At 44.5% G+C, this 123,225-nt stretch overlaps 2 protein-coding genes and 1 long non-coding RNA gene across 6 annotated transcripts; all 3 read right to left on the reverse strand.

The window, feature by feature from the left end:
• Positions 1-2,273: 2,273 nt before the first annotated feature.
• Positions 2,274-85,598, reverse strand: igsf3 (immunoglobulin superfamily, member 3). The gene is made up of 9 exons (XM_030427640.1): positions 84,501-85,598; positions 64,228-64,608; positions 34,608-35,027; positions 30,418-30,804; positions 26,471-26,878; positions 22,345-22,770; positions 11,148-11,558; positions 8,160-8,606; positions 2,274-7,108 (listed from the first exon to the last, which is right to left on the reverse strand). Exons 1-9 carry the CDS (start codon positions 84,541-84,543, stop codon positions 6,858-6,860), a joined length of 3,174 nt encoding a protein of 1,057 aa, XP_030283500.1. The 5' UTR covers positions 84,544-85,598; the 3' UTR covers positions 2,274-6,857.
• Positions 85,599-88,173: 2,575 nt separating this feature from the next.
• Positions 88,174-99,894, reverse strand: LOC115587701 (uncharacterized). Its single transcript, XR_003985140.1, has 3 exons — positions 99,871-99,894; positions 88,628-88,706; positions 88,174-88,534 (listed from the first exon to the last, which is right to left on the reverse strand). It is a non-coding gene; the product is annotated as an uncharacterized LOC115587701 (long non-coding RNA).
• Positions 99,895-112,433: 12,539 nt separating this feature from the next.
• LOC115587699 (immunoglobulin superfamily member 3-like) lies at positions 112,434-121,451 on the reverse strand. 4 transcript variants are annotated; one of them, XM_030427638.1, is made up of 11 exons: positions 121,177-121,451; positions 120,743-120,902; positions 119,045-119,419; positions 118,518-118,934; positions 117,946-118,350; positions 117,122-117,487; positions 115,707-116,081; positions 115,191-115,583; positions 113,790-114,200; positions 112,979-113,371; positions 112,434-112,890 (listed from the first exon to the last, which is right to left on the reverse strand). In XM_030427638.1, the coding sequence occupies exons 2-11, from the start codon at positions 120,813-120,815 to the stop codon at positions 112,691-112,693; spliced, it is 3,408 nt and encodes a 1,135-aa protein (XP_030283498.1). In that variant the 5' UTR covers positions 120,816-120,902; positions 121,177-121,451; the 3' UTR covers positions 112,434-112,690. The 4 variants fall into 4 exon arrangements, with proteins under 4 accessions (XP_030283498.1, XP_030283497.1, XP_030283496.1 ...); XM_030427637.1 differs by having other exon boundaries at positions 120,743-120,905; XM_030427636.1 differs by having other exon boundaries at positions 120,743-120,940.
• Between the last annotated feature and the right edge of the window lie 1,774 nt (positions 121,452-123,225).

The following is a 123,225-nucleotide window of genomic DNA, read 5'->3' on the forward strand; positions in this document are numbered from 1 at the left end:
CCGCTCTGGATCGTTAAGTACTGTCTGTCCATGTGTGCCCTCCGGTGTCTGCATCCTCGGCGAGGACTATGGATTTGTGAGCGTCGCCTTTTTACTTACTTTTATGCAAAACAGATCTTTCCTCATAGGGCGTATGTGCACTTGAGAAAAATGGAGACTGAGAACAAAAAAATTCAGGGGGAAAGTGGGACAGGAAGATAGTGCTCAAAGGCGGAGGATTCAGTGTTGTTGCATCCTGTGAAGCTGCAACCGAGTTGGCTGACAATAACATCAGCAATATCAGTGTGCCCGCTATCAGTGCCAGGAGCATCAATAGATCTCCGGATGTGGGGGCTCTTACAGTCAAGACTGATTGTTTTGTCAAGAGGCGACCAAAAGCTCTCGCAGGGTGAACCTGCACGCATCACAGCGCCCTGAAAACGATCCAGTGACTCCACAAGCAAACACACCAGACTATGATTTTCGTTGCAGTGAATGCTGTTTTCCCTTTATGTCACAGTGATTTATGGCACGGGTGGCAGCATTTGTTCCTGGCTTCATTGGGTATGTGTGCATTAATATGAATTCATGGGAGAAGGAGCTGGAGAGAAGTTTACGAATGGCATGGACCGGTGGAGGATGGCAGTTTACAGCTTTGGAGTTATGTTTGTGTGTGTGTGATAGAGAGAGAGAGAGTCCATCTGCATTGGATGACTTATGAATGGTGAGATGTGATTTGCTGAGGCTGTCAAAAAAGTGCCTGGTTAACTTGCAGGAGGCCCTCTGAGCATCATTTATCCTCTGACATGCTGACCTGCTCCTTCTCTTTTCCTAACTCTGACACACACACACACACACACACTGAACATGCAGAGTAAATAAACCTTTACGCTGTCGAGAGGCTCAGAGGTTGAAAGCCCACGCCGACTCTACAAGACCCCGCTGCCCACAGGGCATTAACCTTGAGTTTATGGTTAGAGCAGAACTCGATGGTTGGTAAAGGCGCTGGTATCGATATGTTGTTTTCATTTCCAATGCTGCCCTCTGGAATTATTGGCACTCTTAGTGAACATGAGCAAAACAGTCTGTGAAAACACCTCTTTGGGGTTCATCCTCTCAGTCTTTCACTCAAAATATTCACAAAAATGTTATTGGAGTGAAATTAACGCAAGAAAAAAAAAACAAATTAAGTCAAACATTTCTCTCTCGAAATGCTTGTGCCACAATTATTGAAAGAATCATGTCATTAAAATCTACTGAAGAATATTTACATCATCGTCTTCATATTTGACACCTTGTGGTTCGTTTGTCTGATTAGGAACTCCTCATCGCTCTACCATGACTTCCTGTTTGACTGGGGTATAAATATGGGATGACACAGGCCCAATTCCCTTAGACATCCTGCATTTCAATATTAACGCGCTATTCAGTACGTCAGAAAAGGTTTTGGCATGTCCCAATGTGAAGTACGTGAAATGCAGTATGTCAAAAATACCAGGGTGCCCTACTGCACCTGGTCGCACTTTGCAGTATGCAAGCCAGCCAGCTGCTTTTCTGGCTATTCTGACCCGCAATCCTCTGCGCAGCGGCAGATATGTAACATACTTCACGGAGTGCGCATTGACCTCGACCTCATGATGTTTTTCGAGGCCGAGGAAAAAACTGTTGGGTGAAAGACAGGAGGTGGTTGTCTTTTGACTATTGGGCTGCAGCCGCGGTATCATGGACTCCTCCAAATAGCAGCAGGTATTAAACACCGCCTAACGAGGAAGGTTAAAATGAGCCATGGTTGGATTTTCAGGCAGGACGAGGATCTGAAGTGGACCTCACAATCTACACAAAAGTACTTCCAGAGACAACAGAATAAAGGTAGTGCCATGGCCATCACAGTCCCCCGACATAAGCGCCATAGAAAACCCGCAGGATAAGCTAATGAGGAGTCCAAGGGTGCTTACCTCGGGATCTGAAGGTTCTTTGTAGAGGGAAGGTCTCAGATCCTGTGCCATGTACCTCATCACGCATTAAAGGAGAAGACTTGAAGGTGTTATTATGGCAAAGGAAGGCTGCAGAAAAATATTCAATTAGGGCTGCAAATAATCGTGGCCACACATATGATAAGGATGTTTCTGTCAGTCGCGGTCCTTCACTTAAAAAGGCTTGACTCTCGTGAATATTTTAAAGGCACGATCTTGAGGATAAACAATCAAGACACTTTATTTGCATCCGCTTATTTTCGCTCAAGGGTGCGAATAATTAAGTGCAAAACGCATGTGGCTGAAAGGAAAACAGGAGGATGCACTGAATGTATTTTATTGCAATAGACTGACAATAGCAAAGTGCCTTTTTTAAATGGTCACGATGGCAACTAGTTGATAAGAGTAACAAAATGAAAAAAAGAAACAAACAAATAAAAAAAAAAACATGGTCATATAAAAATACATCACTGAAAATAAAGCATCACTGGCTGAACTGAAAACATCACCACAAACTATTATACAGCTAAAGTCAGGAGCCAGCACACAGCCAACACATGCAGCCCTCAAAAAAGAAAATGCAGCTACAACACTGTGAGAACGTCTGGAGGGATCTCGGGAGGCAGCTGTGGATGGTATTCATTTATCACCACAGAGCACACCGTTCACAGTTCCACTGTACTGCTCCGATGGCGATGGCAGCGCAGTGACGTCACACGCCGCGACTTCGCCCTGCACACTTCCTGGCTCAAGTCTAGAAAAGATTAAATTCATTTTTTTCGTGAATTAGGTCTCGGGTAACGTGATTTACACACTGAAGCTGGAGCAGCTGTTCAGTGGCACCGTTTACACAACCTGCTTCTCTGGAAATGTTCAAGATTTATAAAAGGCAATCATTCAACCGACAAAACAAGCTCCGGTAGTTTTGCTCGTGAAAAAAAATGAAAATCAGCTCCCTATTAGCGTTTACTGCCAATGCAAATGCGAGTCAATAAGATATGCAGCCATTACTGTCAAAGCGCATAAGACATTTCCAGTGGCTCCATCAATTATTCCTGGTGATCGTACAGAAGGGCTTTCTTGCAGTCTTTGATATATATACACACCTCAGACTTGCAGTAGCAGGCCACAGCAAATATCAACAGCAGAGACAGAGACTGTTTATAATGATGAACGAGAGGTAGTCTGCACACTAAATATTAATGAGACAACATGTTGACCACAGGTGTGTTAGGCAAACGCCCATGTGTGAGGAAAAGCGGCCATATTTACAGAGATCATGACTACTCCCCCAACAGACTATTTACATACTTTTTTTGTTGTGCCCAATCACATTATTGTACATTTGTAAAAAAGAAATGTGTATTATACAGTACACGGTATGTATTCATCATAGGCTATTAGCCAGTGTTAGCATAGTTGCCATTTGCTCGGAAGCCCCATATAATTTCCTCCGTTTTCCCGGGATAAGTCTAATTTTATTTGTTTTCTTGAGATCAAAGTTACTTATTTTCACAAAATATTAAATGTTTCCCAGAAACAATAAGATCATTTTCTTCACATCTTGAGAAAACAAGCTTTGTTATCCCAAGGTAACAAGATTATTTTCTCAAGATCTCGAGAAAATTTGTTTTGTAATCCTGTGATAGCAAGATAAATGAATGCGTTATCACAGGAAAACAAAAGATTGTTCCCTCTTATTACTTATAGCCTAATGTTTATAGATCAGGACGCCATGCCGGCATTCATACATGGGATCAAGTGAAGCAACTGAGAGTGAAGCTGAAAATGTCGAGGAGTATCCATTATTAGCAGTAATATAAAGTTAATTTAGTTTGCTTAAAAACTCCCAAAACCCACCCCACAGAGCAGTGTGTGGTCCATTTTTATAAATCTAATAAAGTAATTTTGTTGTGGCAAATGATTTTGATTTCTCAGGAAAACACATCATACCGTGGTGTTGACACAAGTCACTTGTTATCAGGGGAAATTGGAGGAAATCACTTGTTTGACCCGTGATCGTTGAAGGCTTCTGAACATGTGAGCTAATGGATTCTATACAGTGGATTGTTTCTTCTTCCTCTTTAAGGAGTTTTACAAGTCATGTGTTCTTATTCTGGAGTTGTCATTTTCCGTTTTTCTCTCACATGGCCAAAGCGTTGCCTCATCAACCCCTCGAGAGCTTGCAATATTCAGTGTGTGGACCACTCATCTTTTTCCATTGTGAGCTGCTTTTGTTTGCCACCTTGAACCCAGCTGAGATTCGATGCGCACACTGTCCCAGTTCTCTGCTAAAGGTTACTTTATCCACATCGATATCACTTTCGTGGGAACACTTGTAAACACAGGGGTTATAACGAGCAGTCGGGCAGCTAATCAATGGGCCTTTTTTTTTTTTACTTGTAGCTGAATGTGTAACTCCGTCGACTAAAAATCACCACCTGGAATAGTGTGGTCCACTTGTAGTGGACTGTTTACCTTGAAGAACAGCAAAGGAGGCTGAAATCTCAGAAAGTTTGTGTCAGTATCAGGTTACGTAACGTTTGGCTTCTTTTTTTTGACATAAATCTGTTTAATGAAGTGCTGCATAAAAGCAAAGCATTAAAAAGACAAATATGAGCAATAATATCAAACACAATCTCCACAACACCCATTCTTGAAATAGATTACTTCACAGGTTCAAAGGGCATCTGGAATTGGCAGTCAGATATTGTAAATGACGAAAGGGGGATCGGGGGGGGGCTTTGTGTCGACTCTCAGTTCAGGATGTCGGGGTGTAGGTGGGAGGGGGTTTGGGCACTGCTCTGTCACACAAACACAATGCTCAAAGAGTTCAAAGTTTACAAAACATCAAAATTCCTCCTTCAGTATTGTCATGCAATATACATGTTGACACGATTGAGACAACGATGTCAAGTTTATTCAAGAGTTTCCATGTCCAGTCTGGCAGTGAAAGGGTTCGGACCAGGTCGGCTGGAGGATTTCACACCTCTCTCCCGGCAGTTGCATTCCAGGGAAGGTGACACAGATTTTTCAACCCTTCTGCCTTGAGTCAGGGGAGCCGAGGATGACGGCCTTCAGCTGGAATCCACAATTAGATAGAAGACAGTTCGGCGTCAGTTGTCTTTGATCAAACATCCTACCTAGGTGTTACATCACATTTCACTAAATAAACGCGACTCAAGCGAAAAGCATTAAGTGAATTGATTTGTGTGACTCGTCTGTTCAACTATTGTACATGTAAAGCCACAGGTAATTTTCATTATAGGTATAGATATACAGTGTTCTGACACTGACCAAACTTGACAATCTGGTATGAAATGCTACGGACTGCAATGCGCAGGACAAATCTAGCATTTCTACATCTACCACATTGCCAACACACAGGCTATCGACATAATCTGCTTGGTGCAGTTGCCTGGCAACACAAGCAGCACAGTTCTTAGAGAATTTCAAAGCAAAAAAGGAAAAAAAAAAGAAAATCTTACAAAGCTATGCAAAGTAGTATAAAACAATAAATAGAAAAATCTTTAAAATAAACACAGAAGTCAAACATGTGCCCATGCCCGTCAAATTGTTTTCTTATAATGTGCAGATTATATTTTTAGAGTGTTTCACGACACATCCACACATTGGTAATCTTAACAAATCATCGCTTTTAAACTAATCTGCTGATAATCTTTTTAAAGACAGGACAGGAGTGGTCATACTGGGCAACATAAAGCAATGTGCAGAAAAAGGTCAGTCAATAGCCTCCACTGTGTGATTTAAGCAGGACAATTCAACTGATTCAACGTGAGTGTAGAAATTGCCCATTTTGCCCACAAGGCCCATAAACCCACAGCAGGAAGTGGGCAGACATTATTTACAATCTGCCTCAGAACCAATCCCATCCACCCCCCCACCCCGGTTAAAACTTCACACATTAGCTGCAGAGGACAGAGTGGGAATGAGGAGGTCTTGGCACAGGAAAAAAAACAAAATAAATCCCATATGTCAGTGTATGTATATGTTCAGCAGGAGAGGACTGTTCATTCAATCTCCATCGTTTCCACGTTCCTCCCTCTCTTTTTCTCTCTCTCTCTGTCTCGCTGCCTCTTTTTCAGAGATGGAGGAGAAGAGAGGAGAAGAGCGGGGCAGTCTCTCACTAAGGCCAGAGTGTCTGGCAGTGTTTAAGTGGCGCACGAGGACCTGTTTCTGTCTGCCAAGGCAAATTCATTGTGGAGGCAGGTGGGCCAAACACACATACACACATCCTCAGTCGGGACACAGACTTGTGTGTCCTTGCCTTTGTCTCTATGCAGGCTGGCAACCAAGTCGTCAGCTACGGAGTCAGTGGGCGCAGAGAATCACTATGGCAACCAACATAGTGGGCCAGGCTGTGGCTGCTCTTGGATCAGTGCGGAGACTTTTTTTGGCATCCACTCAGCGCTGGAGTCGATTATAGAGTTCCCTCTCTTAAATGTCCTTCCCGGATTGGCCGGTGATCTCAATGTGCGCGTCTTTCTTTTTTTTTTTTTTTTTTTCTCTTTTGAAAAATAGACAAGTATTCAGAGCAATTAAAATCAAAATGCAGCTATGAGAGTAAGTTTCACGGAAAACAAACAAAAAAAAATGAGAGAGCGGCTCATGATACTCTCTTGACCGTCACACTCGATTATTCGTGCTAACATGGCACACCCATTCTAATCCACGCACACACACACGCCCACACCCACACACACACCAAAACACACACCGTTGTTAACATAAAACAGGCAGCCACCAGGGTAGGAAACTGATTGACTAATTCAACACAGCAGTGAACGACAGTAAGGTCTGAAGGTGGAGTCCAGATCTGCTCCCTGGCATTGTGTTGGCTGAAATCCGCAATGTGCACGAGGCATAGGTAGGAGGGGACCTCGCTTAGTCGACGGAGCCGGGGTGTAGGCTGAGCGCGGGTGGGTCCAGACAGGTGGGCGAGTAACTGAGGTGAGGTTCTTTAATCCACAGGAGGGGGGCGCCGTTCTTGCCCTCTTGGCTCTTGCTGTTGCTGCGGCCCTTGTAGCGCACCAGCAGCACGGCGATGAGGAGGATGCCGAAGATTGGGAAAGGGTAGAAGAAGACGAAGTAAAAGAGGGATTCATTGGAGCACACCACTGACTGGACAGTGGACGCTGTGGACAGAGAACAGACACATTTTCAAAGAGTGACAAAGCTTTTCACAGATGCAAAGCCTTCATGGAAAAAAAACGACTGTCTTACTTAACGTTTTTACACCAGTACTAGCCTGTTGGAGAGGCTAACACCATTGCTAGCCTGTTGGCAAAGCTAATAAAGTTGTTACCCTGTTGGAGAAGCTTACCACAGTGTAAGCCTGTTAAATTCCCAGGTGCATGGATTATTAGGTATATATCTGCTCCTGCACAGAAATGATTTTTATCCCCGACTAAAACTGAACATCTGTCTAGCCAGTGACACGTGAGGTGAGACAGCTGTTGTCATGGATACAGACAGTCTGTTGTACATTCTAAACATAGATACAGGCATGACGGGATGAGTGCCTGCTGAAGAACCGAGTTAAGAGTTCAAGTTAGGATTTCTGAAGATAAGACACAAGGTCTGAGATAAGGATTCTTTCCATCTTTGTCATGTAAGATAGGACAAGCAGTTAGGATTGTTTTTTTTCTTCTGAAATGAGGCCCCCTGTTTTTCCTGACTCTTTCATTATGTGGATTAATTAAATGTATCTAGTTGTTGAGAATGCTGAATGAATCTATTTGACATCCTGAGATCCAAGCACTGCCACTGACACAGTTATACACTCGACTTTAATGTTAAACAGTGGGAGGCAATCTGTGGCTCTGCTTTTAACTGGGCTTCCTCCTGTCTTCAAAACAAATGCTGCAAGTGGGGAAGCCAGATGATCCAAGGCACGGATGACACATATAGCTCCGTAATTGGCCTATAATATCCTCTCATTATATGTACTGTAACAAAAAGGACATATTAGGGTTGGGCAATATGACAATATATATGCTATGAGATGAAGCATCCACAGAAGCAGCAGTTAATTACAGCTTGTGCTATCTGTGAAAAGCATCACCTGTCTTCAGCTGGCAGTATAATATCAGAAGACAGCCTTTGATGCAAGTATAGGTTTGTCACAGTGTTCATTTTCACCTACATTCAGAGAAGCTCAAAGGATTCGGTTAATTAAAGACTTACCTTGTTGCAGCACATTGACGAAAGTGAACCCAGAGTTGTTGGTCGTCAGGCGGTACCACGCATTGCGGGGGTTGAGGAGCCACTCCTCCACGTGGCAGTAGTATCGGCCTGCGTCTGTCGGCCGCGCTCCCTGAATGGTCAGGCTGTACAGCTCCGAGGTCGTTCTCTCAAACTGCAAGCGGGAATTTGGCCCCACCTCGTCTCTGGGGCTGCAGTTTCCATTGCCGAAGACGGCGTCATGGCCGATGGAGAACACGCACTCCCGCTCTCTGTCCTCCTCAGCCGGCTGGTCACCATCGTCCTCGTCCTCAGGGCGCTCCACGTACCAGGAGACGGAGAAGCGGGAGTCTCGGGACGACTGGGATGGGATGCTACAGCCCAGTCGGATGGAGCCAGACTCTTCCACGGTCACGTTTGACTCCTGTTCCTCCACCTGCAATCGAACCTCTGCAGAGGTGGAAGAAGATAAGAAAGAGGAACAGACGAGGGCATCAAAAGTCGGTATGATTTGAATTGTGCAGTATTTGTTAGGGCCTAGCAGCAGAATACACAGGTTTCAACGATGCTAAAACGAAAGCTTTTCAAGGATCTATTCAAACCAGTGATGTGATGACGTTTAATGGATTCAAGAATCAATTAATTTCCTTTTTTCGAATGTTTTTCTCAAATGATTGAATGACACAAATCTAAATATCTGCTGCTGATCAGACAAAATGAGCAATTTAAAGACGACGGCCTGGCTGGAAACAGTTGTAATAATCAGTAGATCTAACGCTGTTTGCAGCCCTGATCTGGACTTCAAACTCAAATTGTTCTGGTAACAGGGACACCAAACTTTCAAAATGTGCACACAAAAGGCTAAAGTAAATAAATCCCACAGTGCTGCCCACAGCTATCAGCAGTCTTTCAGCTCTCCAGCCAGGTTAGATCCTACCCCAAGGCTAGCCTGTCTGTCTGTCTGTCTGTCTGTGTGGGTATGTTTCAACCCTTAAGGGGTGGTACAATGACCCAGTTCCACTGCAGTCTTTTTTTTTTTTTTTAAATGGCAGTAAAAACTCGGCTCTCTTGGGCTCCTCTCACACACACAGATTGGAACAGTCTTCTTGTTCAAGCAAAATGAGAAGCAGAAAGGACAGCAGGAGGGCAGGGAAAAAAACCAATGAGTGCTGGCACTCGTCTCCCCTCATCTTTCCTCCCCGACAAACAGATTTCTGGACGACGTCCTTGGTGAATGTATTTTTTAGCTCCTTAATGAATATCCATGATGTTTATACTGCCTATTTGACTCATCTTATGTATCATTAGAAGTAAAAACCAATATGGTTATGAATAATATACTTGGGTGAGCTCCCACACACAACTTTGTGTTAATCAGCTCAACTCACTCATGAAAGGAGTCAATGCTGTATACAAACAAAATATAAGGTTCCCATAATTGCAGAACATTTGATTTGTATGTTTGCTGCTGCTCAATTAATTGTTTAAGCAGTGTCAGCTTCACTGTCTACACAAAAATACAAGCATTTTCCATGCCCTATTGGCTTACGACCAGACATTTTGATCCTCACATTCCAGTTGGACTGATGCCATATGAGGGATTTCACTCTGCATTATAAACAGGACGCCTGGCAGAAGAAGCTCAGAAAGTCACCTTCAGCTGGTGTGTTGTATTGATTCATACAAATAAGGGTATGACAAGGATGGATGGGTAGCTGTTATTTATTTGCATTTGGGGGCACTGAGTTTGATTGTGGAGGCGAGTTTGTGTTGAGATGAAATGAGGTGAGGGGAAATTCAGTCAAGGAGAGAAACAGATATGAGGTAGAATGAACCAGAAATAAGTTGGCATTTCTGCACTTCTGGTTCCCCCCTCTTGAAGTCAATGGGCTTTTTGAAAGGGTTTTCGGTTAAATGCCTGATATAAGGTCTGTGAGTAACACAGGCTTAAGAAATGTTCACATTTAGTTGTACAACATAAAAAACATTCTTCACTTGTGAATTTTAAGTGTTTATGTGTCTTAAAAAAAAAAGTGGCTTAGTGAGACTATAGACATTAAACATCATCACACCAAGCACTGAAACTCATCTCTTCACTTGTTCATCTTTACAGGTGGAGTTCAGGTGAAGGTTTGACTCATATATATTCACAAAAAAAGCCTAGGTTGCATTTTGGTGAGAGTTTCGCTTTAAGTAATTCTTTCACTTTTATGAGTATAACTTGAAGTCTGTCATTTGTATCCAATAATTATATGTCAAAGTATTATCTTAATTCCAGAAGTTTTACTTGTAATCACGTATCATTTCCTTTATGTAACTATACTCGTACTTGAGTTCAGCCCTACAGTGACCTATAAGAACGTGAAAGATGTCTCTCGAGTCAATGTTTAGTTTGTCCATTCTGGGCCTCTGTAGAAACATAGTGGACTTTTTAGAAGAGCACCCACTCCCTCTGCGGATATAATAGTCTGATTCTAAAGTAAGGCAAGCTCAACAATTCTTAGTTGTAGGTGATTATACGCCTTAATTATGGACAGTATATTCAATTTCTGCCTCTAAATCCCTGTAAATCGGACAAGCTGGGTCTCTAAGATGACTGTAAGGAGAGGGGACCTCAGGATGTGGGCGGCAGCAGGTACCTCATGGCTTCGAGCACTTTGGATGTTTTTGCGTGCTGGACAAGAGGATTAGGTTTTCTGTCGAAGCCAGGCTCGGCCCTCAGGCAGAGCAGATGACGGCTGGCGTGACTTCAACCCATTTTTTGCCACCTGAGCTAAGCCAAGGGCCAGTGTAAGGTCATGAGAGCCAGATGTCCTCAATGCCCTTAGCATGTGGGAGGCAGGGTGAGGGGGATTTGGAGGAGGGTTAACAATATTCAACTGGTCTTAAGCAGAGCAGCATGTGGGGCCAAAATGGCAGCAGCTGCTTCCCTGCTGGGGGAGTAAATAAGCATTTTGTTCAAGAAAACAGCACACCTGATCGCTTGCTCACCTGGTTGTCTGACGGAAACCTGTGTGAACCCTGAGGAGTCCCTGGAGAGTCGATACCAGGCTCCATCTGGGTCGCTCATCCACTCCTCCACCAGGCAGTAGTATGTCCCCGAGTCGCTGGTCTCTGCCCTGTTCAGCGTTAGCACATAGAGTCGAGGTGACAGTCTCTCGGCCTGCACTCGGCGCCGCAGTCTCTCCTCGTCTGCGTAGGCGCCGTACTCGAAGGCCCCCGAGCGTTCGATCCTCAGCAGGAGCTCATCGGCCTCTGACCCGGTTGCACGCCTCACATACCACAGCACGGCATGCTGGGAGTCCTGGTTGGTCTGGGAGGAGATGGAGCAGTTGATCCTGACACGACTGTCCTCCAGGTACACCCGAGACTGGTTGGTCTTTTGCACTCGCAGCTTGCTCTCTGCAGAGAAGGAGAGGGTAGGGAAGAAGGGAAAGAGAAGACAGTCATTCCTTTGGGTGCAGGAATATGTGTGCGCTGGCGACAGGTACACAATGCAATTTCTGTTTCGTGACAGACAACCTGTAGATGGGTTTATTTCTGGTGGCATCGGGGCAGGGGAAGATAGTGGTGTGTGTGGGTGGGTGAGGCAGGTGACAAAAGCCAATGAAGGAGGAAGGTTGAAATGTCAGGCAAATCAAAGCTGAGAGGATGGGAGGTCTGTTGGTATCACAGTAGAAATGTAAGATAAGATGCAGAGCAGTAAAGAGACAAGGGTGACGGGGGGGGGGGGGGGGGGTCGGAACGCAGGGCTGTGGATATAATTAGGTAAGGTACAAGACAAAAGCAGGGCAGGGGGTCTGTCAGTCTGCCAGACAGAGAAGCAAAGCGAGGGAGGAAGGAATGCGGTTACAAAGCCGAGTGAGGACAGAGAGAGAGCAGACAGGAGAGGGTGGAGATGATGTAGAGGTGTGACTGAGATGTCAGGAAGGAGCTGAGGCTGCCCCGAGTGCTCCGACAGGATTGGTTACAGTGACGCCGGTTGTGGGATGGGATTAGCTGCAAGGTACATCAGGTGTGACCGCTACCAGGGACTCAGGGCTGTCAAATGCTTGAGGGGAGGATTATTCATTTTGCATGCCATGGGAGCAGCTGGACTTTACATTCAACATTACATGACTTGAGCTAGACCACTGTGCAACTTCGGGAGATCCTTAAACAACAAGTGTAACATTAGAAAGTGAAGATTTGCGTTAAGAAATCATGGCCATAAGTATTTATCTGCACTCGACAAATATCCCACAGCTTGAATGATTAACGATTGACTGACTATTCCCCATTTATGTGTATTCATTATGTGAAGTTTCAAGCATCTATAACCGGAACTGGCAGACTTAGCAAAGAGCATATCAGCAACTTTAACAATCTTTAAACTCTGCAATAACAATTTGATTGGTAGGACTTTCAAGTGTTGGTACACTGACAGTGAGCCAACACTCGTTTCTTGGCTGAGGCCAATTTGGGGAAACAAATTCCTCTAATTGATTTGAGCAGCAGGCGTGCAGCTGCAGACTGTCGCTTTGCCACCTCTTCCCAGCAAAATGAGAGTGGAATACCTATTTTGGGATCAGAGGATCGATGGCTGCCAGAATTGTCAAAATAACACACATATCAGGTGATTTGTGAATGCGCACGACAAGTACAAAGGACTCTTTGTGGGTATGTATTTGCACAAGAAGCGTGTTAATCGCAGTGTCTCATGCAATTACTGTGTTTATACAGCCTTTAAAGGAGACATATAATACTAATTTTCAGGTTCATTATTGTATTTTGGGTTACTACTAGAAAAGGTATACGTGCTTTAATACTTAAAAAACTCAGTGTTCTCATACTGTCCAGTGCTGTTTTGGCTCCCATCTCTTTAAGGCCCTTCTCCAGAGTACCCAGAATGCTCTGATTGGTCAGCTCACACACGCCTGAGCCAGGACCGCGAGTTTTCCGCTTCCAGTTAGATTCACCTTTACCGTAAATATAGGCATACGTTATGCACATGTGTGGCTTGGTGACGCAGTGTGATGTCACAAAGTCACATAATTAAAAGTGGGACTTCTGACGAGGCATTTCGGGAGCAGTATTTTCTATGGGTGAGAAGACAATTTGCCGGTGGACTTTGGTCTTTTTAGCTTTCAAGGTCTTTTACATAGACTAGATCAGATATTACACTAAAGGTACGGAAAAATATGAAAAAGCATAATAGGTCTCCTTTAACATTTGACAACGATGGCCTCTTTTATCAAATGAAAACACAAACAGACATTTGTCCTAGAGACCATCTTATGTCCCTGTTTATGGCTTGTAATTAAACAGGTTTTGTCAATAACTCGTCATCTCTATGATTCGCTTGCATTCTTAAACAAGCCCCTGCATCTCTGTTTCACCCTCCTAGCTCATGCTAAGCTCTTCTATGACTGACTGACTGATTGACTGCCTGGGGTCGCAGCCATCTGCCCAGACAACCTCACCCTTATCCACAGATTGCTGTGCGTGTGATGGCTGTTTGTGATCCTGTATATTTGCACTGCACATACGCACGCTTTCGTCTGTGAACGTCAAAAGATGCTTGGCTGCGAGGCATCATCAGACCACCCAGTTGTGCAACGGCATTTCGAACTAGTATCTCAAATTAGTCATCATCATTGCCTCTGTACCCACTAGAGACTTGGTAGGAAGCCTGACAATCTTCCCATCCGGAATTACTGCAGAGCCCTGCAGAATCCTGGCAATCATTTTTTTTTTTTTTTCTTTTTTTTTGCAGGAGAATTACCTCCGAACCTCCTGAAGTGGAACCATGCAGGATTGGATTGGCACAGGACAAAGCAATTCTCTGCCGATTCCCATTTGAAGTTTGAATCCGCAGCCAGGAGAAAAACTGTGGGCTGAGGGCCTGCTACCGCACATCAGTGTTTACAGGAATGCCTTTTCAAAGCGAAAACAGGCTAATTATTCAAGCCCTATTAGGTAGAATCATGAGCTATTACAAGTTATAATAACTAAGTACGCACTCAAGCAGAGACAGAGAGTCACACAATGGGCAGAAACGCGGAAGGGAAATAAATGGAAGAGAAATGCTGTCCTTTCATGTCCCAAAACAACCTTAAAGTCTGCCTTCCTTGCAGAATCCTTCTTGCTGTGCAATGTCTCAGTAAGAGAACAGCGACTTCACAGACCAGCCTGTCACATCCTCGGACACGTGTCAATTCCCACGGCGAGCGCGAGTTTCTTCCTTCGACTATAGCACAGCCGGCCCACCACGGTTACATCAATGCATCTGCTGACGCAAGCAGGGGCAAACTAGCTCCAAAAAAATTCTTTATGACTTCCATTAAGTATGCAGCGTTTGTATACGGGTGGTATTGATGAGGGATGGATTCACTGTGCTGCGGGGTATGTTGTTAACAAGGCCGCACGCCACGTATGTGCGTTCCCTCAACAGTGAGAGCAGTCAGCCTGTCAATACATATTTTAAGTGCGATCGCATGTTCTCCGCCGCTGTGTTTCTTTAATGAGCCTCACGGGTGCATCCACAAAGTGAGACAAATCCATTATTGGAAACACTTGTTCTCACTGCTCCGCATTAGTTCATGCGCCAGTCAAACCTGGCCTCAGTGAGAGGGAAAGTGCATGCAGGCTCATTTTACATCCTCTCTTCCCTTCTCCTCCTTTTTTTGTTTTGTTTTGTTCTGTTTTGCTGTCTTTTTAATTTATTTTCTGCACGAGGAAAAGGAGGAGGCAATAACTGCCTGTATAATCAGGCACAGATAAAAAAAAAAAAAAAAAGCTCTTAATTCTAAAGTAAACCTTAAGCATGAAAGTCGACAGCTTCTCCGACACTTCACCTGCCTCTGCGGTTACCAGGGCAACCCCATCTCCAATGAACACTGAGGTATGGCTGAGATACTTTCAAGGACCTCATTGAGATTATCTTCCAGTAACAAAAATCTCCTCTGAACAAGGCCGCAGCCAGTTGTTTACGGCTTGATTAAATCAAATTTAATTAAAAGTGGGATTCTTGCCCTGCAACGTGTCTGAAAAATATTTTATTGGGCGGCAGAGTAGAGATCTAATGATATGAGCAGTATGCAGACGGAGTGCCTCTTACAGATACTTGTGTGTTTCAGCAGTTTCGCTGGGGATGTAGCGTCATTACGGCGCACACAAATCTGTGAAGTCGCTAATTGGCTCATTGAACCCTCGTCTCACCCCTTACCCGTGTGTGCCCAATTTGTCTCGTTTAATAGCTACAGGAAGCGCAGCGCTGAGACAAAGCTGTCTTCGTTCCCTTTATTTATCAGCGGAGGTAAGTACACAAAGGCTACAAACAGCAGCCTGGTCTTGATAAGACAGAAAAGACAGCGGAGTGTTACACCCCCCCCACTCCCAAAAGACACGCTGCACAACTACGAAGCAGAGCAGATGAAAACAAGTCTGAGTCCAGGGGGAGGAGAAGTATACAGCTAAGGATGCCACTGTGGCAGGTCAGTGCACACTAACCACAGCTCTCACTCTCTCTCTCTCTCTCTCACTCTCTCTCTCTCTCTCTCTCTCTCTCTCTCTCTCTCTCTCTCTCTCTCACTCTCTCTCACTCTCTCTCACTCTCTCTCTCTCTCTCTCTCTCTCTCTCTCTCTCTCTCTCACACACACACACACACGCTTGTAACAACATTTTTTAGAATAACTTCAAAGGAGCTTGAAAACGGCTTGGCCGAATGTTCAGAGGAGGAGAGAGTACAGCCTGAAATTGTAAATCAAAGAGTGTTACCCTTTATTCTTCGGCTACAGAGGAAATTCAATTCATTTTACACATCTCTGTTTTACGCTCCAGGTGAAGTCTTTTAACACAAGGCCGGCTCCCAGCGTCAAAGTTGAAATCTCCGCTTCTAACATCTGCACTGCTGGACTCAATGGAGAGGGGTGAAAGTGCACGCTATGGTTGATCAAACACGATAAAGGCCGAACAGTGGAGAAAATGTGATATTATAGATCATTTTCTGCCCTTGCCCCTCAACTTACTTGATTCTGCCACTGCCCCTGTCACTGATAACATCGCCACCTCTGTTTTGGCCAGTCACCACCTCTTCCCCCTCTTTCTGTGTTAGCATGATCCACGTCTCTCCTGATCACCCTCCGCCTAATCACCTGACACTAACATGAATATTCAACGGCCTCACCTGTGGGTTCATGAATATTCATGGAACCTAAATGAAGTGCGAACAGCAGAGGTGCCGGTGGGGTCTCCGACTAACATTTTGGCTCTTTTTAAATATAGTCTAATATGTGCGTAATGACCACTGAGCTGACAACTCATCCACTGGGCCACAGATGCAATGCTTCCACTTAGCTGAACGAGGCCAGAGTGGGCCAGGGAAAGAAACATAAAGAGATGAGAGGGATGAATTAAAGTAGATAGATGGGATATTTTTTTTTGAAAGAAGATAGGATGAGAGAAAAAGAAGGGGAGTTTAGGGATATATATCACCAAACTGAGCAGATATATTCACAACGGAGAGCGGAGGAGTGAGAGTGAGAGCCTGGAAAAAATGAGAGAGATGTAAAAGACAGAAAGTGTGAACATGCTCCTGGGGGGATTTTCAGAAAAGCAGCAGGCAGTCTCTCAAGCTCCACGCCAGAGGACTTAAAGTCTTAATGGCTGCCTGCTCCTCCTTTAGCATTAGCATTAGCACAGCCACGGGCTAATCCACAGCCAGGACCCCGAGCGTGTCAGGAGGACTGAGGGCTTTAGACCCCCCGTGGAACAGCTCACTTTGGCTTGCTGCTCCCCGGCAAACATCTGTGACTACAAACAAGAAAACACACACAGAATGCTGCGCTCCCCTGGCCCGTCTGGACCTCTGTCACCGCGGGCGTAGATCAGAGCAGGCTGCTAGTCAGAGCCAATGAGGGATGGGGTTCCCCTGACTGAGAAGCGGCTCCTCTGCCGGACTGGGGGACTAATTTCTATGCTAATTATTGCGATGTATCTATGATCCCATTGTGTCACAGGGATATTACCACTCCTCGTTCCTCCCCTTTCCAACTCCCCTTATAATATCATTAAGACTGGGCTAATTATGGAGATCTGTGCTCGTAGCGGAAGCCTTGAACACACCCAGACACAGCCACACAGCCACACACACACACACACATATTCCTATTCTCCACCATCAGTACGAGCACGCTGACGCACTGACTGCACTTTCCCTCCTCCTGCCTGTCCAAGAAAGTGACTGCTGGATGCAGGCCGGCCCGACGGGAAAATGGATGCGCAAGAGGGAGGGGTGAGATGAGGGGGGGTCATGGCAGGGGGAACTCTGTGAGATTAATGGGCCAAAAAAGAAGCTGGCACAGAGCGGAGAGCATGAAGACGTGTCAGACTGAACCGTGCGTGTGTTTGTGTGTGTGTGTTTGAAACAGGACTGCCAATAAGCATAAAACACATAATGCTCATTAAACCTCAGAGAACAGTGGTCATTCCGGCTGGAGTGTGTGTGTGTGCGTGTCCGTGTGTGTGTGTGTGTGTGTGTGTGTATGTATTCAGAACCGCTCCTACTATTAGCTTCTGATTTACATGGGGAGCAGCAGCACTGTAGCTAGCTCTGAGTTACGACTTCAATTATAACAGCAGCAGGACACAGACACACACACACATACACACACAGGTGCTTAAGAGGGATGGAAGGAGGACACAACACAGAGAATCTCATTGTGTCTGCAGATTTGAGTGAACTAGGAAATGAGGCCTAGATTGGATTGGATTTGACAGAAAAATGTGCCTGCGTGAGAGCGAGGGCGTAAGGGTGTGCTCTTGTGAGGAGGAAGACACAGGGAAGGAAGGAGCCTGACCTTGAGTGCCTGAAACTGACGTGATTAATCAAAAATCTCTTATGAAATTATTTTCTGTTTCAGTGCACCCCTCAAAGGCTCTTCATTCATCACCCATTACGACGCAGCGGCTTCGTGTGTGTGTGTGTGCGTGTGCGTGCGCGTGCGCGCTCCAATTGTTCGTCTAAACTGTGGGAGAAGCAGATTGTGTGTTGCACACATACACATTGCCACCTCCTTATTATTTATGAAACTGACAATGGTGAAGTGGCTGTTTGAAGAAAAATGTAAACATAATGGAGAGAATTACGAAGAGGAGGAGGAGGAGCAGGGGGAGGAGGAGGAGGGGAGCAGGGAATTATAAAATATTGAAAAATCACAAGAGTGAGAAAGAAACTGGGGGCCTGCGTGGAGGGGAACATGCAGCTAAGTGCGAGTGAAGGGGAAAGAAGACATTAAAAGAGACTTATGGGGAGAGTGAGAACAAAATGTGGAGAGACAAGAGATGGAAGCGAGAGTGAGAAAGGAGGACATGAGTGCGACAGGCCGGGCCCTAATGAAGACAGACAGCTCCTATCCATGCCCTGATAAGCAGAAATCTCCAATCACCGCCGCAGCGACGCCGCTGCTATCAATAACGGCTGGGTGGCAAGTACTTCGCTGGCATGAAAAGAGAGCGGCACATGCGGCATCTGCTGGTGCCAGCCCATATTAAATGGGAATACACCCTCAAGAACTATCAGAGAGAGACGCAGAGCGAGAGAGAGAGAGAGAGAGAGAGAGAGAGAGAGAGAGAGAGAGAGAGAGAGAGAGAAGAGAGAGAGAGAGAGAGAGAGAGAGCGGGGCAAGATAAAGTAGGAGGCATATATCGTCTAACTCAAAGCCCAACCACGAGAGAGCAAAACAAAAAGACGGATAAGAATAAGCAAAAAAAAAAAAAAAAAATAGCGAAGGCTTCCATTTCTTCGTCTCCATGATGTTTGATCGTCTGAGTGAAAGGTAGCCAGGCGAGCGTAGGTGTGCAAGGAGAGATGAGGGAGAAACTCTAAGTGGGACACCGCCCCCCCTCGCTCCCTCCCCTCCCTTCATTCCCCTCCACCCCCCCTCCCATACCCATCATCATCACCATCATCATTTCCAGCTCAGCCAATAACCAGACGTCCTTAATATCCCCGCTCCTCGTGCGCGCAAAACGTGCTCGTGCGCACACTCTAATGATGAGAAAGAGAACGTATTGAACTCCCAAAACCATCATTAATCTAAACTTCCGTTCCATTAGGGAAGATTCGGCATAATTAGTTTTTGGGTGTTTTCTCCAGGCGCGCGCGCGCGCGTGTGTGTGTGTGTGTGTGTGTGTGGGGGAGGGATGAGGAGCGTGCATGTGCGTGTGTGTGCGCGCGTGCGTGCGTGCGAGTTATGAGTAGATGATATTAGATTGTGTCGTAGAGGCTGAGGCTTCCCTGGTGATCTGCCATGCTGAACATGTGTTTGCCATTATTGCGTTTCAGGAGGAGACAAAGAGAAAACTCAATCAGGTGAAATCTAATATCACTGTATGGCGAGCTGTATACCGTGTGTTTATGTTTTTGTGTGCGTGCGTGCGTGCGTGTGGAGATCCTCTGCTGTGGGGGCTAATATTGAATCGTGTTCTACTGTAAGATAATTACACTCTTGCTCTGGGAGGAAAATCCCCCACCGGTGTGTATGATGGTGTGTGTACTCCTGTGGTGGATGATTCGAGGCGAGCTGCCCTCACAAGGAACATAAAAATGTTGTATGTATATGTGTGTGTGTGTGTGTGTGTGTGTGTGTGTGTGTGTGTGTGTGTGTGTGTGTGTGTGTGTGTGAACTCCCCTGATGTCACCCATGAGGACTTGAACACAGGCAGTGTGCTGCTAATGCAGTCTGGAGCAGGAAGTGGGCCCTGGGCTGGGCCCGGGCTACAGGCAAACCCTCACCTCGCTCTAATGAGAGCGTCACACTGACCGGCTGACTGCCTCTGTGTTGGTTTTGGGTCCGGCTTTTATCAACATCCAATTCTCCCAACTGCTGATCTGAGATGCATGGATGTAGGATCACGGGCGCCATTTCTGGTGCTAGTTTTCACCCTTCGCTTTTGAAGTTCTACAATGATTTAATGAGGAGCGTGGCCCCGCATTCGCAAAAACCTCCTGTCTGGCACACACACACACATATGCGTCTTTGCACTGACAAGAAGATGGTGGTGTAACGGACCGTTGGAAAGCTTCCGAGAAACAGGTCTGCTGTTGTGTCGCCGGGGGTGGGGGTGAGGTAGGCTTCTGTATATTTGCAAAGTAAGCATATGAAAGCTCTCAGAGGCGCACGACATGCAAGGGGCTCATTCATGCACATGAGCATGTATGTGCGCACACATCGCTGGTGGAGGCGGCTCATGCATATTGAGCAGGTAACCTATGGAGGCGTGATTTAAAGTCTCTCAATTATGAATCTGCTCAGCTGCTGCGTTCGCTCACACCTCATTACACGCACTACCCCTTTATCCCGCTCCTTTTCAGAGGGAGGGGCCAGAAAATGCCAGCCGCTCATTTAGCCAGGAGTGGTTAACATTTAGGAAAATACAGAGAGTGGGGAGAAAAAAAGCAGATGTAGAGGAGAGGCGTGAGGCAGAGAGAGAGACGTCCTACATTCTGACTGATGAATCATCGGTCTAAATGAAGGTCTGACTCGTGCACAAACCCAAAAAGATACAAAAAAAAAAAAAGGGACAGGAGGTGGAGGAGACGAGTGCAGCGTGACCGGGGACTGAGCAACAGCCAGTGAGATAAAGAAATTACTCACTCGCCTTCCCTCCTGTGAGACAGTGCCCTCACACACAGAGTGATCACGCTGTTATGGTTACTGATTGGCTTTTTCGGTCTGCAACTGATCACATCGTCACAGATACTGATGGCATTACCAAGGTAACTGATCACTTTGTCATGGAGACGCTGCTAGAAAACAGGAGTGGGAGGAGGACCCAGTATTTATAACCCCACAGAATGTTTATGTTTGTGCGTGGTTGCGGTTTCCGGCTGAGGATAAACAGCGTGTGGGGGGAGGAGAGGGTGGGGGTGGCAAGGGAGGAGCTAAACGAGCCTTCAAGGATAATAAGTCGATTTCCAAATAAATGCTGAAGGGCCGGGGGACGCCGGGTGTTCTGCGCAAACGGTTAAGGTCAGAGCGCATTCAGTCGAGCGAGCGAGCGAGCGAGCGAGTGAGGTGCCGCTGCCGCCGAGCCGCTTCTGTACGCAAGAATGTGTGAGGGTGAGTTTGTTTGCGTCGGTTTGCATCTGTGTGTGTGTGTGTGGCTGAATCGATAGAAGCGGGGAATTAGAGACTCTCTGTACTGTACATGGGACTACATTCCACTGGCTCGCTTTGAAAGTGTTATTGATCAGCGCAGTCTGTCCTGTACTCAATACACCGTCTTAGTTAACCTCACCTGAACATCGAAGAGACCCGCAGGCAGGCAGCAACACGAGCTTGAGCACTTCTATTCAGACATTCACAATCACATATATAACATCGCAGACGGACATTTGGCCTTTCTCAAGTTTTGAAAACCTTCTTCTCGTCCAACATCGCTCATATTCATCATTTAAATCGACCAAATCTGGACACTGTTGGTACTTCAGACACCATGCTGGGCCGCTTTGAAAGCCAGACGGTGCTTTTTTTATTTTATTTATCAGCAGGATGAGTGTTTGCCTAAGGCACCTTCACCTGAATAAATGAAGCATCATACTGTAGCGGCACACCAGACTGGGCTAAATTGGGTGAGTGTGTGTTTTTGTGTGTCTGTGTGTGTTTGTTGTTTGTGCTCAGCCACTAATTGGGCTGTGTCTGACTGTGTGTGTGCGTGTGTGTGTGTGGAGCACAGAGGGCCAATGAGGGCGGCGGAGACAGTTTAATGCCTCCGCTGAGGAAAAAGGTTCAAGGACGGATCGCTCGCTCTCTTTATCACTCATTCTCGCTCCCTCTGTCTCCATCCCTTTGCTTTCCTCTCTTCTACCTCTTTCACTCGGCTCTTTCTTCCTGTGGGATATTTAGCAATCCATTCACTGCGCTCCATTAGGAGACCCCACCCTGCCTGGCGCACGCAGACACACAGACATGTCCACGCACACTCCAATTAGAGGCTAAACCAGAGACTAAGAGCAATTACAGCCGGCAGAAATCCTCTAAGCTCTGCTGAATTCACTTGATGTGTGTGTGTGTGTGTGTGTGTGTGTGTGTGTGTGTTTGTGTGACTGTGTGTCTGGATCTGTGTTTGTCCCTGTTTGTGTGCTGCTCTGTGTCCCTTCCAATTAGGTGTGTGTCTGCCTGGCAAGCGACCATGCAGCTTTACCTGGCTGTAGGACGCTGATGCCAAGCAGGTTGGAGGTGCGGTTGGCCACTCTGCTCCAGCTGTTGTTGTAGTTCCTCCTCCACAGGACGGCGGTGCACTGGTACTTGCCCGCCTCGCGACGCCCCGCACGGGTCACAGACAGCCGGAAGTTGGTGTTGGAGTGGGAGCGGTCCACTGTGGTACGGGTGCCCAGCCCCAGCAGCTGCTCCCCCCACTGCAGCGTGCCCTCACGCGTGAAAGTCACCAGGTCTTTGAACTCTCCCTGATCCTCGCTGTCAGCTTCCTTGCTGGCTGGCATGAAACGCCACGTGACGGATGTGGGGACGCGGGGGTTGTGACGAGGCTTTACCAGGCACAGGAGGTCGAAGGAGTCTCCGAAGGTGACGGACGGCGTCCGTGATGAGGCCGACACCATGAAGGAGGATTCTAGAAAGTGGAGGGAAAGGAGAGATAATGTCAGGATGTCAGTTTGTTAAAGGTGCAACACGTAGTTTTGAGGAAGAAATGTTAATCAGAAGAGAAAGGTCTTCATGACTGAGTTTTAATATTCCTAAACAAACTAAATAAACAAACTCTCTTCATTTTATTATTCTGAAGGCATAAACATTTCTGGGTTTGTATAATCTTTGAATTTTGAATTTCGTCATAGTGCCCCTTAAAATAATGGTTTTTATGATGAGAGCTTAAAAAGAGTAGTCGATTCTGATCGATTCTGTTCTGTCAAAGCTAAAAAAATGTAATTGTTTTTCCAGGAAGAAACTTTCCTTTTAAGCATGGCTACCAAGAGGAACAAAGCCCCCTGCTGGAACAAAATACAGAAAGTATTTACTTTAAGTGCACTGACTTGGGTAAAGCAGTTCTCAATCTCCAAAAGCTTTTTTTTCTCTGTTATTACGGCCAAAAGCCTAGCCATTACGGTTATGAATGTGGGCGTGTATGTATGTATGCACTGCTCGGAGTTTGTGTGCTCAGCGGCGAGAGCGCGCTTTAAAATGAATGGGTGATGCAACAAAGAAAACCCAGGGGAGAGATTTCCTCTAAGCGCCGATGTTCGATCCACGCCCCGCTCCTTGCCAAGTCTAAACTATCCTCATTAAGCTGAAACGTTCACCCAACTCCATATGTTATTGCCAGGATACATCTACACCGGAAAGCTAGGGAATCCAGAGAGAGAAATAGAGAGTAAGATACAGTTGATAAAGAAAAATCCCTTTTTTCCCCTCCATGGCCTTTTAATAACCTGGCTCCGCCGGCCTATTTTTGGGTCATTACGAGGAAGGAGCTAGAATGATTGAGCATGAATACAAGGGAGATAAAAAAAAGACAGAGGGACGTGTTGATCAGGTCTGGATCTTTGCCAGAGCAGACAATTCATTTCCCTGAGACTTTGCAGATTTCTCCATTATGCTCATGTCAACAGCCGCCGTCACTCTCTATCCGTCCCTCACCCTCTTCTCTTCCTCCGTCAGCCATCACCCCTGGTGTCCTTCAGGGTGTGTAATCGATGGCTTTCTGTCCAGACTTGGCTACTGCTGGGACAGCCGCCCGGGGCCATGATTCTTTAATAGACAATAACTCTCCCCTCTCACACTCTATCTCTCATCTCCCTGCATGCTCTCCCTCCTCCATCCATCCATCCATCCATCCACTCCTCTGTGTCCCTCACCGTCTGCTTGTCTCTGTGACAGAAAAGAGGATTTCACGCCGATCCATTTCTTCCCATACAACTCGCCTCTTTTTGTTTGTGTGAATAAACATGAATGAGTCCCCTTTTCGCTGTACAAAGTGTGTGCGGTTGAGTGGGAGACTGCTGTGTGTGTGTGTGTGTGTTGGCTTCTCACTTTTACACACTTGCCACCCCAGACACCCTGAGGGCCCCTTAAGCTGATCAGCTGGAAAGGAGACTCTCTCCACGAAGCACCTTTGTCTTCAGCGTGCCTAGCGAGGCTCCCAGAGGACATCCCTCTTCCATCCCCTCCAGGTCTTGTCAGCAAGTGCAGGGAGAGTCCATAAAGGAGGAGGCTATGAACTAAATTATTGTACAGTGACCACATATTATAATATCTCCTGAGCTTCAGTCTCTGGTTCAGTTCACTCAGAGGACATGCCAGTCTGAATCCTAATCTGGGCTCAGAGGGATGTACAACTTTTCTTTTTTTATTTATTAGGTGCAAGAACTAAAGGAGCGAGGCAAGAGTGGTAGAATAGAAGGAAGTTGAAACACAGGAAAAAGTGCTCTTTCCGCATGGCGGGTTGAAGTCCAATAACGCCATAGTTGGGAGCTAAAGTGAGAAAAACGAGCTCCAAAAAAAATCTGAGACGAGGTAAAACACACACACACACTGACCGTCACACAACAGCGCACATTTAGAAAAATCCTTTGATCAACAAGCGAGGAGGAAGAGGAGGAGACGTCGAGGACTGAAGAGAGAAGAGCGGCTTCGGACTTCTTTACCCTGATTTGCATAATGCGTCCCTTGTTCCTCAAACTAATGTTTCTGTTGTTGCCCGAACTTAACAAATGGCCACTTAAAAACTGACATCTCCTCTCTGCAGCACCGCTGTGTGCTGCTGCGGGGAGCTAATCCGTCGACTATGTGTGTGTATGTATGTGTGTACACTGAGCACAGTGTTCCTGGCCTGCCAACTCCTCACTGCTCCGCTCCAGTGGCTTCCTCGGCCTGTACCGAGGATGTTCAGCTTAACTCAGCGCTGACAGAGGAGACCCACAGACTGTGAAACACATTGCCGCTGCATTTCCATTCTAATAATTCCGGCTAATCCATATGGTCGTTTGTTCGAGTGTGTGTGTGTGTGTGTGTGTGTGTGTGTGTGTGTAAGCATCTATGATGGGTGTCACGGTAGCACTGCTCGTGACGTGTGGCAGGTGGTGTGAGAGTGTGTGTGTGTGTGTGTGTGTCATAATAGCTCCTTCCCCTGAGCGGTGCATGGATAAACCATGGTGTATTCTACAATGTGGACAGCATGTTCTGCCCGTGCCATTCATCAGTCGTTAGCGAATCACAAACCATATGCCTCTTATTTGAGTGGCGCATGTGTGAAGACACGCTGTCTTTACACGTCTTACTGTGCCACGCAGGGACAGATTTCTAATTGGGGGATAAGAAGTGCTCTGGATATGAGGTGCGCACATATGAATGTTTAGATTAGAAAAACTGTAAGACGCATTGTATTTTCTTTAGTTACATCCGAACCTGGATGTAATTCATTTGTAATGGCCGGTTATGTTTAAGCTGGCCCTCTAAACTTAGAGCTGACTCACGCAGATGTGTCACTTATAGGGTTACTCAACAAGAGTAGTGACAAGCCTTTAGGGATGTTAGTGAAGTTATGATTATAAAATTATGATTCCAAGTAAGATTCTAGTGTGACCAGTATTAAACATTTGTATGATCTCCCTATGGACAGACTGCAGTGTTAGAAGAGGCTATTCTTTGTCTTATATTTAGGTTATAGTCCTACTATAGTCCTTAACACATAAAGAGCTGAAAAGTTCATATCTGTGTTTGGGACCTCTGTGTTTTGTTTTCTGGTCGCCATTGGTCAAAACTATAAACTGATCTGTTTTGATCCATCATTGATTGCTTCTTTGTCTTTTAAAATTCTGTATAAGGGTTAGTTTGTCTAAATAATGGAGAGACAGAGGGTGATTTAGCACCTTTGCATAAGCCCTGTCTCCTTATTGATCAATATTACCTTAACTAATCTTCAAAATAAGTCAGTGTCGTGCTTTTATCTAACTTTTTTGACAGAAAATAACCCTAACCAAGGTTCATTGTTGGTAATGTAACCACCAGGTTTAAAAAGAAAGAAGAATGCTCAGGGGGGAAAAATGGCAATCTTCTGGTTCTGCTTTATTGATTGCTGGACTCATTACGGACAGTTGTAATCAGTTTTGTACTCCAGTGCGAGGCCAGAAGGCTGCTTTGCAAAACCTGGCGCCTACATTACTCATAATGCAACTTAGTCACTGACTGACATCACTGGAGGCAATCATTACAAATGATTTTTATGTTCTCTGTGTTTAACTCCCCCACTTTCCACCTGTTGTGCCTTACTGCCCTGGTTGTATCACCGGGGTTGGATCAGGGCGGCTGGAACTTACCAACAGTCTTCACAGTGACCGTCTTGGTGGCCCACTTCTCTCCGATCTTCTCCCAGGTCAGCTCCGGTTCAGTGCCGGCCTGAAGCCACTCGGTGGCTGTGCAGCGGTACTGGCCCTCATCTCCAGGTAAGGCGTTATAGAGAGACAGAGAGAATGTGTCGCTCTGCATCTTCTCCACGCGGATCTCCCCATAGCTGGAGCGCTCCTTGTAGACCGGACCGTGCCATACAGTGCCTTCCCGATCCACAGAGGCCACCTCCTGCACCGTTCCAGTCGCCTGCTTGTCCGTCCACTGCCACACAACAGACAGGGGGCCTGTGGTGGTGTAGACCGAGCAGGTCAACTGGATCACATCGCCCTCAAGGACCTCTGAGGAGTTGCTGGATAACGCCACTGTGATGTTGCTTTCTAAAAAGGGGAGGAGAAAACGGAGAGAGAGCAGGGAGGTGAGTATGAGACACGTACAAGGACTAGAGAAAAAAAAATCCGTAAAATCTCAGCTCCCTCTCAGGATGAATCACAGAGACAACAAGAATCACACTGCCTGGGTTAAAACATTCACAGAGTACAGGAGGCCAGGGGCAATAAAACAAATTGCTGAGCCTGTTCCCCTTGAGCATAACACCATCTGACCTTGGCGAGTGCTCTCTGTGTGTGTGAATTGCGAGAGGACGATGGTGCAGTTCGGTAACTGGCCTCAGGCACATCCAAGTGCCAGCTAGAAGAAGAGGCCCTGGTGAGTTGGTGAGCTGAGGTTGTCCCTCTGAACCCCGTGCGACTTGTTGACCAAGTCCAGGCGGGAACAGGAGCAAAGGCACAGATCACAGGGCTCAGCAGCACTTCAGAAGAAAAGAGGGGATAAAAGTCTTTACTGGCTCCTCGGCTCTGTTTTTCTGCTTTATCTCATCTCTCATCACTTCTACGTCCATCAAACACAGCCGAGCTCTGGTTGACCCAAAAGCTTTCTCGGGCTCAGCGGGGGCTGGTGCTGCTGTCTTGTGGGGGTGTGGCTTAAAGTTTCTCACTTTTATTTTATTTTCCCTTCTCCCCTCAGGCCAAGCTCTGCTGCTTCCCTCTCAGCTCACCGGCCCTCTTAATAAGCATGAGCTCTCTGTGAATATGGAATAAACTTGCTGCTCGCTTCTATCACACTCAAACGAACAAAGGGAAAACCCTTCATCCTTTTTCCTCTTCTTTTTCATTGTAACAGCTTCATATTTTTCTCTCCACGGCCCAAGAGCGTATTGTACTCCATCTCTTTTTTTTTTACAGTGAGACGGGAAGAGAAGACTGTTGGACAGTTATGCGAGTAGATACGCACTGCCTTCTTCGCATTAAATTGTCTGGCGTCTGGACAGTTTTGTCTTTCTCAAACCATTCTGTCCTTCGTTTCAGCAGTGCATCAAATCTGTGTGTTTTTTTTGGTCTAGATGTCCAGCAGATCCATTTCAGTAACATATTTAGTACAGAACACAGTATTCCACGATTGAATTGTGACACAGTGGTAAAAACTGCAATCTCAGATGAAAAGAACATTGTCATTTCACAGCAGACTTCGTTGGCTCTCTAAACTGGTGATCCTGAGACAAAAGCCTTTGGATTGACAGCTCATTTGAGCAGATATAAGCTTCTATGCCCACCCTAGAACTTATAACAGCCAATGAGTGATCGTGTAGACAAGTGACCCACTCTCTTTTTTCTACTCGCTCTTGATGTTTGATGTATCATGTTACGAATAGTTCATTACAGTTGTTATAGCCATATACCTAGAAATGCAAGTTTATGTCATTTCATTAATTTTTCTCTTTCAATAGGCTGTTCTTCCATCGGAGCACTTGTTTGTTTTTACCATTCTATATGCACAAACTTAGTGTAAATAAGAACTTTATTGAGTTTTTGCCCTTGTTACTCTTAGGCATAGGTATTTTGAGGTCATAAAATGGCTTTTTTTTGCCAGGCGCCTGGATATTCCCTCAGAGAAACAATCGTTAAGTGTCCATTTTCAGTGATATTGTTATTACATTTGTAAGACTATATAATGTGGACCCATTGGGTTTTCCAGCTAATAGGTTATCTTCAGTTTACGGTCATCTTCTTATATCTGCATTATAAAAATGTAGGCGAGAAAAATACATAAATAATTCAGTGTGTTCAAACTCCTCTAGATACATTTTTATGACAGCTTGGGGAAGAAAATTTAGCTTATAACCTTTCAGAAGGAGCCCAAAATCATGCCTGTCCTCCAAATGGTTGAACAAGATTTGAATTTAATTTGGACTAGACTGGGATATTCACTTTAGGAGCATTTTATATAACATAAACGCCCAGGAATAAGTACAGCCTAGGTTAAATGTTCACTATTAGGTTAAATGTATCTCTATTAGAAGAAGAAGTAAAGTCTTTAAATATATCACATACACTTCTGAATTCAACCCATCCTGAGGGATTCCAGATTCTACGCCAGTACCTGGAGGAGTAACGTGCAACTTAATCTCCACACAGAAAGGCAGAACCCTGGACCTTCTTGCTGCGAGGCAACAGTGCTAACCACTGTACCACCATACTGCCTACAGTCCATGCCCTCTCTTCTTCCCCCTCTCCTTGCACTTGTCCTTTCTACCGTTTGATAGAGATTCGGTGTGGCATGTAAGCTCTCGCTCCCTTTCTCATTGCAAAGGTAAACTCATCCATCAACACCGATTTGTCACAAGTGTTTACCTCTGCTTTTCCTCTGCTGTCACCTCAGCCTGCCTCCGACTCATCAACTTTAACCCCTGTCGCACCTCATTACCGACTCTCACCCAGTTCCCCCAATTAGAGTGATGGAGCGCATCTTGAAATTGCGTGCGAGTTTGTGTCCAGGTGTGCGAGGATAGTTTGTGCATGAAATACATGTCCACCCTGACCACCACTGCTGTGTTTTTCGCGGAAGTTCTCTCCCAATAACCGTGGCCATTATCCTGTGTAAACCCCATAAACATCCTTTATGGGCCATTAAGGTCTTTTGTTGGAAAAACAAAACCTCCCATACAGAGAGGTTCCCTGGAGACTGCCGCGAAGCTTAGGGCCATTGTTTTGGGCTGATTTAGCAGGGGGTACGGAGCGGTCAGGATAAGGTAGTGTTGGCTGCTTGGGAGGAGATATTACTCTGTGGTTATTATGTTTTATTATGCTGTGAGCAGCTGTCTCCACACACTGTTCCAGTCCTACGAGACGTGGAGGTAAGAGAGAGAAGAGAGGGGGAAACCGGCGAGAGGGGCGTTTTCCTGCTGCCACTGAGATGAAGAGGAGTCTCGGTGAGTGATGAGAGGATTGTGAGCAGGGTTTTAAAAAGGTTGGACTGTAAATTTGCATCCGCTCAGCTGCGAGCCTGACACAACCCCCATCGGCCAGCCCTGCTTAACCCAGCTGAAGAGGTCTAGCCCCAGCAGAACACATTAATTTAGCCGGGGGAACCACTTAGAGGGCCCTGGAGAGCTGGGCGCCTTTCTCTGCTGCTTTTCTTTCCCCACGCTTTAATTTCATGGCTGTTAGCACAGACTCCTTGAGTCTGGACTCCTCTGCTCTCCATTATCCTACTATAGTGTTACCCTCCCCTCCCAGCTAAGCCAAGGAAATGGAAAGGACCATAATGCTGCATTACGAATCCTTAGCAATCCACTCAAACAGAAAATACATCAGGAATAAGAGTAGCATTATCCTTTCCCCTCTTACTCACAGCTGACAATAGAGGCTGTGCGACTATCTCTTATAGGCCACCTTGGAGAGGGAGAGAGGGTGAGACAGAGGCAGACAGATAGAGGGAGAGGCTGGAGAGGAGCACAGCATGACATCCCATACTGCCAACATGAAGATAAAACTGTTATTATGGAAAGCTCATCATTCTTAGTGTAATTGACAACTAAGGACAACTAAGCCAGTGGCCTCATGAACAGATTATTACTCACTAAGCGGCTGGACTGTGATCTGGACGTTGCGCGACCTCTTGCTGCGGTCGATGAAGTCTCCAGTGGGCGTCTTCTCCCGCTCCGTCACGCGGCAGATATATTTCCCGGCGTCTTCGGGGCGCAGGTGCTGCAGCTTGAGGAGGTGCACGTTGGCGCTCTCTTTGCGCACGGTCATGTGACCGGCGGCCTCGCGGGCGACGTAATCGGGGCCCAGGACAGGCACGGCACTGGGGCCCACCACGGCCACCGGTGAGCTGCTGAAGACCCACGACACCGAGAAGAAACGCTCCGGCACATTCTGGGCCTCGATGGTGCAGCGAAGCTCCAGCGGCTCACCGGCCGTGAAGGACCGTCGCTCCGTGCTCACCTGGATGCTGAAGTCCCGATCTGAGTGAGAAAGATGGAAGGAAAAGAGAAGGAAAAGTAACGGTTTAACACTTCGGGTGTCAAAACAAGAGATGCACGTAGCACAGGATCATGGGAGTTTTAGCCTTCATTGTTAAACCACCACCATTGCTAATGGGAAATTATTCAGTAATAGAAATGTTCATGGATGAGGTAATGTCTTGAAATTGTATTAATATATTCACTCTCTGACGTATATCATCTGACGCTTCCCCAGGAGTTATAGTAGCAGCTGACCTAATGAAACCACTGTTACATTTAAGGATAAGACTGCTAGTGTTTCCCACACATTCACTTTACTTGTGATGCGACCTCTCCTATTTATTACAAGTCTACTTATGCGGTTGTTTTGTGTGTGCAACCGATTGTCGTTCGGTGGGTTTTGATCAGCTGCATAATTAACAAGCTGCTTGTTACATGTGGAATTGCGGGTTAAACAAACCTTAAAAGCGAGGTGTGGTTTTTAGGGCGACCTTTTAAAAAGCAGATGACAATGCTCAGAGAGAGAAAACTGAAGATAGAGAGACAATTAAGGAGGAGATTTAAAGCACAGCCATTCTGTGGGAACTGCTGTATTTACACAACTCAACTTAATATGTAACAAAGGTCTCATCATTTTAGTCATCATTTAAATGCAGAAATAATATATATCTCTTATTTTAAAAGAAATGTTTCGCAGAACACTCAGAAATGTGAGATGGCTGCAAAAAGTTGCATACTCCAAGGGAAACACTGTGCTATACAACTCTGTGATATGTGAAACAAAAAAGAAAATCCTCCTTTTGAATGTTGCACATCGTTGTGTCTTTGTCAGATAAGAATTTTATACAATCCAGGTAAAAAGAACAAAACCCTTGAATACAGCACTGGATCTTAAATAAAGCTGCAGATATGAAAGAGCGTAGGTGTGTGGGCAATCGCTTCAAGAGAGTGATACTTGTTACGTTTCCACAACAACTTGCTCCTTATGCCTAAAACAAGGCTGATGTCTAAATATGGGCCGCAGCTGAAACGCATGACACTGCTGCATTTTTTTCTTAATATGCAAGGAAGAGAGAGAGAGAGAGAGAGAGGGGAAGAGGATTGTGGGGATGGCTGTTAGAGGTGGTCAAGGATGGATCGGGCTATAAAATATCATCGGTTATTGGTTAGGAAAGAGAGAGAGAGAGAGAGAGAGAGAGAGAGAGAGAGAGAGAGAGAGAGAGAGAGAGAGAGAGAGAGAGAGAGAGAGAGAGAGAGAGAGAGAGAGAGAGCTTGAGGTCACGCAGTGCATCGTTCCTGCAAAACGCTGATCTTTCAGAGCGCTCTGCTCTTGCCCCCCTTGGTTTCACCTCTGCAATAAAAAACACATCTAATTAAAATTCTCTTCAGCAGTCTGAAACAGAGTCAGGCGCTCTCCTCTTCCTCCTCCTCCTTCTCTAAGACAGAGCAGAGAAAGTAAACACTGCCAGTGTTAAGCCATATTATGCTGGCTGTCTGCGCATGTGCGCCCATGTTTGCACGTGCGTGTACGGGCCGCGTGTGCGCAGTAGTATTTGCCGTATTAATTTCGAGATGATGAGCACAGTATGTATCAGAGACGGCTGCTTTGCCTCTCAGTGAGGTGGCTGCCCCGAGCTGTAATTACAAAGACTTTAAACAGACTTCCTGAGAAACACACTCATGTGGAAAAGTTCAAAGCCTGCTGTCGGTATGGAGCTCGTTATGCAGGGGAACATTATGGTGGGAGTGAGAGGGGTATTGTTTACACGTACAGGTTCTATAGTGCTGTCAATTAAACGCATATTGTTGCATTTGTCTCATTTGGATGGAATTTTTCCACTACATTTGATATTTTGCAGTCTAAATGATAATAATTGATGGCGAAAATAATGACCGCTTGCAGCAGGAGTGCACATGTACACGCAAACAACGCTGATGAAAAAGCCGCACAGATACTAAAAAGAGCAGCGAGAGCATTGTATTATGACATTTGAGTGTGATTAATTTTGAAGGAAGAGGGAGTGAATCTAAAAGGGCCATGACCTGCTTTGACAAGACCTTGTCACCACTCAGCATGGAGCTCTATTAGTGTCGTGTTTTACAGGGAGGGTTCAGCAGGATGCAGACTGAGACACAGGCTAGAAAAAAAACCTCCCAGGTCCAGAATGTGATAGCGTTTAGAGCTAATAAGGGAAAAAGAAGAGTATTAAGTGCAGGTGGCGGGAGGAGTCAGAAGGATTGGAAGGAGAAGGAGTGGGTGAAGAAGAAGAAGAAGAAGAAGAAGAAGACAAAAAGTGCAGTGATTAGACATGACTGCAGAAAATGAGAGGTGATGTGAGAGGGAGGGAGCTAGAAAAGAAAGAGTGAGATGGTAAAAAGTGTGAGCGAAAGGTACATTAGGATTCTGTCCGTCGCTCCTCTCTCTGATGCTGAAGCTGTGGGTGATTAGCTAGTGATGGGGCTGTCTTGAGATCCACTCCATCTTTTATAATAGGAGCCTAATGGAGGAGCAGCTCCCTCTCCTTTCTAAATCCCTCTCTCTGTAAAAATGTGCACACGGAAAGGTGCAACATCAAATACCTATGTCCAGCCTGAAGGTGTGCAAGTTGTGCCCTCCCTGAGCAATAAGTACACAAGGAGAAATCAAAATGAAACCACACATATACTCAAGTTCGAGCCCCACACACAACCCTGCTGTATTCTCTCTGTCACGCAACAACACCTCCATCCATTATAGATTACAGAGAAGACAGAGAGTGACGACGGGTGCTTGGGGTGGAGGGGGCTCTTTTGTGCCTTGTGTCTCCTCCCTGAAGGAGCAGGAACTCATCTGACAAACCTGTTTTACATCCCGGTTCCAGCTCTCTCCCCCTCACCCACCCAGCCAGCACTATCTTGGGCACCATCAAGTTGTATCGGTCCAGAGCGGATCTGACGCTTAATAGAGGAACGACTCCACTTTGAAATGATTTACTGGCATGAGACCACTTGCCACTGCGTGCCGCCTTGGTAATTCAGCTAATGCCGAGAGCGGTTTATCACCCATCTCCGTTGCCCTTTCTTGGAAGCATACGAAGAGATCCTTTATGGGTGAGGAATACAACGCGGCGGGTGCGATAGGGGTCGGCTCGGGTGGGAGGTTACAAGTTCATGCAAGGAGTCATAAAGATGCCTTTGTCTCTGAGAGCTTATTAGATCATTATAATTTGAGGCCTGCTCATCCATCAGTCGCCCCAACACACTCTTTGTTTCTCCCACTTACTGACATCATACATCATGCACCCCGCTCTAAACTTTGTCCTTTCCCTTCCTCCTCCCTTCATTTAAACAATCTCCTCCTTCAGAGTTGGCAACCATGCCAAACCAAAGAGGTTTCTCCAACTAATGCACTCAGCTACAGACCAGACTGGTGCCATTGTTGGCGAGGAATGAGTGATTGAAAAAAACATTTTTGGGCTCTGATCTCTGGGCTACCTGTTGCCTAGGAGATTGTATGTATATGTGTTGGAATCCATAGGCCTCCCGTGTCAAGCACCCACGATGTTCGAAGCTGGTTAGGTTATTCTTGGACGTGCATGTAATGTTGCCCGTCACACAGACATAAATACAAAAGTGGGCTGTCTGTGGAGGTTTGGTTAAGCCCTTTTAAGTGAGCTAATGAGCTTAGCGCGAGATACTGATCAGCAATCAGAGGAAGCCGGCCCACATGCTTGTGTGCGTGTGTCTGTCAAAGGGGACCCAAGAGTAGACCAGCATCTTTTATCCTCTCCCCCAACCTGCCTCCTTCTCTTCCCTTTACTCACCAGTGGGCTGAATGCGGAGCTGCGTCTTCTCGCTCTGCTTGCGGGTCATGGCGAACCAGCTGCCGTCTGCGTCCTGGATCCACTCGGCGGCTTGGCAGTAGAGCAGGCCCTGGTCCACGGGCTGCAGCTTGTGAATGGTCAGCCTGTAGGCCGTGGCGCTGGTCTTGTCCAGCCTGAGGTCCCCCGCCGCCATCCTCTGCCGGTACGGTCCACCAGAGCGCAGAACGAAGTCCCTCGACAAGGTGACGAGCTCCTGAGGTGGGGCCGCCGCGTCCTCCGGGGACCGCAGGTACCAACCCACCGATAAGTGAGTGTGCTGCAGCGTGGTCCGAGACACCTCGCAGGTGAGCTGAAGCGTGTCGCCTTCCACCTTGGAGAGGGTCTGGGCTGGAGCTGTCACTGTCAACGAGTCGGCGATGACTGAAATACAAAGGGAAATAAAAAAGAAGAGAGAGAAGTAAGTCAGAGTAAAGAAACATGGGGGCTGTTTGGGATGCAAGCACACAATATGCCTAGTGCCCTCTTGGATAAAACATGATATATTCCCCCATATGATGCCCCTTCAGTGGAGAAAATGTGGTGAAGTGCCATTTAAGGCGTGTGCTGGTGTGTGCTGGTCCCCCCATGTCTGAAAAAACGCTGCAAAAGTGTTCATTTGGATGCCCCTATGGCAGATAAAACCTGATAAATTGCCCTTTAGGGTGCCCCTTTCAGTGCCTCAGCATTTGTAGCCGGTGCCCCCATGTTCGAGAAAACACTCCGGTACAGCTGGTGCCCTATTCATTTTCCTCGCCCCTGCCCCTCAAACATCGGTACAGAAAAGTTTTCCCGTTAAAGGCTATACAAAGATATTGTTAAATGTGGAGGCCTTTTCACAATAAAGCAGACTATTACTATTAAGGAAGTGAAAATAAACAAGCATTCTGCTGGGAGCGGTTCAGCATCTGATTGAGTCCCGAGCGTGAGGAAAAGGTGTTAATACAACCGAGCTTTTGTTCTGAGGTGACTGCCCTCTATTTCCGCTTCCATACATGAGTTACACGTGTCACCGTGCGTTGATGGTGTTTTCTCAATCTCAATCAGCCAGATGCCTCAGGGGGCACTCCGGCACTTCTTTCAGACTGATTCTATCCTATATGCTCGGCTATAGCAAAACACAACAGCTCCGAGCTGGGCATCTTAACAGCCGCTCTTCCTCTAAGTAAACCTTTTGAGTATTTTTTGATCACACATACTGAAAATACAAACAGTGAGTTAAAAAAAAATGCAGTAATAAATTCATCCAAGCTCTTCTATCCACAACACAACCGAGAAGAGAAGACTGACTTCAAGCCAGATGGTTGAGAGCGACGGAGATGAGAGAGGGAGGACAGTCAAGTGCTAGTAAGCAACAGAGACATCAAGATGTGATAATTTAAGAAAACGGGCTGTGAACACGCCACACATCGACAGAAATAAACACGTATAGCTTTTAAAAAAGGAGCTAAAGGGAGTATTTCTGGATATGTGCCACTGTACATGAGTGGGTGCCGAAGAGAAAAAGATGGAGGGAGTGATAGAAAGCACTGGACCCGCGACTCCGAAACCATAACAGATTAATGACGACGGAAAAGGAGGAAAGGTCGTAAGGTCGTGATAACAAAAAGCTGTGTTTGGACGTTCTCCTGTTTGTCCTCCTATCATCATATAATGCACGGCCTCAAAGCTGTAGGCTGCAAGCACAGGGACGGTGTTACTGCACACACAAACACATGTACGTGCACACACACACGCGCACTGTACACAACGCCTGATAACAGTATATACAATGTCGTCGCTGTTCACAATGGACAGCAGTCAACCATTTAAGCCAGGCTGGAATGAAATGAATTGAGCGAATAAATGCCGAGGGAAGCTTTCTTGTATTACCATGTGGTGACTGTGAGCCCTTCTAAGAAGCCTGAAAATGGAAGTGCTTTGTGAGAGCTTATGCTAGTGGAGTGCTTTGTCAAGATGTTTGGCTATTCAGGCTCTTAAGGGATTGTCATTGTGAAGACTACAAATCAGCGTGTTTGAGGTCTGTTCCTTTCCTCAAGTCACCTGCTATGTGGAAACATCAGGGGCGTAGCAAAAACGGGGGGCCAGGAGGATGAGTCCGGGGGGGCCCAGGCTGTCAGGCAGAGCTGCAGTGATTAGTCGAATGATTGAGTTGAGTGAACGGAAATTAATTTCCAACTATTGTGATAACGGAACAATTGTTTCAGTCATTTCACAAACAAAAATGTCAAACGTTTGCTGATTTCATCTTCTCAAACGAAAGGATTTGCTACTTTTTCTTGTCATTTGTGATAGTGATAGTGATAGTTTGCTTTTGGGAGCATTTTTCACATTTTTTTGTACATTTCAAAGAATAACAGTTCATCGCTACAGGTGAGACACCTGGTGAAGTTAGCCCTGACCCATCTCAGTTGAGAGCTTTTGTGCTAGTGGTGTAAACACTAACACTCCCCTGGTGATTTGAGCTCCCAATCTGGACAGTCAGATGAATAACTAACCACAAATACTTGCTAAAGGCAGCTATAGTTTGCAGCAGTTAGCAGTTGCCCAGGTGAAACGCTAATCCCTGTTTGATATGAGTATTTATTTGACAGGTGGCCAGTTCTTAGTCTACACATTGCACCTTTATTCATGAAAGTCATTCATAGAAAAATCTGTAATTAAAATAACTGTTAGTTGCTGCCCTACAGACAGGGGCCCTTTAAAGATACTATTTGAAAATAGAACAAAAATTAAAGAAGAAGAAAATTTAAGGCATCCAAAATAAGATTGTTCCACATTTGGGTCAGGTGTGCAGGAGCAGGGAAACATCTTAAAACATGCAGGACATTTTATGGTGTATTTGTCCATTTCCTTTTGCTCAAACCATCCAAGTTCCCTGTCATATCAAACTCCTCAGTACAAACATTGAACAGCTGAGTGCTACCTAGCTGTGCTCACAAGTCGGAACAGTGGAAACTAGCTGACAGTCTGTCCTGGTCTGTGTGCTCAGCGCCCAGCCGGTGCTGACTGTACAGACAGTCAAACAATAATTCAAGATCAAATCAAGGCTGGCAAAAAAAGGACAGAAAAGGCAGAAAAGGGTTGAAAGATAAAAAGGGTGACAAATTGTTACCCATTTTGTTTCAAAGAAGTGCCCATGAAAACGTAGCGAGCCACATTAGCATTTTGTAATAATTTCCTGGCTTAAAGCAAGCATTTATGGTAAGTCATTCTCAAAGCATTTCACGTGCGAGTGAGACATGAAGTAGGTGGATGTGATTTGCGATGACAACAATGTGCTGCGCTCACAGTCAGCAGCTAGCTAACTCAGAATCACTAAGCTAACAGCCTCTGAGCCAAAGAACAGAGCTGAGCAGCAGTGATTCCTTCAGCAGCTAACATTAGCACAAAGCACACACCTACAGCAGTAAACAGTCGGCTAACTGTTAAAGAGTTGTTTATTTATGCATCTATAAGACTAAAAGAGCTACGCTTGTTGAATGCCTAGAAGCGGTGTGCGTTGGAGGAGGGTGAGGGGGGTGCTATTTTTTCAGTAGGATGCTTTAAAATTCAGCTTGCTTTTCATGGTTTTCTTTCTTTAAACTCATCCACTTAAACAAATAGGTCTCTATACATAACCTGCCGCTCTCAAGTTTGGAGATTTGAACATGTCTGACAGTTTGATCAGGCTACCTAAATAGGGTTGATTTTGCTCATCAAGATCGATGCATTATTCACTATCAACTAACCAAAATGTTAAAAAAACAAAAGCAAACACCCTATCTCACAGTGTTAAAGTGAGCTCCGCTTTATCCGGATCCGCACCAAAAGCTACAGGGGGCTATTTGACCCATCCTCCCTCCAAGTTTCATGGAAATCTGCTCAGTAGTTTTTGTGTAATCCTGCTCACAAACCAACAAACTAAACAAACTCCTCTACTTCTCCCAGAGCAGAGATTGTTTAAAACAAACAACTCATACTCTCATAAAAGAATAATATTGTTTTTACGTAACACTTACTTTACTTCCTACTTTCTCCCGAAGTGAGAATTTCCCAGATGCTAAAATCACCTTCCTGTTAACACATTGTAGGAGGCTACTTTCAACCAAACAGTTGCATCAGTAGTTTGTGCAGACCTGCATGGTAAAAATGGTGGTTGAAACGATGATGTAGAGGTAATTTAGATCGGACTACGGTAGAGATTCCAGCCTGAAAAGGTACATTTATTATTAATATTCGAGGTCATGAAATGGGTTTAGCAGCTGTGGCTTGTCACAGAAATGCTGCCCACATGGATGATCTGTAGGGGCCCGGTGTTATGTTCTTTCAAAGGTTCCTAAAATCTCTGGCGGCTCATAGATGCAAGAAAAAAAAAGCTTGATCCACCAATCATTGATGCGTGTACGTACAGACTACAGTCATACCGCACAGGCATGTTTTCTGAGCGTGTGTGTGCTCACGAGTCCGTGTGTGCAAACACGAGTAAAATTGAGAGATGGGGGGATTGCGAGAACAGAGAAATAGACACCGCTAATGAAACAAACGGGGGGAACAAAGGCAGAGAGATCAGAGAAAAAAGATAGAGGAGGCAGAGAGAAGAGGCTTGACATCTGGTTACTGGAGTTTAACAAGACACTCAAAGAAAGAAAGCGACGATGAAGCAGAAGTGGCAGGGAAAGAAAGGGAGTAATCAGGTGGGTCGGACGTGGCAGCATTTTAATGAGATGGAGATATAAGTCCAGACAAAACATAAACAGTTTCCTCGTGACAGTTCAAAGCAATCCCTAAAATACTGACGAAGCCTGACTGAAATATGCCCTCTAATCCTCTTCTCCATTACCTTGAGTGCTTGATAAACAGCCGAGCATCAAGGGAGGCAAATGGTAGTCAGGGGCTGCGATAAAACTATTGGGCTGACATATTTGTTTGTTTGTTGTATGATAAAATGACTAACATGGGAATCTTAGCGGGCCTGTATTGGTGTTTATGTTCAGGCGCTTCATTTATGGCAGGTTTAGGCTCAGCAATCTGCTCATGTTAATGGAAAATGGAAACTGCCCGGTGATTATTTTTCAAATCGTATCATGTAGATGCTTGCAGAGGAATCATTAGTGACGATGTGATCTCGTGACAGTGTCTACAGAAATAAATGAGTCATTCAAAATAAACAAGATGGGTAAGTTTTGCGGACATGTTCTGAGTGGGATCACGTTAGTGGATTGGTTGTTTGAATCCAGGTTCTGATATATATTTATCACAAAACTACGAGGTGCTCCGTCAAGATCAGATCGTTTTAATAACACGTGCTGTGCTCCCTGAAGGACCTGCTGTTGTCAAGTCCTCTCACTCCAGACTTCTTTAGTCAACACTGAGTGAGCGGCAGCTGAGCTCGCATAGACACACGGTTACCACAACAACACACCTACGCTACAACCTGCCATTGCCATAGCAACCCTCCCACATGATGCTGAAGGCCTCTGAGAACAGCCGGTAGTTACTATAACAACCGCATCCCTAACACCAGTTGTGACAGTTCAATTCGCGTCCCCTCTGCGGACCCGCCTGGAGGGGACAGTGCGTGACAACAGCGGCGAGACTCTTCACATCCCTCAGCCCGCTTCTTATAGTGGGTACTTAACACTCCGACTTCATCTCAAGTCCTCTGGGACAGTAACATCCCCACACACAGACATGTCTGGGTGGCAGAACCAATCAGATAGCAGCAGTCAATCTTAGCATTTCCGAGGGTTGGGCCGAAGTTGCAAACACGCCGAGATCCTCCAACAGCCCCACTGACCCCAATCTGAGAGGGATTAGGAGCAGCGTGAGATGGCATTCTCTGGCACGCACACACACACACACACACACACACACACACACACACACACACACACACACACACACTTTTACCACTTGTGAGATCCTAAAGCAGAGCTGCTGTGTGTCTATTTACAAACACTACAATAACCTTAGAGGACAAATCTCGGAATAATTATTATTATTTTGCAGTCAACAAATCCCACAAAAAGACCAAAACAAAATATTAATTTATCCTGGGATTAAGTAGAGCCAGAACCTGTGCTTTATAACCATATGCTTCACGACCTTGCAATTTTGTGCAAACACTGCATCAAGATTCACGGCTTTGCAAAATTCACAGGGACTGCCAATAGGAACTTCGTAGAAGGACTGATACAGAGTAGGGAAAGACCTTGGTTGATGTACAAAAACTATTACAAAACGCATCTATCAGACATATGCGCTGTCCTGCTGCAGCAGATATATATTCGCACACTTAACGTGCAGCAACACACTGAAAACAGTCCCTTAAAAAGCAATTCGTGGGATTGGGGGATTGGGGTGTATCATCAAAGTAAAATGTGTCAATATCTGTACTTATGATGAAGGAAAATCCTTAATTAAGTAGTTGACTGAAGTTAATCAATTCAAGGCTACAAAAACCTTGTTCTCTAAATAGTTATTCTTTTGATCAAAACATTGATCTAAAACTTAATTCCGAGGCTGTTCTGCAAATACTTCTCTCTCATGAATGATAAATATAGAAAATTCTGATCGACCCACATCAAGTTCAGGCATAAGTTAAAAACTTTAGTCAGTTGAATATGGACTGAGGTACTTTGGTTGGTTGAACAGATGTGCCTGGCATAATCCAAGTTTCCCCAATCCCCATGATCCAAAACTGATTGTAAAGATATTATTTCCACCCTCCATGCACGGTCGAACTTGTGCATCCACCTCAGGCAGGGTTCATGCGCCAACGCCATAAGCTTAGCAGCTACAGCACGAAAAGGGTATAAATAATGTCTTCTCAAATCAGGTTTGGATTTTAGGCTTGGATTAGGATGAGGCATTTTATCTTTTTTTTTTTTTTTGGTCGTTCGTTATTGCTTTAAAACAAGTCTCTGTCTATTTCAGTTGTTTAGGAGAATGCCAAAGAGTTTTGCTGTGAAGCTCAAGAAATGTGTGAACTAATACACCCAAATCAGCACGGGGATGAGTAGAGAACGGAAATTACAATTTTTCAAATTTGGGTGAATTTATCCTTTAACAGAATCAAGTCGAGTGTGTGCATGTGAAACGTTACAGAAAGTGAAGCCAACGTGGCGAAGCGAAAGCTGTGCAGGTGGAACATCCAGCTCCCGGCTCATCTGAGGGTTATTTTCATTTTACCTCAGAGTAAACACAGTCATGAAAATTTGTTCCTGTTAGCAAATACCGGATATTATTCATACCTTCGGAGGTTTCAATAAACTCATTTAATTTTCCTCCCTTACCCTGGTAAAACTGCCAGGGAAAGTGTGCTGAGGTTGATGTGAATGCCTTATTCCAGTGCAAATTATTCATAACATTTGGCACCGTCACCTTTGCAGAAAACTGTGCATGTACTGCTTAATGAGCCCGTCTTTATGAGCATGAAATGGATCAACAATTTCAGGACTTTATAAGGGATGAGATTTAAGCTAATTTTGCTCCTTCGGATCACATTCGCAGAGACGGGAATCTCAAAGTACGAAACCATTAAGACATCTGTCACTGATGAATCAGGTGATCGCATTTTGATGCAGAGCTCCTCGTGTGTGGATGTGAAGAGAAACATGCCTGTGTGTTCCTCTGCTTTTTTTCCCCTTCGACTGAGACAGATGCCGTCAATCCTTTATAAATCTTTAAAACTACTCTCTTCCTGCTCTACCTCATCTGCAATTTTTGCTTTCATCTCGCTCCATTCCAAATCCTTCCCTACTCTCTCAGCCGTGTGAAGTGAGCGACAGTTGTCATCCCTCAAGCTGGCCTTTTAAGTCCAGTCACACAGGGATAGAAATGTGGGGGACACGAGGACACAAAAACGGAGGGAAAAAGGATTTCACAAAGACGACACGAAGAGAAAAAGATGATAATTTATGAAGTCTGATCTGTACATTTTTGCATGCGCCTAAACTTTTAAAATCTCTCTGCTGCGTGTGCGACGGCTTTTGAAGTTGCAGCGGCACAAAAAGATTCCTCACAGAAAAAAGGAGAGAAGCAACAAGAAATCAGATCAGTAGTATTTGTTTGGGCTCCTCGCTGTGGTCTTGTCATGGGAGAAGACGCTGACAGGAGGAACTGGAGAGATCCACGCTGCCCTCTGGATGTTACCACGGCTACAAATGCTCTGGCACACACACGCACGTGTTTTGTCATTTAAAAAACACAAACAGAACACATGTATACACCCACACAGATGTCAAAGCATTATGTCTCTCTGCATTGGATTTCGAATATATATGTATATGTGTCTGTGTGACTATTTAAAGGTTAAGTGTGAGCGAAAAAAGGCTGCAAGTTCCTGGCTTCTGGGTTTTTTATTTCATTGAGAGTGTAGGAGCTTGGCCTCAGTTGGGAAATGTCAAACTATTGCCACTGGCTGCCGGCCAGTCAGGATGGAGTCGATGTCAGAGGTGTGTAACGGTGGCACTCTCCATGATGGAGCTGACATATATTTGAATTCATTTATGCCTGCTGGCAAATACTGCAACAAACCGTATGGGGAGCCAGTCAACGGGAACTCCTATGAGAGCTGGGCGGCTGACCCTACCGGCTATACATGGCCAAAAGTATGTGGACACCTGAACAAAGTAGGTAGAAATCCCTACTGAGTGAGATCGTTATATATCGAACTCCACAACTATGGCCGTTAATCTTCTGCCTTAATACTGGCACTGGCCAACGATAATCATTGTCATCACAATATGTGACTATACATGGTCTTGGATTTTGGATACGGTTATAGTGTGATATGGTATAATTGCTGCCTTTTCTTGGTTTTAAAGGCTGCATTACAATACATGTTATTTATCAATAATCTCAGTGTGTTAATATTTTGTGGAAGTACCAACAGTCACCCATACGTTATTGTTGAAATATTGAATATATGAATATACAGACTTTTTTTTCGGCCAGTGCTTTTAGAGGAGATGTGAAAATATATCAGGATTTATACCATTTATTAAACATCTCAATATAATTTTTAGGCCATGTAGCTCAGCCCGCATAACATCCTCTGCTCTGTTAGGAAGGTGTTCGCAGATTTTGGAATCAGGCCGCAGGGATTTGCTCCACTTAAGGTCAGGCACCAGTGTTGGGTGATAAGACCCGGCTTACAGCCAGCATTACAATTCATCCCAAAGGTCTTTGATTGGGTTGAGGTTTAGGGTTCTGTGCAGGTCAGTCAGATTGTTCCTCTCCAAACGTGAAAACGCTAAGGCTGCACTCAGACCATCTGGAGCCCCATGTAAAAATAAATGGAGCAAATGGTGGGCAAAACAATGCAACGCTGACGTGCAAAAAGGTTGAACCAGAGACAAAATTATTCAATCGTGTGGCTCCTCTACTCTCCAGTCCGAACGGCTCAAATTGTGACATTTTCTTATCATGGGGTTTGCGTTGCTCAAAAAATTTATCCACCCTTCTACAGCTGCCCCTTTCACAATGTAAGCTTATGGGAAAAAGTATTTTTGGCCCCAAGTGCATCACATGAGAATGTAATAACACAGTTTGGCCACTACGAAAGTTGGCTTCAAAGCCTGACGCTCTTCCTGGGGGTTTGCTGTGCAAGTTCATATTTCTGACGGATAGACCGTTATTTCTACTGTTTACCTTGTGCTGAACAAATAAAATAGTTGTTAATATTGCAACTGGCTGTGCAACACTTTGGTGGCTGATAAGCCTTTAAACATCTGAATCTATTATCCAACTGGATTTTCCCAAATCAGATTTCGTTATCTCACCAGTATTACCCTATTATGATGATGTAACACTTGACGGGGTCTGGACCAAACAAACGTTCTTTCACATTCGGAGAACAAGTTTGTTTACCAGGGTATCTCTATAGAACTACAGTACTTCATTATACTGCTGTTTGTCCGCATATTTTTCTTTATCAAATGCAATTATTATTAATTTTGCAGCTATACTTAAAAAAAACACATCCCCACCAACAGGGGTGCATGGACATTGCGTCCGCATACTTCTGTCATTGTAGGGTATGACATTCACATCATTACAGCAGAACGCTGCACATGTTCATCCAGCGCTGAAGTGCTTACTGCTTTTCAGCGTGTATTGGCCTTAAGTGCCTGTGTTTGTGTCTGTGTGTGTGTGTGTTGCAAAGCAAATGGCCATTTGGCAAAGCCAGTAGGGTAATTATTGTTAATTACTCTGTGAAACTGAGAGTGCTGCTGAGAGGGAAACAGAGCGAGTGGGCGATCTTCAATTCCACTTCATGTGAGTCCAGCCTCGACTCTAAACAGACGTCACTTACTGACCCAGGATGCTCGCAACGCACACAGGCCTGTTGGGTCAGGAAGTAGAGATAAATACAGAAACGGTGCCTACACCTGTCTTTCTCATACTTATTATCCATTATCCTGCCTGTTCACATCCTCCTCTCCTTTGTTCTTCTCTGTGAGAGCTGTTGATGAGTCAGAATGAGGGATGAAGAGGTTCAACTGGGAATCTGGGTGAGCGGAGAGAGGAGGGTAAAGTAGGAGGAAGCACAGAAAAAAGTGAGGATGAAGACAAAGAGGAAAAGGGAGAAAAGAGCAAAGATGAAGAACAAAGAGGCAGCGCTCTCATCCCACGACCCATGACACACTCACGCCAACTGTGAACAATGATTCCTGCGCAGGAAGAGTGCAAAAACCTACTGCAGATCGGTGACTATTATTCTGTTTGTAGCCTATATATAGATAGTGTACTTGTCACTCTTCCTTCAACACCCTAAAACTCACACGAGCGCAAACAAATATGTTGCTGAACAACACACAGAGCAAAAAAACACTTTCTCAGGAGACCGGAAAAAAAAAAATAAAAAAATCAAGCAGGTCTTCAAACAAAACACTGTGAGCAACCAGTAAAGCAAACTGTGACGAACTGAGGTCTACACACCATCCCCAGGAGCATGTACTGATAATAAGGACAGGATACGGGAGTAAAAGAAGAAAAAAAAGGGCAGAGTCAAGATCATGCCTCAGAGCCAGAAAGAAAGACGTGTGGGATCGCTCTTTAACAGAGAAGAAAGGGCTGAGACTGGAGTTGAAGGCTGTGTTGTGGGATCTGGGTCCACAGCAGGGGGGGCATCCATAATACAACAAACGCACACGATCAGATGAGCCCGACACCTTATCGAGCTGAAGATACAGGGTAACACTCCTCCATCCGTCTGATTCTGTCTCCTCATTATTTATGTGTTATGTAATACAGTACCAAAAGCTGTAATGCATTGTATGGACCAAAGGAAGCTATTATATATTCATTCAGTTCTTATGTCTGAATGTTGTCTTTATTAATATCGTGTTCTGCCGTGGAAGAAAGAACATCTTACAGTGAGAGAAAAGTTGGGGGGTTAGTTCAAGTTAGTGTGAAAGAACATGGGTTCAGAGTCAGCACAATGGAGCTCAACTAAACTATACTGCTACGACTGCAACTGCGAGATTTAGCCATTTGCTAAAGGCTCAGGTAACCTCCTGTCCGTTTTGCAGTTAGCAGTCCCTATGTCGCCACATGGACGCACAGTCGCAGTCGCCAGAAACAGCAGCAGATGGCTATTTCCATTATAGAGCTATTTAACACTTATTTCTAATCAGAATATATCACTTACAGCAGCTTTAGTTATTTTTTTAAATAACCGGTCCTTGATTTCAGAGACAGAAAGCATATTTCCTCCGTTCCAGCTTACAACGTTAAACTATCCCGAGCAGATTCTATCCACTGCAGCCATCTGACGGCTAATCTGACAAATGTGCTGTTATGTTTTCGGGTTCGCCTGATTGGCAGCAATCCAATTAAGCTAACAAGGCTGGAGTGTGAACTAACATTAGATAGCAACTGGAAATGGCAACAATTGCAGCGATGTTTGAGTGGATGAACGCAATATTGAATTCATTTCTCCTTTCAAATTCGCTCTCTTGTTTTTGGAAGAGATTTTGCAAAAAAAAAAAAAAAAACCCAACAAAAAAACCCCACCATACCTCCAAGACGCCATCCTTTTCAAACGGCATTATAAATGCTCAATTCGCAGCTTGACAGGACTGCTGTGTCTCATTATTTTCACTGAGCAGTGATTGGACGATTGCTTTTAAGAGGAGGGGTTTGGCAAACTTTCAATGATATTGTGTTTTCCTTCACGTCATAACAATCTTGATAAACACAAATTATTTCAGTATTGGTTTTTTTTTGTTTTAATTGTAGTCCAATATGCAAAGTTTTGATGGCCGGGCTGACGATGAGGCCTGTTGTGTTTTGCCTATTTAACGAGGGAAAACATCGAGGAACATGACAGCCCATTCATCAGGCTGCGTGCGGATGGCACTGTGGACTCACTTGCTGTGATTTGCAACTCGCTGACAGCTGTCAGTTTGCAAGGCTGTCAAATAATTTTGACGTTAACACACTTAAAGTCTTGGCCGGATGGGGGGGGGGGGGGGGGGGGAGATGAATGATTTTCATAACGCTAAACACATTCTGGCATAACGGATAAATGTTTCATTAACACATCACATTCGCGCAGGATCTAGGACTTTTTTCGCCGCTGCGTGATTAATGCAGGAAGCGGGAGCCTGATTACATAAATTCTCAGCAGTCAGAATAATCAATTAGTCGTCTTAAATGTTATTTTCTCTCGGTGGATGAACGCAGCCGCGCATAGGTCAAAGTCGTGATTGTATTAGAGGGCTGAGGCAGTTTTGATTTCGTCTCTCCCTTCACATTTGCGGTACGTGTTCTCTGTCAACTGTCATCCAAGAGGCAAAAACAAAAAAACACACACACTCACACACACACAAAAAAAAAGGTCAAAGCGCATCTGTGAATATTAGCCGGAGTTGTCAGTCTCTTAACAGTAATGACTACAGGCTCCAATGCTACAAAGAGACAACTGCAGAAACCATCATGCAAATAGGAAAGAGCAGAGATTTCTACAGTACATTTGCTGCGGTCTGTAAACAAATCGTGTTCCGTGCCAAAACAGGCCGGATGCAAAGTTTTTTCTCTCTCCGAGCTGAGTGTGTGCAGAATAAATAAACTCCTTATACATTATGAATGCATTACCAGTTGTTTATTATGAGGATCACAGACCATTAACGGAGAATAGCCCCCCTCCCGATAACCTCATAATTCAAACCGCTTTATCTTGAGATTTTTGGACGTCAAACTGGCAGAAATTAAAACAGATCTGCCCGTAATCTGCTTCTTAAATGAGCCTGTATCGGTTTGACGGCTATCGCGCTGTCCCCGTCTAATCAAGAAGGCCCCTCTGCAACGTCCTATCATAACACGGCACGTCCAATCTTCTGAGAAAATGGGGAGGGAGATAAAATAGAAATGAGGGTGGATGGAGGAAAGGGGCGAGAGGATATGAGAGATCTTACAGATGCTGTTATGAGATTTTCCGTTAGAGGAGCTGTGAGGTCTCCTGCTAATGGAACATCAGTCTGAGTGGGTGTGCGCGCGAGTGGAAGTGTGTGTCCTGTGCTGTAACACAGAGGTCACAATGACTGGGAGAAAGAAAAGAAAAAGAGACAAAAAAAAAACAGGCCTCTTCATTTAATAAAGGGGTCTCTGAAGCATTCTTCCCTGTCTCCTTACACTGTCATTCTTCTTCAGGCTCTGTCCCATTTTTCCTCCACACAATTTTCTCCTCGCACGTACTGCTGAGCCCCCCCCCCCCCCCCCCCCATATTATCTGGCGAGTTCCCTTTTCGTTTGACTAGTTGCTTGTCAGCACCCAATTATCACTTATTCTGTTTTTCTCGGCCTCCTCCCTCCCTCCTCCAGCTCGTTCTCTTCATGGCTGTCTTGAAAGCACGGGCTGGCATGTTTTATAGAGTGCTGATCCCTCCCTAACCGACTCGCACTCTACGTGTCAGTCAGACGATGATCCTATTGCACTTCTTTTTTTTATTATTCTGTCCCGGGGGGGTCGTGGAACTAGCAAAGGGGGTAACATCTGCTCTGTGTGAGACGGAGAGAGAAACAGAGCTGGGTTCCCCCGCGGCTATTACAGCTCATTATACCTAAAGGTAGTAGGAGAGGCACATCAAAATCAGGCGGGCTCTCTCCTTTCTCTCTCTTAAACACCCACCCAAACACCCAAACACACACACACACACACACACACACAAACAGATAGTAAAGCCTGGGGGGACAGCTGCTCTCTGACACACAAAGTGACTGAGGTACTCCCCTCTGCTTGCCCAAATGTTTCCTCCAGAGCCGTGACTCAGCTCGGTTCCTCGGTCAGCGAATCACACGCGGTGCAGGGGCGTGCTGTTTATTAACATTATTTTTCAGAGGAGCATACAGTAGGTTCAAACATCAGAACTCACTGGATATGTGCAGAGTTGCAAAACGCGTGAATTTAGGTTACTAATTCCATCATGGCGCTCCAATTACATTACGACAGCGGGTTTCAAGCCGATACCGTTAGTTTTATTTTTTTTTAAATATATTTTCATACCACTCCATTTCACGGGTCCTTTATTTTTCCTAATCATTTCCTGGCAATTTTCTGAATCACATAAGCCAAAGTTCCTTTGAGGACACAGAAAACGACACAAAGACTATGACAAACTGTAATTTCAGCGAAGGATGTGATGAATTATCTGTGACGACCGACTGGTTCTGCGTTTCTGCATTAAACCAGTAGACCTTTGTTATACATTTTGTCGAGTTGTGTATTCAACCCAAAGGAATCTGGGTTTTTATTCAAGGAAATGGTGCTTGTCATATGCCGGTGACATGCGGCCAATTCTCACATATTAGTATGTTACCAAATGACATAGCCTTTTTCAGGAGATTTAACAGCAACATAGCAGCTCTCTTACAGACAATTACCATGCAAATAAAGCCTTAGCAATATAATAAGCTATATAAAACGGTAAATGAGGATGAAGAACTGCACAGGAATACATCTGATGCACGTTTCACCACTTCGCCTTTTTGTTGATCTTGTATGCACGCGTTTTTTTTTCCTCACCGGACGGCAGAAACAGAGAGGGAGAGGAACAACAAAAGGATAAAGTGGGAGAAGCAAAAGAAAAAGGAAGATGGGCAGTGAGTAAAGGAGTGGGCCATGTTATTGTCGCAGGAGAATGGTGACGTGGTGTTTAAAGGGCTGAATGTTGCGATAAGAGTGGGATCCGCGGTGAGAGGAAGCTTTCAAATGAGAGACGCTGTTTACACAAAGGCGGACGAGGAGGATTTAACACGAACCGACGCGCGCGCGCACACACGCGTGGCCACGCACGCACGCACACACAGTCGCGCATTTAAAAAAAATATGACACAACCTCTCAGTGAGGCCCAGCCAGGAAAAATGAGCCTGAGTGAGTGTGTTGGGGAAGATGGAGAGTAAGCAGGAGATTAAAAGGCAAGGCGTGAGAGGAGGGGTAGTCTGAAGAGAGGTGGGAGTATGAAAGACAAATCTTCCTAAGAGCATTTGAGAAGGGCTGTGTGCAAAGCTATCGTTGACTGAAATCCTTTACAGCATCAAAGATTTGCTCATCATGCCCAAACACATGAAATATTCCATCCACCACCCCCCTCCCCTCCCCAATTCTCTTTCCCTTACGTTCCTCTTCTTCGCTACCTTCAAGCTCACTTTCTCCGCCGTCCCCCCTTCATCATCTGTCGCGTACTTTTCTTCGCCCCTTTTTTTCCTCCAAATAACAATTACAGCGAAACGCTCTGAGCTCGAGAAAAGATGAGAAACACACACAGACGCCGCCCCTCTGTGTGTCTGTTTGTCTTCACCGTCTCTGCTGTCCTGGAGGTTGTTAGCACATGTGCAGGGTTTTGCTCCGTCTGCCAGCATCAGCACAAACGCACACCCCAGAGTCATTACCACATCCCCCCCCCCCACACACACACACAAAAAAACACACACTCATGGAGACACTGCCACGCAATAACTGGACTACCTACAGGCACACATGGATGCACGCAGGCACACTATAAACAGCATTTATCAAGTACATTGTGATTCTAATATTACTGGAGGTGCAAGTATTAAAACTAATAAGCTCCGTCCCCTCTCCCTGCTGCACTTTACTGCCTACCTCCCTTTTCTCTTTCCCCCCCCTCCCTATACCCCTTACAGGAGCTCCCACCACCTCGCTTCATCCCTCCCTCCATCCGTTGCTCCAGCACCAGATGGTAAAGCACTGTGACCAATTAAAGACTTCCCTGAGGATAGAACCAGTTATAGCCCCAGCCATCTGACCATATCTGTGTGTGCGGGAGAGAGTGTGTGTGTGTGTGTGTGTGCGTGTGTGTGTGTGTGTGTGTGTGTGTGTGTGTGTGTGTGTGTGTGTGTGTGTGTGTAAACCTTAAAAAAACATATCAATGTGTTTTAATCAGTGTACAAAGCCTTGTCCTTGGGCCAGTTACTCTTAAAAAGGTACATTTGGCACAAGAGCGGAGGAATACAGTCGTATCTAAAGCCTTTTTTGTATTATGCATAGGCACACCGTGACAAGATCTGGAGTATCACTTCCTTAGAGCGCAGCGCAGAGCAGGGACTGGACTGGAGCGGAGCGGAGCGTGGAAGCTGGCCAGGGGTGCAGAGTGTGAGCAGGTGTGCTCTGTGTGTTCTGTGTGGGTGTATGAAAAACAGTGTCTTTGAGGGGGAGAGAGAGAGAAAGAGAGGGAGAAAAAAAACAAGTGTGGCTGAGGGAGGTGGGCAGCACTCAATCACCAGGCACCCATCCAGCAGGGCAGCAGATGAGGGAGCAACTGTCTGTCTGAGTTGCCAGCACTGAGGGGAATTAGGCATATGCCAACCCTACCCCACCCCCCTCATTCATACACACAGAGATACCCACACACACACACGCGCAACTCTCTACCCATATCCTGTGATGGCCGCCCTGGCACGGGGGCACAGGTGGCAGCATATGTTTACCGTCTACCCCCTGAGCCAACTGAGAGGGAGGGAGCGGTCATGCCTCTGTCTGTCTGTGTGTGCAGTATTGTCTTAACACACAGTCAAAAGTCCTTCCTGAAGCTTTCAGATATCTCCGAGTGTCGTTATTAGATTCTGCGCTGCAGATTTTAGATAGCAGTGTGTCCCTGAGATGGCGCTTGAGGGTCATCACTTTGCTTGCCTTGGTGCTTTAACCGAAATGAGTTTAGACTCCCAGGCTTCTCCACTTTTACTTTTCCCTTCAACACCAGCACTCGAAAGCCAGCCCGCGGCTGTCTCCACAGCCCACACTCAAATCCATTACATCAGACGTTTTAACTAAACCTCTGTTTCCCATTGCAAATAACGAGGCTGCGATTAGCATGCTAATGAGGTGGGTGCGATGCTAATCTTTAAACTGGTATCAGCAGTCCTTACTGACAGGCCCGCGCCAAGTAAGGGACGAGGAGATTAGGGCTGGGCAATGTGACGCTAAATAGCATGTGATGGTAGAAATGTGTCCACTGGTAGAGATTTGGCCTTCCTGTCCCCACAGCGAGAGCTATCCTTAAAGCCGAGCAAGAGAGTGGGCACGTTGGTGAGTTGACGTGAGTTGAGCTGCTTCATACTCTTTTATGCTTGCATGTATATTATATACATTTCCACCCTTTCGTTGACATTGCAGATACATCCAAATACATCTAGCATTGGTATCGTTACTCTGCGAAGGAACCACCTCTCACAAAACCAAATGCAGTATTTTCCTGTAGGTGGGAACACATATGACACGGACAATCTCCTGTCGTTTCTTATATGTGTGAAAGGACAACTCCGGAAAATGTCCATACCCAATTCTCCAGGTGCTGTCCACGGTTATTATGAGAGACAGGCTTTAGTGTCTCTGCTAAATAATCGGGGCAGGTTATAGAACATGTTCACGTGGTGGGCATTTTCCTCTGACAACATACTCAGGCTCAAATGCCTCACTGCTGTGTCCTAGTGTGCAAATCGCATGAAGTCACATGAAAACGTAGACAGCTGACAGACTGTTGTCATTTCACGGCTTCCTGATTGACTTGCAACTGTAAAGACAACGGACGGCTTAATCCGGAGGGACGCTGGACCACATTTCAAGATAAAACAGGTCCGCTTTCATCAGACAACAGTTTACGTTAGCATTCAACCACAGTCTCGCTAATGTTACTATTTGTTACAACGTGGTAAGGAAAGGCATACATTAATTCTGAAAATATGAAACACACATCTCGGACCCATTTTTTTAAACTGGGAGTGAAACACACTGGATGTAACCAAACAGTAATGTTGGCTAGGAAGTTGCTGAACGCGAACATCTGCTTGAGAGTTCTATCCATCACCTGTTCAGTTCCTGATCAGTTGGGAAGCTGTTAAAAGACAACAATTTGTCGGATTATCTACGTTAATGCCGTTTGCAACCTGGAACACAGCCGCATTGCATAATCCCAGCTTTCAAGTTTATCACCCTGGTTCTGATGTTGGAGGAAAATGGCAGCAATGTGAAGAGGGTCTACGGAGCAAACGGATGCAGTTGATGAATCCAGCTGCTTCACAAGGGAATGTGATTTTTGGCAGCAGGACTGCTAATCTTTTCGATGAGAGAACGTTTGTGATGGTAATGGACTTCTGTTACAACTCCGTCGTTCTCATTTGGAACCTTAGGCTTCCAGAATGTTAATTTTACCGCTTTATGTCTCGTGTTCACTCAAGTGTTGTTTTAGTTTGTACGGAGTTCAAAATACTAGAAAAGATAGTAATCAAATGTGTTGATGCATAGTATGAAACCACATCTTAATTGAATGTACAGAACAAATACTGTATTGTGAAGTGTGAGATGTAGGAGATTAAATACAGTGCGATAAAAGATTTTGTCCCCATCGCCCACCCCCACTAAATGAGGTGGTGAAAAGCAGCGCTACACTTCACAACTGACTCCTGTGGGATAAAAGATATATCTGTTGGAGCTCTGTCCACCATCCAACTGGACAGTGTGCACAGTGTTGTTTTGAGATGAGCAAATCGGTGGTTTCAACTCTGTTTGCAAAACAAGCAGGCAAGCAGGCAAAACAAAATGCAATGTGCACCAACAATGTCGTGTTTCGGCTAAATCCAAATGGAACAAATACATTGTCCCTGCCAACTCCAAGACGCAGATTGTCTGTATCAATTTCATGAAGCGCCGGTGTTTATCAGCTCATAACGTTTAACGTCATACTTGCTGCTTCACGCGTCGGCTTGCTCTTCTTTTAATCGGGTCTCCCCGCCTTTTCAGCTACCTAGCGGTCGGCACGCTGGCACGGCCAAACAGAGTGCAGCTTATGTGCTAGTGACCGAAGCCAGCTGCTTTGCACAATCAGCTCAATCACTGCCAACCACTAGTTGCCTGGATGCAGCTATGCTTCAACAATGCCAGCTCTCTACCTCTCCACGCGCACGACACATCACTAGAAAGCGTGTATGCAAGAGTGCCAATATCTCTGCATGTTCTTGGATATATGAATGTGTGTGAAATGGATTCTTTTGCCTGTGTGAGCATTTGTGTCCGTGTCAAAAGGGGTTATCAGATGTATGGCTTTAACCAAGAGGAACCTGCCCCTTCATGTGCGCTCAGATAAGGCTTCAAAGCAGCTGCAAACATCAAACAATGCAGCAGCAGCAGCAGCAGCAGCAGCCGCCTGAGTGTCCTGGACCACACTTGCGTGCGTCCTGGAGGCTATTAAAGTGCAAGTTCCACTCTTCGCTGACACACATTTTAATGACATGAACACAAACACTCGTTAGCATATCCATTCACATCCATATTAATGCCGAAATGCATATTCAAACTGTGGCTGTGTTCTGTTAATCTCACGCAGAAGAGGCAGCAGGCCCCCGGGGGTTAGCGCTTAGCTAAGCTAATCAAATCAAATCGACGACAGAAACAGTGGCGCATCTTTAGCCCATTATATTACATTAATAAACATATACACGCGACGCACACCAACACAGGCACCCGCACACGCGCGCGCACACACACACACACGTGCGTTTGTTAGCATATTAAATCCTTTCTCATTAGCCTAGCTCAATAGCGTGGGTGATGAGCTAAATGCAGAGCAGCGCTGACATCATTTATAGTTTCACAAGGGTAACAACCAAAATTTCCAAGGCAGTGTATGCTTGAAAGTGTGTCTGTAGGCTACAAGAGCATTTAAATTCATGTTTAATGGCAGCAGCTTCTTAATTGGCCCCACAGACCAATCTCAGCAAGTGGAATTTTGAGCAAGAGGCAAAGCTAAAGCACTGCCCTCATTCAGAGTTCTTCAAGGATCCGCTGGGTTACTAGTATTCAAGGCCTGATCTTGGACCTGAGTCAGGCCAGGTTTTAATTACATTCAGTATAATCAGGTAGGGCAGAGACCGTGCGTCTAACAGATGAGTGACTGTGCGTCTATTTGCTGAGTGAATGTGAGTGGATGCCTGCTGTCCTCACAGGACAAATGTGTGATTTGTTTTTGTGTGAACTGTTGCGTGCAGGAAAAATGACACGTAAAGCGTCTCATTTTGGCCGAGACCGTTTGTTAATTGGTGGTGACTCATGCTGCTGCCAGTATTGGTGTTCTTTCTCCATTTGCTTGTTTTATTGGTCTGTTTGGAAGAAAAAGTGTTTTTGGATCAGGTCTAATTATGCGCCTGACTGTTCTCTTGGCCCTTATTTTGGATGTCAGGTTTTGGATGGTTTCCCACAGGTCCATTTGGGATTGGATCTAAAAATTGGGAAACGCGGAGACCTGTAGCTTCATCATTGTGGCCCTCTGTCACTATGGCAATGTACATGGTTAACTTCTCCAGTGTACAAACATGGCTATGCGCCTGAATGAAACTGTTCGGTGGTTCCAAGCAGCTACAAGTGACAGGTGATGGGCAACAACCACCTCAAAGAATTAGATTATCTAGTGCCGGAGTGATTCAGACCGTTTTGTGATGACATTACTTACTTTGACTGCAGCCTTCACGAGGAGTAGTGTGAAAATTTCAAACATGTCTTTCATTTTCCCAACAATACTAAAAGGAGACATTTTATGCTTGTTTCCAGGTTTTTAATTTCATTTTGTGTTACTACTAGAAAAGGCTTATATGCTTTGAAGGCCAAAACACAAATCAGTTTTCTCATACTGTCCAGTGCTGCGGCTCTGTATCCCTCCTCTGTCTGAATTGCTCTGTTTTAGCGCTTTTAAGGCCCCTCCTCTCAAATTCCCAGTCTCCTCTGATTGGTCAGCTCACATGCACCTGACCTAGCACAACAACAACACAGCAGCTGTGCTTAATCATTTCTAACGTGCCAAACTAGCTATCAGCATAAATTACACAAAAGTGTGACAAGGTGACGTACTGTGATGTCACAATGTCACGTTAAGTCGTGGACTGCTGACGAGGCGTTTCAGGGGCAGTATTTTCTGTGGGAGAGAGGAACTCTCTTGACCTCTTTTACTTTCATGACCTTTTACATTCACTAGAATAAATATAAAACACTGAAGGAGAGTCAAAATACGAAAAAGCAGAACAGGTCTTCTTTAAACCAAAAACCTCTACAGTTGTCACCAAAATACACATGTACAAACATTGTAGTACAGCTCAGCCCTACTGGACTACAAAGTATCAAGCGGTCTGTTTTTTTCCCACTTGAAGTGCACTGTTTTATTCACAATACTACATGTTACATTCAGCAGTAGTGCTGTCTACCACAGTGATCTGCCGGGGTTGTTAAAGCCCTCTTCAGTGGTGTTCAGTAGAAAGGATATCTTCCGATGGGAGCACCACGGCACCGTCTCTCTCAGACTCAATTATGGGTGCGACATCTGTCCTGACTGACAGCCCGCTACACTGTGTGTCTGCGACTGTGTTTTGTGTTTGCCGTGTGGGTGTGTGTATACATGCTTGTGTCTGTGCTAGGCGGGTCCGAGTGGCAGTAATGTTATTGAGCAGGAAGCCTTGTCCGCTCAAGTAGATGAGATGTGCAAGGAAATGGCAAGCCAGACATGGTGATAAAATCGCTTTCCATTTGGAGTCCTGCCTGGTCCGCGGCCTAGAGCCAGTATGCGCTTACACACACACACACACACACACACACACACAATGTCAAATATACACACAAACAAAAGCCAGATAGGGGATGTAAATGAAACTGAGAGGTGATGGTAAGGCCAGAGAGAAGAGGAGCAGAGAGAGCTGGAAGTGTCACTGCAAGGAGAGATGAGGAAGATAAAAAGCTCTGGTTGCACTCGGGCCGCTGCTCGCAATCAATACCAACCGACGTAGGAGATACAACTTCTCTCGTCCATTCATCTACACTTTCTCTTCTTTATTCACCCTTTTCCTTTTGTACCTCTCGCTATATTCTTCTTTGTCAACACAAGGCTTCACCCGTATATTTGCCTTCTTTAAAAGCCCCCCTCCCTCCTCCTGTCCTGATTCAATCACCAGCTGCCCACGCAGTCTTACTCTGTGTGCTTCAATCACCCTCGTGCCTTTCTCCTGTGATGAAGCTCAACTAACAGCCGTATTGACAAAACCATATACCTGCATGACCAACACCAGCTGGGGGGCCGAGGCGGTGGACCAGACTGAATCGACTCTGGAGCTTCTGGATTGATGGGAGGGAGTGGGATGCGGTTGAGGAGAGAAAACAGTGTGGAGAGCAAGGGATACGGGAGGCGGGGTCTCAGTGTCACTCAGTGTAACAGACAGTATGTGAGATGACATCTCCACATCTCATTAAGTGAAGTGGAGGAGTGCAACTTGGCAGCGCCTGCTCCCTCGTGAAAAAGAGAGCGAGGGCGGGGGAGACGCAAATCAGACACAACGCTGAGCTCAGCAGGAGGAGTTTGTGATTCAGGCCGTGTTACTCTGTATGTGCTGTATGTTCAGCAGTGCACAGGCTCAGCTATGTTCACTAAAATCAACACTCCGGTTTTCTGCCCTCTTCAGGAACAGAAACGAGGGATGCATGATGTATATTGGGCAAATATAATGATCGTCCCGATAATGGGAAATTTATATAATCAGCTATAGGCCAATACAGAACTTATAGCCAATAACTAGAGCTGATAATGCGAAGCCCAATTGCTTTCACTGACTTATAAATCGCATCATCTAAACACTATGATACAGTAGGTTCACCTTTTGAAGAAAGAAGTTAGGAAGGAATGAAGGAAAGGGAAGAGGAGGAGAAGGAGATGAAGGAAAGGAGCACACTGTCAACATGCTAATGGACGGAGGGATTGATTTCACACGCAGTCGAGTTCTCAAGTGCAGGACTTGAACACAAACGTGTGTGCGAGCTGCAGTGTGAGCGCTGCAGCCTGCGGGCGCTATAGCATTAAGCAATGAAAGCAAGCTGACCCGCTCTGTTCCAAGTTCACTTCCTTCAAAACAACTGTGGCTAACCAGTTTCATGGAGCTCTAATAAAACATGCATCGGCATATTCATGACACTTTGTCACCTCTTCCTTGCCAAGATGTTTATTTATTTATTATTTACTTTACAGACTAAAGCTGACTACCTCCACCACACGTCGAGCATGTCCACTGAGGAGGTGCGTTTGTGCCGGCTGGACAAGGTGCCGTCCTTTGTGCTTGTGTACGTGTGTGGACCATTTTTTCTGCCCAGCAGGTGTGCATAAACTGCAGGTTATCAACTTATTTTCAAAATAAAATAAAAAAAAAATTGAAATGATCTTTTATCTTATCGGCATCAGCCATAACAAGCAGGTAACTATCCATAACCAAAAAGATCCATATCATGCATTCTTGACAGACTACTGTATGTGTCTCTAGCTCACAGGAAAGCCACTCAATCATGTGAAGGAATTCCACTGGAAGAGAATAAAAACAGAAGCCATAAATGTAATGAAAACGAGAAGTATGACTGGAGGGACGTAGTGTTTTGCCGTGGCTTGTTTGGAAAATCGACCCACACGACGTTTTCTACTTCTTTAACTTGAAATGCCTGGGTCTCATCTGTAGCCTTTTACTTCTTTCCCTTTCTTTCTCAGCCTCCTCAATTTGTGCTGGGTAATTGCATTCACAGCTCGTATGGTTAGTAACTGCATTAACCTTAGGAGTCACATCAGGCAGCGACTATTTAAAACACACCCCTATAGCGCCAGCTGTATTGTGGGTAATGCCTCGGGGAGGTGTAACCAATCACATAGGAGTCGGGAGGAAGAGCTCATCATTCATTGGTCACACACTCTATTCAGCATCGCCCCGCTACCCATCTCCAATACTGCCGCTTCTGTCCCCATTCCTCTCTTTTCCAATTTCCTTGTCTCCGACTCCTCTCGCCATCCATCTCACTTTCTTCTCTTCAGAAGCACTCACTGCCAAAGTTGATTTTTTCTAGTGTCACACATCTGATGATGAACCTTTTCTTCCCTTTCTCGTGTGCGGTGGCAGTGAATAACAGGAAGAAGTGCGAATGCCTCCGTTTGAAAACTCACCAAGGCCTCCCTTTCTCCAGCTCTATTACTATATTACTACAGCACTGGGACTGGATGACTGCTGCCAAGTGCGGAGGCTAGAATCTGTATATCTGCCAGCATGGCGACTCCTATGTGCTTTCTAGGACAGTGAGGGTATATGGGAGCCTCGTAAGTAAGAGCAGTGTGATACTTGTTTCAGCGAGGGCTTGCTGTTCTGCTAGTGGTTGGAATCGCTCACACGCAGGCTGGTGCGTAGGATAAGGACAACCGTGATGGCCATGTCAGGCTGTTGTCCTTTTCTTCTGCAATCTGATGTGTAGGAGGAAGTCAAGCGTGCACACACACACACACACACACGCATGCACAAGCACACAGTAACTCACACTCAAATGCAACACATGGAGCTTAGTCAAGCTCCAAGATCAGAGTGTGGAGGAGTGCCGAGAGGAACCACGTGTGACCTTCAACCTCAGAGAGCTTCACATCGCCCAGGTTAAACACATGTCTTGCGCAACATTTTGGCACAAACAACGATACCTGCATCCATATAAAGACACGCAAACTATGAGAAATAACAGCTTAAAGAAAAAAGAAATAAAGCCGCCTCATTCACAAAGAGGGACACTCTTGTTTCTGCGCAGGTCACACTGCCGGCCAGACTGTCGGGCCTCAGCTGCAGATAAAGGTTAATGGATAACATCGCCACTGTTATCTTACTATGACCAAAAGGCAAAAGCAAAGGAAAGCATCCAAGTGTTTCCTGTAGACACAGCATAGCTCGTGCCTCGATGTTTTTACGACATTGTCAAATTAGAAACACAAACAATACAGAAAAGATGCCACACTGGAGCATTAATGTTGCATTTGAGAGACATATTCACATTCATGATGAGCACGTTGAGTTTGGTTTACTCCTCTCAGGTTGCCTGTCACTTGAAGGAGGCCTATTATGCTCGTTCATATCATAACTTCAACTGGAGGAACAAAAATACACCGACATATTATCACCTTTAACGGGCGATACGGTGGGGGTGTTACCAAAGGGTTTCCTATTCACACACACCACCAGATACTGACCAAGATAAGCATTTGTGAAGTTGTGCCCTACCAGATTAAGTCCAATATTCACCTCACTTCTGGCTCCATTTTTGGTCTCCACCAACTCTTGAGGGAAATATCACGCTCATTAGCTGCTAAATGTTCACCAGCTAGTCACTAACTATCTGTCTGCTGTTTTGGTGCTGAGCAGGTACGGGTGTACAGAGGGGGATTTTAGAGTTTTTTAACTGCCTGCAGCTGCTGGAAACAAGGTTGATGAGCCCGGTGAGACTTGAGCCAAAACAGTTCAGTTGTGAGCCGTAAAAACCACGAAGTGAAAAATGAAACTGCGTAGAGCACAGTGGGGAAATGCAGAGCCGGGTGATAATTCTCTGTGGGTTTTATCACTGGGAGATTTCACATTTATTCTTTATATAAACATAGCAGTTATGGACGCTTTAAGTACACGGGCCAATAATTCATTTACAGATACGGCCACAGTGGAGATTACTTCCCCGCTCGCTAGTACGCCAGTCTGTCTTTCCCCGTCAAAATCGTGGAGGAAAATAACAAAAGGAACTGTCAAACCTAACCTTTCTCTTCACAAAGAATAATGACTTTTCTGTTTATCTGAGTCACGCCATGATTTAGAGGACATCATCTAGTATTTGTGCCATGCTGCCAAATGATTCATTTCACATGTGTAATATTACTGCAGTGCCTCGGGCAGTATTGACACTTAGGGGCTGAGCAGAGCTATATTTTGATTAATCTAAGTTTAGTTTCACAGAGGGGGAAGAAAAGACAAAAAACAACACAATTTCTGTCCACTCAGTCCCATACACAGAGACATGCATACAAAAAAAAAGGCAAAGATCACGTTTCCAGGCAATTATCCACGTGCCTGAGTGGGGTGTCTGATTCTGTGTGACGGACAATACAAGACCTGAAAACACAGGGGAACGTCACAGTATCGTGGAGAACGCCATCCAGGTGCAGAACAGAAAACGCTCTCCTCCTCAGGGATTAGGCATTAAGTTGCATGTTGAAACCCTCCTCTGCCCTTTGTGCGGAGAGTCGACAGTGGGTGAAACACATCCCCGTGAGTGAGTAAGCCTTAATGCACCACTCAGGGCACAGATTACTGCGCGGCCTTCAACTCCTTCATCAAACCCAAACAGCCCAGATGCACAGAAACTCACGCAGACAGAAACACGCCTCCCATCTCATATCCCTCCTTCCCATATTTCCTCCACAACACTCCCCTGGTTGCGGTTGTTCTCTGACATCACCCTTGAATCACATATTTTCAGAGGCAGCATCAGCAGAGGTTTTTTAAGGGCAAGAGCAAATTAAAGAAAGAGGCCAGGGGGCTGATGAATGGAGACGGACAGATGACAGAATGAAAGACGGGAGAATGAGGACGAGAGGATGGACATGGGGAGGAGGAGGAGGGGGAGGGGACACAAGGTATTGTTTGTCCGCCGACAGCCCAAGGAGGCGTGCAGCTGCTGAGCAATCACAGAGGGGCCGAAGATGGGAAGGACCCCGCCGCGTACCCCTGACCTCTGAAACTGGGTTAAGAGGTTAAAGACACAGAAAGGCTCAGATAACAGAGTCCCTCAACACCTCCGCTCGCACCCTCGGCCTCGCTCTCTCACACGCATTTCTATAAATACCACGTGCTATCAGCAGCGCTGTTTTTAAAGTGCCCCTCGTCTGAGCCCTGACCCAAATTCACATCGCACTGCTGGTACGAGATAATACAACCGCTGAGGCGCTGATAATAATACTTATTCAACGAAAAGTCGGGCCCATTGATCTGTTAAGCGAACATGACTTTCTGACCGAGAAGTTCTCTGTTCACAGGGACACACTGGGACACGTAAAGTGCAACTCTGCCATTGAGCACTTGGTATGCACTTTGACCTCAAGAGGGAGGTCAGCCTCGACAGGGACGGAGGCACGAAGTTATGACGGGAATGGAAATTCAAACTATGACAGCTGTGGCTTCAGCACCGCATGCCTGTTGGGTTGATCTGTACATGTCTCTGGCAGAGAGGACGGAGTGGAAGACGGGAACTAGTGCTGCTGTTTGACACATCACTCCGACACACCGCGTTGCACTGAAACTGCTCAGGGCAAGGAAAGAATACAGTAGATGAGAAGGAGGTGTGAGAGCTTGTGTGGGCGTGTGAGTGAGATAGGGAAGTGCGCGGTTTTTTCCCCGGTCAGAACAGATGGGACATTGTGTGATGTTGGATTGCAGCACTTCCTCTCACACCCCCTCAACAAGGGCGCGCGGATCACAGCTAGTTTTTGGACATCAGGCTCTGGTTCGCTTTATTTGCGATCAGCCTGGCTGTCACTGATCTGCTTGCGATACAGATTATTCTGTATTTTACCAAAAAACCTCAACGAACATCACATTCAGGGTTGACAGCACATACCATTAGGCACGCTGCTCGAGGCCCCAGGTCGGAAAGGTTTATGTAAATTTGTTTAGAATAAGCAGCACTGTGGCACAATATGCACTGCAATGACTCAAAGCAGATCTCGCATTCTTTTCAATCACAAGGTCCTGATTTGCATAGGGGGTCCTGTGCAAAAATCTAGTTCTGAGCCGCTTCAAATTTCATTGATATTTTGCATATATGTCGCACAGGTCGAAATAAATGGATGTGTAATCAAATCCCTGCAGTATTTTGTAAAGCCAAAATACATAATGAAGCTGCCATGTGTGGTCCACCATGTACACTACATCTGATGGGTACACAGAGACAAAATTCACAGAGTCAGGGTCAAAGGGGGCTCACCGATCAACTTTGCCGAAGACCGCCTAGAAGTTTAATCCAGCCTTGAAAATCCTACAAACAATAGCGCTGCTACTAATGATTATTTTCATTGTCATTTAATCTGGTGATTATTTTTCCAATTGAACAACCAATTGAAAATGTCAAATAAGGTGAAAGATGTTTTTCCAGTCTCCAGTGTTTCCTAAAGACTGGGATAATGTCCTCAAATGTTTTGTTTTGTCCACAACATGGTGAGGTCACAAGATATTCAGTTTACTTTTATAGAGAAGCAAAAATAAAGAAAATATTCACTTTCCAAAAGCTGGTATCAGATCATTTGTACGATCAAAAAATTACTCAAACTGATTAATCGATTAGCAAAATAGTTGCCATTTGATTTAAGGGGGAATTATTCCGCTTGGTTTGTTTTCCTTCAATTCCTTCAATTCCTTCAGTGTGTTATATGCGTAGGTTCAGTAAAAGTTGCATGTGAAAGATCTTTCACACCAACAGAGGCTCCTCTCTCCCACAGAAAACACTGCTCCTGAAACTCCTCCACAGTAGTCTACTAGTCTCACTTTCATTTCTGTCCCTTTGTGACACACTACGTCACACATTTGCATAATGTATTCCCAGCGGCTAGTTTGGCATGTGAGAATTGACTTAGCACAGTCGCGCTGTTATTGTCAGCGGTGCTGGGTCAGCCATGTGTTAGCTGGCCAATCAGAGCAGACTGGGGAATCTGGAGGAGACAGGAGCTAAAACCGTGTTCAGAGGGGGGATTCAGAGCTGCGGCACTGGACAGTATGAGCAAACTGATGTCTCTTTTAAGCATTAAAGCATGTAAATCTTTTCTAGTAGAATGATGAACCTGAAAATGATCATATGTCTCCTTTAATGGCCGACATCAATTGATTAATCCTGGCAACTCTAGTAACTTAAATCTTAAATTTCTGAACTAATATAATCACAACACTGCTACAGAGGTGGTCATATTACATTATCGCTAGCACTTTTATTACCTCTGTGTCTGAACGTGGCTGCAGAATACAAATGAACTTGCTTTGTTGGATGTTAATTTGATATATTGAAATCCAGGCACGTTTGCCAAAGTGTATTGCACATGTGTATCATGTCATCTGAATACTAAAAAGGCTGGGATCAGTTTGTCTGAAGGGAGACAAATCATGCTCATTTTCGGGTTGATCGTTTTATTTTGGGCGACTACTTGAACAGGTTTACATGCTTGGAAACACGTGGTTAGTCACAGTTTATCTGTGTGTGTGTGTGTGTGTCTGTGCTTAGAGTCTTACCAGTGAGGTTTGTGCGTGCGCTGTAGGATCCCAGGTACCGGCCGTCTGTGTTGGGTGTGTAACACTCAAACAGACCCTGGTCCTTGGCCTGCACTTTGGTGATGTGGAGCACGGCCGAGTCACCGCTCAGCCTCTCCACGTAGATCTCTTTGCTGTTCACCCTCTGGGCATAAACGGCGTAGGCATAGTTGGGCTCAGCCGTGCTGACGATGCGGATCTCTCTGTCCGCTGCCGTTGGTAGATACATGGACCACTCAAAGTCCTGTTCCACGCCCTCCTTGTAGCCCGTCACGTTGCACCAGATGGTCACGTGAGAGCCCTCGGTCCGTATCAGCGGGCCAGCTTGCACCATTACCACTCTCTGGGCCACGGTAACACCAGCTTCAGAAGGAGGTGGAGGTGAGAGAAGAGAAAAGAGTGGATGGTGGGGTGAGCGCAGGGGGAGAGAAGGAAAGAGAGAACATGGGTCACAAAACTGTGGTTTAATTATTTAGCACAGGCAGAGTTTATGCACCCAACATCTCCCAGGAAATACAGAAACAACGTGGCGTGTGCAGCTGAGCATTATGGAGAGTGCCAACTGAGGTTGAGGTGTGCACACAGACGCACTCACCCGAACACACACACACACACAGTTTTTGAACACCACTAACCGCTTGAAACATACACAGCAGCTCCTTTTAACAGCAGAGATCCAATCGCGCTCACTGCTATTACACTCACTCACATGTTAACCCTCCATCACTTGGGACGGCACCGCAGCTGTGCTGCTCTGAGGTGAGAGGAGCTGAGGTGAGTGTGAGCTGAAAAAACACAAGTCAGCGTGGTGTGCTAAGTGTGTCAAACTGTACTGGTATCTTTTAAGTGGATAGTAAAAAGGCTACTGTTATGTCTGATGGGTCCATTTTCATTGTTCCTAAGCAAGGCTGTGCACTACAGGGACGGAGCCGGGAATTCTTTCGTGATTTCTTCCCCGTGAAACAAAAGTGGAGGTTATCTGCGTCCGCACATTTACACGTTCATGTAAAAATGGTGTGGAAGGGAGAGATTTTTTGAGGACATTGATTGGAATTTCTCGTAGCTGATCGCTTTAGGATGGATGTGGGTCTCAATCCCGCCATGCAGCTTCGTGTCAAAGGAGGCGAGCTGCTAGCGATCACATTAAGTGATGAGAGTGCTGGTCAGACATGACCAGAGAGGGACCTAAACGCAGCATCTAAGACCGACCGCTGCCAATTTGGTGGTTTTCTTTCCAGGTTTGGCCCCTGGAAACCCGGAAGCTAACGTTATCCAGCTAATAGCTCCAATTGAGGTATCTTAAGCGCAAACGACCCTGCCTCACATGTGCGATGTTCCTGTGCTCGCTCAAGCCCTTTGCTCAGCTCAGTCTGACGCTGAAAGTGCTCCTGACTTGTCTCACTTGCTTACAAGGAGCTCAAGTACTCTGCAGATTGTAGTCCTGCATCATTTCATCTTTCCTCTTCTTCTTTTTGAGGCTCTACCTGGCAACCACGGCTCCTCCACACACAGACACTGTCTCACAATAAGAAAAATGACTTTAGAATGCCTTCCTATACATTAATTTTACTGTGAACTATGCAATTGAGACTCACAAGTTATTTTACTGAAAATTCCTTGTATTTAGCCTCTTAATCTGTGGTGTGGTGTTATATATGGAGGGGGGGTTAAGGGTTGGCCATTTGCGCTATGCCAGAAAGACTCTTTTTCACAGCCTCATGTTGGCAGGTTTGCAGAAGGTGCACTTTAATTACAACAATTACAACACTGTCTAGTGAGAGGTGAAAACTGCTACCTGAAAAAAAAAAACACCATCCTGATTTATGAAATACCTCCTCTGTCCTATGCCTACAAATACAAACTCAGTTGAGACAGTTGCTCCTTGTCAGCATTTTTTAGAAGTTCCCCTGTTACCAGCGCCGTCTTATTCTGAATAAAAACTAAAGCAGCAGGAATCTAAGAAGGTTAAACTAACAAATACTGCTTTTGCATTTTTTATATTGTTAATGAATAAATAAGAATCTCCAATTGTACGACGTTGATCTCATTAAAACAAAACATGTAGCTGGTGGACTGATCCATGAACTGTAGCCAGCTGAGGGCTGACTTCAGCGTTAAGCCCCCACAGAAGAACGACTTTTGCTAATCTGTACGTCGCTTTGTAGCCTATATTTAGGCAAACAACATATGGGAATCTTGCCTCAACCCTTCCTGCATCCTCACTCACATACACTCACACACCACATGCATGCATACACACACACACACACACACACACACACACACACACACACACACACACACACACACACACACACACACCAAACGCGCACACACACAGTATTCACCATTCAGGGAACAACTACAAACATCCCTCTCATTGGGGCCAACAACAGAGCACTTACACATACCCCCCCAAATCCAGACAGAGCGACAAGTACGCCGTTTCCTGTCTGCACAAGCAACTGGGGATTGCAGCTGTGTTTGCGAGTGTGTGTGTGTGTGTGTGTGTGTGTGTGTGTGTGTGTGTGTGTGTGTGTGTGTGTGTGTGTGTGTGAGGGAGAGAGAGAGAGAGAGAAAGTCTGTAAGATGCTGTGTCTGTGGGCACAATTCTTGGCATTAATAATTCACCAGAACAGCTTTTTAACTTCAACATCCTCTCTCTCCTCTCATAGTAACTTTCTCTTACACTTCCACTACACCCCCAGCTTTCATTCACTGCTATTAATGCGAGTGCATTCACGCCCATGCATGTGTATGGCCATGCATGACTCTACGCATGTTCGTTTGTGTGGATCGCGCGTCTTACTTCCTTCCTGCGGTTATAGCCTCAGGTCTTTTGTCACTTTTTGAGACACTTTCCACTTGTGATTTGATGAAAATCTACAGATCCATGATTTTCTTTCAGAGTCCCTCGCTTGAACGGGATCTGAGTGGCATAGCGAAATAAAAAATGCTTGAATTAATGGTTCCTTATGGCTTGATTTCTCTTATGGGACTCCCACAGGACCAGTCATCACATGAACTATCAAACTCCGCTCATGAATAGCACTGCATTTAAATTCAGACTTGTTAACCTCGCTCTTATAGAAAAGGGAAAGGAGGAGGTTTTATTTGGCCAAGTGGTGCAATCATCTGCATATCAGCTGCCTCTAAGGAAAATATACAATGTAAAATATCAAAGTGACAGCGGAAATAATGTACACAAATAAAGTGTATTAAGCTTCCAGTGATATCATTGGATCCTATAAGATATGTCCCTATAGGGATATCATAGGACTTCTATACAAGGCTTGGCATGGTGAAATCAGCCCACTCAGAATGTATTTTTTAATAATTCTGTACTTATTAATATTTCCCACACGCACTCTGCTCATGCTACATTTTTCATGCAGTCCTGCTGAATAATACAACACATCTCCTGATGCTTTTTTAAAAAAAAAACAAGATAAAACAAACATCACAGTCAACGACAAACTAATCATCGAGGTTTGTGCTGTTAGCACGTGGAAATGGAACCGAAGAAGCCCTTTGAAGAAACAAAATAAATATTTCCCTTGGAAAAAAAAAAAAGAAGATGATTGGCTGCATGTTCCTCCTCGGATTTCTAGCTGTAGAACAATATTACTAGTTTGTATCTTTAGATTATCCAGATCTGTTCAAGGATAAATTCACCCACACAGGAAAATTCAGTCATTATCTACCCCCCCTCAGGCAGATGGAAAGTCGGGTAAAGTTTCTTAGTCTACAAAACATTTCTGGAGCTTCACAGCAAAACCCTGTTGCAGCTTTGTCCTACACAACTGAAGTAGACTTGTTTTAAAAAAAAAAGGTACCCATACAGCTAATTTGATGTAATCCAAGTCACTGCGAGCCTTGGGATCCCAAATTGATTTCAAAAGACAGTATTTACATTCTCAATGTGCGTTCGAGCTTTTGCACCTACTCCAGCCGGCGTGTGCGCCAACGCTTTTAGCTTAGCATCTATAGTTACATTTAGCTGACGCCGTTTTAGTCCCTCTGATCATACCCTGGAGAAAGATAATTGATTGTCGAGTCTCATTCCCAGGTCGTCAAATACAAGTGCTTTGGGCTGGTGGGCAACAACCCAAGTCGGTGGTATTCAACATCCTGTGAATGAGACTCGACAATCAACCATCTTACGAATTTCACCTCTAACCTGCTAAACATTTGGCTACTAGCGTTTTGAAAGTCAGCGAACACATGACATTCCCTCCCAGCACTCTAAACCTGAGACTGACAGAAAGTCTATAGTGGAGTGCACTGACTGCATCTTGCCGAGGAAGTGATGGGACGCATTTAGTACACTGAAGCTATCCATTCTGACTCAGGCCTCGGTTCCCTGTTTTTCGTCAGTGTGCTAATCTGGCGGCACCCAGTCTACCCACATTCAGCTCAGATCATGTCAGGGCTGTACTGCTGCATCACTGCTTCTCATGTTGCAGCTACTCATCTCAAACTGCTGGAAACATATTACTCATACATTCCCCCCTCCCCCTAAAAAAAGCCTTACTACTCATACTGTGTTGGTGCACCCGGAGCTTTTCTCCGCTTGCCTGTCTCCTGTCATCCTCCTGAAACAAGCTGCCTCCTTACTTCTGATTACGCTCACTCCCTTCCTCCCATCATCAATCCTTCTCTTCGTCCTCTCTCCCCCCACTCTCTCTCTCTCTCCCTCTCAGTATATTCCTGTCTCTTCTCTGTGCCTCGCGGTTCTCTGCGTCTTTTCAGGCAGGATTTAAGCAGCTCTGTGAAACTTCAAAGTGCCCATCGCTCTGGAGGCTGTTTAGAAAGGCTGACAATGACATACCAAACCCTGCAGACCTTCAACTGATCGCTCAATTCCACCAACCTTTCCCCGCAATAATCCTGTGCCCGCAAACTCCCCCATCTCTTCACCTCTGGCTACGCTGTCTCGATGTCGAGTGCCCATATTTTCTCAACAAGGCCTCAGATTTTTCTATTATTAACGCTCATCTCCATCTTCGCATACCGCGGATGTCTCGCTACCCCTCTCCTCATCCTCCTCCCGCCCTCACCCACTCTGGCTTCACTCTTTCCTGTGTCTCATCTCTCATCTTCGCTGCCGGGTGCTTCCCACACAGCTCGTTGACTGGACGCCGGAAACATGCGACCTGTGTCTGCCAGACGATGGTGGATGACCGCGGATGAGCTCTCCAAGTGACCTTGCTGTTCGTCGGCTGGAGCGTACACATCAGTCAGAGCAGAGGACTTCGAACGCACGCATACGCAAAAACAAACACACACACACACACACACAAACACACACACACACACACACACACACACACACACTCAGGGAAAGCTGCAAAGAGGATTATGCTAAGTGGAAGGGGGGGTTAAACACTAATCCAATCATTTGTGGCCAGTGTCTTATTCCCAGTGGAAATGGCAGTGAGGCCACTAGAATTCGTGCCCAACAGTCACATCATCACTCGTCACTGACATGGGATAATTATACACCTAGAAAAGGTGTATAATAAAAACCCTGCAGGGTGTAAATATCATAGAGGACATTCGCAGCTGTGTCGAGAAGTGCTAATGTGGAGAGTTGAGCTGTCGATCATCTCATCTCACTTTGCTTTCATTCCTAATTACAAACAGACTCCCAAACACACACACACACACACACACATACACAGATTAAAGCAAAAGAAATCTGCGATGAGCAACCAGAAAAGGGTGAGCAGATACCTTACCTCAATGAGGTATCAACAACTCAGGTATCAAGTACAGCACTTGTCTTGATACTAGCGACAACAGCAAAAAGTTTAACCCAACATGACGTCAACCATTTGTTTGTGGACTACAGTTATTAGGTCATGAGTCTGGCATTATTACCTTTGAGCCAGAGGTAAACATATTTGGGTGAGATTGTGGACCGTTAATATACCAGGACGGACCATCCAAGTTAAGTATATGTGTGGGAAACACTGGATTGTCAATCACAAGGAATCCACATGCTGAAGCAAACCCTGCTGATGTGGTTGAATGATAACATTAGTCATCACCTATATGTTTTAACTTTGAAATATGTCCCAGGTCTCTCAATATTTTTTCTTTATCCATTGTCTTTCTAGTTGCTGTTCATTCTGGAAGTGGTGTAATAAGAAAGTTTTGCAATATTCCCCAGGTTTATATGACTTCTGTCACCTGCAACGCAGCAACAGGACATTTGAGCTTCCCATCCTGAGCGCGAAGTCAGAGGAAAATGGCCACTATGTGAATATGGTCTATTGGAAAGAATGGAGGGTTACTGTCTCCATTGGCTACCTTCTATGGCAACAACAGGATGGGGGAGAACATTTTTAAAAAGAAACTGTCTCAGACAACAAGGTTTCATTATCACCTTTCAACAAGAGTGTGACATTCCATGCACACACTTCTCAGTGCATACACCCTGCTTCCCAGAGGGGACTGTACAGAAGAGGCCAATTAGTGATGCATAACCTGAACAACACCAACACAGTGCTCTGACTTATGTGGCAGTAGGTGAGATGCTTTAATGAAGGCACTGAAAACCTGTCATATAAATCAGCGTCTTATTATGAGCATAAGACATTATACTATCTGCGACAGTTTTGTGTATCCAAATTAAATATTTGTATATTTTAGTGTGTGATGTCACACATTTCCATGCATCAATCAGAATTTACCAATGTTTTTTATTAGGTTCTAAGAGTGGGATGTTTGCCAGTGTTGCCAGGCCACTGTCAATCAAATCTCAATAAACCAGCAAATTAGCTGTTCTTATTGAAGAATTAAACTTTATATTAATACGTTGCTTAATATTGCTTCTTGTGAATATTGAATATATATATTGAATTGAATAGTGAATATTTCATGAGATAAAGAAATAATTAAGCCCTGTAAACAAGTTTTAAGGGGTTTTATATTCACACACAAACACACACACACACACACACACACACACACACATCAATACTAGTCCTAGTCCTCTTTAAATAAAAATAAAACTTGAAGTAAGTTGAAGAGTGAGGGAACTCAAATAACTCAAATAACCAGTGAAATATGAATTAATTATGAACATGCTTGCTAGCCAGTCAATGTCCCATCTCCCTAAGGGGGGTTCAGACTCATCCCACAGATCTGAAATCTTGTGAAGATACTCAGACAAGTAAGGTAGCAAAGAGAAAAGGAAAACAGGGAAGAGGAAAAAGAGGAAGAGGGAGGAAGCTAAAGAGAAGAGGACGGCTGCCTCCATGGTGCTGAACACCACGAAAACACACACCAAACTCAGTGTATATAACGTACGTACCGCTGTATGATGTGCTTCATGTATGTGTGACAGTGAGAAATAAACGCCTGAGAAAGATGAAGAGGATTTTCCTCTCCACACTTCTCAGTGCTGGTTAACCATTTTACCCAAAAATCACTCTAAGTCTTTCTCCCTCTAGGCCCCCGAAAGCATTTGACCCTGTTAACATCATTACCAGAGAGAGCAACAAGTGCGATGGAGACAGAGAGATTCCAAGATGAGGGAATACTGGAGGGAGAAAGATGAAAGCTGGGGAAAGAGGAGATGTTTCCATGCGAAGGAAACGCTAACACTTAGAGCGGATGCGGGCACAGTTCCAAACAAATCACGCCGGCTTCCTGAAACCAGGCAAGGACATAAACCTGTGTGTGCTTCATTATGTTACAGCCTAAGCGATGACATTTGTTTCTTTCAATTCCTAAGCTCTTAATCATCTAAATTTGACATGAGTGAATTCTGCCTCTGCTGATGCTGGTGATAGCGTAAAAGCTTACACTGTCCTGGTACATGGCGCTGGGTAAGCATGTCATCCTCATGTAAACCATGTAATGGAGTGATGAGAATCCACAGTCCTTCATCACCAACGGCTTTCTCCGATTCTTCTAACTGTGATTGATGGGCTCCAGGCAGCATCGAATATTACAATTCAGCCCTCATTCTATTGCTCTTTTCCCATTCCTCGTCCTTCCAGCGGTGATAATCATCATCTGAGTCAGGGTGTAAAAATCAGTGTAGCAGGGCTTGTCGTTAACAACCTCTGACCCTCACGCCAGCTTCCAAACCTTCGACAAATCCCACATCTACCACCTGATTTATTAACTGGGATGTTCGAGAGGAGACTGAGGAGAAAGCTAAATGATTTTCAGCGTTCACGGGAAACCATTCGGCAGGCTGTCAGCTGGGAAAAAGGTGCGATGCTGTGAGAGCATTTGACTTTGAGAAATACAGCGAGAAAAGGGAGGACGAGCGTTCCGACTTCCATTAGAGGGCCGGTTAGACGGGCCAGCAGGCCGCTCTAACAGCTGACAAACACTTACAACAAACTGCCCGTCACATCCACGCAGCTCTTATCAGAGGAAGAACAAGAGCGTTCAGAGAGTGGGAGGATGAAGCGGATATGCCGCACGTCACTATTTCATCCTTGTATGGCTCAAATGAAGAGAGCCAGGTGGCGTCAGTGGTAAAGAGCAAGGATTTCGAGAGCAGGACAGCTACATGGAGGAAAAACTTTGCTGAGGGAGTTTTTGTAAGCTAGCAGTGTCATGGAGGACTCCCAATCAGACTTTTCATAGCCTTGGAAAGCCAGAAAAACAGCCAGAGGGCAGAGAGAAAAACCAAACACGAAGAAGCAGACGTATTTAGGCTACCATGGAGACTCCCGCTATCTCTAGCTGGGGTTAAAAGAGTTTATTGCAAATTCTGTATCTTGCTCTTCTCTTGCCATCTGAATCACAATGAGGACCGAGCTGTTTTTATAGAGATAGGGAGGTGTTTCACAAAATAACCATACTCACTTTCTTACCAAGAGTTAGATGAGGAGATTGATACTGAGTGTGCACTAAATATGAAGAAGCAAGCAGTTCGCTTAGCTTAGCTTAGCACAGCATAAAGACTGGAGAGAGGAGGGACACAGGTAGTGTGTTCATGTTTTTCCTTCAAGTTTCATGTTAGGTCAAGTCTTGAGGTGGTCAAGTCCATTAAAGTGTTGCATTAAAATGACTTTTGTGATATGTGTAGAGTTATGTCATGGTTTGGGTTTTTTAGTAATTTCCTGTTTTATTTTGTAGATTCATCTTTCCACTTCCTCTCTGTCCCTTTCCCGCCTTTTTTTATTTACACCTGCGTTTCGTTGTTCGTTAGCCCTTGCGTATTTAAGTCTTTTGTTCCCTGACTGATCTGTTTTCATCCTGCGTCTCCTGTTTCCCTGTGTGTTTCCTGTTAGTCATTTGTTCCCCATGGCTTTATGGTTTGTCCTCCATTTTTGTCATTCTCTTCAGTTTACTTAGATTTTCCTTGTTACCATTTTGTTGCCAACTTGTGTTTCTTGGATTTTCGGTTTTGTATATCAGCCCATTATTAAAGCTCGCTTTTTCTTACGCTCTTCTTTCCTGCCTCTGTGTCACCGAACCCCTCACCTCTGCTGCATTTCACTCAGTTGCCTGTGGCTATAACTTCACCCTATAACATCAGATTGTATGTTAGAGACTGAGGAAGTCACTGAACATATCAAACAAACAAAGTTTACATTACCTGCTTGAGCATTTCTGCCCCAGTCACTTCAGTGTTGTTGTTTTGGTTTTAACAAAGAAGACAACCGATCCCACAGTTCCATGTTACTCTACATCATCAAAATACCTCTTTTGTTTTCCTTGTATGGACTGAGCAGCAAAAATCACACACTGTGCATTTCGGCCTCCACTCAAACATCAAAACTGTACGGCTCTGAACTGGGACTCCCACTTTGTGTCACACCTGGGTCATGCGGTCCTCAGCTCTCACTATGCTAACTAGTCCTAATTTATGGGCCCCCTGGGCTACAACAGTCATGACCCCACCTGCGCTATTGCTCATAACAGCTGGTGAGACCAGGATAGAAACAGTGGGGGTTTTTTAAGGCTAATTCATACCTCTGTGTCGATGTGTAACCGTACACTGCCTCCGTCTCTGGCCACTACACTGTAATTATGAGTGAATGTAGGGGCTATGGCTAGCTTACAGCCGTAAAGTCATTTTCTCTATGTGGGTTGATTCATATTTTCCGATGCCGGCGATATTTGTGGATAGTGTCAACAACATGGAGCAGATCACAATCTATCCTTCTCTGCTGAACAGCTGCCTCTTCATCCTCCCTCCTACACCCTCAGCTGCTTCTCCTTCCTGTTTGACCACGGAGGAAAATAGCTTTTGAGTTTCACCGTTTCATCCTGAGCGATCATTCGAAACACATAATCACCAAGCAGCGATGCCTCTCTGAAGCTTTTAAATAGCATTTTCAGTCAAACAATTTCAAGCCAAATTCTCATCTGTGATGTCAGACTAAATGTTTTCCTGCTCAACCCGTCAAGCTATTGTTTGCTATGTGTCGCTTTTTCTCTCTTTCCGTCAACACTAAAGGCAAGGGATGATTACTTAATCAAAGAATTATCAAATGACGCTTAGTTTTGCAGCATTGCAGTCAAGAGGTAGAGCCTGTGCGGAGCTGTGACTCAGTTCACATATGGCCCAGCTCCAGTGACATCTTGACGTATAAACACAATTAAAGTTTAAAAACTGTGTGTGTGTGTGTGTCTGTGTCTAGAGACATGTCCTTACTAACCCTATTGTTATTAAATTATTCAAAGAAAATGCAGCTGAGTGGCAATGTCCCTTTTTTTTTGCCTCAATCCAAAGGAAACAGTTTAAGAAAATGGAGTGTTTCAGATGAACTCACTGGAGTGTAATACGCCCACAGTCAAATGGCTGAGCGATGCCAGGCACAACCAGGACACACACACACACACACACACACACAAGCTACAGCACTTCAAAATGAAGCTTGGTTATTAGGCAATACGGTACTATACCATATGGACAGAAAATTCATTCATGCTTTACTAAACACAGCACTCACAATGCGAACAATCAATCACCAGTTGTACATAAAGAAAATTCAAGAACTGCATACAGGAAGTAATCATACGCTCCATCGTTTGTCTTCATAAACTTACTTTTGAAATTCCGTAACCAGAATCAATTAATTAAAGCTCTGAGTTTAAGGAGTGGTTGCCACGGCTACAAAATGTTCCCATATAAGCTTGTGACAACACCTGTAACAGCGGAGTCAATTCATAAATACATTACTTATATTTACAGATTCACATATAAAGCATTTAACTTATGAAACACAAGTTGAACTTTACTTTGAAGAAGCCTAGTTAAAGACAATGCAGTTTAGCACCACTATTGTTCAACAAAAATGCAGATACAGAGCAAAACAATGTTTGTTTTTGACAGCGGATCAGTTTGAAATATGTCTGGGGGAAGTTTTATAAGATCTGTGGAGTAATCGAAGAATAAGGACTTATAAGAGGAAGTGCTTCAGGCGCCAGGCTGCACACCTCCAACTTCTCAGTAAAGTAACCTACTCCTTTCCCTCGTTAATGTTATCAGGTTTCGTTATTTCTACTGTGTTTACATCTGATGTATTGCCAAAAAGGCAATATTTTTGTATCAAGAAGTACTGATTAAAAAAAGCAAAATGTGTACAAGTAATCAGTAAATGCACTGAACACTGACTACCGCAGCAAGCCTACACCAAGTCATGACGAGGAAGACAAACATAACTATATGACAGTTTCAATGTCGCAGTTTGCATATTGTGTAGAGTCGATGCCGCCTTGTCAAATTTACAATTCTGTGGGTCACTGAGAGCCTGGTAAACATTTACAGTGTGACAGATGGTTATGGATCATCAGTATGCAACGAGTAGAAGACTGTGGACTGTGTGTGAGCCACATGGAAGTGTTTGAGTTGGTAGTTAGAGGTGCCAATCATTATCACAACTCCTGTTTATTTCTGTTCTCAACAGTGTGTAAGACAAAAATGTCAAGATAGGAGATAGAGGCAGGTTTTCAGACTGGTTGATCCACATCAGCTCATGCACACTGCTTCTCCACCTCCACAATATTAAGTGCCTCAATCTACTCCCTTCCCCAAATCCATTAACTCCATGAGGACACCTGCTCCCCCGCTAACCTCATTTCCCCATCCCCCAACCAACCACAACCTTTCCCTCAAACCCACACACACCCACACACACACACACACACACACACACACATCCCCCACCCTGTCTGATGAATGACAAAGCAATGAACAAAACTCTCATACATACATAGATTATGTGAAAGAAACAAAACAAAGCTAAGCTTTATAATATCCTGTCACAAGTCAACTGAATATTTGCGTTAATTGTTGTAAAAGAATGCGGGGCTATAAAAAAAAAACACTCAGCTATCTTTGGTCATTATCCATCTTGTGCTTGTGCACAATTAAGCCTGACAGCTGTATCTACTTTATGTACAGTGGTTAGTTTTTGTATGACTGGCAGCCTGCTATCAGTTCCCACGTTTGCGCATTAGGCTGTAGATTGGAAAGGAAACTAATTAACTATTAATTAGTCTACTTCAAACAGACTTTTTCTGCCATTGTCAGTCATTTTCCCTCTCAGGCAGTAAAAGACACGCGCTTGTAAATTCATGCATTTATGCATAAGCAATTAGACACAAACACACATCGTGCATCTCTTTGGTTTTTAGGTGTAAAGCGGAAAAGGAGCACATTAGCAGAACATAATGGCAAAGTGAGTGAAGTGCTCGCCACCATTGCGCAAGAGGGGTTTTAAAAAAAGTGTGTGTGTGTGGGGGGGGTTTTCGATCGTGCGTGTTGACATTTATTCATGTGCACACACACCTTTGGACGTGAAACCCGAGTGTGTGGATCAGCTGCATGCAGGTGGGGAGCAGTAGCCATAGTTACGCCGCCTGGTGTGTATCCCACCAGCGTGGGATCTGCTCGGGTGGAGGATCATGCAGGGAGCAGGGGAGTGTGGCAGCACCGTAGGACAGTAGCTGAGAGCACTGTGGGTGGAAAGTGGTATTCTCTCGCCGGGCCAGTCATCATCACACCCAACACAGAGCAGCACAGGGGGATGGGGAGGAGCAGACAAAATCCCAACGGGAAAAGGGCTGGGTTGGTGTTTGAGGTGCTCGTAAACAGTCCAAAGGTAGATCTGGCTGTTAAACACAGATTATTCCTCTGATACTGTAAGGAAGAGGAAAATCTCTGGTCTGGATCACACTGGAGGGGAGATTCTAATTAGTGCTCTTTGAAGAAGAGGTGGGCTGGCATTGTATTGTTGAGAAAAAAAAGAGTGGGGGAGGGAGGTCAGGGGCTATTCACTGGAGGAGGAGGAGGCAGCTGGAGCACCATTTGAGTGAGCAGAGGCAGAGATACATGCAAATCGGCCCAGGAGGACACTTAAAAGGTTTACAAACTCAACAGCTAAAAGGTTGTTGTTGGGCTGTTATCACAAAACATGAGATACAATCTCAGGCACGGCGAGATGTGCAAGCACAAGCGTGCGGTCCTGGCAGGGACTTGTGATGTGCGAGAGTCCTGACAGTTAACCAGAGGTGCTGCCGCAGCCGCTGCTGCTGGAGTCAAAAATCAGACACAAAGCAGACGCTGCCTCTGCTCCAGCCACTTCCCTGATTCACTGTGGCAGGCAGGAAGTCTCCCTCAAGAACTTTGCTTCACTTCACACAGTCACTCCTCTCCCCGCGTGAACCGGAGAGAGACTACAGCTTAGATCTGGGTCACGGGGGAGGATCATCATTAAAAGACAATAAAACAGACACTGCATGAGAAGACTTTGATTACCCACAACCAGCTTTTGGATTTTCTTTTATTGCTCTGATAGCAATAAAGTTCGGTCAGTTCAATCCAAGGTTGTCCTTGATCTCTTCTGGGAGCGCCTTTATTCCTTCACACTGAATTTCACTTTTGAGAGGAGGAAGCCGGATAACAGAGGACAGTGGCGCGGTTGTAAAACCGCCGCGATAGCTGGGTGTGAGTTTCTGAAGCGGACTGTGAAGTCTGTATTACAGCGCAATTACTTGCCCCGTGGGTAGACGACACTAGTAACCAGCATCGACCTGCCTTTGGGTGCAGCAAAAACGTGCCCATGCTAGAACTAACCACACACCCCTCGCCCAGCGCTATTGATCCGTGACTAATAAGGCATCTCGGTCCTGACACTGACCTACGAAAGGCCTGCAGCTTCATCACGCATCGCAAAGAAATATTTGCTGAAGCCCCACCAAAGAGCCGGTGGATAAAAGCCAAGCTGACAGTCTTGCCTCTGCTTCTCCATTGTTTGTTTTTTTTTTTTTTTGTCAGTTGAGCCAACAATGTTATGATATGAAAAAACAATAGCACAAAAGGCATCTTGTCATGGGTTTACACACAGAGACGTGAGACTGGTGCTTATGATGCAAACAAGCGTGCACGGAGAATAACAAGGGGAGCAAACAGCACCACAAACAGACAGCTGCACGAGCCCGTATTTCCCCTAACAGAGAGAAGCGGGCCCTTTTGTTTCTGGTGGCAGGCAACAGGCAAAAAATAATGACTAACAAAACTTGGGACGGTCACACACGCACACACGCCAAACTTTTCCACCGCTTCACTTCATCAGGTACAAAAACAGCAGTCACAGTGAGTTACTGCGTTTGGCGTCCCTGTCTAGACAGCGCCGTCTTCTCGTGTCGGCTGAGGCTTACAAACACATGGAAAAGAATTCACAGTGTGCCAACAGCTGACTCGAGATGCACGGCAAAAAGACGCCGCGGCTTGACCGCACACGAGCTGAAATGCCCCTGTCAGTTTGGGGAGGGGGGATCCCAGCTGTCAGTCTTATTCTGGTACACGGGAGAGGCCGGGGTGGACATTAGGGTGTGGCAGGGCGAGCACTGAATCCTGACAAAGACTGAAACGCCTGAGAGTTGACCTCAACATTCCCATCACCATAAGAGGTTAAGAAGTCTGAAATGAATTATTCGAATTTAAAATCAATCACCAACTGTTTTAATAACAAACAATTCATTTAAGTTAATTTTCCAGTAAACATCATGATGATTCCAGCTTCTCAAATTTACGGAATTGCTGCTTTCTTTTGTCATTTATGATGGTAAAGCTTTTGCAGAGCTGGGCAATACATTATTATTATCGAGATATTCATCATCTTAGTTAGTTAGAATTGTATCGAGGTAAGCCAGAGCTCCAGGGTGCGACTAAGTATTTTCATTTGGAGCACTGGTTTGCCTGATATTCAGGAAACCTTCCAGATTTCCAGTTTCTTCTCTTTTAATTACAAACTTTCTTCACATACACAAACGCGCACACTTTAACGAGCAGGTCTGAAATGGAAAATGAGACTCTTCATTCTCTAACTGCCTTGGAGCGTTCGTGACAGTTGTCACAGCACCTCACCAACAATCGAACCTATACTTAAGTGGCTATGAGTGCTGCCCTTCTTCCCCTGTACTAAAAAACAAACAACACAAGTAGCCTAAAATGGAAATTAGCTCTTAAGCACTTTCATGTCGTTTGATTGGGCCAATTACGGAGGGCCAGCTTTATACTCCGGCTGCGGATAAGCACAAAGTTTGACGGTGTCACCACAACTACTTAAAACTTTTCTCGTCTCAATCAATAGCGCTGTAATGAGCCGGGATAACAAGCTATTGTTTCGGCGTCTCTTCGGACAAAAAACCACCGATCAAAAACAGCATCAAAACTCTCGGTGAAAGATAAGGATGAGTGAAAAGAAACAAACATGCAGCACATGACAGAAAAGGAGGCGGATGAAGGATCATTCCAACTGCTCCTGCGGGTTTTACTTCCCGACGGCTGCTGACCCTTTTAGAAAAGAAGAACATTTTGACTTCTCGAATTTATTGTTTTTACTCCACGGGCAGTTACAGGATTTCATCTATTTCTGTGTGGAGTCTTGAACGTGTATTCCATCTCACTGAACTTCAAGTCTGCAGTGAATTTCCTTAGTTTCACTACTGCTCCATTGTTGTGGGTCGATGCAGTCGGCGAATGTTTAAAGCCCGCGGTCGTATTCTTCATACCCTACAGAAATAAATGAAAAACATGGATGGAAGAAATAAAAATACACAGTGCTTTGAACATTTTTTCACTCCGGCACGTAATTAAAGTGTAACCAATAACACGCGTGAATCCCATTTCTAAACAAATTATGTAAGGGGGTTGTTTACGGGGAAAGGGTGCCGATAAATGTTTTTTTTCTTTATTTAAATTCACCATGAAAACATTTGTATGCATTTTTTAAAATCTGAAATGCTCAATATCGGATCTTATTTGATTCATTAAGTAATCTTTTGTGTCGAGCTGATTAATAAAGTTGGCTGAAGTCTGAAGCAGGATTGAGGAAGTTCTCGGCAGTGATTAACAGTGCCCATGCTTTGCGGCAAATGAGATTAAAAACACAAAAATCAACCTTCTGATACGCACTGATTATCACGACACAAAGATGAGGCTGTGAGTGTGATTCTGTGAAAAGAGGCCACGCCCACTGCCACACCCTACTTTCAGCCGACATTCATGAATAATTTATCACATTTTCCTATCGGTGCCAACCATCTGACATAAGATTGTGCAAATTCATTCATAACATGTTCAGATGCTGTGTGAACAGGGTGGAACAGAAGCACCTGTCCTACAGGCGATGTATATATAAATGTGTGAGTAAGTGCAGGAGGCAGAATGTGCATCCTGTCAGACATAAGCTCTAAAAAATCTCCCCCTGTACGATGTGAAGCTGCTCTGAGACCAGCTGATGAGTGGGACCGGTGGCAGCTCGTCTGAACCTGCGGCTGCTCTCCTGTCAGCCCGGTAAATGGAAGCCGCTCAGGCATTTCACAGTTAAACCAGCCGACCTCGCACATATTACATTTCAATTTAGTTATATAAACTGGGACGTCTTGAGTACTTGCGGTTGGCTCCTCGTTTCAAAACACACTCTTGCACAAACAGAAGCACACAACTCGGCACACACACAAAAAAAGCACGACATCTTTCCCACTCTCTGTGGGGAAGAAGGAAGACATCCTGTTTGCAAAGCTAATAAACATTCCTTCCTTCGGGCAACTCTTTTTATATGTTTTATATCATAAAATCCCGGTGCCATGCATAAGCACACTCGCGCACGCTCATCCGCACACACATCGGCAGCATAAATAACCTCCCGATATAAGCTTTGCCTGGCAAAAAAAAAAATTGAGCGAGAGTCACCTCTGGGTTTAACTTGACTGATCTAGACTCCATCTTACACAGCTGTCATCCACCTTTATTCGCTCTTTTTTCGCGAGCGCAAACACGTACAGTGTGGCGGCTCACGTGTGGTGGAATCAGACAGCTGATCACACACACTCTCATTCAACACTGATGCGCGAGCATGCACACCCGGAGAGTGACAAACACCGTCTGTGTGGCGACAGAGTTACAGAGATCCCATGAGTAACTGATTAGGTTATTATCAGCTATTCAATTAATCGCCAACTGTTTTGATAGTGGATTAATGGCTTTCGAGATTTTTTTTTTTTTTAAGAAGGCAAAAGTCAAAATGATCTGATTCCAGCTCCTTGAATGTGAGTATTTCTGGGTTTCTTTACTCCTTTATGAGAGCCAATTAAATATCTTTGGGTTGTGGACAAAACACGACGACTGAGGACAGGATCATCCTGATCAACATTTCACCATTTTTGATGTTTTATAGACCAACCAATTCATCCATTAATTGGGAAAATAATCCACAAATTAAATCAACAACAAAAACAACCATTAGTCTGTCATTGTGTGTACACTCGCAGCAAAATTGAATCACTGGAGCATAGTTGAATTCATGCTTCAGAAGTGTAAAAAGCAGGGTTATATGGTGGTTTAACAGTATATTAAGCACATACATGGGTGCATGGCGCCGTGTGTGTTAAATACGGGTTGAGATTCGTGCAGTTGTGTAACACATCAAAATGTAAGTCTAGTGCAGCACAGTCGATCATTTCATGGCTGCAGGGCTATTGATTAACTGCAGTATCGTTCATTCTACTGAGTCATTGTTTGATCCATAAATAGTGAGAAACACAACATCACAAGTTCCAGGGGCCCGATGTGACGTCTTCAAACGACTTGTTTGGTCTGACCGACGGTCCAGCCCCCAAGATGTTCTGTTTGTTCTCATGAAAGACTCAGATAAAGCAGAAAATATTCACATTTGAGAAGCAAGAGCTCGAGAAAATTGGCCATTTCTAGCTACAAAATGAGCCAAAGCCAATTCATTCTCCGTCAAGCGACTGCATTTTTCAGCTCGAGGGGATCTTACCACAACATCTTAAATAACGCAATGATCACTTTGTTGATTTTTCTCTCGATTAATAGATTATTAGTTGGTCTATAAAATGTAAGAAAACCTTCAGCCAGTGTTTCCTAAATCTCAATGTGACATCCACCATTCTCTCATTTTGTCTGACCAACCATCCAGCCCCAGATACATTCAGTTCGCCATCATGAAAGACTCAGATAACCTGAAAATGTTCAAATGTTAGAAGATCATTCTGCCATTTTAAGACTTAAATGATTATCAATTTGTTTGCCAATTCAGTTTCTGTTCATCAACTGATTTTTCAGCCCTGAGGGATTCAACTGCAACATATCACGTCCAGCGGAACACGTCAGTTACTCTGGTGAGCATTTTCGCGATTGCTCGACAGTTGTTTGGTCTATGAAATGTAAGAAAACCATGAAAAATGGTCAATCAGTGTTTCCCAAAGCCCAAGTTGTCGTCCCCACATACACACAACTCAAAGATATTCAGTTTTCTGCCATAGAGGAGGAAAGAAAACTGAAAATATTCACGTTAAAGAAGATGGAATCAGAGAATTTTGACTTTTTCTCTTCGTGGAAATTGACTCTTTGGGTTTCGGACTGTTGGCTCAGGAAAATAAACTATTTGAAGACCACTGATCCGGGCCACCCTCTGTCCAAAGACTTCATGTTGCTTCCGTCTGGCCGCTGACACATTCTGCCAAGATGCAGGACCACTCGACGTGAGAACTCACTCGTCCCTGCTTCCACCGGCCTTTTAAATGGCTGAATATGATACGATCCCTCGCACTGAGATCGAATATCACGAGTCTCCTTAAATCTGTGCCAATGATTCACGCTGACACACCACACAAAACCCAAACCTGCTCTTTCCCAACACCTGACATGTTCATCGCCAGCACACTGCTTCCCATTTAAACCACATGATTCACGAGTGTTATGTAATATGAACACCCTGGCATCATCCAGCCTACACTGTAGACGTGTGTGCACTCTCCTCTACTGTACGCAGAACAAAAGATTTCACATTCCCACTGGAGGAAAAAACCAAAACAAAACAGCCCCTCATCCCATCCCGTCCCGTCTCCTCCCAGTGAAAGGGACTTCAGAAAGGGGGACGTGAAGCGAGGCTGCAGACTGGTAATCCTCTTGGCCAAGTAGTGGGGGCCTCCAGCTTCCACTCCCACTCCCCCCTACCTCCCACCTCCATCTCTCTCTCTCCCCCCCAGCAGCGCTGACAGGCCTCCCCATCCAGGAACAGAAAAGCCATCTGGTGTTTGTTTGGGACAGTTCGCAGGCAGGATGCACTGTGTTGTGTGTCAGCAGTCATGCCTGTACTGAGTGTGTGTGTGCCTGTGTGTGTGTCAGTGTGAGCGTGTCATGCTTGGACTCGCATTTGTCTGCGAAAAAAATCCAATAAATTGCAGGTGAGTGTGACACAGTGGCTGACTTACTGTACAACAAAACTAGGGCTGGATGACTTCATACCCTGGGGTGTGTGTGTGTGTGTGTGTGTGTGTGTGTGTGTGTGTGTGTGTGTGTGTGTGTAATGCAGGCGTGTGTGTGTGATTCTTAGATGTCTGTGTGTGTGTGTGTGTGTTAATTACAGACCATAGCAGGTTGTGATGTGTAGCCCCTTGAACACAGGAGGTCAGACTGCGCAGGGTTAATCTGTGACTAAAGTCCAAATATCACATTAACCTAGTTCAGCACACACACTCACACAAACACACACACACACACACACACACACACACACACACACATAGCTGTTCACAGGCATCTGTCATTATTGCGGTGATTATCGATGTAGTCTACTTCCACCTGACTCACGCACGCTGACGCTTGCTCTCCCAAACTCAGCGCACATGTGTCATACAGGTGTGCCGCGGCTGACACAGCAGCGGATGCGGATTTTCACAACAAGAGTGGAGGGAGAAAAAAAAAAAATCACAAAATCTGAAATCCTCCCCTGGTGACTTACCGAGCAGCGCGCAGGCGAGAAGAAGGAGCGCACCGGTTGCCATTGTGTCGTCCCGCAGATCCACTTCCAATATTCCCCCCTTTGGATGAGGTCGTGATGTCTGTGTCGAGGGTTTTTCCTGATTTAGAAAGAAGAAGAAGAAGAAGAAGAAGAAGAAGAAGAAGAAGAAGAGGAAGAAATAGAAGAGGGAGGTCTATGATTCCCGAGCGTGCAGAAGCAGCCGGAGGAGGAGAAGAAGAAGGAGGAGGAGGAGGAGGGGGGGACGAAATCCACACAGCCGGTGAGTCCGGCGGGTTTTTTTTTTCTTTTTTTCTTTTTTTGCCAGTGAGCGACTCTCTCCTCTCCGGTGTCCTCCTTGCTCCGGGGAAAAAAATAAACAAAAAAACAAACAAAAAAAATCCTCGGATGCCGCTTCCCCCCGCGCTGTCGCCCTCACCTATGAGCTTTTATCGCTGACGACGCGCGCGTATGTGCCAGGCGCCCGGGCGACCCAACCCACTCCCCGGTTTTACTACGCATCCGAGACTGCGGAGGCGATTCACACTCACACAGCCCTCCTCCTCGGTTAGAAGACACACTCTCCCTCTCTCTCTCTATCTCTCTCTCACACACACCAAAAAAAAAGAAAGAAAGTCCAGCGTGACTTGGAGAGCTACCGGACTGAATATGATCGAGCCGGAGTGTGGAATAAGTCCTTTGCTGTATTCTTCTTCCTTCTCCCCGTCCGTGGCGATGTGGGAGAGCAGATCTCGGTCCAGGCAGCAGTAGCAGGCTCTGGCTTTCTCTACGGAAATCCCGGAGACTATAATCAATCTCCTACCATCGCTCCCGCAGAAAGCCCAATGGGCGGGCGCTCGAGATGAGGCAGACAGGGCTTTGTGCTCTGACACAATACATCAGATTAATCAAACACTTTCACTCCCGGAACACCGGCTTCACCAACTCGTGCCGCAAATGCACCTGACGCCGGTTCGTGTGTCCTAATTCCCCAAGAAAAAAAACACAAAAAGCCTCCTTCGCTCCTGCCTCATTATAATCTGTCTGTCCCGCAGAGAAATGAAACGCTCCGCCGTGCTCACTTCCCTGTCCCGTGCTCCCTCTCTCCTGCGAGCCACTTTTGTTTGGGAAAACTTACCAGCGTGCTGTCTGCCCCCCACCCAACACCCCACCTACCCACCCAGCATCGGGGCAGACCACGCCCAGGCCGTGCGGGACACCACCGTCCTCTGTGGGTGAGGCCACATTTGCATATCTGAATTTGAAATTCCAGGCCAGAGTGGTAATGTTGTGAATGGGTTAAGTGGAGTGGATGGTAATGAAGCCCCTGGAGCAAGCGACTCCCTCAGCTTTTCTTTGTTTTGCAGGGTGACTTGGGAGTTTGACCACCTCACTGAGGCTGACCTGAGTGACATGATGCTGCATATTAAAGGTGCGCTGTGTCATTTTGGAGAATACATTTTAATCAGAAGAGAGGGATCGAACGATTGATTGATTGATTGATTACTACTGGTCATTCAACAGCAACAGAGGGACAAGAGAGACTTAAGTGTCTAACTAAAGGAAATTTAATCAGAAGAGAAAGATCTTCATTGGCTGATTATTATTTTTTGTGTTTTCAATGCCTCAGCAAACCAAATAAACAAACCATATTCTACAAACTGACCTTAAAGGACAACACGGGACACACATACTGATTTACTTTGTTTATATGTGGCGGACCCTGCCACCGTCCAGCTTCAAACAGTGTTCCGGGACCTCATTCTCCTCTGACAGAAGCGTCTTTATTTAGTTATCGAAAAAATTTATATTTGAGTTTGTATTGTTACCTCATTGATATTGGCAATAGTAGAATTCTGAGTTTGAATTTCTTCTTCAAAACTGCACAGTGCCCCTTTAAAATGTAGTTACATTAATGAGGGCTTTCAAAGGGAAGAGCTAGACTATTCATTTGTGGTGTTAACCTGTTTTGTGCTGATAACAAAAGTCACCTTCTCATACATAACCTACCGCGCAGTCTGTGTGTTACAGACACAGTGTCACTCCCGATCCCCCTCCCGCACACACAACTGGCAATCAACGTAATGAGGTGTCACTCTGTTGGGAATATCAGAGCAAACACTTTATCCCCCCCCCCCCCCACCTCCGACGCATTACAGTTCGTCTTTCAGAGATTGCAAGTTGCAGATGCCACCCTTCTTTGATTCCGATCAGGAGCAGCTAAAGCAAACATTACTTTGACACATGCTCGGATTTATTTATTTGCACGACTCGGCTGCCACGATATTAGCAGGGTCTCAAAATAGACAGGGTGAATGGGAGTTTGCAGAGGAAAACCAGAAAATAGCACAATGAGATAATGCTGCTTTGGTGTGAAGCTGGTGAAAAGAAGAGTTGCTGTCTGGGAAAAAAAAAAAAAAAAGGACAGAGATGTAGAATCCAAGAAGCTCCAACTTAGTGAAAACCCAAAAGCTCCCTCCTGTGTAATACATAAATAAATGAGCAGGCCTTTGCATGGACACACAAAAAAGTAATTGCAACGGACCCATCTGGTATTCTCTTTATCAGCTGGGAATTGCAAGTTCCGAACGCCGCCCGAATGCGACATGAATACCATTTTTTTTTGGAAGCGGTTAAAGTGATTCTTTTTTCGCTTTGCTGGAATTCAGCACCGATAAAAAAAAAAAACTTCCTGAACAAACCGGTGAAATGTGTCTGGGCCCCCGAGGCACCGCGAGAGATGTTTACAGAATGCGGCGACTTAATAAAGCGTAACCTCGCATCTGAATAACAGTTTAACCAAACAGTTTAATGGAGAAAAAGCTGATCTTTTTGTCCCTCCCTCTGTCTAAAACTGTGTCATGGTATTAACGGAAAGGAGAGACAGCTTTTAAGCATGTTTATATAGAGAAAACAAAGGCTTTAGCAGACATCGCTGCCAAGGAGAAGTAAGCCAGAGTGGGATTAGACACTGGTATGAGGCACGTGGGCTATTGGTGCAGCTCCTCCAAAAGGTCTATCCAGGTCCAACGTGGCTGAATTAATACGCAGCCACACAGAGCTGGCTAGGTAGGCCATGTGCATTACACCTGGTCTACATATCGCAGCAACCTAAATTTAGCTCCGTTCTCCACAGACTCCTTATTGCACGGCCGAGTGATGGCACAGTTTGAACAGGCAGGCAGCTAAAAAGGCAGCTGGAACGTCTTTGGAGCCAAGCATCATGTTGGCGGCGAAGACCAGATCACCTTTGACCCCCCTCTCACACTGAATTTGGCGACTGTCCACGAGTATGTTTTGCATAGAGAGAGAGAGAGAGAGAGAGAAGGCTTTAGAGGAATGTTTGCAAGTATATAGTGGGTGCTGGGGATCACAATAGGTCTCCATGGAAACAGAGGAGTCTGAATTGTGTGCACTTCATCACAGGGTCCGTCACCTAAGATGAAGTCTTGATAGCCACGGCCTTGTTTGCCAGCATCTTGCGTTATTGTTCAGCACTGTTTGAGACTTGTGCAGGCCCACTTGTTTTTTGGTTTTGTTGTTTTTTTGGGGGGGGAAATCTTAATATTTCAGTACCCTTACAGCACTACGTATCTGTTGCGCTGGTGTCAGCGAGGTTACGCGGGATAACTGCAAGAGGCTCGGTGTGGAGAAGGAGAGACATTTGCTCATTTTATTTCATCATACACACATTTTCATAGTACATCCCAAAAGTATATGAATGATTTATTGGATTTCTCTGTGCATTTTTTTTTCTCCAGTCTCACAATGCACATCATGCCTCTGTGTCAGCTTGGCAGCGAGGCAGTTCACGCACACAAATAAAAAGCATGCACACGCAAGAGAAGATGCATTCATTAATGCAAACATGGACCCGCCAATGCAGGCGTCACTTCAGATAACAGAGATGTGCTCTTCATTGGGACAAAAAAAGCGCACATGTGAAAAAACACACCACACAAACAAGTATCACATGTGAGGCCATGTCTGTAAGCCGTGGTGCACCGAGGATCAGCGAGCCCCGTTGTATAAATGATCTGAAACAAAGAGATAATTATAAATAAGTAAACAAAAGCGCTCTGTTCAAAAAGTCACAAAGAGTAAAAAAAAAAACCCAAAAAACCAACAACCTTTTGAATCAACTTCTGGCCATATTTATTCTACAAGGCTTCCCTGAGAGGAGTGAGTGGGATGGGGAAATAATCCAGGCTGGGAAAGATAAACAGAGAAAAGAGAAAGTATAACATTTCACTGTGAAAAAGTAATGTTGCAATATGTGGCTCACCTGAATTAAACATGAGGGGTTATGAGATAAAGGATTTGGACATTGCTTATAGAAAGAACAGCTATCGTGCAAAACCACAAATCCGTAAGGCAATTAGAAAGGCGTACCTCCACCAAAGCCAAGCAGTCCCCTTTAATTCAATCAAGACGACTATCAAATAAAACATATTCAAATCCATCAGATCTGGATTTTTATCTAAATCCACATGAAATTGGACTCACTTTCGAGTCAGCTGTTTACATAGGATGGGATTTATGGGGTCTGGTATTTGCATGTAACAACTGATATAATCCTGACAGCTGCGTGACATGCGCAGGAGTAATGCTGTGTCATCCTCAGATATTTCACCTCTTTTGCATGTGTTCTCTGCAGTAGACCAGTTCACCTTAGAAGCCACCGAGAAAGAAAGCAGACAGAAAATGATCAGGTTATATATTTTGATTGCTTTATGAAAAGGTTTAAATTACCCCCTGCAACCGGTAGAAACTTACTTTGGTTTTAGTCTGTTTATTCTGATTGAGGTGTGTATATGGAGCATTTTTACTGTCTGGGCTTTCAAAAACAATTATCATCTGAATATGAGGCTCCATGTAAACACAGCTACTGATATCCAGCCACCTAAATATGCCTGATTTTGTTTATCAGGGTCCATGAATAATTTCCAGGCAATCAAAGAAGTGTCAACTATGAAAGTGAAAAAATAAATCCTGGATCCGTCCCTTTATCCTGATCCATACCAGAAGTTAATGGTGTCAAGTTTCTGCTCAGTAGTTTTTATGTAATCCTGCTGACTAACCAACCAACCAACAAACAAACCAACCCAACATTCATCCAACAAACCCACCATCCATCCATCCATCCATCCATCCATCCAACCCACCCACCAACAAACCAACCAACCAACTAACCAACTAACAGATATGGGCAAAAACATAACTTCCTTGGTGGAGGTAAATGGACATTCACAATCAAAAATCCTAACCCTAACCCATACACATGTGGCAGGTTGTTTTACTTTGATTTTACACAGCATATGTAACAGGACTACATGTAGAGCGTGTTGTCGCACGTAGCCACCAGACATATTGTAAATACTGTGGGTTTTGACAGTAAGCAGACTGACAGACAGCAGGCAGAAGGCCTGAGCACTCCAGCTGGGACCAACCAGATTCAAGAGTGCCACTCTTCTATCTAGGATTTAATGTGCGCTGAGTCACAACACAGTCGAAGTAATACAGTCCAATTTCTCACGCCAGACTTCACATCGGCTCGGGAGATAACACTCTGCATTGTCAGATAACCTTTGATTATCTACAGCTGAGCCTGGCGCAGTCAAATATGTAATTCCTGCCTTTATGTTATAAACAGAGTGTCTTGCACAAGCTGTTTTGTTTTAAAAGCTCAGTTATCAAAACTAACAACGCTGCACGTCAAACTTGTGCTGTGTGCATTCACAGCCACAGTCACAGGGTTGTATGTTACATTACTTTAGCCTGCCAGGAGCACAAATCGCTACATTTTCCAGCAGATTAATAATTAATCATTGGGGCTCTTAATGTAGAGTATTAATGTGAAATGACTGTCAGGCTACCATTTTCCCCCCCTTCTATCTGTCTCTGTCTCCTTTTCCGTCCCTCACCTCTGATGGCTTTTTTCTCTCCCTTTCTTTGTCACTTCTGTGCTACTGTACAGAAACACTACTCAGACTTCCTGTCTTTTTTGTTTTTCATTCCACTTGAAAGCTCTAATTGCCATGATTGCTTCATAATTATATGTACCGGTGCTTGTGTATGAGTCTAAACGTTGGTCTTTGTATGCTCATGCACGTGTTTGCACTGTATTTTAAAAAAAACTTTGCAGTAGATGTGTGTTTACACGCACATAGACGTGCGCACAGGACTTTGCGAACACATAGCAAACACAGGTGTTGCAGCAATTACTACATGAGCGAAAGCATCCACTCATTTTTTTTTTTGTACAGCTGCTGGTTAGTTAATATGTGTTTATTATGTCTCCTTTGTTTTTAAATGACAGCAGAGCTGATGCTGCGAAGAGAACCAACGTCACATGTAATTTTCATAATCATTAGCTGACAGGTGGTTGCAAGAAATATCCCACTCTACTCGATAGAAAATGATTACTGTCGCTGAATGTGACAATTAAAACCCGTTGAATGACGTGAGCAAATACCTTAACATCTGAGTAACAAGCGTTTGACTCAGTCTGGGTAGGCTTGCTGTAGATATTATTACACCCGAAGAGATAAAGGAGACATATCAAGCTCATTTTCATGTGCAGAATGTTATTTTGGGTTACTACTGAAATAGGTCTACATGCCTTAATGCTCGAAAAACACATCAGTTTTCTCATACTGTAATATTATATTCACAATATGGTCTTTAACGTTCAAGTTCTTTTACACCAGCCTATATAAAACACTTAAGGGAAAGGAGGAACAACAGCTAGAAAGCATAATAGGTCTCCTTTAATAGAGGCCTACACACGTCGTCAGCAGTAGAGCCATCAGGCCACATAACAAGAACAAGTCAAGATTCAATTATGTCTGCTTTCTGGCAGCAGTGTGGATGAAATCCTCCTGTGTCATTAAGAAGGACATCTGTGTCCACTTGTTCTTTTGTTGCAAGCAGCAGAACTAATTTTCTGGGATCTTCATTAAAAATAATCTTCATGTGTTTGTTTTCGCATTCATCTCTACCCCCTTCAATCCGTCTGTCTGTCTTCCACTCTCATCCTGATTATGCGGGTGTTGCCCAACGTGCAAACACAGCTGAATGTCATACATTATTCATTCGTGGCGTACTGGACACAAGTGACACACGCACGCACGCACGCACGCACACGCACACACACACACACACACACACACTGTACTCTCAGGGAATAGCTCATGATGGCAAGGTGAGCCTAGACACGCTGTGGAGATTGTTCTGCCTTTACGCCCCAAAACACCAACCGCATTACACAACACGCGCACATTTCATCATCATCTCTCACAGGTACAGGCTTGTCCTTTATGCTGTTGGGTAACAACTACAAAGCAGATGCTATCTGTCTTCTCCAGGCAGGAAAAGAAAAAAACACTATTTGTTCTTTCCATGGTCACACTTACTGGAGCTTTTGCTTTGTGTATGCAGAACAAGGTAAGTCCTTCTCACCACACACCCCTTTAGAAAACCTGACATGACTCATGGCTGCAAGAGGATGTATGTGGGCAAAAAAAAAAAGGGCTTCTGGAGGCCCAGTTAATACACCACCAGATTACTGAATCACAGCATTATCCAGGCTGGGAACAAAAGAGGGGCACTGCATGTGAGATTTTAGTAATTTCAATAGTGAGTCTGGATCACGCTGAGTGCTGATGTTTTCTTTCACAATTCACAATAATCTTTTACATTGTGTGTTTCTCTTAATAATTTCGTTAATTCAAGCATTAAACTGATGAATATCACATTATTGTGGTTGGTTGGCTACAGTACAAGTTCTTTTAACTGAGGCGGCAGTGAGGTCTGGAGAATTACAGGGTAGTTGCAGCAGTAATTGTAGCATCTGAAGGGGATTCTGCCACCAGATGATCTCAGGTTCATTCTACCCTTCCCCCTTCAGACTAACACAACGCGTATAATCCAAACTGGGTTCACAACCCTGTTCCCGAACAAAGTTGAACACAGGGCTGACACTGGTTCACTTTGTATGAAAGGCATTAAGCAATAATTACATGATTACTGTATGCTTTTATTATTGGATGTTGGTGTCAACATCTAGTCCTTTAAACCATTATATGTACCGCTCAATTTGACATTATTATAGGCTGCATCTGTATGCGATGATCGAAAGAAAATAATTCACATGAAAATTGAAATCAATTGGTCAGTAAAATGAAGGGGAAAGGGGCAGAGGGGCACTATGTAGTTTTGGAGAAAGAATTTCAAAATGCTATGAAAACTTTTTCCATAACTGAGTAAACAAGCTGTTCTCAGAGGAAAATAAGGTCTTCAGAACACTCTGAGAAGCTAGAAAAGTGGCAAGGTCTGCCAAATATTAACAAAGTGAAACAGTATGAAACTGTGTTGTCCTTTAAGGTCAGTATGTTTATTCACTTTATTCAGTCATGCAAACAAAGAGAGTTTGTATGTTTAGTTTGTTTAGGCATAACAGAAAAATCAGTAAATGAAGTTCTTTCTCTTCTGATTAAATTTTCTTTCCCAAAACTACTCAGTGCACCTTAAAAACCACTTCAGTTGTGCCTTATGTTGCCGTTGAATAGCCAGTATTTATCAATCGAAGGTCTACTGCTTTGTTTGTCAAATATGAGTCAGTATACTGCTCTGAGTTGGCGGTGATGTATTAACTCAAGTGTAGCTGGTAGATGGGTCAGAGCGGGTTGACATTACTTTGCGTCAGTTGTGATGTTTTTGTGTTAAAGTGGAAAAAAAACTCAGAAAGGATGGATTTCATTTGGCCACAGGGCCATTAAGTAGCAATTACTCAAAACAAACTCACAGATAATTTGCAGCTGTGAAATGAATGCTTACAGGTCAGTATTATTTCTCTGCCGATGCTTGTCAGTGTCAAGAGGAGGATGCAGCCTATCCCGACATACTGTTCAATGGCGTGCAAGGCACAGAGACACCCTGGACACCTCCAGTCCATCACAATCGGAAATTAAGCATTGTGTATAAAGATATAATTGTCTTTGCAGTGGCCATACACTTTCTTACCAACAGTTTGTTAAAAAGACTGACATCACCCTCAAGCTGAGAAGACATAAAATGTTCATTTTCGGGCTTATGATTTTATATTAGGTTACTACTACATGTTTACATGCTGTAGTGCTCAAAAAAACATCTCATATAACCCAGTGATGGAGCACTGTATCCCCCTCTGTCTGAAACACTCTGTCTCTTTAAGGCCACACCTCCTGAATACCCAGTCTCCTCCGATTGGTCGGCTCGCACATGCCTGACCCAGCACCACTGACAACAACAGAGCAGCTGTGCTTAATCAAATCCTACGTGCCACACTAGCTGCTAGGCCTAAACTATCCAATTGTGTGACACGCTGATGTAGTGTGATGTCACAAAGTCACAGAATTAAAGGGGTGACCACCGACGAGGCGTTTTAGGAGCAGTGTTTTCTGTGGGAGGGAGGAGCTCTTGTTGGTGCGGAATTTGGCCTTTTTAGCTTTTAGGATCTTTTACATAGTATAAAAAGAGTATAAAAAGTTTCCTTTAAGACTTGAAACATGAGGCAACAACTAGTGTACAAAAGGTAAAAAAAACTAAACATCTATAGCTCGCTACTGAGCAGTGGCAGTGAGTCAGGCAACCGCAGCGCTGTTAAGAGATGTGTGAACAGATGAGTAGATGGGTTGGGCAGCAGGGTGATTGTGAAAGCAGGGAGAGTCCAAGGGCAGGTGGTGTGCAGGAGGAGAATGGCGGTGCGTTTGAGGAAGTGGGAATGTGGCTGGAGCGAGGGACAGAGAGAGATTTTGATTGTATTTACATCTTAAGTTTATAGGTAGACACAGTAAAGTTATTTTGTCTGGGAGTGTTAAAGTATTCTGACACCTGCCACAGCGATGTAGTGCCGGTGGTTTGGGATTACCGCAATTATTGTTTATCTGAATATGTTGATGATTTGTGTCATTAAAAACCACAGCGCACACTCCAAAAAACATATCTAAACCTCTAAATTTCAGCTACACCTCTATGATTTATGAAAATATAACATTTTTGGGGGCATGTACGACCAAAATAGTTGCACCACTCTTTCTGTGCGTGTGTTTGGCTTTTTTTTTTTGGCTTTACTCGATAGAACAGCTGAAGAGTGACAGGAAACCGAATGAGAGAGGATGACGTGCAGCACAGGGGGCACAGGTCAGACAACAACCACAACAACTTATTTATTTATTTATTTTTTTGCCTTTTGTGTGGCTTTATTGGATAGAACATCTGAAGAGTGACAGGAAACAGGATGTGAGAGAGGGGATGGCTTCACAAGACACAACCTCTGCTCGTGGGCCGCCATTCTGAAACCTGAGCAGCACCTGAGTCACACTACTTCTTACGGATTCATTTTTTTCCTTTAACATCTGTCACCTCTCATGTGTTTGCACCTGACAACCCTGTTGAAAATGAAATGCAGTATCTCAAGGGGATTCATTTACCAATTATAATAGGAAATACAATTACTTGTGTGTCCTTGAGCATGTTCTTAAACCTCCGAAATCTGAAAAATTGCAACAAATTGCCAGGCCGTGAACTCCTATTTGGATTTTATGTGTGCAGCAGCACGGAGAAAAACTATGTGACATCATCACTAAGGGTTGAAATCTGAGACAGGGTTGCTGAGAGTGTCACGGTCTCCAGGACAGAAATATTCAATCCTGTTAAAGGTCACATTGAGGTATTGATGGCGATGACACACGGTAAGTCACACAACAAATTTGGTGGACAGACAGTGACTCAGATCAGGGCCTGTCATTATAGACGCTTACAGTAGCTATGGCAACATCACCGCCAAATCCCATCTAAACCTCTCCGTCTTCTTGTTTAAACAGGTGAAAATAAAGTTTACACTTGAAGACCATATTCTGTTTTAAATGAGATCCAGGCAATCTGTGCACTGAAACCAATAAGATGGGAGTCAACCGATAAAGATTTCTGAGTTTCTTTTCGTAGAGGTAAAGCCCAGGGCTTCTTAAATGAACAGGTCAGTCCGATCTTATCTGCACTGCATGCCAAACAGAAGAAACCTGAGCTGCCTGCCTGCCTGCCTGCCTGCCTGCCTACCTCGGGCTGAGTCATGCACTTCACTCCCCTAAACAAACACACTTGCATATTCATCTGCGCAGACACACACAAAGAGACACACGCACACAAGAGTTTGGAACACACATACACCTGCCAGGAAAAACACCGCCTCTGATGCAAACACTATCTCATGCTAGCACTCCCATGCAAAACACTTTCTCGGACATGCCTTTGAGCCTGCTCGTCCTTTTTTCATCGCACCGGCATTCATCCGCAACGCTTATATGTGCTTTTCATGTCCTTCAACATCCATAAAAAGAGGTGCACAGTGCTATATCTTTGCTGCTGGTGACTGAATGTCTTGCTGGAAGAAAAATTAAAAAAAAAAACACTGATCTGTAGCTGCAAAATGTACACATTCACCCAACATGTGTGGACGTGCAGACCATTGCGCACACACACAGGCTCGCATGTGTTGACGCGCAAAATCCGATCCTGCCCAAACAAACTTTGACACACCTCAAAGAATCTAAAGCCCTCCGTACTTGAGGCCCTTGTGCAATCGGCGACCCTCAATCCCATCATAACATACAACATTCGGCAAGTCCTGACATTCTCAACGAACAGCATGAAGCCAGAAATAATTCTTGTGGGTCTGTATTGATTTTTTGGGTTTGACCTTTAGCACCGAAAGCTGTTCAAGAAAAATAATCACAGTTGGTTCACAGTAATGAGACTCTCAGAAGCGAAAGAGATATTATCATTTCAAATCAATAGGATATTTGGAGTCACCAGCGTCGAAATAAGGTGGTACTGGTTCGCGAGTGTTTAACGTCCAAGCGGGTGTTATTCCAGGTCCTATATGACCACACGCCTTACAGTTTGGCCTACAGTTTCTCTCTATTATTTAAACAAGTTTCCTGGAAGTAAAGCTCAATTACTCAAAACTCCAAACACCAAAAATGAGAACAATAAGCCATTTGGACAAAACTCGACATATCTCTCGTGAAATGAAACACCGTGTGCTCTCTGATTCTTTCCAAACTGATTCTTTTCACCGGAACAATACGCAAAGCTCTCACATAAACATCACTTACAGGTCAGCAAGCACCGGTGTGAAAAACTGAAAGGTCGTTTTGATGCAGACAAATCATTTTTTAAAAAAGAATACATCTACAGAGCTTGTAGAAAGGGAGCAGAATAAAAGTATTTCTTGCCCTTGACGGTTGAACTGTGAATCAATCATTTTAAACATTTTGCTGGGTCGAAAATAATTATTTAGTTTATCTCTGTGTGAGAATTTTGACAGTTGGTTCCAGCTTCTAACAAGGTTTGTCAGCGAGTATTTAACAGTTTTGTGGGATCTGTATCTAGCATTAAACGTCTTGGTAGTTACCAGTTTGTGGGGGCGAAAAAAAACGTAATTAACGTAATAAAAATGGCTGAGCTCTACAGTACGTGTCCAAAATACTGTATCACTGCTCTGATGTTAATGAGCTGGCGTTAGCAACATTACTGTTAACTAGCGTTAGCAATGTTACCATTAGGTAGCTAGCATTAGCAACATTAGCTAGTACAGCAATCTGGCAACCACTTGAGGGCAGATTCTGCACCATTAACTCCATTTAGTGGCTGAATGAGATCAATAACACCTCTAAAACTTAGCATCAAAATACTTGTATCTTCATGAGGCTATACCACATGTTCAGACATAAAACTGTGCAGAGAGTGTTTCCCTTTTTAAAAATTCAGGGGGTTTTTTTGTCCCAAAATAGGTTCAATTTTATGATACTAGTGCAGTGCCCGTAAGAAAAGTGTATTCCTATAAAAAAGTGGGAGGTTAAGGAGCTTTTTCATGGATGGCCAAATGAGGCTGTGTTTGAAGGTGGGACGTCAGGGATATTTAGGTTTGTTGTGAAATCTGATATTCCAGGGTATAATTGGCTGTTTTTGACTTTTTTTGATTTTGCCATTATATTTCATCTTAAAAGCTATTTACTTGGTGTCATTATTTTCAGCACAACCTCACATGTGTGACTGTACAGTTATTTCTTTTTATTTTGACATACTGTATTAACATAATGGACCTAAAATCACACAAAAAAACATGAAATCCGAGTAGGTTTTTTTAACCACAAATATGTTTAACAATCCATTTTTATCTTCTTTTTTTTTACTTATAATGCAAATATAAATTGTTGTTTATCTAAATGTGTGCATACATTTAAAACATGTATGGCGTGAAAATGACAGAGAAATAAGCAGATTCGGCGTGCTCACTCTGGCTGAGGACGGCTGTGAGCCGATGCTTAATATGCAAGTAGCCTCCTGTGGTAACGTCACCACAGGAGCAGAGTCAAAATCTCGTGCTTTAGGAACGCGCGCTATTGTGCACTATTCCTGTTCGGAAAAAGAGCCAAAGCGAAAAAAATAAGCCACTTTCAAACTCCAGCTTTTCAGGCAAGTTTCAACAGAGGTCCAACACCAATATGCATGATTTAACGAGAGAAATTGCGATTTCCGGGTGATGACTCCGTTAAACAAAAAAACGACTCCACTACTCACTAAACACACTACACCAAACACTACATAACACACTAACTACACACTCCAAACACGCTAAATGTCACAAATCTCTCAACTCTCACACACACCGACCGTCGTTGCATGTCAATCATCCGCCTAGGTCCCTCCCACAACTTCCTGTTTCTCAACAACCAAACTTGCTGCTTGGACACTTTCGTGACAAAAGCCTGTTTTTACCGTTTCTTCCTGCACCAGAAACAAAGCAAACGTGACAGCGATGTTCGCGAAAAAGCATGGTAGACATTATTTACCCTAGGTCCGGTTTTGGATGTGCCGATGCTTCCGGTCCGTCGCCTCGGGAGGTGGGCCGTGTAGCTAGCCGTGCGTCTCCGGATCTCCTCAGACCCGAACAGACTCGGTCCGGACTTGTTTAATCTCATTAATCCACAACACTCATTTTAGATGCACAGAACAGAACAGAACGGGACCGAACCACCGGCAAAATCCCGGTCCAGCTCGCGCCGCTGCAGATATAAATCTGCTTGTTTCTTAAGGTGGGGGGTCGCGGTGGGCTCTGCAGTGATTGGCTCTGGTGCGCGCATGGCCAAGGTGTGCAGTGATTGGCTCTGGTGCGCACGTGACTGTAGTGGCTCCGGTGGACAATGCTCGTGGAATTTGTAAAGCATTTATGAAATAATTTATTAACGGTATCATTGCAGTCCAAACAAATGCGAAATATCACACCATTGAACCACGCAGCAGCCATGTTGAAACTCTCAGGTCAGTCTGATCCTGATCCGCAGAGATATTTGAGGAACACACACATACACACACGCACACACAGACAGGCAGACAGAGGTTACTGTATTAATAGATAGATATATGGTATAAAGACTGCTGCTGCATTGAAAATAAGTGCAGTACAGTAATAGAACACTGTGAATAAATGTTGCAATGACATAATAATTGTATTAGAATAGATAAGATGCACTTTTGCTGGTTAAAGTTAAGACTAAACTCCCCTACCCACTTTGATTCTGCAACATTGTTTGAGTTTGAACCAAAGCTGCAGACATCATTAGCGATATTGGATCGGCTTCCTCCTCCCCCAAACTCCTCATATTTCTCTCTTTTCTCCGTGCTGCTCCATATTTTTTTTTCACCTGAGGCTTCTCTCATACTTGAGTTTAAAAAGGTAGGAAGTGAGTGAGACCAATCAGTAATGAGGGTGAGGCATTTTGAAGAGCAGTGTTTTCCAGGTCAGCAGAGTGAGCTAAATGGTGAGATTTGGGTTTAGATGGTGAGACACACTGGAATCGTGCTTGAAGTTTAGCGGTCATGAATTTAATTTTTTTGATACAAGAGGTGGGAGTTGACATACTGCCATACTTACTACTTCTAGTTTTTGTGAGAAGAACTGCATTCAGTTTTTGGTCAACAGATTTTGGCTTGGAGTGCACGGATGATGAGCATTAGCTACAGGGCGATTCACAACAATCACCAGTGGATTTATATTCATAAAGTCACTTTTCCGTTATTTAGCTTTTTGTCTGAGCAGAATACTGTAGATTCACCCCTGTGGCAAAAACAAACTCTCCTGTACATGCCATCATTTCCCAACATTGCAAATACACTCATGAATTAGTGAAATTCAAACATCTGCAAAAATAATTATAAAAAGGGGCACTGTACTGGCCCAGTTGGCCCGTGTCCCAGGCATGCAAGCTTCACTGTAAGCATGCTGTGAGCAGCACACATGCGCTAAAGATAATCTGAACCCGGGACTCACCCTCCATCCCTCAGGACACCGTATCTTCACTCCTCTTGGTCCGTATTCTCCAACCGACTGTGAGCATATGTGTGAGAGCAGGAGGGGGGAGAATTAGTTTTGCTCTCTCTGTGAAGCAGGCAGGGCTGTTAGCAAAAGCGTTTTAATTGATTTTGAAGTAGTAGCTGTTGGGAATGCCTCTCACCATTAAAACATGCTTGACACACAGAAATCAAAACAGCTTATTACCACATCAAAGGGGCAACCACCCTCTTGCCATTTGCGTAAACCCAACCACCAATTTTGATGACACAGAGCATTTTACAAAAATGCTAATTTGTGAACTTCCCCTTTGGCTGTGTTAGGGTCATCTTATTGAGTATTCACAGGATATCTAGTCGCCAATATTCCTTTGGGGAGGAACTGTTGCTTCATGAGTATCGAGGTTGAAGAGGAGCATTTTTTTTTAGGACAAACTAAATCTCTCCGAACAAAAATGTCTAGCTGAATTTTTGTTGGTAAAGTTTGTGCGTCCTCTGAGGTGTTATTCTGAGCGATATGTACAGGTTCAGTCATGTCTCCTCCGCGGCTCTGATATCAGACAGTCTCCAGCACAGCGTGGGGCTCAGCTCCAGGATAAAGTAGCTGCTTACCAACAGAAATACCAATTACTTCACACTGCATCATGAAGCCTAATTGGCCTGCTGTGGCAGAGAGACTCTCAGGATGAAAGACTTGTACGTTCTCTTACTGTAAACCTGTATCTCAGCCCTCAGCTTCTGCTTGTTTTCAGACTACCAGTACAGGTTATAAGGGCCTAATGCTGACATTATGATGTGATAAAGCTTTCTAATTGTATTGCTTCTCTTGCTCAGCTCACAAACTACTGTATGGTTCATTAAAAGGACAGCATCTGTTGTTAAGTGACCGTAAAAAGTGGGGTCTAAACTCACATAAGCTACCACACTTTCACAGAGAAATGTGAGTCTGAGCGTGACAAACATGCCAGCGGGCTACACACTGGTCTCCTGTTTGAGGTTTGCCATGGGTTTGCCTTTCATGTTAGCTGTGTCAGCAGCAGATTTGGCTGTCTCTGCTGTAAACAGATTATTGAAAGCGTAGAAAATACCGGCATCTTTATTATAATTATTATTGTTAGAAGGGACACTATGTAGTTTTGGAGAAGAAATAATAAAAACTCTGAATTTGAATATTTACAATATTAATGAGGTAATAAAACACATTCATATTTTCCCTAAACGGAATAAACAAGCTGTTCTCAGAGTAAAATAAGGTACCCAGGACAGTGTTTGAAGCTAGAAGGGTGGCAGGGTCCGCCAAATATAAGCAAAGTACAACAGTGGGAAATTGTGTTGTCCTTTAAAGGTGCATTATGTAGTTTTGGAGAAGACAATGACTGATCATTGACTGATTTTATTATTCGGTTAAGGAAACAAAATAAATGATCCGTATTAAAAAAAATTCTGATATTTGAATTTCTTCTCCAAAGCTATTTAGTGCCCCTTTAAAGGTCAGTTTGTGTATTCAGCTTACTGGGTCATGAAAACAAGTCTGGAGAAAAAAAAAATCAGTCTCTCCTGAAAAAGTTTGGCTGTCTAACTACACTTACTGGTTCATCAGCAGAGAGCTGCAGCTGAAAAGCCTTTTAGAGGTGTCAATCAATCAAAGTGCTGTTTAAAGTTACAAAACAGAAAATCACAGGCTTTTATTTTGGTGATTGCAGTGTGGCCAGGGGCTTAAAGTGATTGTGTGATTCTGATGAGTCTCTGAACCTGCAATTTTCTGCCCTATTTGAATCAGTGTGGATTTTCCCTTTGACTAGAAAGCAAGATACAAAGAGTAAAGAACTGATTTACAACAATATTCACATTATTTATATATATATATAGGTATCTATTTAATAGTCAAGCCATCAGCACTACATTAGCAGTATGAAATTCAAATGCTGCAAAAGAACACCGAATAGGCACCCTGTGGACGTTCCTGCCAAGTGATTTTCTAATTCAAGGCTGCACACCATAAATGGACTAAAAAAAACCAGAGAGCAGCTCCTGAGATGGCTGTACTGTATTTAATTAGGCAGAGACTGACAGATGATGAATAAAAGAAAATGTCGCATAAAAGTATCATGGGACCTCTCATTACCTCCATCATGACTCGGAGCCTGTCTGTGCTCTGGAGCGGGAATTAAAAAAAGCGATACACCCACAGGTAGACTTGGACCAGACCATTTCTGTGCCCTCGAGGTCTGCTGTGTCACACCATAAGACCCTGATGATGTGTGACAGGCCTGCCCGCCTCAGTGTCACATCAGCCAGCTGCTCAGAAAGAGAGAGGCTGCATGAGCGAGAGAGAAAGAGACACTGACGGATGTTGACTTAAAGTCATTTAGCTGCATATTCCTCCTCGTACTTACCTGATTTGACCAGCGGGCCGCAATGGGACAGAAAAATGTCACTAATAAGGAGCATAAATTTAATATAATAGAGATTAATGTCAGTCATAACTGGGGTCATTTACAATTATGAAAAGTTTTTTTTTTTTTTCCCCTTACTTTTAGTTAACACTCTCAAGCAGTTGGTTGCCATGGCAGCCACATGGTGATATACAATAGGAGGATGGTCACCAGATCCTCTTGTTGAAGTGAGTGCACACACAGATATACATCAGAATGCTACATCGCCACCTGTGTGCTGTGAAAAGAGAGGAGGAAAAGGAGAGATGTTTCTGTTTAAATGTATAGTTATAGTACAGCTACTATAAGTGTAATTTTGGAGAAGAGATTTAAGCTTGGAATTTTAATATCTACAATATTAACAAGGTAAAAATACAAACTCAGAAATTAACAAGCTGTTCTCAGGTCCCAAGAACACTGTTTGAAGCTGGAAAGGTGGCAGGGTCCGCCACATATAGACAAAGTCAAACAGTATGAAGTTGTTGTCCTTTAAGGGTTAGTTTGTTTATCCGGTTTAGTCAGTCATTAAAAATAATAGATAATAATAATCTTTCTTTTCTTCCCCAAAACTACATAGTGCACCTTTAAGTGAACCTCTTACGGCCCTGCACATGCATCATAAAGATATCCATGTGTGTAAGTTGCAGCTGTACACAAACACGAGTGCTGTAAGTGCACCAGGCCCTTGGTCGGACTGTACAGTGTTTGTCAGCTAATTAGCAACATGAGTTAGTGCGACAGCAGTTGGGGGAGCGCCTCACACGCAGAGAGAGGCTGATGGGAGCTGATGGGCGCAGCAGAGCGTCGTTGCTGGTGAGTGAGGGAGAGGAGGGGCTGTGACAGCAACCAAACCACTGCTAATGAAGACATCAGCTCACCCGCACAGATATGCTCAGTCACAGGCATTGCCAGCCGTCAAAGCTGGCGTTATGGCGTGAATATATTGCACAGAAGAATCGTCAGATGCACACACTGAGCTGAAGCATTTGTGCCTGTGAACACACAATTATCTCCCTCCGGTGGGGACGATGGCGTCCTGGTGGCACTGCATAGCTAGTCAAATGTGCAGAACTAAACTAAGGGAAACAGCAAATACTATCAGATTGTCTCTGTTTGATGGATCTGTTTGATATGAGCTCGTCTTTCTTCCTGTATTTGCCGGGATTGTTTGGGTACACAAGCAAACACCAGCAATCCACACAGGGAGGGGATTGAGTGGCTTAAAGCAGCAAAGGCTACTGAAAGTCCTCAATCATTTTTGATTTCAGGTGGCTCCCATTGTATTTATGGTGTTACCATGACAGTGTGAAGGCTGAATATGAATATAATGGAAAAAGAAGTATTTATCTCTTAAGTGTGAGTTTCACAGTGGTGCTGTACATAATGGAAGAAACTAGTAAGTCAAAACTGCTAAACGAAGGCAAACTGGTTATAAGAAATGTACATAGTAAAGCAGACATTTAGTGAGTGACATTAGATGGAAGCTACACCAACAAAGATGGAGATGGAGGAAGACGCAAACATTGGTCTTAATCCGGTTTTCTGTGGCAGAAATCTCTTTCTTGGTCTCATTCCACTGATTCTCATTGGTTAAAGTCGGACTGACCATGACATTTCTCGCCTCTCTGCCCTCCAGGAAAACATTTTTTGGATTTGAGACCCTGACGGGCACCGGGTGTGTGAGTAAAGCCTTCAGTGCCACGGGCTGATATATTGGCTGATTAGCGGCTTGCGTGGCCTCTGCTGATAGAGTTGCCTGATAGCCTAGGAGCTATATTTGTTGCCCTGCTCCAGAGATACCGGCGAATGGATGTTTTTGGATGCGGCTGACATTTCCCTCAGCTAAGAGGGCCTCTTCTCTGCGGCAGCTCTGTCAGTACCAAAATCAGATAATGCCAGACTGTACACAGACAGCGTTGGACCGGCTTTACTGTTGTTTTCCCATTTTCCGCCAGCCTGCTAAACGTTCACGCCAACAGCTTCAGTCGGGGGATCACAGTTGTGCTGAATTAAAAATTCCCTGCTCGAGTTGACATCTCAGACGCCATGCTACTTTTGACTCAGATTGCCCTCGCCAGCGCATCATCTGCAAGCCAAACAGATGCACGGGATTAGTTGTATCTGTCATCAGTTATTCACATTCGGCACATGTTGCTGTCGCTGGAAGTTCTTTGATATAAACTCCTGATGATTTATTAAAGAAGATTTCTGAATGGCTCTGCTATGGATGATGACAGTTATGATAACGACCAAGAGTCGCTGCCAGGCTCACACCACAGGAAGGCAGCAGTCTCCTGGAAGAAGCCCCTGCAGTCCTATAAAGCAGCGCCAGCGGTGTGTTTGTTCATTTTTATCAGCGCCGCGAAAGTATGTTGAATCTAATCCCTGAACGGAAAATCTATTTCTTGTTTGTCAGAGAGATGGAAACGTCTTTGCTGTCTGTTAAATGGAGCTGTCTGTGGAGAATGGGCGAGGAGGAAAGTATGCTCAATCAAGAGTCGGTTAGGATTCACTGTTTTATTCATGTGCCTACCAGCGCAATATTATTCTTAAAAAAACAACAACAACCCAACACAAAAGCAAGATTGATTTCATTTTGACGGCTGAATCAATACGTGCTTCACAGGGCTTCTATAATGAAATCTGACTCTATGATCCTCTCCATTTTTTTTTGTCTATCCCCCTGTCAATGGAGAATTGCGGCAACCACACATATGATTAAAGGGGCGCAGTAGTGGCAGCACATACACGTGTAGACACACGCTCACATGAAAGACACATGCATATGGGTTACATTATCAGAACAGGAGAGGCGCAGATAGAGCAGCTTTGGGGGTGTTCATCTGTGCAGTTCCAGCATGTGAGAGTACAGCTGTGAAAGAATAATAATAAAAAAAAAACAACAAGAAATGGGAGCTCTGAGTTTCTTGAGAGCTCCCTTGACAGGGAGCAGAACAGGCTATTACTTCATATTGCACCATTTAAGCTGTTTTTATTTTGGACTCTCCAGCTCCTTCTACCAGCCGGCGTCATCTCTGGGGATAACAATCAGGCCTCGGCAAGAAAAAGGCAGACAGCTCCTAACAGTTTAGAGAGTCGTCTACAATTTTGTGCGTCTTTGTGTTTGCGCGTTGGATAAATGAGGTAATCCTCTCTGCATCTCTGTGGAAAACACCGCGGCTGTCACTCACATCGGGCTTCGGTTCGATTTCCCTCTCAAAGGCTGCTATTGCTGAGGTGACAGTGTGCAGTCTGAGATGAGTTCCAGCCTCTCCACCTTTGTCTTCACACAACTGTGTAGGCAGTTTTTTCCCCCTTTATTCTCTCTCTCACACACAATAAAAAAAAAAAAAAACACTCACCAGGCTCTGGGCACCAGGAGAGCTCATATGAGCAAGCGAAGGCAGAATCTACAGTTTCAAAGTTTATTTTCAGATTGTGTGCGAGCTCTGAAGCACCTTGACTCATCCTCCTCTATGTTAACCTGTTGACTCCTACACTGTATGCCTGTCCTTTTGGCTAACAATAGCTCCCTCTAGTGCTGACAGATGATAGGACTGACGTGGAGAGACAGACAGAGGGGGAGTGAAAGCGTGAGGATTATGGTTCGAGTGAGGGGCATAAGGCAGCTCTGCCTGGCCTGTGTGTCCTCTCCTTGTGAGAAAGAGGGGAAAATCAAAAGCGAGACAGGGCCGTGAGGGAGCAGAGGGGGCTTGAGGGTATGAGCAAAGAGATTCAGTGAGCTGAGGTAAGAGGAATCAAAAAGTGCTTCAGAGAAGACTTTCAGATTTCAGGAGAGCCGTTACGTAATTCGTGCAGATGGTAGTTTGAGTGTCTCCCCCCCTCGTGTCGCCCCTACCACTGCCAGGACACATTATCCTCTTGTTCGGGAGCTTTAAGGCAAAACTTTGATCACTTGTGCTGTGATTTTTTTTTTCTTTTTGTCTTGTGTATGTGTGTGCTTCTCCAGGGCACAGTTACATGCACACAGATTTCACAAATTCAGTCTTCATGCTTCAGGTAAGAGTGCAAAAGAAGACAATTTGACTTCTTGTAACCAAAAAATAAGGTCGAAAAAATCATTTGGCGCCTTACAGTGGCGATGCTAACACACTAATGTTCTTACAGATAATGTTTACAATGTTCAGTGGCTTATTTTTGTCACAACGGAGCAGGTAAGGTGGACCCACATGCAGTAGACGGCAGGCAGGAGGAAGATCAATGGATGAAGTTTTATAAAAGACCAACGGAACACATGGAAAAGGCAAACACAACAGTAAGAACGGAACAGGATCAGGGGGAAAAGAACAGATGACTCAGCTCAAGACTGGGCTCAAAAACAAACAAAGATGAGGTGCAGGTGGAGTGATTCGGAGAAACACAGGTGAGGGTAATGAATGGGAAAACGCTAGGAACAGGGCTAACTCAGGTGATGCAGTGCAGGTGTGGAGGGAAAGCAGACCGGGCAGAAGCACAGGAAGGAAACAGGGAAACACTGGAAATAGGGCAACAAACCCTAGAACACGAAGGAATCTAAGGACCATGATAGTTTTAGTTGCTATACAGCACTGATGGAAATGTCTTTTCTTGCAAGCATTCAGTATAATAATTGGATACATGTTGAGCGGATGATAGAGAGAGAGATCACCAAAGTTATTTTAATTCCTCCTGAGGGAGACATTAATGTCTTTACCAAAGTTCATGTTTAAAGTTCAACCATCCAAAAGCGGAGATGTTTCACTTGTACCAAGATTGTCAACCTCATGGTGGCACTAGAGGAGAAGTCAGCTGATGACAAAAGTTGGGGCATTAATCTCCTGGGAGCTACAGATGTCTGTACATAAGCGTGCCAATCCATCTTGTGAATGTTGACATATTTCACAATCTGAAAGAAAAATTGGTAAAAGTCAGGAGATAACCAAATCGATTATCATTAATCCTCTGGGCACCATGAATGAATGCACCTAATGTTATGGAAATTGATCCAATAGTTGTTCTGACATTGAGAAAGAGGAAAAGAAGGAGGATCCCCAAGACAAAGGTGAAACAAAAAAAACTTGAAAGATGGCCCCATGCCATTGAGGTGTGCCAGTAAACCAGACGGACTGCATGCCATGCTCTAGTTTTCATATGAGTGACCGTCCTTCATTTTCACTCATGTAATTCCGGGAAATTGAGGTAAAATTATCATCAAACGCCTACTGCAGGCAAAAGTCAAAGCTGTTTGAAGCCATTTGGAGTACAGACATGGTTTTGGGCTCTTTTGAAAGGTTACAGTCTGATTTTTTCTCCCCCAAACAGTCAGAAGCCCGGTGAATGTCTCTGCTACTATAGGAGCTTGGACACACTGAATTATATATTTATTTTTCTTCAAAGAAAAAAATGTAAAAAGCCTGTAGATGACATGTAACTGCCCTACATCATATAGTCCTACATAGCTCCAAGTTCAATTTGAATAACAAATATTCTATATTACATATTACGGTTCTTTATTTTCTTATTTACACTAACTTTATGCATATAAAATAGTCAAATACAAGTTCTTAGGAGGTCGGACAGCTTATACAGAGAGAGAATTGCATTAAATGACATAAACTTACATAATTTCCAAGCTACTGTAAGGGCTTTATAACACATATTGTATCAGTCATTGTGTAGTCTGGTGTGTAGGTGGCTCAGGAGAGAGGGGATGGAACAAGGAGTGGGTCTCCTGTCTTTGAAATCGTTCTATCACTGTCGCAGGCCACAGGGTGGGCATATAAGCTTCTAACAGGAGATGCCAATCAGTAGGTCAGAGGTCAGCAGATCTGTATTGCAGTTTAATGGCGTTTTGCTTCGAAATAGTGGATTTGGTTTTTTTTTGTAACTTGTTGCCACGTTTTGGACTAAATATTTAACTGAAATTGATCTACTGGACATTTGGGAATAAGAGAACACTGCTTTTGTTAGATTTTCAACTGTGGTCCTGTGTCCATACCTCGATGGTTCAGAGCCAAGTCTGATCCACAGTGGGACCTCCATGGACAGGACTTGTTCCGCCACATCCCGTGGGTGCTCAATTGGATTGGGATGTTGGGAATTGGGAGGCCAGGTCTATGCCAATATCATTAACGTGGTCAAACTCAAGCACTGCCATTGGGGAATGCCGTTGCCATGAGGGATGTTCTTGGCCTGCAACAGTGTTTGGGGTGGATGCTACGTGTCAAATGGCATCGACATGAATGCCAAGGTTTCCCAGCAGAGCACTGCATAGTAACAGGATGATCACTGTAATTCACTTCACCTGTCATTCCTTTTAACGTCGTAGCTGAGCGGTGTATGTGCATGTATTTACAGCCTTAATGTCCCTGCAGTTCAAGTAGCTGCAGTTCAAAGATGTTATGGAACAGTGGCTACATGGTTTCCATAAATCCAGTCCGTTCACAGCACATGAAGGACAGAGCATCGAGCTGCTGCCAAATCAGATCTGGAAAGAGATCATAGTAGCAGAGATAATCAGCTCCAAGCATCCAGCTACGTGTTGGCAATCTAAGAACTAAAATATCCTCTGACAACTATTAGCTTTTGGATATTTGGAACGAGAAGGATCAAGGAATGCCGTCTTATCGCTGCCACTTTGCGCTTCATGCTCTGCATCTCACGTCAAGAGACGAGCTAATGATTTGACTTTCTGAGGGAGTCTAGCATGGCTGCTGATGTAGACGCTAGTTTGTCCCTGTTACATCTAGTCTTTGCTGCATAGGCACAGGCATTGATTTCCCTCCCAAATTCAATGTTTCTTTGTTTGCTCTGACAGGCATTGCCATGGAAACACAAGGGAGTGGAATTACAGTAAAGTTAAGAGGGAGGCTGTGAGAGGGAGCTCATCCACCAGACTGTGAAGGGCTCGTATAATTCAAGACCAAAGACAGTGCTACATCATCTCTAGGGGGCTGAGAGGACCACAGCCTGTCTCAAACTTCCTCATTGTTCTTTTAGTCTCGCATCTCTTAGAAACCGCTGTTACTTTTACCTTAAGCTTTACATAACGGGTATACACTCATCGGACAAGAGCCTTTCTCTGTACGGGAGTTGTGTGATGTTGAGGCTTGTTTCCTCAAAAGTGAAGGCAAGAAATGGCTTCTATTCTTGTCTCTTACACAGATGGGGTGTTAAACATTGATAGGGCTGATGCAGGGAGAAAGGGAGAGAAAGAGAGAGAGAGAGAGAGAGAGAGAGAGGCAGAGAGGCACTACTTTGTTTTTCCTCTAGGTTCAACTTGATTACTCTCCGGCATCCAATTTTGTTGAGTAGGAACATCTGTTAAAAGGCAGCAACTGCACGATGGCAGAGATTCAGAATCTTACATGCATTCATGTGCAAAACAACTCATGCAGGTACAGTGGGAGCTGTTTCATCTCTTTAAGGCTGTTTATACCCACATCGGACAAACCATGTGGGATTTATAGATCTTCTTCAGGAGCAGTGTTCCAATTGAAGGCGAGCAAAATAAAAAAGAACAATTTAGTATATGCAGATTGGTAGCAAAACACTAGCAATCAATGACATTAAGTCTATAATTCAACAGATTTTTAGCGATGATTAGTCTCTTTAAACAGATATCTACATATGGATAAAGAATCTGTAGGCAAGGTGAAATGATTGTGGTATCAAAAATGTCCATTTGTAGTCTGAGTATTTTAACCTGCTTTGGTTGCAGTTGTGGAGAGCAAAAGACTTTATGTGACTTTACATTTGCAACTTTACATTTGTTTAGGTTGAATTTTCCAATCCTCTCTTGTAACAACTGCTTAGGTTTAGGCCAAAAAAAAACAAACAAAACACTGGAGGAGATCGTCTGACTTCCTGTGAAAAAAAGTAGCTTTTGGTCGCCACATAGAGGGATGGAAATGTCTGCAGGTCTCCTGAAAGAACATCCCATGTTGTAACCACAAAACGGCTATAAATCTCCCCAGATGTCTTTGAAAATATCTGCCGGTGTGACAGCCTTGTTGTCTTCAGCATCCTTTCCATTTCCCAACGTGAGAGTCAGCTAGTAAACATATAATGTGAACTTAAAATATGCTACGTTTGATACGAATATCAACCTTGAACATGTCTGTGGTTCGCAGAAAGGTTAAAGGCTAACATTATAACCTGGCGACTGGGATGTAATCTCGAAACAAACTGGTCACACACTGTCAGGCTGGGCACCCATCACCCCTCGTCTGTGACACTCAGCACTGGTGCTCTGCAGGGCTGCGTCCTGAGTTCTCTCCTCTACTCTCCCTACACCCACGACTGCACACCAACCCACAGCGCAAATGTCATCATTGAATCCGGCGATGACACCATGGCTGTGGGACTGATGAAGTCCAGAAACTGACAGAATTGTGCTCCATCGACACCTCAAAAACAAAGGAACTGATCATCGACTTCAGGAAACAGAGAGATGAACCTGCTTCTCTATTCACGCGACGAAACATGGTGGAGAGTCACGACCTTCAAATTCCTGAGCACACACATCTCCACATGGACGGTGAACCTAAACTCTCTGGCTGAAGAAGGCACAGCAACAGGACTCATCTCACCTAGGAAACCCCCCTCTTCACTCTGCTGCCCTCTAGAAGGCGCTGCAGGTCTTTTTAAGACCCGCACCTCCAGACCTCAGAACAGTTTTTGCCACGTGCCATCAAAGAACTGAATGAGCAATAGTTTCCTGTGCAATATATCTGGTTAAAGTACAACAACATGCTGCTGAGACTTACTCAAGACAAGTTCAATACATTTTATTAGATACATTTTTATTATTATTCTACTTTTTACTTCCTTACTTGATTTTATACTTTGTGTTTGAGTCATCCGTCAATTTGCTGTGTTCTGGTGTTTTATACCACTGAGGAGTTGAACTGAAATTCCGTTGTACTCGGTGCAATAACAATAGAGGCATCATACTCTATTCCAACTCATTTGCTATGATCTGACGACATTTTCACTTCTACCCTGTTTTGTTAAATTAATCTGCATTCTGCTTGAGAAACAATCCAAGCATCTCTTAACTTGGTCTCCATTCTCACATCTCAGGTTGCTAATTGGATTGTAAACTATGAGCACCACATGGAAATGGAAGTCTGGCCCTGGATATCTCCTGGCTACTTCAGAAGCCCCCCCTTAAATTCTCCATAGCCCCCAGAAGCTAAACTGTCAGACAATAGCTGCCAGTGGATTCCAACTCTTTGAATGTTTGGATGGGTTTTCAACTTTACTCCTGTGTTCAAGAAGTGAAACATACACATGCTGAGCTGATGTTAGCTAAAAGCCTTGGCTGTTCAAGACCATCTCTCTTGCCCAAAATGTCCTGGCTCTGTAGGGTTGCAGCGGTATTCTGGTTTTACGATATGCTGTGACATTAAAATTGCCAGTTATCATACCACGCTCAGTTTCTTACCAACGGTATTGAATTCTATTGTGTTAGTGTGAATAAAAAGTACACATATTTCAAGGCTAATCAAGTTTCATGCGTATGCCAGGACACATTCTCCTGTGAAATGATAATATAGCGTTTGTTCAACCCCAAGAAAGCCTTCTGTTTTAAAACTGTGATACTGTGATATTCTCCTCGTGTTGCACAGCCAAATCTGCATTTAGGATCTTTTCATCAGAAACAGTGAACAACCTTTAGCAGGACTAGTGAGTGATGAGTGATTTTTCTGCTCATTTCTACTTCTGTTGCCCGAAAATAACCTCTTAAACCACTGTCTGCACATATGCTCGTCACACTCGAGTCTCAGCAGACCGCAGTCATCTTGTGCTTACACAGAACCGCAGAGCACTTCCTGGTTGATTCATTCGTCTGTGTAACTAATGAAGAAAAGTTTTACATTTTACCACCTTTCGTGCTTAGCGGCTCCCTGAGACATGCTATGCTTTGACTTCTCCTCATCTAAGGCACAGCATCGAGCTGCCTGCTTTGTTGCTACATGAAAAGGAGTCTGTCAGGGAGAGCATGTTGTTTTTTAGGTGCAAAGCCACAAAGCCGATCCGCTGCCTCGCTCAACTGTCCGTTGCAGGCGGTAAGAAGCTGGCAATTATGCAAAGAAGTTTTGGGCTGTAAAATGAAAAGTGCCTGTTCAATTTTAAAGGTTTAATGAATTTCATTAATTCATAGAAGGCAAAGTTATTCCCGGCTGCACAGTAAAACACTGAAACAATTATTTTGGTACATTATCAACAGATTCACTAAAACGAGAGTGATTGAACTTTGGATAAAAAATGAATGAAATATATGTACAGTGGAATTATAAAACATCATTGCATATATTACATGTAACATAAAAAAATATGAGCGCAATTTTCCTCTCCCCTTCTCCTCTGGGTCTACAATGTTCAGTCCTCTGCACTGGGTTTGGAGTTTAGAGTGACTTGCTCAGTCCACAGAGAGTTTTCAGCCTTCTTTCCTCTGTTGCTCTGGCAGATTTTCAGCAGCAGTCCGACTACGACCGCCACTGCGCAGAGGGCAAAGGCCACAAGAATCCCTATCCAGATGCCCGAATTGCATGCAGGCTCAGAGACGGCTCTAGCATCCCCTGCAAAGGAGAAGACGAAAGTTGGTGATTAAACATGACCTTTAACCACTGATAGACTGCTGAGAGAAACTGCAAATCACACACTTACCCTCTGCGTTGACATAAACAGTCAAATTTCCTGACTTTTCCACAGCGACCCTCCTCCATCCATGAGACAGAGATGGGATCCACTCCTCTACCTCACAGAAGTACAGGCCACTATCTTCCCGACCTGGCTTCGAGACTGTGAGGCTGAACTGGTTGGGCAAAGGGTGGCTAAATCTTAGCCGATCACCCATCCCAGACCTGTCCTGTAGGGTGGCGTCTCGATAAGCGGTGAATATGGGGAGATGTTTGGTCTCTGCCACTTTCTGCCGGAACCATATGACCTGGAACTCGGAGTCACTGCTGGATTGATTGGTGATGTGACAGGGTATGGTGAAATCCTGGGTCGTGCTCCTATTCAGCTCCAGCTCATTCTTTTCAATGGACAGGTTATTTTCTGTAAAAAAAAAAAAGAAAAGAAAAGAAAAACAGAAAGAAATAAGCACAGTGGTAAAAGAAAAGACGCTCTTTAATTTAACATTTTTTGGAGAAAAGGTGAAAAACAGCCAACGCAACAGCATAAAACTTTTAAACTAAAAGTGCTGAACAAACAGGACAGATGTGCATAAATGCATAAAATCATCAAGAACAGCACTGGAACAAAACATAGATGCAAAATTAGGGAAGTGGTTATTCTGCGGAGAAGCAGCTTCCATGTGGGGTTGTGAAGCGAGACGACTGCATGCTGACAAACAAACACCATCACATGATACAAGTATGACTGGACTATGACTTGTTTCATGGTAAAATTCTTCTCGTACAAACCACATTCATCGAGCTGCCTACAGAGTGACCCTAAAAAGACGTCATCATACCTGGAACATTTACTGTCAACGTGATGGGACCTGCGCTTTCTGAGGCCTTTTGCTGCCAGCGACCTTCATGATCCAGCTGGTGCTGCTCCACCTGGCACTTGTAGGTCCCGCCATCCCCCTCATGCGCCCTCTGGATCCCAAGGTGGAAGCTGCTCTGAGCGGGTCTGGAGAGACGAAGCCGCCCCTGCAGGCCTCGGAGCTTCTGGTTCTCTGGGTAACTCAGCAGGCCCCTGTGATCCAGCTCCACCAGGGCATTGGTGATGGAAGAGTCGTGTTCGGTATAGAGCCAAGTGACCTTGTAGAAAAAAGAAGGACTGGGTGCACCTGAGATGATGTCACACTTGAGTTCCAATTCTTCTCCCTCGCCGATACTCAACGACTGCTCTCTCTGATCTAAACGAAGGTCATTGACTGGAAAATAAAAAAAAGTGAAAAAAAAAGAGAAAAGACAACTGAGTCAGCCGAGAACTGAAATTGTTGTAGTTTATAGCCCCTGAAACTATCAAATCTAATAAATAAGCTAATAGAAAGAAATAATCATAAAAAAGTGTTCATAAACTGTTTAGAGGCCATATTCACAAGTAAAACTCCTGACTCCTAAGTCACTGAGACCACACAGTCAGTTATGTTCCTCAGGTAAGGTGTCTCATCGTGTCAGCATTTTGTAAAAACAGAATGACAATGCACCTGGCCAGTAATAAAGGATTCAGTTGGCTCACAAAGAAGTCAAAACAATCCAATAACCACTTTGCACTGATGAACATTCAATTTCACTTTCACTGACACAGACAGGTCACCTAACAAGTAGGTTCAGTCATAAAAACACGATGTCATTCACAGCAATGAGTCGGCCCCACCTCTTCCTCTTAGTTTAGGAGAAAAATAACTTTTTATTTATCCAGGGAGTGTTTTCAGCAATGCCCTGATCAAATCCACACACCTGGCATTAACACCAGTTCAGGTTAAGGGCCTTGCTCAAGGGCACCTCAGTGGTGGTGACGAGGGAGGGGTCACAAGTTTGCTTCTCTAAATTTTAGCCCACCACTGCCAATCTTTGAACTTTGGCAGAATATAGTGTCTTCATGCAGGGCCTCGTCGCTTAAAGGTGCCATGTGTAAGAATCTGGCCACAGAGGGCAGCTTGTCACCAGAATTACTGCGAACTGCTGTTAACTGTAGCTTCCAGTAGCTAGTTAGCTCAGTTAGCCGTGCAGCTAGAAGATCTTTGGACTGGGACAGGCCTGGGCTAGCTTATAATTTGAGTTAATTTGAATGTTTTGTACTAGATTTAAAAAATTATTTTTTTTTACCCTTTTTACCTTTAAAGGTCCAGTTTTTAAGCTTGCTGAGAATATAGGTTTAGGGCTTTTAAATGTCATGTGTTCATCTGGAGACAACTTACCAGGTTCAAGGACTGTTACGTTTGTAGTCCTGGACACTGGCGAGAGTTCATACCAATCACCGCGAGGATCTTGCAGCCACTCCACCACCTCGCATGTGTACGAGCCTCCGTCTGAGATCTGAGCTTGTCGAATGCTCAACTCAAAGCTAGGGCCCTTAGTGTGCTTCATGCTGATTCGCTGTCTGTGGCTCAGCTCTACCTGTGGTCCAAATGCTAGGAGGGCGTCCCGGTCCGAGCTTACGATGATCTGTTTCTCTGCCTGTTGCTGGAGCAGCCAGGTGACGGCATAGCGGGAGGAAGCAGAGGTTGTGGAGATGACTGAGCATTTAATCTCTAAGTCGGTGTTGATGTTGCTGGTCAAGGCGGGGGCGGAGGTCAGGTCGAGCTTGCTCACTAGGAGAAAGAGAGAAAGTTGAGTCCTATACGCTGAGAAACAAAGCAATAGATTACACTGCAGCTTTCATCTAAAGACATGCTCCAAAGACAGCATGCTGCCTTACAGAGCTCAGGGTTTACCTGGTTTATTTACTTTCACAGCCAGCTGGTTGGATGCAGGCAGCCTCTTGTACGCATTCTCAATGAAGACCGACGCACTACACTGGTAGCTTCCCGCCTCCCGTTGGCTCGCACCGTGGATGAGAAGATGGTAACGGACTTCGTTCGGCTTGTTCTCTACTTTGAGCTGGTAGCTTTGCTCGACTCCAGCAGACCAGCTGACGGCACCGTCGTAGTTCAGCGTCAGGATGTTATCGAGGTTTGTAGCATCCCGCTGGAGGCTCCAAGTCAGTGTTATCGGCACATGGGGCCCTCTCACCCGGCACATCAACGCCACATCATCTCCTACAGTCACTATGTTGTCGCGACTTACAAGGTTCACCTTCACATACGATTCTGTAACACAAAGCGTTGGTTAGTGAGAAAAGGGGAAGTTATTACTCAGTGTAAATAAAAAGAGATGTGAGAAAAATGACATTCCAAAGGAGTGTTTCTGCCCTCACACTTGCACGTCAGTTCTCAACATCATTTCCTACGTTAAAACAACAAAAGGTTCATTCATGCATCAGACATCGAGTCAACATACTTGTCTTTACATAAAATGTATTACTTAGAGGACAGAAACATTCTTTGAAGAGAATCAGGTTCCTCATTATATGCATTTATGATGCAGCGAGGCATTACGTAAACTTTTGTTTGTCCCATTTAAACATGCACATGTACAAAGAACCTCTCTGCAATATTCATCAGACCCTAAAGTACATAACAAAAATTTCTGACAGAACCAGTGTCAGAACAATGTCTGAAAATTGTGAAAAATGTCGATCAATGTCTCCCGAAGACCAAGGTCGCACCCAGAGATGTTCAGTTTACTGTCATAGGGGAGGGAAGAAACCGCAAAATATTAACATTCAAGAAGCAGAAGTCAGAGGATTTGGAGATTTCCCTTTTCTAAAAATTCCCAAACCAATAAATCAATCATAAAATAGTTTAATGAATTCAACTTAAAAAGATTAATCTTGAATCTAAAATCTTCACTCATAGTCTCTTTAAGTGCTTAGTTTATGCTGATTGAAATCTTAAAAAAGGCGAATTGCAGGTAAGATCACACTGGCTGGGAAACATTCGAAATTATCTTCTGAGAACCATGAAGACACAGCTTAAATGTCTTGACAATCCAGCCAGCCAGTTCTCCAGATGTATCTTTCTCTGGACTAAACTGTTATGATGAAGACGGACAGATTGACCAACACTCACATCCTTAGTTTTACCACTGTTTTGTCAAAAGTGTCAAATGTTTTGACGTCTCAGACATTGTGAAATCTTGGTAGTCATCGAGCCATCTGTGTAATAAGAGGAAGCTTTCGTGTCAACGTGCAGCTTTCATCATCCGTCTCATCAACCACTTCTGCTACACACACAGACACTCGACTTACCTACTGGCTCCACTGTCACAGTGGCAGTCTGTGACTGGCTGTTGGTCTTGCTGTTGGTTTTCCATTCAGACACAGCACACTGGTAGACACCCGAATCTGAAGGCGTGACCTCATCGAGCTCCAGGGTGAAGGTGTCAGTCGTCGGGCGCGTCGCCTTCACTCTGCGTCTGGAGAACTCCCCCCCGGTTTCCATAACACCCTCCTGACTCAGGCTGATGACATTTGTAAAAATGGCTGCGGAAGTTGCTTTGTGTTGCCAGGTGACGGAGAGCTGACCTTTGACCCCAAGCACCTTACATGTGAGCACCAACTTGTCCCTTTCATTGACTTTCACAATGTTTTGCATTTCAAGTGATAGCCCACTTTCTGTGATGAGACAAGAGACATGTTGGGGAGGATAAAATTAGACATCACAACAACTGTATTTAAAAAAATTTTATGAACAGTCTCATCAGAGGGGCTCTGTGTAACTATTTGTAGCACTTTACAGATATTAGTCACTTTTTTGTTGGACATACCTGTGCTGATTGTAACAGAACTCTCTCAGTTGCCTATACAAGCCTCGTCTCAGTTCCCGACTCTCCTTTCGGCTAACAGAGACCAACAGTAGCTAACACTTGCCTAGAAATTCGTTAGATTCCGCTATCGTAAACTAATAAACTGCTTCTAGCAAAGCACAGAAGTTTCACAGAGCCCCTTTAATATTAAAGGTGCAATATGTAGGAACTGGCCGGCTGTCAAATCATACTATATCTAAATCTCTATGAATAATCTATAATAGTCTGTTTGTTTGTGCCTCACGCAGTTTGGATTCTCTGACTGACCTGTGGCTGAGATGCTGACTAGCTGGGAGCTGGAGTCTTGGGCTGCCCCCTGTGTGAAAACACCATCCTGGCCTCTGTCCTGAGGCCATGCTGTACAGATATACACTCCGTGGTCGTCAGTTCTGACGGGCTGCAATATGAGACGGTAATCTTTGCTCCCTACCCGGGCTGCCCTGAGCTCTCCTTCTTGTCCTCGCACGCTGTACTCTGGCCCCACGGACAGAATGCCTGTAGGGCCGATGCGGGCCAGCTCAACACCTCCCTTGCGCCAGGCTACAGAGAAGAACCTCTCCCTCAGCTTCTCCGTGTCTATGTTGCAGGATAACGATAGCTCCTGCCCCTCCTGCAGGGTCGGCGGCTGAGCAGAAATTCTCACCACCAGAGATGACGTGTCTGGCAACACTTCTGTTCAAAGCAAAAGAAAGAGAACAGTGAGGCAGACACAGATGCACACATCCTGCGAAGAAGCCACAACGGCTGCATAGAGGAAGAGCAGTGTTGAAGGTGTCAGCTCATCAAGATGTGACTGTTAAGAGATAAAATCATTTGAATGAATGCTTTGAATGTCTAACCTCTGGCTCTGACGTTCACGGTAGTCTCCGCTGCATCCGCCTGTGTGATAGCGTACCAGGAGCGGTCAGGATCTTGAATCCACTCCCGAGCCTGGCAGTAGATCTGGCCTTGGTCTGACACCTCCAGCTGATCCATCTTCAGCCTGTACGTGGCCTCTCCAATTTTATCTAACCTAACGAGTCCGGCCTGGTAACGGCCTTCAAACCCCGGGCCTGGGCTCAGCGTGAAGTCTCTGTCCAGAGAGATGATGGGCCGAGGGTCGTCCTCGCCGTCTTTACGTAGATACCAGGCGATAGACAGATGGGTGTGCTGGACGGTGTTGCTGGAGGCTTGGCATGTTAACATGAGAGCCTCACCCTCGTTATAGCTCAGTGAGGTGGAGGCAGGTGATGAAACACTTAGAGAGTTGTCAATCACTGGGGAGCCACATGACAGACAGACACAAAGACAAGAAAGTCACACGTTTTTACTGTCATACCGTACAGCGACGCAGTCATATTGAAATGTCTTAAAGCAGAGGGATTACCTTTCACTACTGTATGAGCGCTGTAGGTTCCTAGATACACATTTTCGGAGTTTTTCACACTACACTCAAACTCCCCTTCATCGTTCTTCTGCAGTCTTTGTATCTCGAACACGACAGCAGTCGGAGACACATGTGTCAGAGTGATTTCCTTGCTCCTCACGCGATCCAAATATATGGCGTAGCCGAAGTCATTGTTGCCGGTGCTGATGATGTTGATCTCGAATGTTGGATTCGCAGGCTTCTTCACGCGGACTTCAAATTCCTGCTCGGCGTCGGGGTTGGAGAAGCCGCTCACATTGCAGGAGATGGAGAGCGGGGAGCCCACCACGCGATACAGAGGCCCGGCCTGCGCTTCAGTGTGCACTATGGCCTCTCCTGAGTGAAAAGCAGACAAAACACACATAGTGACCACCGCAACTTATTTAGGGAACAGGAACTCAGTCGCATTTATAAGTGTGAGTTTTGATGTGTAAAGCAAAAGTCTGTACCTGGGCTGGGAGGGTTACTTGTATACATTTATTCCGATACAGTAATAAATTATACGTTAATAATTATGTGATCATTCTGTTTTCTTTCATTTGTAATTAGTGGTCCCCCTTTTTACTGTAAGCATCTGTAATCAAATTACTTCTTTTTTTTCTGTAACTTTACCAGAATACAGTCAAAATGACCAAGAAACGCAGGCTGATCATTCTAAGTTGTTAAAACGTTGTTTTGCTTGTACAACTTAAAGTTACAGTAATGGGCTTCTTGGTGATTCTGAGCTAATCCATCACTTTTTTCAAGTAAGGTCAACTTTACAGTGTAGCCTTCAAACTGCTATGCACGCTGCAATAAGTATAAACGTTTCGTCGTTTCGCAACCATCTGGCAATAAATGTACTTAAGTACCGTAAGTACAAGTATAGCAAATCATACATTTCACATTTACATTTATGACTGATTACTGGCGACTATCCAGTCCAATATTCAGCATTTTCCTGATGATTAGGATCTTTTTTTTAATCATTCAATTGTTAATAAAATAAATATATTTTATATGATGCAGCGTGCAATCAATCAAGTATCTAGTAAGTAAAGTTATCAAATAATTGCGGTAAGACATACAATATTTTTGGAGTGGAAGGATAAAGAGCGGAAAACAGAATACTAAGTACACTACATGTACTTCAAAACTGTACTTGAGTAAATGTACTTCACAGGTCGTTAGGTCAATATCTGAGAGAACTAGTCCCTGCAAATAGTGAAACAGGACTGTAGCACAGCGGTGAACTTCGTTGAATGACAGGAAGATTATCGCTGCCTTCTTTCAATTTTGTGAGAATGATTTTCAGTCATTTGCTTGCTGACATCAATTAAAAGTGTTAGTAAAAGAAAGTCTGAGAGAATAACACACATCAATCATCCGCTATGACTCACTGGGTTTAATCACAGAAGTCTGGCTAAATGCAATTTTAGTCGTTATTATTATTTCTTTTTATTTATCAAATGAAGATGATTAAGATGGACATAATTACAGATGCACACACAGACACATTCCACTTAAAATGCACTCAGCGACAACAAGTTTCCCTCACTCTGCTGACTTTTTAATTACTTTTTCTTCTCTGTCCTTGTTTGTTTTGTTTTTTTTGTTAACAACAGATCACTCACCAGCATCCAAATCCAACTGCAAGAAGGAACTGAGTGTACTACTCACCACAGTGCAGAAAAAGCCCCAGACAGAGGAGCAAATTAGCCCTCCAAGAGCAGGATTGCCGGGAACAGCTCATCCTGAACCTCCCTCAGAAGTAACACAGTGTTCACACCAGCCTCACGTCGTGACCGAGCCCTCAGTCAGCCTCACTGTGCAAATCTGTCTGCTGTCACAGATACATTGGAGGGTTATGAATGCTTCCTGTAGGTACACAAAAAGGAAGTCTGAAATGTTTCCTGCACACTCACAGTCCAAACAATCTGTGCTGGTAAATCTGTCACTGTCACATATGTGTTTCAGAAAATGTACAGGTGCAGATTTCTGTGGTGGGAGTGGAAATAAAAGTAATAATACACAACCACATGTAGGTTTTGTATGTGCACGCGATCATCTGCACCTGTCCTCATGGCGAGTGCTCGTTTGACTTTTAACCATACCTCAAATAATGTGTTGTGACGTTTTCTGCAGCAGGCAGCATCCTCACACACGGACATCCCTCCATGTCTCACAGTTTTTTGCCGCCTTGCACCTGGACAGCATCAACTTGACTTGGATTTCAGAATAAAAACATGCGCGACCTCCGGGTTTTATTCATTCCCATGACCAAAAAAAAAGATGACGGAGATAAAGAGCCTGTGGTTGCATTGTTTGGTGACAGCTTCGGTCCAAGCGTGACCTAATTATACAAAAAACATTCGAAACAGGAAATAAGGGCGGGCTCGTTGAGATTGTGTCACTCAGGGGCGACGTGTGGACCGACGAGGCAACAGTGCCGCCCAGTGGACAGTATGAGAGCAACATGTCTGCTGCAGCTGAGCGTGAACAGGACTGCTGGGGAACATCTCTGTGCTGTAGGACAAAGATGGGTCAAATAGTAGTGGGCTGAAATTTTTAGTTTTTTTCTCTCTTTCTTTTGTTCTTCTTACCAGGGATGTTTGATAAAGGAAGATAGGATGAGATAAGAGGAGATGAGGTGAGATGAGATGAGATGAGATGAGATAAGAAGAGATGAGATTAAATGATCACGACGTGAGATGAGACAAGATGAGACTAACTTGGACTATCTAGATAAATACAAATAAAATAGGAATTTGGGAAAGTTAGAGCTACAACATCTAAAATCCATTTATACAATTAACATTAAGACCAGACTACATAAGTGAATGGTGCAAATATTTGTGGAGAAGAAATCCAGACTCCAGTGGTGCAAATCTGGCAGCCGTCATGTGTGAAGTAACAATAATCATTGTACACATAACATTTGCTTTGTGTTCATTTCATTATGTTGTTTGTTGTTGTTTAAAAGTGCACTGTGTAACTTTTTCCACCCTTCCTCATCAGAAAATAAATACCGGCCATAGAGATCGCAGCTTGTCATCAACCATATTCAAATGTGTTGCATGTGTTGACATCTTTTAAGTACAACGTCGATGTGTAGTACTGTACTCTTGCAGGCTGGGACTTCCAGATGGGCGGTGCTGTTTCTCTTCACCCATCACAACTTAAAATGCAAGCCAGTTTTGCTCTAATGTCAACAAATACCAATATAAACATGTGGCTTTAAAGCACGTCTAAAGCTCATGTCAGCTCTTGCAAACTGCTCTTAACCATATTAAGAGATGTGTCACTTTTTTGTTTATAGGCTTGTAAAAAGAACATAGTAGACCTACCTTTAACAGAATATTATATTAAATTATTTCTTTCTAGTAAGAATGATTCCACAGCATAATCTTGGTCTTGCAAAATCAAGTTGGAATACAACAATAGTTTTTTGATTATTTTGTCATCATTTATGTAACAATGATTGTATTTGTGTAACATTCAAGTTACACTATATGTCCCTTTGCCTGAGTGAATGTTTGTTCCTTCCTGCTGTTGTTTGAGGAGGGACAGGTATTAGAGGAACAAAGTAAGATAATAACATGCGCGATGAGGAGAAGAGTTGTGATCCCCTGAGAGTGAAGTGTGATGTCCGGCACCCTGCCATGTTGGTTTATCGATTAAAAGAAGATTAAAGAAAATGAACCAAAGACAAATTGTATGCCGGCTTATTGCCTACAGCCCAGAGGGACTGGAGAACCAAGACACGGGGTTACAAGAACACACACATACCTACAGGCAGTTAAGTATCAATGATAATCATCTACAGTAAAGTGTGATTTTGTTGCTCTGTTCTGTAAATGCGACATCCATTGCATGTCTGTTCTTCCTTGGTGAGGGATCGTTTCTCTGTGTCTCTTCCTCAGGTTCCTTCCATCTTTTTTCCTCTGTTAAAAGGTTGGGTTTTTTCAGTATCGTAATTTTATTCAGTATTTCCCACTCGAATCAAGGGTCTAAGGACAGAGGATGTCGTCCTCTGTTCAGATTATGAAGCCAACTGAAGCAATGTGATTTTGATTTGGGGCTATATAAATAAAACTGTTCTGATCTGATTTGATTTAGGATGATCTTTCGGCAGAAATTGAATATAATTCAGATAATTGTGA

This window comes from Sparus aurata, chromosome 9, assembly GCF_900880675.1.
Source record: "Sparus aurata chromosome 9, fSpaAur1.1, whole genome shotgun sequence".
In the NCBI taxonomy this organism is placed as follows: domain Eukaryota; kingdom Metazoa; phylum Chordata; class Actinopteri; order Spariformes; family Sparidae; genus Sparus; species Sparus aurata.

Coding starts and splice junctions, on each gene's coding strand:
- igsf3 (XM_030427640.1), bottom strand. CDS start 84,543: ATGGCAACCGGTGCGCTCCTTCTTCTCGCCTGCGCGCTGCTCG. Junction 35,028..64,227: donor CGCACGCACAAACCTCACTG/GTAAGACTCTAA, acceptor TTTGTATTTCAG/TCATCGCCGACTCGTTGACA. Junction 22,771..26,470: donor GGTCACTGTGAAGACTGTTG/GTAAGTTCCAGC, acceptor TCCACTTTCTAG/AATCCTCCTTCATGGTGTCG.
- LOC115587699 (XM_030427638.1), bottom strand. CDS start 120,815: ATGAGCTGTTCCCGGCAATCCTGCTCTTGGAGGGCTAATTTGCTCCTC. Junction 119,420..120,742: donor GGGGCTTTTTCTGCACTGTG/GTGAGTAGTACA, acceptor CTTTTCACTCAG/GAGAGGCCATAGTGCACACT. Junction 112,891..112,978: donor TGTTTATGTCAACGCAGAGG/GTAAGTGTGTGA, acceptor TCTCCTTTGCAG/GGGATGCTAGAGCCGTCTCT.